The sequence below is a fragment of the Dipodomys merriami genome, unplaced genomic scaffold, assembly GCF_024711535.1.
Source record: "Dipodomys merriami isolate MVZ:Mamm:240054 unplaced genomic scaffold, mDipMer1.0.p SCAF_16, whole genome shotgun sequence".
NCBI lineage: Eukaryota > Metazoa > Chordata > Mammalia > Rodentia > Heteromyidae > Dipodomys > Dipodomys merriami.
In genome coordinates, this window is record NW_027202937.1 from 14304209 (window position 1) to 14448387 (window position 144179).

The 144179-nt window shown below is 37.3% G+C and overlaps 9 protein-coding genes and 2 pseudogenes across 9 annotated transcripts; all 11 read right to left on the reverse strand.

Annotated features, from left to right (window-relative positions):
- Nucleotides 1-1403: 1403 nt before the first annotated feature.
- On the reverse strand, nucleotides 1404-2339 carry LOC138827661 (vomeronasal type-1 receptor 4-like). Its single transcript, XM_070023284.1, has one exon. It carries the CDS (start codon nucleotides 2337-2339, stop codon nucleotides 1404-1406), a length of 936 nt encoding a protein of 311 aa, XP_069879385.1.
- Nucleotides 2340-12037: 9698 nt separating this feature from the next.
- LOC138827834 (vomeronasal type-1 receptor 4-like) lies at nucleotides 12038-12922 on the reverse strand. The gene has a single exon (XM_070023449.1). The coding sequence runs from the start codon at nucleotides 12920-12922 to the stop codon at nucleotides 12038-12040; it is 885 nt and encodes a 294-aa protein (XP_069879550.1).
- Nucleotides 12923-32310: 19388 nt separating this feature from the next.
- LOC138827662 (vomeronasal type-1 receptor 4-like) lies at nucleotides 32311-33246 on the reverse strand. The gene has a single exon (XM_070023285.1). It carries the CDS (start codon nucleotides 33244-33246, stop codon nucleotides 32311-32313), a length of 936 nt encoding a protein of 311 aa, XP_069879386.1.
- Nucleotides 33247-43526: 10280 nt separating this feature from the next.
- On the reverse strand, nucleotides 43527-44411 carry LOC138827835 (vomeronasal type-1 receptor 4-like). The gene has a single exon (XM_070023450.1). It carries the CDS (start codon nucleotides 44409-44411, stop codon nucleotides 43527-43529), a length of 885 nt encoding a protein of 294 aa, XP_069879551.1.
- Nucleotides 44412-52886: 8475 nt separating this feature from the next.
- LOC138827836 (vomeronasal type-1 receptor 2-like) lies at nucleotides 52887-53776 on the reverse strand (annotated as a pseudogene).
- A 1822-nt stretch (nucleotides 53777-55598) lies between these two features.
- Nucleotides 55599-58333, reverse strand: LOC138827663 (developmental pluripotency-associated protein 2 pseudogene; annotated as a pseudogene).
- A 6447-nt stretch (nucleotides 58334-64780) lies between these two features.
- LOC138827664 (vomeronasal type-1 receptor 4-like) lies at nucleotides 64781-65716 on the reverse strand. Its single transcript, XM_070023286.1, has one exon. It carries the CDS (start codon nucleotides 65714-65716, stop codon nucleotides 64781-64783), a length of 936 nt encoding a protein of 311 aa, XP_069879387.1.
- A 9763-nt stretch (nucleotides 65717-75479) lies between these two features.
- LOC138827665 (vomeronasal type-1 receptor 4-like) lies at nucleotides 75480-76364 on the reverse strand. Its single transcript, XM_070023287.1, has one exon. The coding sequence runs from the start codon at nucleotides 76362-76364 to the stop codon at nucleotides 75480-75482; it is 885 nt and encodes a 294-aa protein (XP_069879388.1).
- A 39268-nt stretch (nucleotides 76365-115632) lies between these two features.
- LOC138827837 (vomeronasal type-1 receptor 3-like) lies at nucleotides 115633-116523 on the reverse strand. The gene has a single exon (XM_070023451.1). The coding sequence runs from the start codon at nucleotides 116521-116523 to the stop codon at nucleotides 115633-115635; it is 891 nt and encodes a 296-aa protein (XP_069879552.1).
- An 8102-nt stretch (nucleotides 116524-124625) lies between these two features.
- On the reverse strand, nucleotides 124626-125543 carry LOC138827666 (vomeronasal type-1 receptor 3-like). The gene has a single exon (XM_070023288.1). The coding sequence runs from the start codon at nucleotides 125541-125543 to the stop codon at nucleotides 124626-124628; it is 918 nt and encodes a 305-aa protein (XP_069879389.1).
- Nucleotides 125544-132560: 7017 nt separating this feature from the next.
- Nucleotides 132561-133460, reverse strand: LOC138827667 (putative vomeronasal receptor-like protein 4). The gene has a single exon (XM_070023290.1). The coding sequence runs from the start codon at nucleotides 133458-133460 to the stop codon at nucleotides 132561-132563; it is 900 nt and encodes a 299-aa protein (XP_069879391.1).
- Nucleotides 133461-144179: the final 10719 nt, after the last annotated feature.

The following is a 144179-nucleotide window of genomic DNA, read 5'->3' on the forward strand; positions in this document are numbered from 1 at the left end:
TATGCAAAAGAAAAGTTCTGTACTTATAGTAATCTAAGTAATTTAAGAATTGTGTATGAATAGTACTACTAACTCTAAAAAGAACTGACATTTACTACTGTTACATAGGGCAATGTAATCCTGTATGTTCATATGGACAATAATGATAACTAATAGAACATTTTTTTTTGCAATATGGGACTTGAAATCTTGGATGCTGTTCCTAAACTTTACTTGAGCCATATCTCCACCTTTAGCACTTCGTTGGTTAATTAGAAAGAAAAATCTCATAGGATTTTCCTGTCTAGGTTGGCTTTGAAAACATGATCCTCAGATCTCAGCCTCCTGAAAAGTTCGGCTTACAAGTGTCACCAACACTTGGCTTGGTCGATGCATTCTAAAAGCATAAATTTGTAAGCCTGTCTCTACCCAATTGATCAAAGCTTTTGTGTTTTGTGCCTATAATAAATGGCATCAATATTTTAAATATCTCCATCAGCTATTTTACTAATGAAAGTATGTACGCTATGTGTATACCTGTATTGAATGGTTCTGTTTTAAGAAATTAACTGCAACCCCTGTTTAAATTAATGTAGAGTCATATTAATTTAGAGCTATTTGTAAATAAAGACAATGATAGCATGATGGAACATGCCAGGGCCCTAATGAATGGTGTCTAGGAAAAACTCAATGCTTTTTCCCCCCAATATGACTCCTTTATCCATTTAAAAAGAGAATAACTTATATTGATAACTACAATGAAAAACATAGAAAGGAGTAAACTGGAATTTTAGCTGCTGTGTCCAATTTCTCTCACAATGTACAATTTCTCTTATGTTTGTCCAGAGATTCTTCATTCATATCACATAAAACAAATATGTTTCCCTGAATTTTAGTCCCATTAATGATTTTGCTTTTATGAGAAGGTATCGAACTTATTATTTTATCATCTGCATACAATCAATCCTATTCTATGGATGAATATTTTTGTCTATTTTCAAGTAAACATTTACATCTGCTACCCTTTACATAGTGTCTTTGAAATAATGAATCACACAATATACAATTTTTAGATTGTAATTCTCAAATATTAAGTATACATGTATGATCAAGTGTTAGAAATGAAGTTCCTGGCATAAAGAATATACTAGTAATGTTGGAAAACTTACCAAGTTGATTTCCTGCTTCTTAATACAGGTACTGTGCTACTAAAAAGCTAGGCTCATCAAAACAAGTATTAGAGTCAGTCCTTTTGAGGCTATCAGAATAGGAAATGAGATTCTGTGTCACTCTTGTAGTCCAAAATTTCAGTGTTCAATATTGCAGGTCTCCATTATTGACATTGGGGAATCAAATTTTTGTTTAAGCTACTTTGAAATTACTTTGTTTTACAAACAACAAAACAAGTCTAAGGCTTATTTCTATCACTGACAAATCACTGCAACTGATATTTTCAATGTCTTTCTTTCTGAAAGAAAATTGCAACAGGTCAGACCTCCATCTCTCTGAATCAGCACAAAGGGACTGAGAAATGGATACCCAATGGTCAAAATGCCATGAATGTTTAACATTGAAGAATTAGTTTCTAAGACAGAATTTAAAAATAGATAGAAAACACAGTCTGTCCAATAGAAGAAAAGAAAACAGAACATCAGAAGGCGAACACTGTGAGCAGCTCTCATTTCAGGAAGAGTTTTGTGGAGGTGAGAGCTCTGAAGGTAGAGAACACGCTGGTGATGCTTGTGGAGAAGAAATAGCATGTAGCCACCGGCCCCACCCATGACACCCTGAAACATGGCACTGTGCATGGCCATTAGAATAAGAACTACCCACTTGGCTTTCTGGCTTTCTGGTTGAAAAGAACAATAATTGTTAGTTTTAGCAGCTTCTGATGTGTTTTCTCTGACGTTTGCGATGTGTCGAAATAAGTTGATGCTTTTTAAGGACGTGAGGATCCAAAAGAAGAGAAACAGGGGAAGAATTTTTCTTGGAGTCTTTGGCTTAAATCTCCAGCAGAGAGAGCTTCTGGGACTGATGGTGATGGCCTGGACCACAGTGAGGAGACTGCTGGTGCAGATGGAAAAATCCCGGGCCACCCGCTCTAGAAAAACAACTACCTTACAGCCTATATCATCCAGGAAGTGTCTCAAACCAAAAGCTGCTATTGCCATTGGTAATCCTTTGGAAAGAAGTATTATGGTATTTGCAAAAGCCAAATGGATGAGAATAAGGTGTGTAGACTTCTTTTGAACTCCTCTCCAAAATCTATGTATAAAATTCACAAAAACAATGATGTTCCCTAAAATGCCAATTGCAGATAGAAAGAGGAAGAGGGTTCCCTTGACAACATTCAAAATCATTTGTGTATGATGAGAAGATATTGGATGCAGCAAACACTTCTCTGGAGAGAATTCATCAGTAATGATGATATAAATGTGGGAAAGTATTTCATAACTTAGGACATTTTAGAGTTTAATTAGACAATCATGATATATGTAATTGTTCACACACTGTTGGTACCAAAATGATTTTTATGTATAAAATGATTGTTTTCCCTTTCAAACTCTTTGTGAGTTATTTTTATTATTTTCAAATCCCTTTTGGACTGCCAAAATCAAACATCCAAATTTAGAGTTTAGAATTCTTTTGAATACTGTCAGGATCAGAACTTGATCCTGAACACAGGCACAAATTGATTCAGTAGTTCTAAAGTCATATTTCTAGGAAGTGCCCTCCTTCATATTTCTGGCCTCAGAGACCTGCCCCAAAGATTAAGAAGAATGGAAATCCGAAGGCTCTCAGACCATCTCAACAACACCCTGTTTTAATCAAAGAAAAATTAGTGTTCCCAATGAAAATTTGCATAACATCATAATTCAAAGAATTATCAGGATTACTCACCTAGTAGCTGTGGTGCAGTGGAAGCCTTGGTCAGTTCTCTGCCAAGCTGAGGCCTCCCAGATCCTATTTGTATCACACTGATGTGTGAAGCTCTTGGCTTTCATAAACTCCCAGGCTTTAATTTTCTCAGTTGTGTCCATGTCAGAGAGAAGCAAACTCTGTAGAATTTCAATCCCTGTAGGACAACTTTTCTTCTCCCTGGACAATTAGTACTTATCATTGTCTCAGAAGTTATCTTTGGCTGAACTGAGACTTAATTATTTTAATAGGAGGCAGTAAAGTGGAAAACTGAACAGCAACTCAAGTGTCCAGAGCTTGTGTCAAGTGTCTTCAAACTTGCAAGCTTGGAGCAGAATGGGACTAGTTCCCAAGACAGAATAAGTCACTCTCTTTTCTATCTCAAGTCCTTCTTTCAACAGAATATAATAAAGCTGGTCACTATTGGGGACTCCATATTTGAGCAAGTCCTTACCAGTTCCTTGACAGGACAAAGGGTCTTGAGCCAGGCCTCCAATGCAACATTTTTCTGGAAAATTGGAGATAGGGTCCACAGTGTTTTCTGTTGGCATACAACTGAAGCCCTCCAGATTCAAGTCTCCTAATTAGGGCAGAGTTGTGAGGCACTGGTGCACACTTTCTAAAATTTTTATTTGTGCCAAGTAGGGGGGAAGTGTTTCTATTTTGATCTTTCCATTTGTGCATAAAATGTGTTCCAATCAAACTAACCTGTTCTGTTTTTCTTCACCTGTTCAATTGATAAAGAATTAATAGCTGGAAACTTGCCTTGAGCTGTACAGCTGAGGAACAGCACCTAGGCCCAGAGTTCAAGCCTCACAACCCCCGCAAAAAATAGTAACTGGGCGGTGGTCGCTCATACTTGTAATCCTAGCACTAAGGAGGCTGAGATCTGAGGATCACATTTCAAAGCCAGCCCAGGCAGCAAAGAGATTCTTTCCTCCAATAAACCAGAAAATTGGAGGTGGTGCTGTGGCTCAAGTGGTAGAGTGCTAGCCTTGAGGTGAAGAACTCAAGGACAGTGCCCACACCCTGAGTTCAAACCCCATGACCGAAGGAAAAAAAATCAAAATAAACAAAGAGCCAAAAATTAAAAAATTAAACAGAATGTATGCATTATCCTGCCCATGTAATTGTACCCCCTCTGTACAGTATGTTCTCAAATAAAATAAAATAAAATAAAATAAAAAATTAAACAGGAAAAAATATTAAAAGTTAAATAGCAAATAATTAATGCAACAATAATTAATGCAATTAAAAATAGGCAAATAACTTGAACAGACAACTCTAAGAAGTACATGTCATTAATAGATAAATGAAGAAATGTTCATCATCCATATCTATAAAGGAAATGAAAATAAAAACTACACTAAGATTCATTCCGTCTCACCAGACGTAATGATTATCATCAAAAACAAACAGCAATAAATACTATCAGATTGAAGGGAAAAAGAATCTATTGACACCATGGTAGAATGTAAACTAGGGCAACTATTATGGAAATATGTTTTCCTTTGCTCATAAAATAACAACAAATGGGACTCAAAGATTCAATGAGATCATCATTGTCTTTTCAAAAAACCAATTCTGAAAGTAAACTTCTGTTATTCATCTACACTGAAGAATAATGCTTCTATTATTTATTCTACTACCCTGAAGGAACACTGAGAATAAATATACACACAGGACTGGAATTGTATGTAAAGGCAGCTTTTTTCCCCAACAAAGTTGGAGCAACCCTGGCTGGGCTGGGAGGCAAATTCATGGTCATTGGTTCCCATTTTGTGTATCTTGAACACTAAAGAGACAAAAAATACTGTGCCTAAACCAATAGAACATCTCTTAATAGCATGTATATTTTCCATTATCTGATGTTGAGTAGGGAAATCCAGACACAGGTATTGAGCAAGTTTTACATGCTATTTATTAAAATATACAGAAATTGAAAAGTAGATATAATTAACTTTACCTGGGACAATGGGTAGCATTTCTTTATTTTTACAGTATTTTTAATGAAAATTATAAATTCTTTCCCCTCATGTTTATGTCTATGCTATGTATATGCACATTAGGTGTGTGCATGTGTGTGTATGTATAAAAGTTATTGAATTCTGTTGGTTTAACAAGACAGGGATGTTTTTCCCAAGGTCCTGAAACTCTCTTTAGAGCTGTTATCCTCATGGAAGACTTTGCCAAATTGTTCAGTATTTGCATAAAGGAAATAGCTTAACTTCACTGAGTACTTCATTTCTAGTTGTCAAATCAACCCTTGTCAAAAGATGTGAAGAGTGTATATTTTTTTTGTCGGTTGTGGGGCCTGAATTCTGACCCTGAGGTCTGTCCCTCAGCTCTTCATCTCAAGGGTAGTGCTCTACCACTTGAGCCACAGAGCCACCACTTGAGCCACAAAGCCACTTCTGGCTCTTTTGGCGTATGTGGTGCTGAGGAATCAAACACAGGGCCTCATGCATGCAATGCAAGCAGGCTACCACTGAGCTGCCTTCTGTGCCCCGATTTTAGTTTTTTGAGGAATCTCCATAATGATTTCTTTAGTTATTATACTAATTCACATTCCCACCAACAAACTATGCAGAATCTTTTTTCCTGCATGCTCATCAGCATTTATTGTTAGTTTTCATGGCAATAGTAATTCATACTATGGTGAAATAGAATCTCTGTATATTTATGACATGCATTTCTTTTACAACTCAAGATGTTGAACATTTTTCATGTGTATAGTTGCCATTTGTTGTTTTTAATGCTGTCCATTCATTTGCCTAAAAGTTAATTAGATTATTTGATTTTTAACATTTAGATTTTTGGACTCATATATACTAGATATCTAGCAGCCTGGAGATTAGCAAAAGAAGACATTAACCGATACTTGAAATTATCTATTACATCTGTTTGTTTGTTTTTTTTATTTGCTGTGATTCAATTAGGAAATTCTTGTGCTTATTTTTTGTGCCTGTAGAATCCCGTTCATGAAGTCATTGGTTTTCCTATATCTTCTAAGCTTTTGCTGTTGTATTTTCAAAGTTTTAAATGTCTCACAAAGGGCATTGATTTATTCATTCATTCATTCATTTATTTATTTATTTATTTATTTATTTATTTATTTATTTTTCGTCTGTTGTGAAGCTTGAACTCTGGGGATGGGCACTGTTCCTGCGCTCTTCAGCTCAATTAGAGCGCTCTACCGCTTAAGCCACAGTGTCCCTTCCAGTTTTCTAGTACTATATTAACCATAAGAGTCCCATGGACTTTCCTACCCAGTCTTGCTTTGATCCGTGATCCTCAGATCTCAGTGTCCTGAGTTGCTAGGACTAAAATGTAAGCTACCGGCGCCCGACTGGGCTTTTATTTTTATTTTCTTCTTTAATTGTTATTATTTTTTTATCGTGAAAATACCTTACAGCAAGGTTACAATTTCATGAGCAAGGTGATGAATACATTTCTTATCAAGCATTGTTGCCTCCTCCTCCTTTGTTTCCCCTTCCCATCCCTTCCCATCGTCCCCCCCCCCCCCCTCCAAAGCCCTCTCATCCCCACCGCGAGGGCTAAAGTTGTAAAGTTCGTTTTCGACATGAGGCCTTGTACATCTCATTGTTGCAATGGGTCCACCTGTATCCCTATTTAAACAATTTGTTTTTTCCCTTCCCCTTCACAAATTATACCAACATCAAATACAGTGAAAGAGGAGTTATACCGTGGGGGGAGGGACATACAAAGCAACAAAGAAATAATCTTATTAATATGTAAGAAGCAATCATAAGAAAGAAAAACCATTTGAATCCTTATCTTGGGGTTCATTTCGCTTAACAACTTATCTGACCGTTTCTGCTTGTATCAGACATATACTCGTTATTGCAAATAAGGGAAACCATGGGACCTGTTTCTTTGGGCCTGGCTTACTTCACTTAATATAATTTACCAGCACAGCTATGTTTATTGCAGCATTATTCACCATTTATTCTATGCCTCCATCAGAAAGAATGACATTGCCCCATTTGTTAGGAAATGGAAAGACTTGGGCTTTTATTTTTAAATAGCCTTTGTACAAGGTGAAAGACAGCGGTCTAATTTCAAACTCACACCTGTGGATAACCAGTTGTCCTGGAACAAATTGTTAAAAAGACTGTCTTCTCCAACGTAGGTTTTAGGGTCTTTTGTCAAAAACCAGGCAACTCTAGGTCTATGGGTACATTTCTCAACATTCTATGCTATTATTTTCTGTTTCTCTTTCACTCCGGTACTGTTGAATTCCATTTTGTTCCCATCTCATTGTTTGTCTGCATGTCTGTTTGTGCCATTACCAAGCTTTTCTTCTAATTCAGTCTGAGTAGTCCATTTCTAAGTCAGCATTTCTGTTGGTCCCCAGGTTTGTTCTATTTGAGTTCTGTTGTGAATGCCACATGAATTTTAAGACTGAGTTTTCTATTCTATGAAAATGACACTGATGTTTGGATGTGGATTGCAGTAAATGTAGATTAGTTTGAGTAATATAGCCATTCCCTCCACATGACTTCTGCCAATCCATGAGCATGGAAAGTCTACATCTTCTCTTGTCTTCTTCAAGTTCTTCCCACATGGTTGTGTAGTTAAAATTATATGAGACTTTCACCCCATCAATTTATTCCCAGGTATTTGATTGTGCCATTGTGAGTGATATTCTTTTCCTTCCCTTTCTTAGCATGATTATTGATGATATTGAATAACTACAGAGAGAATAGATATATTTGTCTCACTCTTGACAGTTTTCTACACTTAGTCAAATATTAGCTAAAGGTATATTATATGAAATCATTATGTCACTGTACATCCTTTCCATTTCTTTTTTTTCATAGATTTTATCATGTAAAGACAGTAAATTTCATTGGAGGCTCTTTTCCGTATTTATTGAGATGATTATGTGTTTTATCCATTATTCTGTTTATGTGGTACATTATGTTTATGATTCCATATATTTGAAAAATCTTTCCTTCACTAGAATGAAACCAGTTTTATCACACTGTATGGTTTACAAAATTCATATTTGAGCTACCGTTTATGTGTATTACAAGGAAGTTATGTGATATTTCCATTCTTGTGTAGAGTGCACTTGGAACAAAATCAACCACTTCACCTCTTCTATTTTCCTCTCTCTATGGTCTTTTTGACATGCTGTTTTTCAAGTATTTTATTGACAATTTTCACCTATGGGCATGAGTGAGATTTTCTATACATTTGTGATTTCATTTCTATTTGATTTAATCATTTTCTGCTTCCTTCAATGATTCACTGATCATTCAAAAATGTGTTATTTCTTTTGCATGCTTTTGTATATTTCTCTTGCTGCTGAATTCCAGGTATACTCTATTGCAGTCTGATGAAATCCAGCAGCTCATACCTGTGGTCCCAGGTACTTGAGAGAAAGGCTTTTGAAAAGGGGTGGTAGGATTTTCTAGGCAAACTTTAGTGAGAGTCTATCTCATTCAGCAAGCTGGGCTTTGTGCTGCAGGTGTGCACTCATAGTTAAGTGGGAGGCCATATGTAAAAGGATGGCTATCTGAGGCTAGCTCACAAGGCGGGGTGGGGAGGGGAGGGAAGATAACGAATGAAATATTTTATATAAAATAAAAATAAAAAAGGGCTGAGATATGTTTTTTTTTGTATCTGTGATGACTGGCTTTATCCCATAAATTTGGTTTATTTTGTTAACATTGTATAAGCTGCTTAGAAACATGTGTCTTGTTGGTGTGTATGATAAAATATTCCACACATGTCTTTTAGGTTAATTTGACTGACAGTACTGAAATCTACATCCCTACTCCTTGTTACCAGAGTTGTTGAAGTTTCCATTTCCATATTTTCAATTGATCATTTTTGCATTACTGTGAACTATCACTAAGAGGAGGCCTTCGTTTAATGGAGGTGGGGGTGTCTGTTAGCCAATGGAGTTTTGTCTCATATCCAAGATTTGTTTTAAATATTTTTTGTTTTGGCTATTTTGGGGTTTGAACTTGGGATCTCATGTTTGCTAGCAGAGGCTTTACTACTGATCCATGCCTGCTGCCCTTATGCAAAACAGTTTGTTTTCCTTATGAAAGTCCAGAACCAATCTCTGGGTTTTTCTGTCTCTCTCTTTTCTCTCTTCCTTCCCTCTCTCCCTTTCTTCCTCCCTCCCTCCTATTTTTGCTCCCTCCTTTTGTTTTCCCTCCCTCTTTCTCTTCCTCCCTCCCTCCCTCCCTTCTTTCTTTCCTTCCTTCCTTCCTTCCTTCCTTCCTTTCTTTCTTTCTTTCTTTCTTTCTTTCTTTCTTTCTTTCTTTCTTTCTTTCTTTCTTTCTTTCTTTCTTTCTTTCTTTCTTTCTTTCTTTCTTTCTGTCATTCTCCATTCTCCATAATTTTGGAGCAGTTTTCCCTTTAAAGCTAAAATATTATATTATGCCTACATCCAATAAAAACATTGAGGCACAAAACTGTTATTCAAAAGTATTCAGATGTAACTTAGGATCTCAACATTCAGAATAATAAAAAATTAATTCTGAGAAATAAAAAGATTAGAATAGCCAAGCTATTTCACTGCACTAACTTAGAAATATATGAAGTTTACAATTTTTGTTTTATTTTTGAATGGGCATATGTTCATAATACCAAGGGATTTCATTGTGGTGATTCCATACATGCACACCGCGTACCTCTAACGAGCTCACTCTGCCCATTTTGTTCCATTCCTACCTTGTTTCTGCTCCCATCATCAGGGTTTTGGGGAATTGTTTTCTGCCTCACTGTCTTTTATTTCTCCCTCTTTTTGAATACATATTTGCCTATGTATGTGTGACATCCTTCAGTCCCCTTCACTCCTCAGTATCCTTTCTTTTTCCTCTCTACCCTACTACCATTGTTCTACCCTAGATAGTCTTCTGTTTTTACTTGGGTACCATGGTTATGATTGTGATTAAGATCATCATTGTATGAGGAGCTGCTATATTTGATCTTTTTTATTTAACTGTTATTGTAAGGTGATGTGCACAGGGGTTAAAGTTACATAAGTCAGGTAATGAGACCGAAAGAAAAGAAACTGGCCCTTGCACCCTGATGCTTCCACTTATACCTTCAAGGTGGCTTGTGTTATGGCATGTGCCACATGTTTGAGATAGCATCTTGATAACTTTTTTCCTGTCTGACCTCAGACCAGAGACTTCTCAATCTAGGTCTCTTGAGTAGCTAGTATTACAAGTGTGAGCCACTAGAGCCTGGCTATGTGTAACAATTTAACTCAAGTTTCTCTCCGTCTTCTCTATGTCTTAGCATCAGAATTTATGATCGTAGAAGTGACTTACGTTTCCAAATATCAGCTCATTTTTTTGGTTGTGGGGCTTGCACTCTGGGCTTGGGTGCTGTCCCACGGCTCTTCAGCTCAAGGCTAGTGTTCTACCAGTTGAGCCATAGCACCACTTCCGGTTTTCTGAGTGGTTTCTCAGAGATAAGAGTTTCATGGTCTTTCATGCTTGGGCTGGCTTTGAACTATGATCCTCAGATCTCAGCCTCCTGAGTAGCTAGTATTAGAGGCGTGAGCCACCAGCCCCTGGCTTCCTAATCTCAACTCTAATATCTGGAAAGAAATGTAATAATGCTCAATTAAGGAAGCTCAGTGTCATTCTCTTTTTCAGTAATTTTTGTTACCATCACAAAATAGCACCTTATCCATTTAGAGACTTTCTTTAGTGCTAACCATCTCCTCTTCATGATTCAGTGTTTGCTGTCAATTCTAATTTCTCTTCAGGGATTCATATTCCTTCCTTTTGGAATGATAATGGGTACCTAGTTGGGGACCTCTTATTTGGCCTTATTTTCTGTAGCATAGCTGAAGAAAAGCCTAACATAGGAAAACTCTGACACTAAGATAAACACCATACTGCACATCTCCAATCACACCATAAACCCTCAAAGATCACAGAGTATGACATGATAATGTTACTAACACCAATTTTGTGTGGGTATAATGCAAGCCAAACACACAGATAGATACAGAGCCAGAAAAATACATGTAGATGAGGCATTCTTAACAATGGAGTGAAGAGTGTTGTGCATTTGAGTACTGGTGTGTGAGGAAGATACATGTCAGCAGCTGGCCTCAATCCCGACATTTTCCCAAACAAAAGACTACAAGAATAAAAATGTCGGAAAATTTAGCAAAATAAGTATTAAAGTAGTAATACAAAGTATTTTTACTATTTAATACTGGAGTCTAAGTCTCTGTCCATCAGTGCCAATATTTTCTATTATGGATATTTGAAATGAGTGAAACAAGTTATGTATTCTTAAACATGAGTGACTTTTGAGAGCTGAGCACCAGTGGCTCACACTTGTAAGTGGCTCACACTCAGTAGTCTGAGTTCTAAGGGTGGTAGTTTAAAGCCAACCTGGGCATGCATGTCCGTGAGACTCTTATCTCCAACTAAACATGAAAAAGCTGAAAGTGGAGCTAGGGCTCAACTGGTACAGCTCTAGACATGAGCACAAAAACATAGGACAGCACACAAGCACTTGAGCTCAAGCCCTAGGAATGGCACCCCTACCCCCCAAATGATTGACTTAATATATTAGGATGATAACTATGCATTCCATACAAGGTTTTTTTCATTCCAAAAAAGAACAACAACAGAAAAAGCTGTGCGAAGGTATGAGTGGGGCAAACTGGTAGAAAGTAAAGGAAGGGGTGACGTGTTCAAAAAAAAAGAAATGTACTCATTACCTCATTTATGAAATATGAACTTCTCTTTAAACACATTAATAGTAACAATAAAATTATTTTTGAAAACACAAAGTGTTTCACCACAATAATCATTCCCAGCTGTTTTGTCGATTACTAAAGACAGACTGTTCATTGAGCAGTGTAATAGCACTAATCAGTGATATCTATAGAGAAATTTCTATTTGTTGCATTTTCATTTATTTGTTTAACATGCATTGAATTCACAAAAAATCTGGAAACCTGTGATGAAATTCTCCTGATTATGACCCCACTAACCTAATTTCTTTCACAAGAGGGGAGATTCTATTTCCATCCCACAATCCAAACAGAAAAAAACAGAAAACATGAAATCTATGTAAGCAATAAAATCAATGATATGGAACTTTCATAAATGTGTATCCTGTGCTAACATTGAGCCAGATTTCCATCTCTGGAAATCAGTATAAAGGGACTGAGAATGGCATAACCAATTTTCAAAAATTCTTGAATGTTTTGCATCATGGAATTATTCTCTAAGAAGGAAATTAAAAGTACAGAAAAAGCACATTCTGTCCAATAAAAGAAAAGAAAACAAAGCATGAGAAGAAGAACACTGTGAGCAGCTTTTATCTCAGGAGAAGTTTTGTAGAGAAAGTTGGAATTCTGCAGGTAGAGAACACGCTGGTGGTGCTTGTGGAGAAGAAATACCATGTAGCCACTGGCCACACCCAAGATACCCTGAAACACAGCATCCCTCAAGACCATGAAGACAAAAAAAATCCATTTCATTATCAAGTTGTCTGGTACAAAATAGCAATAGGTGTCACTTATAATAGGTTGTGATATGTTCATACTGCTGATATTTTTTATGTGGAATAGTAAGTACATGCTTATCAAGGAATTGAGAATCCAAAAGAAGAACAATAGGAGAAGGATGTGCCATGTAGATTGAAGCTTTAGCTTTCTCCACACAGAGTCTCTGGGGCTGATGATGATGGCCTGGACCAGGGTGAGGAGACTGCTGGTGCAGATGGAAAGTCCTCGAGTCACTCTCTCTAGGTAAGCAGACATCACACAACCTATATCCTCTAAGAAGTTCTCCATGCCAAAGGCTGCTACTGTGGTTGGTATCACTTTTGAAAGAAGCATTATGATGTTAGTAAAAGCCAAGTGGATGAATACAATGTGTACAGATTTCTTCTTGGAACCTTTAAGCATGTGCATATAATTCAAAAGAATAAAATTGTTCCCTACAATGCCAAGTCCAGATATAGAAAGGAAGATGGTTCCCTTGAAAAAACTCAAAGACATAGCGTACTTTATAGGCAGAGAATCTTGGATCCAGCTAACACCATATTTAAGAAACCGTTAGGAATGACAATAGGCATCTGCAAAAAAATCACATATTTTGCAGTGTAAAACACAGTCATGTTCTATGAAGTGGTTTATCTTTTGTCCAAAGGATTTTATTTTGTTCTACATGACACTGTGTAGAAATGTTTCACTATAGTCTGACATGCCTTCTTGAAAAATATGTTTACAAATCTAAATTTTTCTACCAATGATTGAGTTTATAATAGCAAAAACCTATCTACTTCATTAAAGCCTGCACATTTAACATATCCAAATCAGAGTGACAGATGGAACTTCCAAGTCCTTTAACTAGACCTTAACTGTTTGTTTTTTTAAAAAACTTTCTACTTAGTGAATTCTCCTCAAACATTTCTAGACAGCTGGCTTCATGATACTGCTCCAAAGTTCTGAAATTCTATTGTTTCAACATATCAATGCCTTTCAATAACTTCCACTGTAGCTGTTGTTTTGTTAAATATGCCTGGCCTACTTACATTTTGCTTCAAAGTTTAACTTTGATGCTTATACCTTAACAGTTTTTGTGTTTCCTCAAATGATTTTATGGTTTTTACTGCTGACAAATATTCAGTGGATTTTGGGTCCTCAATATTAGGTTAAACTGTGTTGTTACCTTTTCAGCTATGATACAGCACTTAAAGCTGAATCAGCCAATCGAGTTCTAGTCATCAAAGTCAGAGTGTTAGAACCCCTCTGAACCAGGTAGGAGTGGTGCCCTAGAAGAACTCTGGATTAGTGCCTGAGGGTCATTAGGAGAGTTTTAAATTCTCATTTTGTGCCCATCAGAACCGCTGAGAGAAGCCTGAATCATTTCTGCATTTGTTGATATTTATCAAGGTAGTTCAGGGGAAGAGGATTACCTAGGTATTGTGTACAGTTTTAAGCGAAAAGCTGTGCTTGTTTTTTTTTTTTTTTTTAGAAACACCTAAGGTTAACTGTGTGTAGTTAAGTCCATTGGGGGCATTATTTGTTTGAAATGGTCATAGTCAAAAAGAGTGGCATTCAAATGGTGGCATTTTACAGTTGCTGTGTGACCTGGAAAGAAAGAATGATCTCAACTGATTTTGCAAGCTGCTTTATCTGTGTCACTTTGCTATAAAGTTGCAAGTTCCCCATCAGACCAAGTTCACTTTTCTTCCTCAAGCCTGGATAAGATTTAATCTTTTACATCTAAGAGCTCTAATTTCATTTGCTACCTAGAGATGATGTAAAACAACTAATAGTTTTTACAAAATAAAATAAATGAAGTTATTTGCATTAATCCATGGAATGTTTGCATGTTTTGGAATGTGTTTCTGTCAGCCTTTCCTTTTCCTTTCCTTCGAAATACTACAGGGTTGCTTTAACTTAATTTGTCCTGAAGGTCTGTCACAGCATGGTCTTCATAAAGGTTTATATTCAGCTAGCTTTGTGATTGTAGTTATTGCCTTTCAATCCTTTCCGTAACATTTGGAGCAATTTTACCTATAAAAGTGACTCATGGGAATAACCCATCCTAAATATGAAGCATATAATGAAACATGCCACAAGATTTAAAGGCAAAGAGCAACGATCAGTACCAAATCTTAAAATTTAAGAATTTAAAAATTATAATAACTAATATTTGAGTGATTTTGGGGAGAGGGCCTCGAAATGAGGGACACCTGGATAAGGAATAGTGACCACTTGCCTACATTGTCTTCGTAAATCCAATTAAAAAAAAGAGAGCCTTTACAATAAGCTAAGTGGATTAAGCCCTGACTAGAATGAGCATCCAGTAGTTGGGGCAAAGTAATACCCACACCTGGACATTTTCTTAAGTGAAAATAAGTTGCTAACTACTACTAGAATAAAATTCATGTGAGTTACCTCAGGCCTGGTAATTAACTTCCTGATTCAAGCTAAGAGGTTAATATTCAAGTTTCTGAGGGATATTTTTGTAACACGTACTTTGTAATAAAATAAGGAGTTGTTAAATCTACTCACCATGTTAGCTGTGGTGAAGACAAACTCCAGCTTAGTCCTTCTGGCCAAGGGAGGCTTCCCAAGTCATATTTGTACCCTCAGTGTCCCTAGAGCTCTCAGAAACTAGCACTGACACTTCAGTTTTCACACTTGTCTCCCTGACAGGGAGGAGGACACTCTGTAGAGTTTCAGTCCCTGAAGTACAACTTTTGTTCTCCCTCCATAATTACTACATTGATTACCTCAGAAATTGTAGCAGCTTAATTGTAATTTATTTATTCTAGATACAAAAGTGAGAAAGTATAACTTGAGAACAGGTACAGGAGGGAAAAGTGATGGAAGGGGTGACATTGTCCAAGAAAGAAATGTACTCATTACCTGACTTATGAAATGGTAACCCTTCTGTACACCACCTTAATAGCAACTATAAAATTGTATTTTATAAAAAGGGGAAATTGAACTACAGACTAGGTTTCTGTAATTAGAGTTTCTCACTTCTCCAGATTTGTCTTATTCTCTTTAAGTTCTAACCTCTTGGAACTAGTTATTGAGACAGAAATTAGGCCACTTTCATTTCTTTCTCAAGTTCTCTGTGAGTATATGAAATTAATACAGAATGGTTAGTACTTGGGACTCTGTTTTCTGAGTGAGTGCCAATCATTTTTCTCGGTAGGATAAGAATCACCTACTTCTATGTTTACATGCACATATACACTTCAAGGTCTTAGCCATATGTGGATTTTGATTCTTTATTTGTTCAACAGTAAATGGGACTCAGCAAATTAAGTGTGTTCACTTCTGCCCCCTTTCCTAAAAATCAACTCCAACACAGAATGTTAAATCACACTTCCATAATTTATCAATGTCAACAATTGGTCCTATCTATTATTTACTCTCTTGCCAAGAAGGACCTTTTTAGTTTCTGGTACAAAGTATTGTAAAAAAATGTGGACATAAAGGTTGGATTCCAGGTGAGAATATATCATTATTTGTTCCAGTAGTGATAGACAAGCTCATGGTTACTGACTCTGGTCACTGAGATGATACACTATTATTTATGCATCTGTAATAGTTTCAGTTTTGTGATGTATTTGGTACTTTTCTCTTTGAGGAAATATACATATATGTAAATATATATATATATATATATATATATATATATATATGCGGTTTTCCTTTTCCTTTTTTGTTTTTTCTTTTGGCTGTTGTGGGGCTTAAACTCATGGCCTGGGCACTGTCCCTGAGTTCTTTTGCTCTCAATTGCTTTGAGCCATGAATCTACTTCCATTTTTTTCAGTGTTTAAATATAAATAAGAGTCTCAGAAATTTTTTTCTGTCTCAACTCTCTTGGAACCAGGGATCTTCATTTCTCAGCCTCCTGAGTATTTAGGATTATAGGCCTGTGGCCCCAGTTCCCAGATTGTGATTTCTTTTTCTTCCCTTTTAAAAGAAACAATGTTTAAATCAGATAGTGAAACGAATTTAAATTAAAGCTTGATATCTACAGCATCCCTCAGCATTCTTTAGGTTTTCCTAATTTGGTTCAGCCCATTTCCTCAGCCAGAATTACCTATATCTTCACCACTTCTAGCAACCTTGTTCTATGTGATTCAAATTAGTCTGTTCACAGGCATTTATGATTAAACTCATCAGAATTATGCACCACTCATGCACATTTTATTCATTGTTATGATACAGCAAAAGAGAGCTAAAAAAATCTATGTCCCTTCTTTCCTGAGTCCTGAGTCTTCAAGTTTTAAGTGCTGGATCCTTTGGAAATCCATATGAAAACAAGTTAACCTTACCCTTAGAAAGCCATCTTATGATACAGATAGATATGTGTGGAAGCATCCTTGGATCTTAAGTGGGGAACAAAGTACCCCAGGAACAAGGAATAGATTCTGTGATGTTTCATCCTGCAGTGTAGAAGAATCAGTATCACTGCATAGAAATTTGGTACTGCCAGTACTACTGAACAGACAGATTTGTGAACAGACATATGGTCTCCCTTTCTATACAATTACATTAGTTGTGAATTAGGGGTCCAGACAAGATATTCTGAGTTTGACTGCACTGGCCGCAACGTGAGAGCCTCTGTCACCTAAATGCGGGTTCCAGAGTGTATCCTTGCACTACAGTGAGCACACAAGAACATTGACCAGGCTCATTGCTATTAGAAGCTATTAGTCCAGGTAGTTCCTTCTCAGCATGACCATACCTTTAACCCAGAAAGTTGCTTCCCTCAGGGGGCACCAGGAAGCAGGGAAAAAAAGAATGACCATACAAACAATGATTTTTTTCCCAATAGTCTCAACTATTTTATTAGTCATTAAAGCTAAAATCATTCTGCCCCATACTACTCCTAAAGAATGTTTTCTCCAGGTTTTTGGTCAGTAACATACAAAGTGGGAATCCCCACATCTCTCACAACTTTCCAACCCAATTTGTGAGGATCCTCTTAGTTAAGACACTATTGAGATTCCAAGTCCATATCCTCTCTGAAATAAGAAACTCAGAACAGTAACATATTATGAGGAAACTTTCTTGTGTTCAAAATAATGGAGAAATCAAGATGCTTCAATATGTGGACATTGAACAAGAAATGTGCAGAAAGTAAACAAATGTATGATTTTAAGAAATGCACACAGGGCGCAGGTGGCTCACACCTGTAATCCTAGCTACTCAGGAGGCTGAGATCTGAGCATCGTGGTTCAAAGACAGCTGGGGCAAGAAAAGTCATGAAGGTCATGAGACTCTGATTTCCAGTTGACCACCAGGAAACTGGAAGAGGTGCTGTGGCTCAAGTGGTAGAGTGGTTACCTTGAGGTGAGGAAAGCCCCTGGGCCCAGAGTTCAAGCCCATGAAAGAAAGAAAGCAAGAAGGCAAGAAAGGAAGGAAGGAAGGAAGGAAGGATACAGAAACTTCAGTAGTATTTCAAAATATTGGGTGAAATGTTAGCTTTTAAATGCAATGATAGTGCACCCAGTTTTACCATATTAACTGCAAGATGCTTTCTTTGTCTTGACTATATTCATGAGACATTTATGTATCCTAGTAACAACAATGAAAATAAATAACTCCCTTTTCAAGTTGAATCATCACATTTTTCATTATTTTGCTAATACTTGGTAATGAAGTAGAGTAGTCATAACTAGTTCTATTTATCTATACATCCATGTGCCATGTTATACACTTAAATATTCTGGTTTTGGAGGACTTATTTGGTGCAGGTTTCAAAGTCTTTACTGGTCATTGTATATATTGGCAAATTAAAAAATCATGGTATACCAGATGCCTCACAATAGATGAGTAGATCCAAACATATGGTGCACATATACAATAGAATTTTACACAACCATCAGAAGAAGAAAATAAAGTAATCTTCAGAGAAATGGATGGAGCTAGAACCAATCATGTTAAATGTGGTAAGCCCAAATCAGACAGACAAATGACACGTTGGCCCTGGTTAGCAAAAGTGATCTAAAATCCACTGAGATATGACAAATTTCTCGCATAAAGTGAGACCAAAAGAGGATAGTCTTAGGAGAGAATCACAAAGGTGTCATACCCAAGTGCCTGTTCATATATAGATAAAATAATATACATAGTGAGAGGAACACCAAAGATCCAAAGGCATGGGAGCAAAGGACATTTTTCTTAATATGCTTTTTCTTGAGCTCATAATTCTGTATTCTTTACTTTATGTAAAGTATGTTCACTTGCATACATGTAGGATGGTGGGGGAAGGGCACAGAATCTGAGGAAAAAGGGTGAAAAAGTGCAGCAGTGAAATGCACTGGACATTCATGAAAGTGAAGATTGCAACTCCTTGTGGAGATGGGGGTGAAGGAATAGGAGAGAATGAGGGAACAGATGATACTGCATGAAAGGAAATGTATATATTACCTGATGTATGTAAATGTAATTCTTCTGTACATAAGCTGGATAATAACAAAAAATTTAAAACATTCCTACTTTTGGACAATAAATCACTGATTTTAATGAATAAATTTTATGAAAGTAGACTCTGAAAAATGTGGTACAGCTGACCAATACAAATTGTGCTTTTATGTATTATGTATGTATGTATGTATGTATGTATATATGTATGTATGTATGTATGTATGTCAATCATTCAGTGGTGGGGTGCTGTGCCTGGGCACAGTCCCTGAGCTCTCTCTATGCTCAATGATAGCTCTTTACCACTTTGAGCCAGGGCAGTACTTCCAGTTTTTGATTGGCTAATTAGAGAGAAGACTCTCATGGCAACTTTTCTGTTTTTGATTGGCTTCAAAGCACCAGCTTCAGATCTCAACCTTCTGAGTAGAAAGGATTAAAAGTGAGAGTGTCCAGCACTCAGCTGCATTTGTATATTTATATGCAGTGCATTATGTAGTTTTGCTGTTTCTTCCTCACACTCTCTTATTCCCTGTTTCTCTCTGCCCCCACCCTCCAGAAAGCATAGGAAATGTTTAAAAGAAATTGACAACTTTGTGACAAATTTATTTTCTTTTCCCATAATGTTGTATGAACAATCCCAAATTTCCAATGTCATAGTTTATTTTCCTATTTTAGAAATTTATTATTATATAATGCAGTATAAGTTTTATAAATGTGTGTCTATATACATGTGCATGCATGAAACCTTTTGAGATCTCTATTACATCAGAAAAATAATGGTATTATTTTATAGTACATTTATGTATGCAAACACCATTTAATTGGATATATCTAAAGTTAAGGTTAATTATATATGACCTTAATTTATTGGTTGATTGATTGCTTGTATCAGGCTTGAACTGAGGGTTGTAACTGGTTCCCAGTGATTTTTTTTTCTCAGAGCTGGCACTTTACCACTTGAGTCAGGCTTCCAGTCCAGCATTTTTGCTGGTTAGTTGGAAATAGTCTGACAGACATTTTCCCCTAAGGTTGATTTCAATCTTAAAATCTTCTCAGTGTAAGCAGAATTCTATCAGACCTTTAAACAAGAACTAATACCCATACTCCTCAAGCTCTTCAGAGAAACAGAGAAGGAGGGAGCTATCCCAAACTCATTCTACGAAGCCAATATCACACTCATCCCCAAACCAGGCAAAGACCCAACCAAAAAGGAGAATTACAGGCCAATCTCCTTGATGAACACAGATGCAAAGATCCTTAACAAGATTCTAGCTAACAGAATCCAGAAACACATAAAAAAATAATTCACTATGACCAGGTAGGCTTCATCCCAGAGACACAGGGATGGTTTATCATACGTAAGTCAATAAATGTAATCCAACATATCAACAGAGCCAAGGTCAAGAATCACATGATTATCGCCACAGATGCAGAAAAGGCCCTTGACAAAATTCAACATTCATTCATGCTAAAAGCTCTGGAGAAAATAGGAATAGAAGGAACATTTCTAAAAACAATAAAAGTCATTTATGACAGACCAATAGCCAATATTATACTTAATGGGGAAAAGCTACAACCAATTCTCCTAAAATCAGGAACAAGGCAAGGATGCCCACTGTCTCCACTCCTCTTCAATATAGTCCTAGAACCCTTAGCCAGGGCAATAAGGCAAGAAAAAGACATTAAAGGGATCCGCATAGGGAAAGAAGAAGTTAAACTATCCCTTTTTGCAGACGACATGATACTATACCTCCACGATCCCAAAAACTCCATCCCCAAACTCTTAGAAATCATAAATCACTTCGGCAAAATAGCAGGATACAAAATAAACCCACAAAAATCAGTTGCCTTCCTATACACTGATAATGTACAGGAAGAGAGGGAAATAAAGGGAGCAACCCCATTCACAATAACCTCCCGAAAAATAAAATATTTAGGAATTAACCTAACCAAAGATGTAAAAGAACTATTTAATGAGAACTATAAAAAGTTAAAGAAAGAAATTGCAGAAGACACTAGGAAATGGAAAGACCTCCCATGCTCCTAGATAGGCCGACTTAATATAGTAAAGATGGTAATACTTCCAAAACTAATATACAAATTCAACGCAATTCCTATTAAAATCCCAATGACTTACATCACTGAAATACAGAAAACAGTCCAAAAATTCATATGGAACAACAAAAGACCTAGAATAGCAAAAACAATTCTAGGGGATAAAGACAATATGGGAGGGCTATCCATGCCGAACTTCAATCTCTACTACAGAGCTATAATAACAAAGACAGCATGGTACTGGCACAAAAACAGACCCGAAGACCAATGGAACAGAATAGAAGATCCAGAAATAAATCCACAGGCCTACAGCCAGCTGATATTCGACAAAGGAGCCAAAGACATATAATGGAAGAAACACAGCTGGTGCTGAGAAAACTGGGCAGCCACATGCAGAAAACTAAAAGCGGACCCCAGCCTATCACCATGCACCAACATCAACTCAAAATGGATTAAAGACCTTAACATTAAACCTGAATCTCTGAAACTACTGCAGGACAGAGTAGGAGAGACACTTGAACTAATAGGCACAGGAAGGAACTTCCTGAACAGAGTCCCAGGGTCACAACAAGTTGGAGAGAGACTCGACAAATGGGACTACCTTAAAATAAAAAGCTTCTGCACAGATAAAGCTATCGCAACCAAGCTAGAAAGACAACCAACTAATTGGGAAAAAATATTTACCAGCAATATATCAGACAAGGGGTTAACATCCTGTATATACAGGGAACTCAAGAAACTAATCCCTCCCAGACCTAACAAACCAATTACTAAATGGGCAAGGGAACTAAAGAGGGACTTCTCAAAAGAAGAAATAAAAATGGCAAAGAAACACATGAGGAAATGTTCATCATCCCTGGTGGTGAAGGAAATGCAAATAAAGACAACCCTGATGTACCACCTTACCCCAGTCAGAATGTCCCACATCCACAAATCAGCCAACGACAAATGCTGGAGGGGATGTGGAGAACGAGGAATGCTATTACACTGCTGGTGGGAATGTACACTCATACAACCACTTTGGAAAGCAGTCTGGAGGGTCCTTAGAAAGCTAAAGATTGACCTCCCTTACGACCAAGTCATACCACTTCTAGGCATCTACCCTGAACAACAGGAACCAATATACAAGGACACGTGCACCTCCATGTTTATTGCAGCACTGTTCGCAATAGCTAGGATATGGAAACAACCTAGATGCCCCACCACAGATGAATGGATCCAAAAATTGTGGTATCTATACACAATGGAATATTATGCAGCCATTAGAAATGACAAAATAATGGCATTTGCAGGGAAATGGATGGAGCTAGAAGGAATCATGTTGAGCGAGGTAAGCCAAGAACAAAGAGACAAACAGTACATGGTCTCCCTGATAAGTGGATGATAAATCCAAAATGTTAGGTGATATGACAAAACTAACAGGACTTAAGAAACAAAGAACTCCCACTCATCTGGTTGAACCACTACCAAATATCCCCATGCTGCTGATCACATATATGGTATATAACATGTGAGCACCATTATATATTACAGACTGTGATAGACAATTTGCTCCAGGAAAGTTAGAATGAACTTGTGACTTTAAATGAGCATCATTATTCCACAATACTGTGAATTACGAGAAATTAAGTAATCACTTAATCACAAAAAAAAAAAAAAAGAACCTTGGGGAAGGGAGGGAGGGAGGGGATGGTAGGGGGAAAACAATGGAGGGGGTAATAATGTTCAAGGGGAAGTGTACTCATTGCCTCACTCATGTATCTGTAACCCTCTGTATAGTATCTTTACAATAAAAAATTAAAAAAAATCTCCTCAGTGTAAAGTGCTAGATATATAGGCATGAGACACCATTGACCAGATCTGCTTTTAATTTTTGTAATTGCAAGATTAACAAAAATCAAGGAACATAAACAGTGCTGGATAGAAAGGTCAGCTAATTATGCTTACTCTCTTATTTTCACACATATTGCCTACCCACAAAATTTTTAACAGAGACATTTAGATTTCCAGAGACCAGTGCTGGACCTATTGATATTGCTTCCTCTAGAATGTTTCCAAAGTCAGAGCTCAGGAGATGATTTATTGAACAAATAGAATTTTGGCTTCCATTCATCAACTGCTTTCTACACCACCTAGTCTCAGAAAACACAGAGTAAGACCTCTCCCTCTTTGCTTATAGAAACCCTTTTTCTGATTCAAAAATCTTACTTAAGTGAGATCTGGAGCCAGCAGAAGTCTTTAATAAAACAGCTGAAAAGGTTTTGTGCTTCTTCTAGATGACCCTGAGATGCAGTGGTCTTCCCAGAGCACGGATGAGCTGAGATTCTTTCTGTGGATGCCTGAGGCAGTGGGAGTTTCCTGAACTTCCACTTTCTCTCGTCTCCATGGAATATCAGAGAAATGTCCACGTTGGTTTCAGCAATCACAACACACTCCTGCCTTCGGGAGTGTTGGTCCTTTTGTGCCATGAATCCAACCGACATTTGCATCTATGAAAGGGTGAATACTCAGGATTGTGACTGGAGCAAAGACTTGGAGTTGTTCCTGTGCAGGCCATGTCATGTGTGACTTGAAGTGGACGCTGTGTTCTCCAAGGGTGCAGTCTCTTGACCTGTGAAATTTATAGTAGAGATATCAGTGGCAGCGATGCCCCAGCTATACATTGGAGCACCATCTGGAGCATTGTTTTCAAAGCCAGGATAGCATCCTAGCATCCTTTGTAAAAGAATTGTTTCTTCCTGTATGTATTCCTAGATATTTCCTGACCATTATGGTCTTGGATGTGTTTCTAATTGGCATACAGTATTTCTCATGATCAATTTCTTTAATGCTTTTGAAACCAAACATCTTCTTATTTTCTGTACAGATCTAAGTGACACCTCTTAATTCTTCATTTTTCTTTTGTTCCTTAGAAAGTTGCTGGTACATACTTACAAGGTACTAAATAACTTCCTTAAGATTGTGATCACTAAAGTTTATTTGTTCTAACATTAATACAAGGTGATTGGTTAATCAAAAGTAGACGTTTGAGGGAAAATACACTATGTATTTGAAGGAACAGAAGTATTTTCTTCCTAAGAAAGAAATTACAGGATGAGAATAGGAAGAAAATAAGGATCTGTCTGCCAAGATTCCAGAATCTCTGAATCAATCTTAGATTTTCAAGAACTAGACTTCTTAAAAATAAAAGAAATCTACAAAAATAAAGCCTTATTTTCATGATTTCATAGTATGGTAGCATAAAGAAATTTGGATTGTATTACACCTCTAGCTCATTGAGGAATCAATGTAAAGTAATTTTTGTACTTCTCACTGAACTTTCCAGTATTTAGCAACCTGTGCATTCCCCATGATCCAGATGTGCAGTCACGTGTCATGATAGAACCTATAAATTGTGGAAATGAAATCTGCCCAATTAAAAAAGAAAACATTTCAAGAGAATGAGAGTACTATGAGTGGCTCTGATTTCTGGGCTGGAATTGTGTGTGAACCTGGAGCTATGAAGGTAGAGGACTCCCTTGTGCTGTTTATACAGATGGAAAGCCATGTACGTACTGCTCCAGCCCATCAGACTCTGACCCATCACATCCTGACGAGCCATAGGGAGAGGAGAAGGAAACTAACCACAGTCTTAGATCGATGCATATGACAATACCAACACGTATTTCAATTCTGGAGCTGTTCATGCTATTGAGGAACAAATAGGAACTTATCAGAGAGTTCAAGACCCAAAACAAGAGGAGATAGGGAAGAACTTGCCATGTAGTCTGTGGTTAGAGTTTTCTCCACTGGGTGGTTCTGGGGCTGATGGTAATGACCTGGACCATGGTGAGGAGACAGGTGGTGCAGATGGAAAGGCTTCTAGCTAGTTTTTCCATATAAATCAGAGTTTTGCAACCAACATCACCTAGGAAGTTTATGAAACAAAGATCTGTGTTAATATACCTCTGGCCCCTATGCTACAAATAAAAAAACAGTTGAATGTGGATAAGGTACATGGGTTTCTTTTTTTCAGGACCCATAATGATAGTATATACATGTTTCACAAGCAAAGGGAAGTTTCCTAAAATTCCAGGACCAGTAAGCATATAGAAGAATATCCTTTGAATGAAGTTACTCCAAATCATCTGATTTCATGTACAGGACCAGGAAAAGCCTTTTGAGAAGCACAACGAAGTAAAGATGACATATTTCAGGTCTATTGATTTTCCCTGTTTATATAGTAAAGTAATGTTTTATGAAGTATGTAAATGTACAAGGTCATTTCCTTGAAGATGCCTAATTTTCTTTCTTTCCTCATTTCCTCCCTCCCTTATGTCCTCATTTCCTTCATTTGTTCTCTTTCTTGTTTACTTTTTATCTTCTTTCCCTCACATTTTTCCTCTTTTCCTTCCCTCCCTCCCTATTTCCCTTCCTTCCTTCCCTCCTTCCTTAATTACTTCCTTCCCTCCCTCCCTCCCTATTTCCCTTCCTTCCTTCCTTCCTGCCTTCCTTTCTTCCTTCCTTTCTTTCTTCCTTCCTTCCTTCCTCCTTCCTTCCTTCCCTCCCTCCCTCCCTCCCTATTTCCCTTCCTTCCTTTCTTCCTTCCTTCTTTCCTTTCTTCCTTCCTTCCTTCCTTCTTCCTTCCTTCCTTCCTTCTTTCCTTCCTTCCTTTCTTCTTGCCTTCCTTCCTCTCTATCTCTTTCACACTGTCTATCTGTCTGTCTGTCTCTCAGGTCCTGCTGTCTGATCTTTTTAGCTCAATCAAGGTTACCACTTTACCAGTTGAAACACAGCTACATTTCCACATTTTTTTATTTTTGGTGGTTTATTAGAGATAAATGTCCCATGGACTTTCGTGCCTTGGCTGTTCTGGAACTGTGATCCTCTGATCTAAATCTCCTAAGTAGCTAGAATTACAAGCATGAGGTATCAGTGTCTAGCACTTTCTTCCTTTCTTGATTCCTGGGACCTGGGAATTCATGATGACTACAATTTAGAGACAGCCTACATGCATCCACCTGTTTTTCCTTCTTTGTATTCCTCATGTCAAAATTTTCTATGATCATTTTCTTTTTCCACAAGAGGTAAGCAAAAGCAATAAATATACGCAGTCAATTTCCAGTGTGTGCACATTTCAGTTCTCATACCCAATACATACAATCATTATGGTGGACTTTTTCTTTTCTTTTTTATTTTAATCAGGTGTGTTGCTCCTAGGTGTGTTCCTGAGCCTGTTTGTGTTCAAACTAAGTATTCTACCAATTGAGTAACAACATTAATTCAGGTTTTAGAATGGTTAATTGGCGATAAGGGTAGGAGGGGGACTCTTTTGCCTCGGCTGGCTTTGTGTGTGCCTACCATGATTCTCAGATCTCAACCTCTACAGTAGCTAGGATTACAGGCATGAGCCACCAGCACCTGTCATTGGTAGTTTTGTTGTACTTTTCCTTCCCTATGATCATTTGTATGATCCTGTATACATTCATCCTTCAAGTAAGCAAATAATCCATACCCTGTAAACCAAACTACTCTAAAATCTCCTGTTGTGATTGTAAAACCATTTTAAGAAGTGGTATCTTTTTTTTTCTATGCATTCTGTATTATATTAAAAAATGAAGATCACAAATTTATGTTGCTTTTATTCTTACAAATTATAAAAGCTTCCCTTGTCAACCGGAATTTAGTCCCCAACAATTTTTTTGTTTATCAATTTTATTTGTGCAATACTTACAAGATCATTCCCCACCTCCTTTGACAGTTATCACATAGACACTTTGCAAAAGAATAATCATATGTCTCCATGGTGAACTTTTTCCCAACCAGTAACCTTCCTAGCACAATGCTGGCTATGGGTCAGCAATCAGCTTGGAATTTTGTCCCTTAATATTACCTGAACTCACCGGGCTGTGTTCCCCGGCTGGCTGCTTGTCTGCCCGCTGCTATAATCCTCCCCTGCATAGTGAGAACTCCTTGGAGGTGTGGCTTTTGAGTCCATTTATATATTTTTCCTACCATAATCTCCTGTTATTAAGTGCTTGAAAAACAGCTTACAAATAAATTATGAACTGAGACATATGATTCAAAACCTTGACAATAAACTCAGCTGAGCAACATATCAGCTAAACAGTTTGTGAAGGTATTTGGGTTCCTTTTTGTTTCATTATGGATGTTAAAAACTGAGTGGCCTGGAGAACTCAATGCACTTTGATTTCAGTTTCATTGTCTCCTCACAGGTAGAGATGAGGTGAACACACAGGTTTCTATAGATACAGGGAATGACGGAGACTATCCTTAAGACACTCATAAATCAGAGTTTATCTCTGGTATTGCTCTGGCTAAGATTTTACTTTAGAAAAATATACCTGTTATTTCTCTGACATGTCAATAACAGACTTTGGAATAAAGAAAGAGTATTTTGTTGTCCTGATGAATGTTACAAGTGGGCTGGAAAAGCCATTCACCTATATCTACTCTAAAAACTGTTTAGGAGAGACATTGATGTGTATATTTCATTAATATTTTAAAAGGTTCTTATCTCCTTCTAACTCAAGGGCTTTTATTTTTTTTCTTGTGGCCATTGTGAGGCTTGAACTCTGGGCTCGGGCGCTGTCCTTCAGCAATTCAGCTCAAGGCTAGCACTCTACCACTTGAGCCACAGCACCACTTCTGGTTTTCTGAGTGGTTTATTGGAGATGAGAGTCTCAAGGACTTTCCTGCTTGGGCTGGTTTTGAACTGCGATCCTCAGATGTCAGCCTCCTGAGCTAGGATTATAGGCACCCAGCTCAAGGATGTCTTGTAGAGAGAAAAACCGAGGTTACTGGAATTAATAGGTCTTCTGCTACCTGGGTTCTGTTTGATATTTTCCTATTCTACAAATGGTCAAATGTCTCAGACCCTTCTCTTTCACCACCTACCTCTGACCAGCTCTGCCTCCACAGATTCTCTTGTAACACCAAAGGCAGCCACAAACTACAGTGCTGGATCACTTACCTACATAGTCTCTGCAGCTGCGTCTTGGTGGATATTGTGATTAAGCAGTCAGAGTCAGGATGTATTTATTCTTCATGAGTCCCAGTGCTCATAAGCAACTCCATTGTTGTCAAGATGTGACTGTCTTGAGTTTTATCTTCACCACGGAAAAGTGCACCTTCTGCACCTCTCCATCCCTGAGGCACAATTCTGCTGTCTTTTTACTACTCTGTAATTTGCTGAGGCCATACACTTGGGGAGTGAATTATAGTGAATGTGCATTAATAAGGAATCATGGTGATGATGAAGAGTTCCCTAAATGGTCCAAGTTTCTTCAACTTGATTTTACTCTTAACCCATATCCTCCCTTCATCATCAAAGCCAGGAAGTAATGTTAAAGAAACTTCTGAGAATCCACAGAGATCACTTTCTGAATATTTTCTGAGTATACCTTCATTGATAGAAAAGATCATCCAATGGTACAATCTAGATCTCCTCTTGTACATATTGTCCAGGACATGGCAGTTGGGGACTTATGGAGAGCTGGGATGGTGTGTGTCCTGCCTTCACTTCTGGCTGTTTGCTTGGGTCCCTTCATGTGTCTTACTGAAGTATTCCCTTCTATTTTATGCTATTTCTTAGAGGCATTTTTCTTGAAAGGTTCGGTGCCAAACCAGGATTGTCTTTTTTTGTTGGTTGTTCTTGGAGCTTGAACTCAGGACTTGGATGCTGTCCCTAGCTTCTTTAGCTCAAGGCTAGCACTGTACCACTTTGAGGCACAGCTCTAAGTCAGGTTTTCTGGTGGTTATTTGGAGATAGAAGTGTTACACTTTCCTTCCAGGGTAGTCTTTGAACTGTGATCATCAGCTCTCAGCATCCTGAGTGGATAGGATTAAAGTGTAAGCCACCAGCCCCAGCATGATTGTTTTTTAGATGCTCAACTTCTGTGGTCATTGCCCATGAGAACTGAGAGTATGTGTGTAGGCTTCCCTATGAGATTCACACCTCAGTTCTGTATCCCTAATACCATTTTCAGAAATGGTCTCTTTCTCCTTGGACACCACAGAAGATCCAAGGAGAGGTAGGCAGGTAATTCTATATTCACCACAGGCAGATATGCAGATTTACCTTAAATAACACTTTCCTGAGTTCTTCCCATTGCCTAACACTTCCTGACATAAAGGAGTGCAGTGAAGTGAGTGGAATAAGAGACCTACCATTCAGTTGACACTTGCTTTTTTTACCTCATAAAACACTTGTATGTAGGGAGTGAAGAGGAGAGAAGAGAGGAGGTTTATACTCTTACCTGAGGAACTGATAGCAGAGTCTGTGGGTTGTCCAAACTACCTGCCTTTCTGTGACAACTACTTCATGAGGATAGAGTACTTAGGCATCCTAGAATATCTCTCTGATCCATACTACCTAGTGAATTGGAAGCTGAGAACACCATTGGATGATCTTTTGCTAAAGGAACAGGAACACTTGTAAGACTTGGTCACCAAAGAGATGGTGGGTGTGGCTATGGCAATGGATCATGATCAGAATACTTTCAATCACAGAGATCTTGGCAGTGATTAGTTGATTTTGTTCTGTGGTATCTGTATGTACACTGTAAGAGGAAAGAGCTCTCATTGATCTATACAATGAGAAAAACACACAGAGCAACTAAACAGAAATCTGGCTTGAGTCACTAAATGTATCATAATCAATTTTCAGATTTGAATCCATATCATAACTCCTTCCAAGGAGATGAAGCCAGAACTCCATCACAGTGATATCACTCCAAAGGTGTGCTGCCAATGTACCACCCAGGCCTGAACAAAAACAACCGCAGTCATTCACTAGTGTGCTGTGTAACAGGAGATCTACTTAGATTTCTTAGAAATGGATGAATATCAACTTCGAATAGAAACTGTGTTCTGGAGATCCAAAGTATTTCTACTAACCACAGGAATATGGCTTTAATAAAGAAATGTAATTACCAGAGTTTTATCTCAGGTTCATGTTTTCTTAAAATAAATATCTGTGGATCTTTGTTCTTTTGAGTTAAATCTCTTATTTCTCTGAGAATCCTTTCACATTTTTCAGTTGTTTAACTTTTAGAACCTTGTTTTAAGTGATGAGTATGTGTATGGATTAAAATGTTTTAATTGATATTAAAAAGGTGCTATACAGTGGGCTCACAGTTACACAAGTCAGGTAAATATTATATTTTTTAAAAAATACTTTATTGTCAGTGTTGATGTTTTGAGGTTTGCCTTCTTAGGGTTTTCTGAATCTCTTGAACTTGTAAGTTCATTTTGCCATTTGAAGTTTTCAGTCAATTTTTTCCCCAATTTTCCATAAGATTTTACAGGCAAAAATCAATGCAGAGTTCATGTCTGCAAAAATCAATGCAGAGTTCATGTCTATTATAGTGGAAAACAGTATTTGTGGATGTATGAGAAGGGAAAAACAAAGTGATGTGACTTCTATCCAAGTGGGCAAGCTATGAAATTGTATGAGTCTGTGTTTTATTGCTACCTTCAACCATTTTGAATTATAAAAAATTTAGTAGTATTTTAATTTTTTATTAATTTCCTGCTGATGATTTAGATGCATTTTAACTATTGTCAACTCTGTTCTGAAATAAAAGTGGAGCTTAAATAGCATGGTTTTAGGAAAGTCAGATTCGAGGCTAGCAAATTATAATATCAGGCAGGAATTATATCTTCTTTGTGTATTCCACCCCCACCTTTTTTTCCTTGAGATGAAGTCTCTCTATTCAGGCTAAGCTGAGCTTGACATTTTAACCCCTAACCCCAGATCCCCACATCTGTGTTGATAGCTGTAAACTACCACACTCAGCCTTCTTGTTCTTAATATTCAGTAATATATTCTTCATGAAACAAACTTCATATGATAGCAGTTAATTTCCAGATTGTGACATACTTTGTTTGAATTTAATACTAATAATTGATTCAGAAAGTTCTGCTTTGTTTGTTCTTTATGCCGAATGCAAAGGAAACACTTTTACAAAAAGCTGTGAAATAAAGTTAAATTACTGTTTGCCTTCAAGCAAGTTGCAGCTATATGCAAAAGAAAAGTTCTGTACTTATAGTAATCTAAGTAATTTAAGAATTGTGTATGAATAGTACTACTAACTCTAAAAAGAACTGACATTTACTACTGTTACATAGGGCAATGTAATCCTGTATGTTCATATGGACAATAATGATAACTAATAGAACATTTTTTTTTGCAATATGGGACTTGAAATCTTGGATGCTGTTCCTAAACTTTACTTGAGCCATATCTCCACCTTTAGCACTTCGTTGGTTAATTAGAAAGAAAAATCTCATAGGATTTTCCTGTCTAGGTTGGCTTTGAAAACATGATCCTCAGATCTCAGCCTCCTGAAAAGTTCGGCTTACAAGTGTCACCAACACTTGGCTTGGTCGATGTATTCTAAAAGCATAAATTTGTAAGCCTGTCTCTACCCAATTGATCAAAGCTTTTGTGTTTTGTGCCTATAATAAATGGCATCAATATTTTAAATATCTCCATCAGCTATTTTACTAATGAAAGTATGTACGCTATGTGTATACCTGTATTGAATGGTTCTGTTTTAAGAAATTAACTGCAACCCCTGTTTAAATTAATGTAGAGTCATATTAATTTAGAGCTATTTGTAAATAAAGACAATGATAGCATGATGGAACATGCCAGGGCCCTAATGAATGGTGTCTAGGAAAAACTCAATGCTTTTTCCCCCCAATATGACTCCTTTATCCATTTAAAAAGAGAATAACTTATATTGATAACTACAATGAAAAACATAGAAAGGAGTAAACTGGAATTTCAGCTGCTGTGTCGAATTTCTCTCACAATGTACAATTTCTCTTATGTTTGTCCAGAGATTCGTCATTCATATCACATAAAACAAATATGTTTCCCTGAATTTTAGTCCCATTAATGATTTTGCTTTTATGAGAAGGTATCGAACTTATTCTTTTATCATCTGCATACAATCAATCCTATTCTATGGATGAATATTTTTGTCTATTTTCAAGTAAACATTTACATCTGCTACCCTTTACATAGTGTCTTTGAAATAATGAATCACACAATATACAATTTTTAGATTGTAATTCTCAAATATTAAGTATACATGTATGATCAAGTGTTAGAAATGAAGTTCCTGGCATAAAGAATATACTAGTAATGTTGGAAAACTTACCAAGTTGATTTCCTGCTTCTTAATACAGGTACTGTGCTACTAAAAAGCTAGGCTCATCAAAACAAGTATTAGAGTCAGTCCTTTTGAGGCTATCAGAATAGGGAATGAGATTCTGTGTCACTCTTGTAGTCCAAAATTTCAGTGTTCAATATTGCAGGTCTCCATTATTGACATTGGAGAATCAAATTTTACATGTTTAAGCTACTTTGAAATTACTTTGTTTTACAAACAACAAAACAAGTCTAAGGCTTATTTCTATCACTGACAAATCACTGCAACTGATATTTTCAATGTCTTTCTTTCTGAAAGAAAATTGCAACAGGTCAGACCTCCATCTCTCTGAATCAGCACAAAGGGACTGAGAAATGGATACCCAATGGTCAAAATGCCATGAATGTTTAACATTGAAGAATTAGTTTCTAAGACAGAATTTAAAAATAGATAGAAAACACAGTCTGTCCAATAGAAGAAAAGAAAACAGAACATCAGAAGGCGAACACTGTGAGCAGCTCTCATTTCAGGAAGAGTTTCGTGGAGGTGAGAGCTCTGAAGGTAGAGAACACGCTGGTGATGCTTGTGGAGAAGAAATAGCATGTAGCCACCGGCCCCACCCATGACACCCTGAAACATGGCACTGTGCATGGCCATTAGAATAAGAACTACCCACTTGGCTTTCTGGCTTTCTGGTTGAAAAGAACAATAATTGTTAGTTTTAGCAGCTTCTGATGTGTTTTCTCTGATGTTTGCGATGTGTCGAAATAAGTTGATGCTTTTTAAGGAAGTGAGGATCCAAAAGAAGAGAAACAGGGGAAGAATTTTTCTTGGAGTCTTTGGCTTAAATCTCCAGCAGAGAGAGCTTCTGGGACTGATGGTGATGGCCTGGACCACAGTGAGGAGACTGCTGGTGCAGATGGAAAAATCCCGGGCCACCCGCTCTAGAAAAACAACTACCTTACAGCCTATATCATCCAGGAAGTGTCTCAAACCAAAAGCTGCTATTGCCATTGGTAATCCTTTGGAAAGAAGTATTATGGTATTTGCAAAAGCCAAATGGATGAGAATAAGGTGTGTAGACTTCTTTTGAACTCCTCTCCAAAATCTATGTATAAAATTCACAAAAACAATGATGTTCCCTACAATGCCAAATGCAGTTAGAAAGAGGAAGAGGGTTCCCTTGACAACATTCAAAATCATTTGTGTATGATGAGAAGATATTGGATGCAGCAAACACTTCTCTGAAGAGAATTCATCAGTAATGATGATATAAATGTGGGAAAGTATTTCATAACTTAGGACATTTTAGAGTTTAAGAGACAATCATGATATATGTAATTGTTCACACACTGTTGGTACCAAAATGATTTTTATGTATAAAATGATTGTTTTCCCTTTCAAACTCTTTGTGAGTTATTTTTATTATTTTCAAATCCCTTTTGGACTGCCAAAATCAAACATCCAAATTTAGAGTTTAGAATTTTTTTGAGCTCTGTCATGATCAGAACTTGATCCTGAACACAGGCACAAATTGATTCAGTAGTTCTAAAGTCATATTTCTAGGAAGTGCCCTCCTTCATATTTCTGGCCTCAGAGACCTGCCCCAAAGATAAAGAAGAATGGAAATCCGAAGGCTCTCAGACCATCTCAACAACACCCTGTTTTAATCAAAGAAAAATTAGTGTTCCCAATGAAAATTTGCATAACATCATAATTCAAAGAATTATCAGGATTACTCACCTAGTAGCTGTGGTGCAGTGGAAGCCTTGGTCAGTTCTCTGCCAAGCTGAGGCCTCCCAGATCCTATTTGTATCACACTGATGTGTGAAGCTCTTGGCTTTCATAAACTCCCAGGCTTTAATTTTCTCAGTTGTGTCCATGTCAGAGAGAAGCAAACTCTGTAGAATTTCAATCCCTGTAGTACAACTTTTCTTCTCCCTGGACAATTAGTACTTATCATTGTCTCAGAAGTTATCTTTGGCTGAACTGAGACTTAATTATTTTAATAGGAGGCAGTAAAGTGGAAAATTGAACAGCAACTCAAGTGTCCAGAGCTTGTGTCAAGTGTCTTCAAACTTGCAAGCTTGGAGCAGAATGGGACTAGTTCCCAAGACAGAATAAGTCACTCTCTTTTCTATCTCAAGTCCTTCTTTCAACAGAATATAATAAAGCTGGTCACTATTGGGGACTCCATATTTGAGCAAGTCCTTACCAGTTCCTTGACAGGACAAAGGGTCTTGAGCCATGCCTCCAATGCAACATTTTTCTGGAAAATTGGAGATAGGGTCCACAGTGTTTTCTGTTGGCATACAACTGAGGCCCTCCAGATTCAAGTCTCCTAATTAGGGCAGAGTTGTGAGGCACTGGTGCACACTTTCTAAAATTTTTATTTGTGCCAAGTAGGGGGGAAGTGTTTCTATTTTGATCTTTCCATTTGTGCATAAAATGTGTTCCAATCAAACTAACCTGTTCTGTTTTTCTTCACCTGTTCAATTGATAAAGAATTAATAGCTGGAAACTTGCCTTGAGCTGTACAGCTGAGGAACAGCACCTAGGCCCAGAGTTCAAGCCTCACAACCCCCGCAAAAAATAGTAACTGGGCGGTGGTCGCTCATACTTGTAATCCTAGCACTAAGGAGGCTGAGATCTGAGGATCACATTTCAAAGCCAGCCCAGGCAGCAAAGAGATTCTTTCCTCCAATAAACCAGAAAATTGGAGGTGGTGCTGTGGCTCAAGTGGTAGAGTGCTAGCCTTGAGCTGAAGAACTCAAGGACAGTGCCCACACCCTGAGTTCAAGCCCCATGACCGAAGAAAAAAAATCAAAATAAACAAAGAGCCAAAAATTAAAAAATTAAACAGAATGTATGCATTATCCTGCCCATGTAATTGTACCCCCTCTGTACAGTATGTTCTCAAATAAAATAAAATAAAATAAAATAAAAAATTAAACAGGAAAAAATATTAAAAGTTAAATAGCAAATAATTAATGCAACAATAATTAATGCAATTAAAAATAGGCAAATAACTTGAACAGACAACTCTAAGAAGTACATGTCATTAATAGATAAATGAAGAAATGTTCAACATCCATATCTATAAAGGAAATGAAAATAAAAACTACACTAAGATTCATTCCATCTCACCAGACATAATGATTATCATCAAAAACAAACAGCAATAAATACTATCAGATTGAAGGGAAAAAGAATCTATTGACACCATGGTAGAATGTAAACTAGGGCATCTATTATAGAAATATGTTTTCCTTTGCTCATAAAATAACAACAAATGGGACTCAAAGATTCAATGAGATCATCATTGTCTTTTCAAAAAACCAATTCTGAAAGTAAACTTCTGTTATTCATCTACACTGAAGAATAATGCTTCTATTATTTATTCTTCTGCCCTGAAGGAACACTGAGAATAAATATACACACAGGACTGGAATTGTATGTAAAGGCAGCTTTTTTCCCCAACAAAGTTGGAGCAACCCTGGCTGGGCTGGGAGGCAAATTCATGGTCATTGGTTCCCATTTTGTGTATCTTGAACACTAAAGAGACAAAAAATACTGTGCCTAAACCAATAGAACATCTCTTAATAGCATGTATATTTTCCATTATCTGATGTTGAGTAGGGAAATCCAGACACAGGTATTGAGCAAGTTTTACATGCTATTTATTAAAATATACAGAAATTGAAAAGTAGATATAATTAACTTTACCTGGGACAATGGGTAGCATTTCTTTATTTTTACAGTATTTTTAATGAAAATTATAAATTCTTTCCCCTCATGTTTATGTCTATGCTATGTATATGCACATTAGGTGTGTGCATGTGTGTGTATGTATAAAAGTTATTGAATTCTGTTGGTTTAACAAGACAGGGATGTTTTTCCCAAGGTCCTGAAACTCTCTTTAGAGCTGTTATCCTCATGGAAGACTTTGCCAAATTGTTCAGTATTTGCATAAAGGAAATAGCTTAACTTCACTGAGTACTTCATTTCTAGTTGTCAAATCAACCCTTGTCAAAAGATGTGAAGAGTGTATATTTTTTTTGTCGGTTGTGGGGCCTGAATTCTGACCCTGAGGTCTGTCCCTCAGCTCTTCATCTCAAGGGTAGTGCTCTACCACTTGAGCCACAGAGCCACCACTTGAGCCACAAAGCCACTTCTGGCTCTTTTGGCGTATGTGGTGCTGAGGAATCAAACACAGGGCCTCATGCATGCAATGCAAGCAGGCTACCACTGAGCTGCCTTCTGTGCCCCGATTTTAGTTTTTTGAGGAATCTCCATAATGATTTCTTTAGTTATTATACTAATTCACATTCCCACCAACAAACTATGCAGAATCTTTTTTCCTGCATGCTCATCAGCATTTATTGTTAGTTTTCATGGCAATAGTAATTCATACTATGGTGAAATAGAATCTCTGTATATTTATGACATGCATTTCTTTTACAACTCAAGATGTTGAACATTTTTCATGTGTATAGTTGCCATTTGTTGTTTTTAATGCTGTCCATTCATTTGCCTAAAAGTTAATTAGATTATTTGATTTTTAACATTTAGATTTTTGGACTCATATATACTAGATATCTAGCAGCCTGGAGATTAGCAAAAGAAGACATTAACCGATACTTGAAATTATCTATTACATCTGTTTGTTTGTTTTTTTTATTTGCTGTGATTCAATTAGGAAATTCTTGTGCTTATTTTTTGTGCCTGTAGAATCCCGTTCATGAAGTCATTGGTTTTCCTATATCTTCTAAGCTTTTGCTGTTGTATTTTCAAAGTTTTAAATGTCTCACAAAGGGCATTGATTTATTCATTCATTCATTCATTTATTTATTTATTTATTTATTTATTTATTTATTTATTTTTCGTCTGTTGTGAAGCTTGAACTCTGGGGATGGGCACTGTTCCTGCGCTCTTCAGCTCAATTAGAGCGCTCTACCGCTTAAGCCACAGTGTCCCTTCCAGTTTTCTAGTACTATATTAACCATAAGAGTCCCATGGACTTTCCTGCCCAGTCTTGCTTTGATCCGTGATCCTCAGATCTCAGTGTCCTGAGTTGCTAGGACTAAAATGTAAGCTACCGGCGCCCGACTGGGCTTTTATTTTTATTTTCTTCTTTAATTGTTATTATTTTTTTATCGTGAAAATACCTTACAGCAAGGTTACAATTTCATGAGCAAGGTGATGAATACATTTCTTATCAAGCATTGTTGCCTCCTCCTCCTTTGTTTCCCCTTCCCATCCCTTCCCATCGTCCCCCCCCCCCCTCCAAAGCCCTCTCATCCCCACCGCGAGGGCTAAAGTTGTAAAGTTCGTTTTCGACATGAGGCCTTGTACATCTCATTGTTGCAATGGGTCCACCTGTATCCCTATTTAAACAATTTGTTTTTTCCCTTCCCCTTCACAAATTATACCAACATCAAATACAGTGAAAGAGGAGTTATACCGTGGGGGGAGGGACATACAAAGCAACAAAGAAATAATCTTATTAATATGTAAGAAGCAATCATAAGAAAGAAAAACCATTTGAATCCTTATCTTGGGGTTCATTTCGCTTAACAACTTATCTGACCGTTTCTGCTTGTATCAGACATATACTCGTTATTGCAAATAAGGGAAACCATGGGACCTGTTTCTTTGGGCCTGGCTTACTTCACTTAATATAATTTACCAGCACAGCTATGTTTATTGCAGCATTATTCACCATTTATTCTATGCCTCCATCAGAAAGAATGACATTGCCCCATTTGTTAGGAAATGGAAAGACTTGGGCTTTTATTTTTAAATAGCCTTTGTACAAGGTGAAAGACAGCGGTCTAATTTCAAACTCACACCTGTGGATAACCAGTTATCCTGGAACAAATTGTTAAAAAGACTGTCTTCTCCAATGTAGGTTTTAGGGTCTTTTGTCAAAAACCAGGCAACTCTAGGTCTATGGGTACATTTCTCAACATTCTATGCTATTATTTTCTGTTTCTCTTTCACTCCGGTACTGTTGAATTCCATTTTGTTCCCATCTCATTGTTTGTCTGCATGTCTGTTTGTGCCATTACCAAGCTTTTCTTCTAATTCAGTCTGAGTAGTCCATTTCTAAGTCAGCATTTCTGTTGGTCCCCAGGTTTGTTCTATTTGAGTTCTGTTGTGAATGCCACATGAATTTTAAGACTGAGTTTTCTATTCTATGAAAAATGACACTGATGTTTGGATGTGGATTGCAGTAAATGTAGATTAGTTTCAGTAATATAGCCATTCCCTCCACATGACTACTGCCAATCCATGAGCATGGAAAGTCTACATCTTCTCTTGTCTTCTTCAAGTTCTTCCCACATGGTTGTGTAGTTAAAATTATATGAGACTTTCACCCCATCAATTTATTCCCAGGTATTTGGGTGTGCTATTGTGAGTGATATTCTTTTCCTTCCCTTTCTTAGCATGATTATTGATGATATTGAATAACTACAGAGAGAATAAACATATTTGTCTCACTCTTGACAGTTTTCTACACTTAGTCAAATATTAGCTAAAGGTATATTATATGCAATCATTATTATGTCACTGTACATCCTTTCCATTTCCTAGGCAAACTTTAGTGAGAGTCTATCTCATTCAGCAAGCTGGGCTTTGTGCTGCAAGTGTGCACTCACAGTTAAGTGGGAGGCCATATGTAAAAGCATGGCTATCTGAGGCTAGCTCACAAAGTGCGGTGGGGAGGGGAGGGAAGATAACGAATGAAATATTTTATATAAAATAAAAATAAAAAAGGGCTGAGATATGTTTTTTTTGTATCTGTGATGACTGGCTTTATCACATAAATTTGGTTTATTTTGTTAACATTGTATAAGCTGCTTAGAAACATGTGTCTTGTTGGTGTGTATGATAAAATATTCCACACATGTCTTTTAGGTTAATTTGACTGACAGTACTGAAATCTACATCCCTACTCCTTGTTACCAGAGTTGTTGAAGTTTCCATTTCCAGATTTTCAATTGATCATTTTTGCATTACTGTGAACTATCACTAAGAGGAGGCCTTCGTTTAATGGAGGTGGGGGTGTCTGTTAGCCAATGGAGTTTTGTCTCATATCCAAGATTTGTTTTAAATATTTTTTGTTTTGGCTATTTTGGGGTTTGAACTTGGGATCTCATGTTTGCTAGCAGAGGCTTTACTACTGATCCATGCCTGCTGCCCTTATGCAAAACAGTTTGTTTTCCTTATGAAAGTCCAGAACCAATCTCTGGGTTTTTCTGTCTCTCTCTTTTCTCTCTTCCTTCCCTCTCTCCCTTTCTTCCTCCCTCCCTCCTATTTTTGCTCCCTCCTTTTGTTTACCCTCCCTCTTTCTCTTCCTCCCTCCCTCCCTCCCTTCTTTCTTTCCTTCCTTCCTTCCTTCCTTCCTTCCTTCCTTCCTTCCTTCCTTTCTTTTTTTCTTCCTTCCTTTCTTTTTTTCTTCCTTCCTTCCTTTCTTCTTTCCTTCCTTCCTTCCTTCCTTCCTTCCTTCCTTCCTTCCTTCCTTCCTTCCTTCCTTTCTTTCTTTCTTTCTTTCTTTCTCTCTTTCTTTCTTTCTTTCTTTCTTTCTTTCTTTCTTTCTTTCTTTCTTTCTTTCTTTCCTTCTTTCATTCTCATTCTCCATAATTTTGGAGCAGTTTGTCCTTTAAAGCTAAAATAGTATATTATGCCTACATCCAATAAAAACACTGAGGCACAAAACTGTTATTCAAAAGTATTCAAATGTAACTTAGGATCTCAACATTGAGACTAATAAAAAATTAATTCTGAGAAATAAAAAGATTATTTCCAAGTTTTTCCATTTCCTAACAAATGGGGCAATGTCATTCTTTCTGATGGAGGCATAGAATTCCATTGTGTATATATACCACATTTTCTTGATCCATTCTTCTACTGAGGGGCATCTGGGTTGGTTCCATATCTTAGCTATGGTAAATAATGCTGCAATATACATAGTTGTGCTGGTAGCTTTAGTGTGGTCTTGTTTGTAAACATTTGGGTAAATGCCCCAAAGTGGGATTGCTGGGTCATAGGGAGTTCTATGTGAAGTCTTTTGAGGAACCTCCATACTGCTTTCCAAAGTGGTTGAACAAGTTTACATTCCCACCAACAATGAAGTAAGGTTCCTTTCTGTCCACATCCCCTCCAGCATCTGTTGTTGTTAGAGTTCTTGACTTTTGCCGTTCTAACTGGAGTGAGGTGATATCTCAATGTTGTTTTGATTTGCATTTCTTTTATGGCTAGGGATGTTGAACATTTCTTCATGTAGGAAATGGAAAAACTTGGAAAAAATTATATTAAGTGAAGTAAGCCAGGCCCAAAGAAACATAGGTCCCATGGTTTCATTTATTTGTAATATCTAGTAGATGTATGAGTCAAGTGGAAAAGGTCAGATAATGTGATGTCAGGAAAATGAACCCTTAATGTTTTTTTTCTTTTATGCATGTGTTTCTAACGCATTTATAAGATTATCTCTTTGTTGCTTTGTAAGTCCCTCCCCCACAGTATAACCCCTGCTTTCAATATATTTGATGTCAGTATAACTTGTGGAGGAGATGCGGAAAAACCAGTTGTTTAAGGATACAGGTGGACCTGTTGCAACAAAGAGAAGTACAAGTTGTCATGCCCAAAACGAGCTTTACAACATAGGTGGGGGGGGGGAGGGAGGGGAAGGGGAGGGAGGAGAAGGATTGGGATTGGTATTGGGGGGGAGGCTAGGAAGGGATGTGAAGGGTAAACAAAGGAGGAGGCTGCAATGCTTGGTAAGAAATGTACGCATTATCCTGCCCATGTAATTGTAACTCCTCTGTACAGTATGCTCACAAATAAAATAAAATTAAATTTAAAAACAAAACAAAACAAAAAAAGATTAGAATAGCCAAGCTATTTCACTGCACTAACTTAGAAATATATGAAGTTTAAAATTTTTGTTTTATTTTTGAATTAACATATGTTCATAATATCAAGGGATTTCATTGTGGTGATTCCATACATGCACACCGTGTAACTCTAACCAGCTCACTCTGCCCATTTTGTTCCATTCCTACCTTGTTTTTGCTCCCATCATCAGGGTTTTGGGGAATTGTTTTCTGCCTCACTGGCTTTTATTTCTCCCTCTTTTTGAATACATATTTGCCTATGTATGTGTGACATCCTTCACTCCCCTTCACTCCTCAGTATCCTTTCTTTTTCCTCTCTACCCTACTACCATTGTTCTACCCTAGATAGTCTTCTGTTTTTATTTGGGTACCATGGTTATGATTGTGATTACCATCATCATTGTATGAGAAGCTGCTATATTTGATTTTTTTATTTAACTGTTATTGTAAGGTGATGTACGCAGGGGTTAAAGTTACATAAATCGGGTAATGAGACCAAAAGAAAAGAAACTGGCCCTTGCACCCTGATGCTTCCACTTATACCTTCAAGGTGGCTTGTGTTATGGCATGTGCCACATGGTTGAGATAGGATCTTGATAACTTTTTTCCTGTCTGACCTCGGACCAGAGACTTCTCAATCTAGGTCTCTTGAGTAGCTAGTATTACAAGTGTGAGCCACTAGAGCCTGGCTATGTGTAACAATTTAACTCACGTTTCTCTCTGTCTTCTCTATGTCTTAGCATCAGAATTTATGATCGTAGAAGTGACTTACGTTTCCAAATATCAGCTCATTTTTTTTGGTTGTGGGGCTTGAACTCTGGGCTTGGGTGCTGTCCCTCGGCTCTTCAGCTCAAGGCTAGTGCTCTACCAGTTGAGCCATAGCACCACTTCCGGTTTTCTGAGTGGTTTCTCAGAGATAAGAGTCTCATGGTCTTTCGTGCTTGGGCTGGCTTTGAACTGGGATCCTCAGATCTCAGCCTCCTCAGTAGCTAGGTTTAAAGGCATGAGTCACCAGCCCCTGGCTTCCTAATCTCAACTCTAAATGTAATAATGCTAAATTAAGGGAGCTCAGTGTCATACTCTTTTTCAGTAATTTTTGTTACCATCACAAAATAGCACCTTATCCATTTAGAGACTTTCTTTAGTGCTAACCATGTCCTCTTCATGATTCAGTGTTTGCTGTCAATTCTAATTTCTCTTCAGGGATTCATATTCCTTCCTTTTGGAATGATAATGGGTACCTAGTTGGGGACCTCTTATTTGGCCTTATTTCCTGTAGCATAGATGAAGAAAAGCTTATCACAGTTAAACTCTGACACTACGATAAACACCATACTGCACATCTCCAATCACAGCATAAACCCTCAAACATCACAGAATATGACATGGTAAAGTTACTAACACCAATTGTGTGTGGGAATAATGCAAGCCAAACACACAGATAGATACAGAGCCAGAAAAAAACATGTAGATGAGGCATTCTTAACAATGGAGTGAAGAGTGTTTGGCATTTGAGTCCTGGTGTGTGAGGAAGATACATGCCAGCAGCTGGACTCAATTCCGACATTTTCCCAAACAAAAGACTACAAGAATAAAAATGTCGGAAAATTTAGCAAAATAAGTATTAAAGTAGTAATACAAAGTATTTTTACTATTTAATACTGGAGTCTAAGTCTCTGTCCATCAGTGCCAATATTTTCTATTATGGATATGTGAAATGAGTGAAACAAGTTATGTATTCTTAAACATGAGTGACTTTTGAGAGCTGAGCACCAGTGGCTCACACCTGTAAGTGGCTCACACTTAGTAGTCTGAGTTCTAAGGGTGGTAGTTTAAAGCCAACCTGGGCATGCATGTCCCTGAGACTCTTATCTCCAACTAAACATGAAAAAGCTGAAAGTGGAGCTAGGGCTCAACTGGTACAGCTCTAGACATGAGCACAAAAACATAGGACAGCACACAAGCACTTGAGCTCAAGCCCTAGGAATGGCACCCCTACCCCCCAAATGATTGACTTAATATATTATGATGATAACTGTGCATTCCATACAAGGTTTTTTTCATTCCAAAAAAGAACAACAACAAAAAATGCTGTGCGAAGGTATGAGAGGGGCAAACTGGTAGAAAGTAAAGGAAGGGGTGACGTGTTAAAAAAAAAAAGAAATGTACTCATTACCTCATTTATGAAATATGAACTCCTCTTTAAACACATTAATAGTAACAATAAAATTATTTTTGAAAACACAAAGTGTTTCACCACAATAATCATTCCCAGCTGTTTTGTCGATTACTAAAGACAGACTGTTCATTGAGCAGTGTAATAGCACTAATCAGTGATATCTATAGAGAAATTTCTATTTGTTGCATTTTCATTTATTTGTTTAACATGCATTGAATTCACAAAAAAATCTGGAAACCTGTGATGAAATTCTCCTGATTATGACCCCACTAACCTAATTTCTTTCAAAAGAGGGGAGATTCTATTTCCGTCCCACAATCCAAACAGAAAAAAAACAGAAAACATGAAATCTATGTAAGCAATAAAATCAATGATATGGAACTTTCATAAATGGGTATCCTATGCTAACATTGAGCCAGATTTCCATCTCTGGAAATCAGTATAAAGGGACTGAGAATGGCATAACCAACTTTCAGAAATTCTTGAATGTTTTGCATCATAGAATTATTCTCTAAGAAGGAAATTAAAAGTACAGAAAAAACACATTCTGTCCAATAAAAGAAAAGAAAACAAAGCATGAGAAGGAGAACACTGTAAGCAGCTTTCATCTCAGGAGAATTTTTGTAGAGAAAGTTGGAATTCTGCAGGTAGAGAACACGCTGGTGGTGCTTGTGGAGAAGAAATACCATGTAACCACTGGCCACACTCATGATACCCTGAAACACAGCATCCCTCAAGACCAAGAAGGTAAGAAAAATCCATTTCATTATCGAGTTGTCTGGTACAAAATAGCAATAGGTGTCACTTACACTAGGTTGTGATATGTTCATACTGCTGATATTTTTTATGTGGAATAGTAAGTCCAAGCATATCAAGGAATTGAGAATCCAAAAGAAGAGCAATAGGAGAAGGATGTGCCATGTAGATTGAAGCTTCAACTGCCTCCATACAGAGTCTCTGGGGCTGATGGTGATGGCCTGGACCAGGGTGAGGAGACTGCTGGTGCAGATGGAAAGTCCTCGAGTCACTCTCTCTAGGTAAGCAGACATCACACAACCTATATCCTCTAAGAAGTTCTCCATGCCAAAGGCTGCTACTGTCGTTGGTATCACTTTCGAAAGAAGCATTATGATGTTAGTAAAAGCCAAGTGGATGAATACAATGTGTACAGATTTCTTCTTGGAACCTTTAAACATGTGCATATAATTCAAAAGAATAAAGTTGTTCCCTACAATGCCAAGTCCAGATATAGAAAGGAAGATGGTTCCCTTGAAAAAACTCAAAGACATAGCGTACTTTATAGGCAGAGAATCTTGGAGTCAGCTAACACCATATTAAAAAACCGTTAGGAATGACAATAGGCATCTGCAAAAAAATCACATATTTTGCAGTGTAAAACACAGTCATGTTATATGAAGTGGTTTATCTTTTGTCCAAAGGATTCTATTTTGTTCTACATGACACTGTGTAGAAATGTTTCACTATACTCTGACATGCCTTCTTGAAAAATATGTTTACAAATCTAAACTATTCTACCAATGATTGAGTTTCTAATAGCAAAAACCTATCTACTTCATTAAAGCCTGCACATTTAACATATCCAAATCAGAGTGACAGATGGAACTTCCAAGTCCTTTAACTAGACCTTAACTGTTTGTTTTTTAAAAAAAACTTTCTACTTAGTGAATTCTCCTCAAACATTTCTAGACAGCTGGCTTCATGATACTGCTCCAAAGTTCTGAAATTCTATTGTTTCAACATATCAATGCCTTTCAATAACTTCCACTGTAGCTGTTGTTTTGTTAAATATGCCTGGCCTACTTACATTTTGCTTCAAAGTTTAACTTTGATGCTTATACCTTAACAGTTTTTGTGTTTCCTCAAATGATTTTATGGTTTTTACTGCTGACAAATATTCAGTGGATTTTGGGTCCTCAATATTAGGTTAAACTGTGTTGTTACCTTTTCAGCTATGATACAGCACTTAAAGCTGAATCAGCCAATCGAGTTCTAGTCATCAAATGTCAGAATGTTAGAACCCCTCTGTACCAGGTAGGAGGGGTGCCCTAGAAGAACTCTGGATTAGTGCCTGAGGGTCATTAGGAGAGTTTTAAATTCTCATTTTGTGCCCATCAGAACCGCTGAGAGAAGCCTAAATCATTTCTGCATTTGTTGATATTTATCAAGGTAGTTCAGGGGAAGGGAATTACCTAGGTATTGTGTACTGTTTTATGCCGAGAGTTGTGTTTTTTTTTTTTTTTTTTTTTTTTTTTTTTTTTTTTTTTTTTTAGCAATACCTAACGTTGACTGTGTGTAGTTAAGTCCATTGGGAGCATTATTGGTTTGAAATGGTTATACTCAAATAGGGTGGCATTCAAATGGTGGCATTTTACAGTTGCTGTGTGACCTGGGAAGAAAGAATGATCTCAACTGACTTTGCAAGCTGCTTTATCGGTGTCACTTTACTATAAAGTTGCAAGTTCCCCATCAGAGCAAGTTCACTTTTCCTCTTCAAGCCTGGATAAGATTTAATCTTTTACATCTAAGAGCTCTAATTTCATTTGCTACATAGAGATGATGTAAAACAACTAATAGTTTTTTACAAAATAAAATAAATGAAGTTATTTGCATTAATCCATGGAATGTTTGCATGTTTTGGAATGTGTTTCTGTCAGCCTTTCCTTTTCCTTTCCTTCTAAATACTACAGGATTGCTTTAACTTAATTTGTCCAGAAGGTCTGTCACAGCATGGTCTTCATAAAGGTTTATATTCAGCTAGCTTTGTGATTGTAGTTATTGCCTTTCAATCCTTTCTTTAACATTTGGAGCAATTTTGCCTATAAAAGTGACTCATGGGAATAACCCATCCTAAATATGAAGCATATAATGAAACATGCCACAAGAACCAAAGGCAAAGAGTAACAATTACCACCAAATCTTAAAATTTAAGACTTTAAAAATTATAATAACTAATTTTTGAGTGATTTTTGGGGAGAGGGCCTCAAAGTGAGGAATACCTGAATAAGGAATAGTGAGCACTTGCCTACATTGTCTTGGTAAATCCAATTAAAAAAAAAAGAGAGCCTTTACAATAAGCTAAGTGGATTAAGCCCTGTCTAGAATGAGCATCCAGTAGTTGGGGCAAATCAATGTCCACACCTGGACATTTTCTTAAGTAAAAAAAAGATGCTAACTACTACAAGAATAAAATTCAGGTGAGTTACCTCAGGCCTGGTAATTAACTTCCTGATTCAAGCTAAGAGGTTAATATTCAAGTTTCTGAGGGATATTTTTGTAACACCTACTTTGTAATAAAATAAAGAGTTGTTAAATCTACTCACCATGTTAGCTGTGGTGAAGACAAACTCCAGCTTAGTAATTCTGGCCAAGGGAGGCTTCCCAACTCATATTTGTACCCTCAGTGTCTCTAGAGCTCTCAGAGACTAGCACTGACACTTCAGTTTTCACACTTGTCTCACTGACAGGGAGGAGGACACTCTGTAGAGTTTCAGTCCCTGAAGTACAACTTTTGTTCTCCCTCCACAATTACTACATTGATTGCCTCAGAAGTTGTAGCAGCTTAATTGTAATTTATTTATTCTAGATACAAAAGTGAGAAAGTATAACTTGAGAACAGGTACAGGAGGGAAAAGTGATGGAAGGGGTGACATTGTCCAAGAAAGAAATGTACTCATTACTTGACTTATGAAATGGTAACCCTTCTGTACATCACCTTAATAGCAACTATAAAATTGTATTTTATAAAAAGGGGAAATTGAACTACAGACTAGGTTTCTGTAATTAGAGTTTCTCACTTCTCCAGATTTGTCTTATTACTCTTTAAGTTCTAACCTCTTGGAACTAGTTATTGAGACAGAGATTAGGCCACTTTCATTTCTTTCTGAAGTTCTCTGTGAGTATATTAAATTAATACAGAATGGTTATTACTTGGGACTTTGTTTTCTGAGTGAGTGCCAATCATTTTTCTCGGTAGGATAAGAATCACCTACTTCTATGTTTACATGCACATATACACTTCAAGGTCTTAGCCATATGTGGATTTTGATTCTTTATTTGTTCAACAGTAAATGGGACTCAGCAAATTAAGTGTGTTCATTTCTGTCCCCTTTCCAAAAAATCAACTCCAACACAGAATGTTAAATCACACTTCCATAATTTATCAATATCAACAATTGGTCCTATCTATTATTTAGTCTCTTGCCAAGAAGGACCTTTTTACTTTCTGGTACAAAGTATTGTAAATAAATGTGGATATAAAGGTTGGATTCCAGGTGAGAATATATCATTATTTGTTCCAGTAGTGAGAGACAAGCTCATGGTTACTGATTCTGGTCACAGAGATGATACACTATTATTTGTGCATCTGTAATAGTCTCAGTTTTGTGATGTATTTGGTACTTTTCTCTTTGAAGAAATATACATATATATATATATATATATATATATATATATATATATATATATATGCAGTTTTCCTTTTCCTTTTTTGTTTTTTCTTTTGGCTGTTGTGGGGCTTAAACTCATGTCCTGGGCACTGTCCTGAGTTCTTTTGCTCTCAATTGCTTTGAGCCATGGATCTACTTCCATTTTTTGAGTGTTTAAATGTAAATAAGAGTCTCAGAAATTTTTTTCTGTCTCAGCTCTCTTGGAACCAGGGATCTTCAGATCTCAGCCTCCTGAGTAGTTAGAATTATAGGCCCGTAGCCCCAGTTCCCAGATTGTGATTTCTTTTTCTTCTCTTTTAAAAGAAACAATGTTTAAATCAGATAGTGAAACGAATTCAAATTCAAGCTTGAAATATCCAACATCCCTCAGCATTCTTTAGGTTTTCCCAATTTGCTTCAGCCCATTTCCTCAGCCAGAATTACCTATATCTTCACCACTTCTAGCAACCTTGTTCTATGTGATTCAAATTAGTCTGTTCACGGGCATTTATGATTAAACTCATCAGAATTATGCACCACTCATGCACATTTTATTCATTGTTATGATACAGCAAAAGAGAGCTAAAAAAATCTATGTCCCTTCTTTCCTGAGTCCTGAGTCTTCAAGTTTTAAGTGCGGGATCCTTTGGAAATCCATATGAAAACAAGTTAACCTTACCCTTAGAAAGCCATCTTATGATACAGATAGATATGTGTGGAAGCATCCTTGGATCTTAAGTGGGGAACAAAATACCCCTAGAACAAGGAATAAATTCTGTGATGTTTCATCCTGCAATGTAGAAGAATCAGTATCACTGTATAGAAATTTGGTACTGCCAGTACTACTGAACAGACAGATTTGTGAACAGACATATGGTCTCCCTTTCTATACAATTACATTAGTTGTGAATTAGGGGTCCAGACAAGATATTCTGAGTTTGACTGCACTGGCCGCAACGTGAGAGCCTCTGTCACCTAAATGCGGGTTCCAGAGTGTATCCTTGCACTACAGTGAGCACACAAGAACATTGACCAGGCTCATTGCTATTAGAAGCTATTAGTCCAGGTAGTTCCTTCTCAGCATGACCATACCTTTAACCCAGAAAGTTGCTTCCCTCAGGGGGCACCAGGAAGCAGGGAAAAAAAGAATGACCATACAAACAATGATTTTTTTCCCAATAGTCTCAACTATTTTATTAGTCATTAAAGCTAAAATCATTCTGCCCCATACTACTCCTAAAGAATGTTTTCTCCAGGTTTTTGGTCAGTAACATACAAAGTGGGAATCCCCACATCTCTCACAACTTTCCAACCCAATTTGTGAGGATCCTCTTAGTTAAGACACTATTGGGATTCCAAGTCCATATCCTCTCTGAAATAAGAAACTCAGAACAGTAACATATTATGAGGAAACTTTCTTGTGTTTAAAATAATGGAGAAATCAAGATGCTTCAATATGTGGACATTGAACAAGAAATGTGCAGAAAGTAAACAAATGTATGATTTTAAGAAATGCACACAGGGCGCAGGTGGCTCACAACTGTAATCCTAGCTACTCAGGAGGCTGAGATCTGAGCATCGTGGTTCAAAGACAGCTGGGGCAAGAAAAGTCATGAAGGTCATGAGACTCTGATTTCCAATTGACCACCAGGAAACTGGAAGAGGTGCTGTGGCTCAAGTGGTAGAGTGGTTACCTTGAGGTGAGGAAAGCCCCTGGGCCCAGAGTTCAAGCCCATGAAAGAAAGAAAGCAAGAAGGCAAGAAAGGAAGGAAGGAAGGAAGGATACAGAAACTTCAGTAGTATTTCAAAATATTGGGTGAAATGTTAGCTTTTAAATGCAATGATAGTGCACCCAGTTTTACCGTATTAACTGCAAGATGCTTTCTTTGTCTTGACTATATTCATGAGACATTTATGTGTCCTAGTAACAACAATGAAAATAAATAACTCCTTTTTCAAGTTGAATCATCACATTTTTCATTATTTTGCTAATACTTGGTAATGAAGTAGAGTAGTCATAACTAGTTCTATTTATCTATACATCCATGTGCCATGTTATACACTTAAATATTCTAGTTTTGGAGGAATTATTTGGTGCAGGTTTCAAAGTCTTTACTGGTCATTGTATATATTGACAAATTAAAAAATTATGGTATACCAGATGCCCCACAATAGATGAGTAGATCCAAACACTTGGTGCCTATATACAATAGAATTTTACACAACCATCAGAAGAAGAAAATAAAGTAATCTTCAGAGAAATGGATGGAGCTCAAACCAATCATGTTAAGTGTGGTAAGCCCAGATCAGAGAGACAAATGACACATGTTTGCCCTGGTTAGCAAAAGTGATCTAAAATCCACTGAGATATGACAAATTTCTTGTATAAAGTGAGACCAAAAGAGGATAGTCTTAGGAGAGAATCACAAAGGTGTCATACCCAAGTGCCTGTTCATATATAGATAAAATAATATACATAGTGAAAGGAACACCAAAGATCCAAAGGCATGGGAGCAAAGGACATTTTTTCTTAATATGTTTTTTCTTGAGCTCATAATTCTGTATTCTTTACTTTATGTAAAGTATATTCACGTGCATATATGTAGGATGGTGGGGGAAGGGCACAGAATCTGAGGAAAAAGGGTGAAAAAGTGCAGCAGTGAAATGCACTGGACATTCATGAAAGTGAAGATTGCAACTCCTTGTGGAGATGGGGGTGAAGGAATAGGAGAGAATGAGGAAACAGATGATACTGCATGAAAGGAAATGTATTTATTACCTGATGTATGTAAATGTAACACTTCTGTATATAAGCTGGAAAATAACAAAAAATTTAAAACATTCCTACTTTTGGACAATACATCACTGATTTTCATAAATTAATTTTATGAAAGTAGACTCTGAAAATGTGGTAGAGTTGACCAATACAAATTGTGCTTTTATGTATGTATGTATGTATGTATGTATGTATGTATGTATGTATGTATGTATGTATGTATGTATGTATGTCAGTGGTGTGGTGCCGGGCCTGGGCACTGTCTCTGAGCTCTCTATGCTTAATTTAGCTCTTTACCACTTTGAGCCAGGGCAGTACTTCTAGTTTTTGATTGGCTAATTAGAGAGAAGACTCTCATGGCAACTTTTCTATTTTTGATTGGCTTCAAAGCACCAGCTTCAGATCTCAGCCTTCTGAGTAGCAAGGATTACAAGTGTGAGCGACCAGCACCCAGCTGTATTTGTATATTTATATACAGTGTATTATGTAGTTTTTCTGTTTCTTCCTTGCTGTCTCTTATTCCCAGTTTCTCTCCCACCCCCCACTCCCCGCAAGACAGCATATGAAATGTTTAAAAGTAACTGACAACTTTGTTACAAATTTGTTTATTTTTCCCACAGTGTAATAGGAACAATCCCTAATTTCCACTGTCATAGTTTATTTTCCTATTTTGGAAATTTATTATTATATAATGCTGTATAAGTTTTATAAATGTGTGTATATATACATGTGCATGAATGAAACCTTTTGAGATCTCTATTATATCAGAAAAATGAAGGTATTATTTTATAGTACATTTATGTATTCAAACAACATTTAATTGGATATACCTAAAGTTAAGGTTAATTATAAAGACGTTAATTTATTGGTTGATTGATTGCTTGTATCAGGCTTGAACTGAGAGTTGTAACTCTTTCTAGTGAGTTTTTTTTCTGAGAGCTGGCACTTTACCACTTGAGTCAGGCTTCCAGTCCAGCATTTTTGTTGGTTAGTTAGAAATAGTCTGACAAATTTTTCCCTAGGGTTGAGTTCAATCTTAAAATCTTCGCAATGTAATCTGTTAGATATATAGGCATGAGACACCATTGCCCAGATCTGCTTTTAATTTTTGTAATTGCAAGATGAACAAAAATCAAGGAACATAAACAGTGATGGATAGAGAGGTTAGCTAATTTTGCTTACTCTCTTATTTTCACACATATTGCCTACCCACAAAATTTCTAACAGAGACATTTAGATTTCCAGAGACCAGTGCTGGGTCTATTGCTCTTGCTTCCTCTAGAAAGTTTCCAAAGTCAGAGCTCAGGAGATGACTTATGGAACAAATAGAGTTCTGGCTTCCATTCCATCAACTGCTTTCTATACCACCAGGTCTCAGAAAATATAGAGTAGGACCACTTCCTCTTTGCTTATAGAAACCCTTTTTTTCTGCTTCAATAATCTTGGTTAAGTGAGATCTGAAGCCAGCAGAAGGCTTTAATAAAACAGCTGAAAAGTTTTGTGCACCTTCTAAAATAACCTGAGATGCAGTGGTCTTCCCAGAGAACGGATGAACTGAGATTCTTTCTGTGGATGCCTGAAGCAGTGGGAGTTTCCTGAACTTCCACTTTCTCTCGTCTCCATGGAAAATCAGAGAAATGTCCACCTTTATTTCAGCAATCACAACACACTCCTGCCTTCGAGAGTGTTGGTCCTTATGTTCCCTGAATCCAGCCAACATTTGCATCTATGAGAGGGTGAATACTCAGGATTGTGACTGGAGCAAAGACTTGGAGTTGTTCCTGTGCAGGCCATATCATGAGTGACTTGAAGTGGAAGCTGTGTTCTCCAAAGGTGCAGTCTCTTGACCTGTGAAATTTACAGTAGAGATATCAGTGCCAGCGATGCCCCAGCTATACATTGGAGCACCATCTGGAGCATTGTTTTCAAAGCCAGGATAGAATCCTTTATAAAAGAACAGTTTCTCCCTATGTGAATTTGTAGGTATTTCTGACAATTATGGTCTTGGATATGTTTCTAATTGGTATACAGTGTTTTTTATGATCAATTTTTTTAATGGTTTTGAAACCAAACATCTGATTTTCTGTACAGACCTAAGTGACTCATCTTGATTCTTCATTTTTCTTTTGTTCCTTAGAGAGCTGCTGGTACATACTTACAAGGTACCAAACAACTACCTTAATATTATGAACACTAAAGTTTATTTGGTCTAACATTAATACAAGGAATTGAGAAAATACACTACGTATTTGAAGGAGCAGAAGTATTTTCTTCCCAAGCAAGAAACTATAGGATGAGAATAAGAAGAAAATAAGGATCTGTCTGGCCAAGATTCTAGAATCTCTGAATCAACCTTAGATTTTTCAAGAACTAGACTTCTTAAACTGAAAAGAAATTCATGAAAATAAAGCCTCATTTTCATGATTTCATAGAATGGTAGCATAAAGAAATTTGTAATGTGTCACACCTCTGGCTCATTGAGAAATCAATATAGAAAGTAATTTTTGTATTTGTCAGTGAACATTCCAGTATTTAGCAGCCTGTCAATCCCTGATGATCAAAATGAAGGAGTTGAGATCAGCATACCTAAGGACTAGAAATACCTTGATATTTAGTGCTGTGCAGTCATGTGTCATGATAGAACCTATCTAAATTGTGGAAATGAAATCTGCCCAATTTAAAAAAAAAAGAAAACAGGTGAAGAGAATGAGAGTACTATGAGTGGCTCTGATTTCTGGGCTGGAATTGTGTGTGAACCTGGAGTTATGAAGGTAGAGGACTCGCTTGTGCTGTTTATACAGATGGAAAGCCATGTACCCACTGCTCCAGCCCATTAGACTCTGAAAGATCACATCCCAAAGAGCCATAAGGGAGAGGAGAAGCCACCTAACCATGTGTTTAGATTGATGCATATGACAATACCCAACATGTATTTTAATACTGGAGCTGTTCCTGCTATTGAGTGATGTCATGTAGAGGAACCTTATCAGAAATAGGAGCTTATCAGAGAGTTCAAGACCCAAAGAAGAGGAGATAGGGAAGAACTTGCCATGCAGTCTGTGGTTTGAGCTTTCTCCACTGGGTAGTTCTGGGACTGATGGTGATGACCTGGACCATGGTGAGGAGACAGGTGGTGGAGATGGAAAGGCCTCGAGCTAGTTTTTCCATATAAATCACAGTTTTGCAACCAACATCACCTAGGAAGTTTATGAAACAAAGATCTGTAGTTAATATACTTCTGGCCCTTATGCTACAAATAATAATTATATTTGAAAAACACCAGGTGAATGTGGATAAGATATATGGGTTTCTTTTTTTCAGGACCCAAAACGACAGTATATCCATGTTTCACTAGTACAAGGAAGTTTCCTAAAATTCCAGGACCAGTGAGTGTATAGAAGATTATCCTTTGAATGAGATTACTCCAAATCATCTGATTTCATGCACAGGACCAGGAAAAGCCTTTTGAGAAGCACAACGAAGTAAAGATGACATATTTCAGGTCTATTGATTTTCCCTGTTTATATAGTAAAGTAATGGTTTATGAAGTATGTAAATGTACAAAGTCATTTCTTGGCAACTTTATTTTTGATTGCCAAAGTTTTGCCAGATATAGTACTTTGTACCTGTAATCTCAGCACCAGAGATGGCTGAGGCAGGAAAATTACAAGTTGGAAAACAGCGTGTAGTTTTGTAAACCAAAGCCAGAACAAAGCAAAATAAATGCTGCCAAACTTGGAAGCCCCCAAGGATCTTTTAGTACTTGAATCTTAAACTGTGCACATCAGATAAGGTAATACTCAGAACCAAAAGAAATCCATGAAAACACATGGACATTAAGTACACATGGCTAAATAAACATACATGCTGTATGGTCCCAGAAGTTGGGACTAGAAAAGAGGTAACGGTAGAGAAGGTATACAGGGGATGAGATTGATGGGAATATATTGTAAACAGATGTAGAAATATAGCAATGAAATCCTCTTCTCTGCTGGGTGCCAGTGACTCATGCCTGTAATCCTAGCTTGTCTTATCAGGAGGCTGAGATCTGAAGATTACAGTTTAAAGCCAGCCTGGGCAAAAAAACACCCCAAGACTCTTATCTCCAATTAACCACTCAAAATCTAGAAGTAGAGCTGTGGCACAAGTGGTAAAGTACTAACATTGAGCACAAAAAGGCTCAGAGACAGCTCCCAGGAGCTGAATTTTAGCTCCACAACCAAAAAAGCAAAGCAAACCAAACCAAAACCTAAATCCTCCTCTCTCTATAATAATAATAATATAATAATAAAAAAATACTTTTCCTTACCTCTAAAAAATACAAGCTTGAAAAAATCCAACAAAAATTAGACAATAAGCTATAAACTATAGACATATTTTTCTTTATTTCTGAGACAAGGTTCTTACTATGTAGGCCTTGGCAGCCTTGAACTCATGAAATCCTCCTGCTTCTCATCCTGCATGCAGGGCTTGTAGCTGAGCACCAAGCCCTCACTGATCTAAAAGCTTTAGATTCAAACATGTCTACGTTGACTCTTCAACTATACCGAACGTTCTGTTCCATCAGATTTTAAAAACAGGAGAATCTAGGAGTATATGGAAATCCTGTACTTGTACTTTTCTTGTAAACATGAAACTGCTAAAAAAAAAAATCTATTAATTAAGCAGGTGTGTGGCTCCTGGCTATAATACTAGTTACACAAAGCTGAGATCTTAGAAACCCAGTTCGGATCCAGCCTGAGCAGGAAAAGTCCCTGAGACTCTCATCTCCAATTAGCCACCCAAAAAAAGCCAGAAGTGAAGCTGTGGCTCTCAAGTGGTAGAAAATAGCCCTGAGCAAAAATGCCAAGCCAAGAGCCTGAGGCCCTGAATTCAAACTTTAGTTCTGGCCAAAAAAAAAAAAAGAAAAGAAAAAGAGAGAAAGAAAACAAAAACAAAACAGCTGTTTCCTATAATAGCTAAAACTCACTATAGGAGTTAGGAGACACTGAGCTTAGCTAGGACCCAGAACAGGAGATTATCTGCAGACTCAAAGCCAGTTGTCCTGGTAGAGATGGAGGAGGAAATTCTGCAAACATATATCCTGTTTTGTGAAAAAACAGAAAACCTTTGTTTCTTCTTATTTGCCTTCACACCAAAATAAATTAACATCTTGAAGGTAGTTAGTATATTTGAGATGGATGGTAAAAAAGCAGAAAGCCTTTTTTTCTTCTTATTTGCCTTCACACCAAAATAAATTAACATCTTGAAGGTAGTATATTTGAGATGGATGGTAGTCTCCCAAAGTATGCCTTTTTCTTTTATCTCCTATTGCAATTAATTGTTTTCAGCATCTTCTTATTCCTTTTGACACATTCAGGACATAACATATTATCTTCTAGTCCTGGGGTCGGGAATAAACAGGCTGGTAACAGGAAGAGAGAAATCATTGTCTTGCGAGAGTTGGGGACCCAGGTCTGACCTGCACAAAACTGCAGGCGCACCCATCCCTTCCCATCTGCTGGGAGAAGTCTGCCATGGACTACGCACCACCTGACACCAGGGGCTGGCAGCAAAAATGTCTCTATGGTTGACTCAGTAGGACAAAACTTCACTGTCTTGGCTTCAGGAGTTTCTGCAGCAATTCGTGTCCAAGATGCCAACATAGATGCTTGGGCAGAAGTTACTACTTCCACTATATTACCTTTCAATTCTAGGCCAGACTCATTTCCAACAGTGTCCCTGCGTGTACTGGCCTTTTCACTTATACTACTTCTTTTCTGCCGACTTCTTTCCCTCTTATAGTTCTTGGAATATGGCATCATTCTGGCCTCCTTTGATGTTTTGGGGATATAATTTTGTTGTTCGGGATATCTATGCTTCAGGAGCCTCAAATACGCTTCTATTTTCTGGCCGTCTGTACTCAGGTTAAATTGTTGGCACCAGTTACGCAAGGCATCCCGAGACACCTCAGTAATAGGAGGCAAGACAGCAAGCAAAGGACCCACGGGCTTTTTCCAACGAGTTCTCGAGGGATTTTTCATGTCATTTGTTTGTGGAATATCTTTGTCATTCTTCGGTGTCTCTAGGTTGAGATTGTCTGCTGTTGGAACATTGGATTGTATAACTTCTTCAAAAGGCTCCTCTGTAACTGGGACAAGTGTTAAAACCACACTTTCTTCATCTAAGTCATCCGGAAACAAATTCTTGTGAAACTCCAGAAGTGGGGCTTAAAGCTTCTCAGAGCGGTATACCTGAACGCTGGGCAATTCAACTAGTCTCATTAAATGTCTGCTTCTGACCAGCGACACTGGGCTCTGCTTCTAACTACTGCGCTTTACTTCCTTTAACCCGAGCCTTTCCTGGCTTCTCCTTTTATAGGCAAATGTCTCCTGCTTCCTGTTACCTAGAGGGGCTTCCCCTCCTCCGCGCCGCGCCCGCCCAATCTCGTCAGATCTGCAAGTAAACCAAGTTACAACACACTGGCTACAGTGTGCTCACAGAGGACTTTCTCTCTCCCTGAGAAATTAACTTCCTCCAGTAGTTTTGTGCTCCAATGGACCTGAGGTCAATTTAATTTAAGAATACAAAATATAGCCGGGCGCTGGTGGCTCACGCCTGTAATCCTAGCTACTCAGGAGGCTGAGATCTGAGGATCGCAGTTCAAAGCCAGCCCGGGCAGGAGAGACTGTGAGACTCCTATCTCCAATAAACCACCCAAGGTCATTTCTTGGAAGATGCCTAATTTTCTTTCTTTACTCATTTCCTCCCTCCCTTATTTCCTCATTTCCTTCATTTGTTCTCTTTCTTGTTTACTTTTTATCTTCTTTCCCTCACATCTTTCCTCTTTTCCTTCCTTCCCTCCCTCCCTCTCTCTCTCACTCCCTTCCTTCCTTTCTTCCTTTCCTTCTTCCTTCCTTCCTTCCTTTTTTCTTCCTTCCTTCCTTCCTTCTTCCTTCCTTCCTTCCTTCCTTCCTTCCTTCCTTCCTTCCTTCCTTCCTTCCTTCCTTCCTTCCTTCTCTCCTTCCTTCCTTCCTTCTTCCCTTCCTTCTTTCTTACCTCTTTCCTTCCTTCTTCCCTTCCTTCTTTCTTACCTTCTTTCCTCTTTTTCACTCTGTCTGTCTGTATGTCTCTCAGGTCCTGGGTGCTGTCTTTGAACTTTTATCTCAATCAAGGCTACCACTCTACCAATTGAAACACAGCCACACTTCCACCTTTTTTATTTTTGGTGGTTTATCGGAGATAAGTTTCCCATGGACTTTCGTGCCTTGGCTGTTCTGGAACTGTGATCCTCTGATCTAAATTTCCTAAGTAGCTAGAATTACAGGCATAGCAGTGTCTAGCACTTTCTTCCTTTCTTGATTCCTGGGACCTGGGGATTCATGATGACTACAATTTAGACACAGATTACATGCATCCACCTGTTTTTCCTTCTTTGTATTCGTCATGTCCAAATTTTCTATGACCATTTTCTTTTTCCACAAGAGGTAAGCAAAAGCAATAAATACATGCTGTTAATTTCCAATATGTACACATTTCACTTCTCATACCCAATACATACAATCATTATGGTGGATTTTTTTCCTTTCTTTTCTTTTTAATCACGTGTGTTCCTCCTGGGTGTGTTCCTGAGCCTGTTTGTGTTCAAACTCAGTACTCTACCAATTGAGTAACAACACTAATTCAGGTTTTAGAGTAGTTCAAACTCAGTACTCTACCAATTGAGTAACAACACTAATTCAGCTTTTAGAGTAGTTAATTGGCGATAAGAGTGTCAGGGAGACTTTTTTTTTTTGCCTGGGCTGTTTTGTATGTGCCAAAAAAATATGAATATGTCACCATGGTTAACTTTTTCCCAACCAGTAACCTTCTTAGCACAATGCTGGCTATGGGTCAGAAATCAGCTTGAAATTGTTTCCCTTAGTATTACCTGATCCCACTGGGCTGTGTTTCCTGTCTGGATGGTTGTCTGCCAGCTGCCATCTTCCACAACTGCATAGTAAGAACACATTGGAGATGTCCTTTTGAGTCTACTTATGCTCCCTAACATAATCTCTTGCTATTAAGTGCTTGAAAAACAGCTTACAAATAAATTATGAACAGAGGCATATGATTCAAAACCTTGACAATAAACTCAGCTCAGCAATGTATCAGCCAGTTTGTGAAGGTATTTGGGTTCCTTTATGTTTCATTATGGATGATAAAAACTGAGTGGCCTGGAGAAGTCAATGCACTTTGATTTCAGTTTCAGTGTCTCCTCACAGGTAGTGATGAGTTGAACACACAGGTTTCTACAGATACAGAAAAGACAGGGACTATCCTTAAGACACTCATAAACCAGAGTTAATTTTTACTTGCAATATCTCTGGTATTGCTATGGCTAAGATTTTACTTTAGAAAAATATACGTGTTGGTTCTCTGACATATCAATAAAAGTCTTTGGAATAAAGAAAGAGTATTTTGTTGTCTTGAATGTAACAAGTGGGCTGGAAAAGCCATACACCTATATCTATTCTAAAAACTGTTTAGGAGAGACATTGATGTGTATATTTCATTAATATTTTAAAAGGTTCTTATCTCCTTCCAACTCAAGGGCTTCTTTTTTTTCTTTAATCCGATGTGGGGCTTGAACTCTGGGCCTGGGCCCTGTCCCTCAGCTCTTCACCTCAAGGCTAGAGCTCTACCACTTGAGCCACAGCACCACTTCTGGTTTTCTGAGTGGTTTATTGGAGATGAGAGTCTCAATGTCTTTCCTGCTTGGGCTGGCTTTGAACTGCAATCCTCAGATCTCAGCCTCCTGAATAGCTAGGATTACAGGCCTGAGTCACTGGACCCGGCTCAAGGACTTCTTGTAGAGAGAAAAACAGAGGTTATTGGAATTAATGGGTCTTCTGCTACCTGGGTTCTGTTTGATATTTTCCTGTTCTACAAATGGTCAAATGTCTCAGACCTTTCTCTCTCACCACCTGCATCTGACCAGCTCTGCTTCCACAACTTCCCTTGTAACACCAAAGGCAGCCACTAACTACAGTGCTGGATCACTTATCTACATAGTCTCTGCAGCTGCATCATGGTGGATATTGTGATTAAGCAGTAAGAGTCAGGCTGTATTTATTCTTCATGAGTCCCAGTGCTCATAAACAACTCCATTGTTGTCAAGATGTCACTGTGTTGAGTTTTATCTTCACCAGGGAAAAAGTGCTCCTTCTGCACCTCTCCATCCCTGAGGCACAATTCTGCTGTCTTCTTACTACTCTGTAATTTGTTGAGGCGAGAAACTTGCTGAGTGAATTATAGTGAATGTGTATTAATAAGGAGTCATGGTAATGATGAAGAGTTCCCTAAATGGTCCAAGTTTCTTCAACTTGATTTTATTTTTATTTTATTTTATTTTATTTGAGAACATACTGTACAGAGGGTTACAATTACATGGGCAGGATAATGCATACATTTCTTACCAAGCATTGCAGCCTCCTCCTTTGTTTACCCTTCACCTCCCTTCCCAGCCTCCCCCCTCTCCCCCACGCAATCATACCCCCCTCCCCCCCCACACCGACATTGTAAAGCTGGTTTTGACATGACATTTTGTACTTCTCATTGTTCAACTTGATTTTACTCTTATCCCATATCCTCCATTCATCATCAAAGCCAGGAAGTAATGTTAAAGAAACTTCTGAGAATCCACAGAGCTCATTTTCTGAATATTTTCTGAGTATACCTTCATTGATAGAAAAGATCATCCAATGGTACAATCTAGATCTCATCTTGGACATATTGTCCAGCACATGGCAGTTGGGGACTTATGAAGGGCTGGGATGGTGTCCTGCTTTCACTTCTGGCTGTTTGCTTGGGTCCCTTCATGTGTCTTACTGAAGTATTCACTTCTGTTTTATGCTACTTCTTAGAGGTATTTTTCCTTGAAATGTTCACTGCCAAACCAGGATTTTCTTTTTTTTTGTTGGTTGTTCTTGGGGCTTGAACTCAGGACTTGGACGCTGTCCCTGGCTTCTTTTGCTCAAGGCTAGCACTGTACCACTTTGAGGCACAGCTAAGTCTGGTTTTCTGGTGGTTATTTGGAGAAAGAAGTGTTACACTTTCCTTCCAGGGTAGTCTTTGAACTGTGATCATCAGCTCTCAACATCCTGAGTGGATAGGATTAAAGTGTAAGCCACTAGCCCCAGCATGATTATTGTTTTAGATGCTCAACTTCTGTGGTCATTGCCCAGGAGAACTGAGAGTATGTGTGTAGGCTTCCCTATGAGATTCACACCTCAGTTCTGTATCCCTAATACCATTTTCAGAAATGGTCTCTTTCTCATTGGACACCACAGAAGATCCAAGGAGAGGGAGGCAGGTAATTCTATATTCACCACAGGCAGATATGCAGATTTACCTTAAATAACACTTTCCTGAGCTCCTCCCATTGCCTAACACTTCCTGAAGTAAAGGAGTGCAGTGAAGTGAAGGGAATAAGAGACCTAACATTCAGTTGACACTTGCTTTTTTTTAACTCATAAAACAGTTGTATATAGGGAGTGAAGAGGAGAGAAGAGTGGAGGTTTATACTCTTACCTGAGGAACTGATAGCAGAGTCTGTGGGTTGTCCAAACTACCTGCCTTTCTGTGACAACTACTTCATGAAGATAGAGTACTTAGGCATCCTAGAATATCTCTCTGATCCATACTATCTAGTGAGTTGGAATCTGTATACACCATGGGTTGATCTTGTTTTCAAGGAACAGGAACACTTATAGGACTTGGTCACCAAAGAGATGGTGGGTGTGGCTATGGCAATGGATCATGATCAGAATACTTTCAATCACAGAGATCTTGGTGGTGATTAGTTGATTTTGTTCTGTGCTATCTGTATGTACACTATAGGACGAAAGAGGTCTCATTGATCTATACAATGAGAAAAACACACAGAGCAACTAAACAGAAATCTGGCTTCTCGAGTCACTAAATAATCAATTTTCAGATTTGAATCCATATCATAACTCCATCACTCCAAAGGTGTGCTGCCAATGTACCACCTAGGCCTGAACAAAAACAACCACAGTCATTCACTAGTGTGCTGTGTAACAGGAGATCTACTTAGATTTCTTAGAAATGGATGAATATCACTTTGAATAGAAACTATATTTTGGAGATTCAAAGTATTTCTATGAACCATAGGATTATGGCTTTAATAAAGAAATTTACTTACCAGAGTTTTGTCTCAGATCCATGTTTTCTTAAAATAAGTATCTGTGGAACTTTGTTCTTTTGAGTTAAATCTTTTATTTATCTAAGAACCGTTTCACATTTTTCAGTTGTTTAACTTTTAGAACCTTGTTTTAAGTGATGAGTGTGTGTATGGATTAAAATGTTTTAATTGATATTATAAAGGTGCTATACAGAGGGCTTACAGTTACATAAGTCAGGTAAATAATATATTTCTTAAAAATACTTTATATTCAGGGTTGATGTTTTGAGGTTTGCCTTCTTAGGGTTTTCTGAACCTCTTGAACTTGAAAATTCATTTTGCCATTTGAAGTTTTCAGGCAATTTTTCCCTCCAATCTTCCATAAGATTTCACAGGCAAAAATCAATACAGAGTTCATGTCTAGTATAGTGGAAAACAGTGCTTGTGGATGTATGAGAAGGGAAACATAAGTGATGTGACTTCTGTCCATGCGGGTAAGGTATGAAATTGTATGAGTCTGTTTTTTTTTAAAAATTTAATTTAATTTAATTTTTTGTGAACATACTGTACAGAGGGATTACAATTACATGGGCAGGATAATGCGTACATTTCTTATCAAACATTGCAGACTCCTCCTTTGTTTACACTTCACATCCCTTCCCAGCCTCCCCCCCATGCTACCACGAACCCTCCCCTAGTCCCCCCACGCCCCGCACCAATGTTGTAAAGCTCGTTTTCGACATGACAACTTGTACTTCTCATTGTTGCAACGGGTCCACCTGTATCCTTAAACGACTTGTTTTTCCCCATCTCCTCCACAAGTTATACTGACATCAAATATAGTGAAAGCAGGGGTTATACTGTGAGGGAGGGACATACAAAGCAACAAAGAGATAATGTTATAAATGTGTTAGAAACAAATGCATGAAAGAAAAAAACATTAAAATACATATCTTAGGGTTCATTTTCCTAACATCACATTATCTGAACTTTTCCGCTTGACTCATACATATACTAGATATTGCAAATAAGGGAAACCATGGGACCTATGTTTCTTTGGGCATGGCTTACTTCACATAATATAATTTTTTCCAATTTTTTCCATTTCCTAACAAATGGTGCAATGTCATTCTTTCTGATGGAGGCATAGAATTCCATTGTGTATATACATCACATTTTCTTGTTTATTGCAGCATTATTTACCATAGCTAAGATATGGAACCAACCCAGATGCTCCTCAGTAGATGAATGGATCAAGAAAATGAGTCTGTGTTTTATTGCTACCTTCAACCATTTAGATGTATAAAAAATTTAGGAGTATTTTAATTTTTTATTAATTTTCTGCTGATGATTTAGATGCATTTTAACTATTGTCAACTCAGTTCTGAATTATAAAAATGGAGCTGAAAATAGCACGGTTTTAGGAAAGTAAGATTAGAGACTAGCAATTTATAACATCAGGCTGGAATTATATCTCCTTTGTGTATACCACACCCACCTTCTTCATCTTCTTTTCCTGGAGATGGAGTCTCTTTATTCAGGCTAAGCTGAGCTTGACATTTCAACCCCTAACCCGAGATCCCCACAGCTGTTTTGACAACTGTAAAGCACCCGACTCAGCCTTCTTGTTCTTAATATTCAGTAATATATTCTTCATGAAACAAACTTCATATGCTAGCAGTTCATTTCCAGATTGCGACATACTTTGTTTGAATTTAATACTAATAATTGATTCAGAATGTTTTTGCTTTGTCCTTTATGCTGAATGCAAAGGAAACACTTTTCCAAAAAGCAGTGAAAGAAAGATAAATTATAGTTTGCCTTCAAGCAAGTCGCAGCTATATGCAAAATAAAGATCCTCTACTTTGAGTAATTTAGGCAATTTAACAATTGTGTATGAATAGTACTACTAACTCAAAAAGGAACAGACATTTACAACTGTTACTTAGGGCAATATAATCCTGTATGTTCATATAGACAATAATGATAACTAAGAGAACATTTTTTTTGCCAATGTGGGACTTAAACTCTTGGATGCTGTTCCTAAACTTTTTCTGTTCAAGGGTAGCATTCTACACTTGAGCCATATCTCCACCTTTAGCACTTCATTGGTTAATTAGAAAGAGAAATCGCATAGGATTTCCTTGTCTAGGTTGGTTATGAAAACATGATCCTCAGATCTCAGCCTCCTGAAAAGCTAGGCTTACAAGTGTCACCAACACCTGGCTTGGTCGATGCATTCTAAAAGCATAAATTTGTAAGCCTGTCTCTACCCAATTGATCAAAGCTGTTGGGTTCTGTGCTTATAATAAATTGCATCAATATTTTAAATATCTTTATCAGCTATTTTACTGATGAAAGTATGTATGCTATGCTTATACCTGTATTGAATGGTTCTGTTTTAAGAAATTAATTGCAACCCTTGTTTAAATTAATGTAGAGTCATATTAATTTATAGCTATTTGTCGATAAAGACAATGATAGCCTGATGGAACATGCCACGGCCTTAATGAATGGTGTCTCGGAAAAACTCAATGCTTTTCCCCCCAATATGACTCATTTATCCATTTAAAAAAAAGATTACATTATATTGTTAACTACAATGAAAAACATAGAAAGGAGTCAACTGGAATTTCAGCTGCTGTGTCCAATTTCTCTCATAATGTACAGTTTCTCTTATGTTTGTCCAGAGATTCTTCATTCATATCACATAAAACAAATATGTTTCCCTGAATTTTAGTCTCATTAATGACTTTGCTTTTGTGAGAAAGTATCGAACTTATTCTTTTATCATCTGCATACAATCAATCCTATTCTATGGATGAATATTTTTGTCTATTTTCAAGTAAAAATTTACATCTGCTACCCTTTACATAGTGTCATTGAAATAATGAATCACACAATATACAATTTTTAGATTGTAATTCTCAAATATTAAGTATACATGTCTGATCAAGTGTTAGAAATGAAGTTCCTGGCATAAAGATTATACTAGTAATGTTGAAAAACTTACCAAGTTGATTTCCTGCTTCTTAATACAGGTACTGTGCTACTAAAAAGCTAGGCTCATCAAAACAAGTACTAGACTCAGTCCTTGAGGCTATCAGAATAGGGAATGAGATTCTGTGTCAGTCTTGTAGTCCAAAATTTCAGTGCTAGTTCAATATTGCAGGTCTCCATTATTGACATAGGGGAATCAAATTTTACATGTTTAAGCTACTTTGAAATTACTTTGTTTTACAAACAACAAAAGAAGATTAAGGCTTATTTCTATCACTGACAAATCACTGCAACTGATATTTTCAATGTCTTTCTTTCTGAAAGAAAATTGCAACAGGTCAGATCTCCATCTCTCTGAATCAGCACAAAGGGACTGAGACATGCATACCCAATGGTCAAAATGCCATGAATGTTTAACATTGAAGAATTAGTTTCTAAGACTGAATTTAAAAATAGATAGAGAACACAATCTGTCCAATAGAAGAAAAGAAAACATAACATCAGAAGGAGAACACTGTGAGCAGCTCTCATTTCAGGAAGAGTTTTGCGGAGGTGAGAGCTCTGAAGGTAGAGAACACGCTGGTGATGCTTATGGAGAAGAAATAGCATGTAGCCACTGGCCCCACCCATGACACCCTGAAACATGGCACTGTGCATGGCCATTAGAATAAGAATTACCCATTTGGCTTTCTGACTTTCTGGTTGAAAAGAACAATAATTGTTAGTTTTAGCATTTTCTGATGTGTTTTCTCTGACATTTGCCGTATGTTGAAATAAGTTGATGATTTTCAAGGAAGTGAGGATCCAAAAGAAGAGAAACAGGGGAAGAATTTTCTTTGGAGTCTTTGGCTTGAATCTCCAGCAGAGAGAGCTTCTGGGACTGATGGTGATAGCGTGGACCACAGTGAGGAGACTGCTGGTGCAGATGGAAAAATCCCGGGCCACCCTCTCTAGAGAAATTACTACCTTACAGCCTATATCATCCAGGAAGTGTCTCAAACCAAAAGCTGCTATTGCCATTGGTAATCCTTTGGAAAGAAGTATTATGGTATTTGCAAAAGCCAAATGGATGAGAATAAGGTGTGTAGACTTCTTCTGAGCTCCTCTCCAAAATCTATATATAAAATTCACAAAAACAATGATGTTCCCTACAATGCCAATTGCAGTTAGAAAGAGGAAGAGGGTTCCCTTGACAACATTCAAAATCATTTGTGTATGATGAGAAGATGTTGGATCCAGCAAACACTTCTCTGAAGGGAATTAATCAGTAATGATGATATAAATGTGGGAATGTATTTCATAACTTAGAACATTTTCGAGTTTAAGAGATGATCATGATATATGTAATTGCTCACACATTGTTGTTAGCAAACTGATCATTTTCCCTTTCAAACTCTTTGTGAGTTATTTTTATTATTTTCAAATCCCTTTTGGACTGCCAAAATCAAACATCCAAATTTAGAGTTTAGAATTTTTTTGAGCTCTGTCATGATCAGAACTTGATCCTGAACACAGGCACAAAATTGATTCAGTAATTCTAAAGTCGTATTTCTAGGAAGTGGCCTCCTTCATATTTCTGGCCTCAGAAACCTCCCCCAAAGAAGAAGAATGGAAATCCGTAGGCTCTCAGACCATCTCAACAACACCCTGTTTTAATCAAAGAAAAATTAGTGTTCCCAATGAAAATTTGCATGACATCATAATTCAAAGAATTATCAGGATTACTCACCTAGTAGCTGTGGTGCAGTGGAAGCCTTGGTCAGTTCTCTGCCAAGCTGAGGCCTCCCAGATCCTATTTGTATCACACTGATATGTGAAGCTCTTGGCTTTCATAAACTCCCAGGCTTTAATTTTCTCAGTTGTGTCCATGTCAGAGAGAAGCAAACTCTGTAGAATTTCAATCCCTGTAGTACAACTTTTCTTCTCCCTCTACAATTAGTACTTATCATTGTCTCAGAAGTTATCTTTGGCTGAATTGAGACTTAATTATTTTAATAGGAGGCAGTGAAGTGGAAAACTGAACAGCAACTCAAGTGTCCAGAGCTTCTGTCAAGTGTCTTCAAACTTGTTTTCACCTGCTCCAAGTTGCAAGCTTGGAGCAGAATGGGACTAGTTCCCAAGACAGAATAAGTCACTCTCTTTTCTATCTCAAGTCCTTCTTTCAACAGAATATAATAAAGCTGGTCACTATTGGGGACTCCATATTTGAGCAAGTCCTTACCAGTTCCTTGACAGGACAAAGGGTCTTGAGCCATGCCTCCAATGCAACATTTTTCTGGAAAATTGGAGATAGGGTCCACAGAATTTTCTGTTGGCATACAACTGAAGCCCTCCAGATTCAAGTCTCCTAATTAGGGCAGAGTTGTGAGGCACTGGTGCACACTTTCTAAAATTTTTATTTGTGCCAAGTAGGGGGGAAGTGTTTCTATTTTGATCTTTCCATTTGTGCATAAAATGTGTTCCAATCAAACTAACCTGTTCTGTTTTTCTTCACCTGTTCAATTGATAAAGAATTAATAGCTGGAAACTTGCCTTGAGCTGTACAGCTGAGGAACAGCACCTAGGCCCAGAGTTCAAGCCCCACAACCCCCCCCCAAAATAGTAACTGGGCACTGGTCGCTCATTCGTGTAATCCTAGCACTAAGGAGGCTGAGATCTGAAGATCACATTTCAAAGCCAGCCCAGGCAGCAAAGAGATTCTTTCCTCCAATAAACCACCAGAAAATTGGAGGTGGTGCTGTGGCTCAAGTGGTAGAGTACTAGCCTTGAGCTGAAGAACTCAAGGACAGTGCCCACACCCTGAGTTCAAGCCCCATGACCGGGAAAAGAAAATCAAAATAAACAAAGAGTCAAAAATTAAATAATTAAACAGGAAAAAGTATTAAAAGTTAAATAGCAAAAAATTAATGCAACAACAATTAATGCAATTAAAACTAGGCAAATAACTTGAACAGACATCTCTAAGAAGTACATGTCATTAATAGATAAATGAAGAAATGTTCAACATCCATATCTATAAAGGAAATGAAAATAAAAACTACACTAAGATTCATTCCATCTCACCAGACATAATGATTATCATCAAAAACAAACAGCAATAAATACTATCAGATTAAAGGGAAAAAGAATCTATTGACACCTTGGTAGAATGTAAACTAGTGCAACTATTATGGAAATATGTTTTCCTTTGCTCATAAAATAACAACAAATGGGACTCAAAGATTCAATGAGATCATCATTGTCTTTTCAAAAAACCAATTCTGAAAGTAAACTTCTGTTATTCATCTACACTGAAGAATAATGCTTCTATTATTTATTCTACTACCCTGAAGGAACACTGAGAATGAATATACACACACAGTACTGGAATTTTATCTAAAGGCAGCCCTTTTCCCCCACAAAGTTGGAGCAACACTGGGCTGGGTTGGGAGGCAAATTCATGGTCATTGGTTCCCATTTTGTGTATCTTGAACACTAAAGAGACAAAAAAAATACTGTGTGTAAATGAATAGAACATCTCTTAATAGCACATAAATTTTCCATTATCTGATGTTGAATAGGGAAATCCAGACACAGAGGGATTGAGCAAATTTTACATGCTATTTATGAAAGTAAACAGAAATTGAAAAGTAGAAATAATTAACTTTACCTGGGGCAATACGTAGCATTTCTTTATTTCTAACAGTATTTGTTTATGAAAATTATAAGTTCTTGCCCCTCATGTTTATATCTATGCTATGTATATGTACATTATGTTTGTGTGCATGTGTGTGTTGTGTAAAAGTTATTAAATTGTGTTGGTTTAAGAAGACAGGGATGAGCTGGGCGCTGGTGGCTCACGCCTGTAATCCTAGCTACTCAGGAGGCTGAGATCTGAGGATCGCGGTTCAAAGCCAGCCCGGGCAGGAGAGACCGTGAGACTCCTATCTCCAATAAACCACCAGAAAACCGGAAGTGGCGCTGTAGCTCAAGTGGTAGAGCGCTCGCCTTGAGCTGAAGAGCTGAGGGACAGCGCCCAGGCCCAGAGTTCAAGCCCCACGACCGACAAAAAAAAAAAAAAAAAAAAAAAGAAGACAGGGATGTTTTCCCCAAGATCCTGAAACTCTCTTTAGAGCTGTTATCTTCATGGAAGACTTTGCCAAATTGTTCAGTATTTGCATAACGAAAATAGCTTAACTTCACTAAGTACTTCAATTTAAGTTGTCAAATCAATGCTTGTCAAAAGATGTGAAGACTGTAATTTTTTTGTCAGTTGTGGGGCCTGAATTCTGAGCCTGGGGGCTGTCCCTCAGCTCTTCAGCTCAAGGCTAGTGCTCTACCACTTACTTGAACCACAGTGCCACTTGCAGCTTTTTTTGCTTATGTGGTGTTGAGGAATCAAACACAGGGCCTCATGCATGCCAGGCAAGCAGGCTACCACTGAGCCACCTTCTGAGCCCTGATTTTAGTTTTTTGAGGAATCTCTATAATGATTTCTTTAGTGATTATAATAATTCACATTCCCACCAACAAACTATGCAGAATCTTTTTTTCCTGCATGCTAATCAGCCTTTATTGTTTGTTTTCTTGATAATAGTGATTCATACTATGTTTAAATACAATCTCTATATTTATGACATGCATTTCTTTTACAACTCAAGATGTTGAACATTTTTCATGTGTATAGTTGCCATTTGTTGTTTTTAATGCTGTCCATTCATTTGCCTAAAAGTTAATTAAATTATTTGATTTTTAACATTTACATTTTTGGGTTCATATATACTAGATATCTAGTGATCTGGAGATTAGCAAAAAAGGACATTAACCGTTACTTGAAATTATCTATTACATCTGTTTGTTTTTTTTAATTTGCTATGATTCAATTAGGAAATTCTTGTGCTTATTTTCTGTGCTTCTAGAATCCTGTTCATGAAGTCATTGACCTTCTAAGCTTTTGCTGTTGTATTTTCAAAGTTTTAAATGCCTCACTAAGGGCATTTATTTATTTATTTATTTATTTTTCGTCTGTTGTGGGGCTTGAACTCTGGGATTGGGTGCTGTCCCTGCGCTCTTCAGCTCAAGTATAGCGCTCTACTGCTTAAGCCACAGTGTCCCTTCCAGTTTTCTAGTGGTTTATTAGAGATAAGAGTCTCATGGACTTTCCTGCCCATTCTGGCTTTTAACCGTGATCCTCAGATCTCAGTGTCCTGAGTAGCTCGGACTAAAATTGTGAGCCACTGGCGCCCAACTGGGCTTTTATTTTTATTTTTTCTTTAATTGTTATTATTTTTTTATTGTGAAAATACCATACAGCAAGGTTTCAATTACATGAGCAAGGTGATGAATACATTTCTTATCAATCATTGTTGCCTCCTCCTCCTTGGTTTCCCCTTCCTATCCCTTCCCATCGTCCCCCCTTCCAAAGCCCCCTCCTCCCGGCCACGAGGGCTAAAGTTGTAAAGTTCGTTTTCGACATGAGGCCTTGTACATCTCATTGTTGCAATGGATCCACCTGTATCCCTATTTAAACAATTTGTTTTTTTCCCTTCCCCTTCACAAATTATATCAACATCAAATACAATGAAAGAGGAGTTATACCGTGGGGGGAATGGACGTACAAAGAAACAAACAAATCATCTTATCGATATGTTAGAAACAATCACAAGAAAGAAAAACCATTTGAATCCTTATCTTGATATTCATTTCCCTTAACTACTTATCTGACCATTTCTGCTTGTCTCAGACATATACTAGTTATTGCAAATAAGGGAAACCATGGGACCTGTTTCTTTGGGCCTGGCTTACTTCACTTAATATAATTTACCAGCACAGCTATGTTTATTGCAGCATTATTCACCATCTATTCTATGCCTCCATCAGAAAGAATGACATTGCACCATTTGTCAGGAAATGGAAAGACTTGGGCTTTTATTTTTAAATAGCCTTTGTACAAGGTGAAGGACAGAGGTTTAATTTCAAACTCACACCTGTGGATCACCAGTTGTCTTGGAACAAATTGTTAAAAAGACTGTCTTCTCCAACGTAGGTTTTAGGGTCTTTTGTCAAAAACCAGGCAACTCTAGGTCTATGGGTACATTTCTCAACATTCTATGCTATTACTTTCTGTTTCCCTTTCACTCTAGTTCTGTGAATTCCATTTTGTTCCCATCTCATTGTTTATCTGCATGTCTGTTTGTGTCATTACTAAGGTTTTTTTCTTATTCAGTCTGAGTAGTCGAATTCTAAGTCAGCATTTCTGTTGGTCCTTAGCTTTGTTCTATTTGAGTTCTGTTGTGAATTCCACATGAATTTTAAGACTGAGTTTTCTATTTCTATGAAAAATGACACTGATGTTTTGATGTGGATTGCAGTAAATGTAGATTAGTTTGAGTAATATAGCCATTCCCTCCACATGACTACTGCCAATCCATGAGCATGGAAAGTCTTCATCTTCTATTGTCTTCTTCAAGTTCTTCCCACATGGTTGTATAGTTAACATTATATGAGACTTTCACCCCATCAATTTATTCCCAGGAATTTGGGTGTGCTATTGTGAGTGATATTGTTTTCCTTCCCTTTCTTAGCACGACTATTGATGATATTGAATAACTACAGAGAGAATAGACATATTTGTCTCACTCTTGAGAGTTTTCTACACTTAGTCAAATATTAGCTATAGGTATATAATATGCAATCATTATTATGTCACAGTACATCCTTTCCATTCCTGTTTTTTTTACAGATTTTATCATGTAAAGACAGTAAATTTCATTGGAGGCTTTTTTCTGTATTTATTGAGATGATTATGTGTTCTTATTCATTATTCTGTTTATGTGGTACATTATGTTTATGATTCCATATGTTTGAAAAATCTTTCCTTCACTAGAATGAAACCAGTTTGATCACACTGTATGGTTTACAAAATTCATATTTGAGCTACCGTTTATGTGTATTACAAGGAAGTTATGTGATATTTCCATTCTTGTGCAGAGTGCACTTGGAACAAAATCAGCAACTTCACCACTTCTATTTTCCTGTCTCTATGGTCTTTTTGACATGCTGTTTTTCAAGTATTTTATTGACAATTTTCACCTATGAGCATGAGTGAGATTTTCTATACATTTGTGATTTCATTTCTATTTGATTTAATCATTTCTGCTTCCTTCAATGATTCACTGATCATTCAAAAATGTGTTATTTCTTGTGCATGCTTTTGTATATTTCTCTTGCTGCTGAATTCCAGGTATACTCTATTGCAGTCTGATGAAATCCAGCAGCTCATACCTGTGGTCCCAGATACTTGAGAGGAAGGCTTTTGAAAAAGGGTGGTAGGATTTCCTAGGCAAACTTTAGTGAGAGTCAATCCCATTCAGCAAGCTGGGCTTTGTGCTGCAGGTGTGCATTCACAGTTAAGTGGGAGGCCATATGTAAAAGCATGGCTATCTGAGGCTAGCTCACAAAGTGCGGTGGGGAGGGGAGGGAAGATAACGAATGAAATATTTTATATAAAATAAAAATAAAAAGGGCTGAGATATTTTTTTTGTACCTGTGATGACTGGCTTTATCCCATAAATTTGGTTTATTTTGTTAACATTGTATAAACTGCTTAGAAACATGGGTCTTGTTGGTGTGTATGATAAAATATTCCACACATGTCTTTTAGGTTAATTTGACTGACAGTACTGAAATCTACATCCCTACTTCTTGTTACCAGAGTTGTTGAAGTTTCCATTTCCAGATTTTCAATTGATCATTTTTGCATTACTGTGAACTATCACTAAGAGGAGGCCTTCGTTTAATGGAGGTGGGGGTGTCTGTTAGCCAATGGAGTTTTGTCTCATATCCAAGATTTGTTTTAAATATTTTTTGTTTTGGCTATTTTGGGGTTTGAACTTGGGATCTCATGTTTGCTAGCAGAGGCTTTACTACTGATCCATGCCTGCTGCCCTTATGCAAAACAGTTTGTTTTCCTTATGAAAGTCCAGAACCAATCTCTGGGTTTTTCTGTCTCTCTCTTTTCTCTCTTCCTTCCCTCTCTTCCTTTCTTCCTCCCTCCCTCCTATTTTTGCTCCCTCCTTTTGATTTCCCTCCCTCTTTTCCTTCCTCCCTCCCTCCCTTCTTTTTTTCTTTCCTTCCTTCCTTCCTTCTCTCTTTCTTTCTTTCTTTCCTTCTCTCTTTCTTTCTTTCTTTCTTTCTTTCTTTCTTTCTTTCTTTCTTTCTTTGTTTCCTTCTTTCATTCTCCATTCTCCATCATTTTGGAGCAGTTTGCCCTTTAAAGCTAAAATACTATATTACACCTACATCCAATAAAAAAACTGAGGCACAAAACTGTTATTCAAAAGTATTCAAATGTAACTTAGGATCTCAACATTGAGACTAATAAAAAATTAATTCTGAGAAATAAAAAGATTAGAATCGCCAAGCTATTTCACTGCACTAACTTAGAAATATATGAAGTTTAAAATTTTTGTTTTATTTTTGAATGAGCATATGTTCATAATACCAAGGGATTTCATGGTGGTGATTACATACATGCACACCACGTACCTCTAACCAGCTCACTCTACCCATTTTGTCCCATTCTTACCTTGTTTCTGCTCCCATCATCAGGGTTTTGGGGAATTGTTTTCTGCCTCACTGGCTTTTATTTCTCCTTCTTTTTGAATACATATTTGCCTATGTATGTGTGACATCCTTCAGTCCCCTTCACTCCTCAGTATCCTTTCTTTTTCCTCTCTACCTTATTACCATTGTTCTACCCTAGATAGTCTTTTGTTTTTACTTGGGTATCATGGTTATGATTGTGATTACCATCATCATTGTAGGAGAAGCTGCTATATTTGATTTTTTATTTAACTGTTATTGTAAAGGTGATGTACACAGGGGTTACAGTTACATAAATCAGGTAATGAGAACAAAAGAAAAGAAACTGGCCCTTGCACCCTGATGATTCCACTTTTACCTTCAAGGTGGCTTGTGTTATGACATGTGCCACATGGTTGAGATAGGATCTTGATAACTTTTTTCCTGTCTGACCTCAGACCAGAGACTTCTCAATCTAGGTCTCTTGAGTAGCTAGTATTACAAGTATGAGCCACTAGATCCTGGCTATGTATAACAATTTAACTCACGTTTCTCTCTGTCTTCTCTATGTCTTAGCATCAGAATTTATGATCGTAGAAATGACTTACGTTTCCAAATATGAGCTCATTTTTTTTTGGTTGTGGGGCTTGAACTCTGGGCTTGGGTGCTGTCCCTCGGCTCTTCAGCTCAAGGCTAGTGCTCTACCAGTTGAGCCATAGCACCACTTCTGGTTTTCTGAATGGTTTCTCAGAGATAAGAGTCTCCTGGGCTTTCGTGCTTGGGCTGACTTTGAACTGTGATCCTCAGATCTCAGCCTCCTGAGTAGCTAGCATTACAGGCATGAGCCTCCAGCCCCTGGCTTCCTAATCTCAACTCTAATATCTGGAAGGAAATGTAATAATGCTCAATTAAGGAAGCTAAGTGTCATATTCTTTTTCAGTAATTTTTGTTACCATCACAAAATAGCACCTTATCCATTTAGAGTCTTTCTTTAGTGCTAACCATGTCCTCTTCATGATTCAGTGTTTGCTGTCAATTCTAATTTCTCTTCAGGGATTCATATTCCTTCCTTTTGGAATGATAATGGGGACCTAGTTGGGGACCTCTTATTTGGCCTTATTTCCTGTAGCACAGATGAAGAAAATCTGTCACAGGAAAACTCTGATACTAAGATAAACACCATACTGCACATCTCCAATCACACCATAAACCCTCAAACATCACAGAGTATGAAATGGTAACATTACTAACACCAATTTTGTGTGGGTATATTGCAAGTCAAACACACAAATATATACAGAGCCTAAAAAAAACATGTAGATGAGGCATTCTTAACAATGGAGTGAAGAGTGTTTGGCATTTGAGTGCTGGTGTGTGAGGAAGATACATGTCAGCAGCTGGCCTCAATCTGACATTTTCCCAAACAAAAGACTTCAAGTATAAAAATGGCAGAAAATTTAGCAAAATAAGTATTAAAGAAGTAATACAAAGTATTTTTACTATTTAATACTGGAGTCTAAGTCTCTGTCCATCAGTGCCAATATTTTCTATTATGGATATGTGAAATGCGTGAAACAAGTTATGTATTGTTAAACATGAGTGACTTTTGAGAGCTGAGCACCAGTGGCTCACACTTGTAAGTGGCTCACACTCAGTAGTCTGAGTTCTAAGGGTGGTAGTTTAAAGCCAACCTGGGCATGCATGTCCGTGAGACTCTTATCTCCAACTAAGCATGAAAAAGCTGAAAGTGGAGCTAGGGCTCAACTGGTACAGCTCTAGACATGAGCACAAAAACATAGGACAGCACACAAGCACTTGAGCTCAAGCCCTAGGAATGGCACCCCTACCCCCCAAATGATTGACTTAATATATTATGATGATAACTATGCATTCCATACAAGGTTTTTTCATTCCAAAAAAGAACAACAACAAAAAAAGCTGTGCGAAGGTATGAGAGGGGCAAACTGGTAGAAAGTAAAGGAAGGGGTGACGTGTTAAAAAAAAAAAGAAATGCACTCATTACCTCACTTATGAAATGCTAACTCTTCTTTAAACACATTAATAGTAACACTAAAATTATTTTTGAAAACACAGAGTGTTTCACCACAATAATCAATCCAAGCTGTTTTGTCGATTACTAAAGACAGACTGTTCATTGAGCAGTGTATGAGCACTAATCAGTGATATCTTTAGACAAATTTCTATATGTTTCATTTTCATTTATTTGTTTAACATGCATTGAATTCACAAAAAACTGGAAACCTGTGGTGAAATTCTCCTGATTATGACCCCACTAACCTAATTTCTTTCAAAAGAGTGTCAGAAACCAAACAGAAAAAAACAGAAAGCATGAAATTTATGTAAGCAATAAAAACAATGATATGGAACTTTCATAAATGGGTATTCTATGCTAACAATGAGCCAGATTTCCATCTCTGGAAATCAGTATAAAAGGACTGAGAATGGCATAACCAACTTTCAGAAATTCTTGAATGTTTTGCATCATGGAATTATTCTCTAAGAAGGAAGTTAAAAGTAGAGAAAAAGCACATTCTGTCCAATAAAAGAAAAGAAAACAAAGCATGAGAAGGAGAACACTGTAAGCAGCTTTCATCTCAGGAGATGTTTTGTAGAGAAAGTTAGAGTTCTGCAGGTAGAGAACACGCTGGTGGTGCTTGTGGAGAAGAAATACCATGTAACCACTGGCCACATTCATGATACCCTGAAACACAGCATCCCTCAAGACCATGAAGGTAAGAAAAATCCATTTCATTATCAAGTTGTCTGGTACAAAATAACAATAGGTGTCACTTACACTAGGTTGTGATATGTTCATACTGCTGATATTTTTTATGTGGAATACTAAGTACAAGCATATCAAGGAATTGAGAATCCAAAAGAAGAGCAATAGAAGAAGGATGTGCCATGTAGATTGAAGCTTTAGCTTTCTCCACACAGAGTCTCTGGGGCTGATGGTGATGGCCTGAACCAGGGTAAGGAGACTGCTGGTGCAGATGGAAAGTCCTCGAGTCACTCTCTCTAGGTAAGTAGAAATCACACAACCTATATCCTCTAAGAAGTTCTCCATGCCAAAAGCTGCTACTGTGGTTGGTATCACTTTTGAAAGAAGCATTATGATGTCTGTAAAAGCCAAGTGGATGAATACAATGTGTACAGATTTCTTCTTGGAACCTTTAAACATGTGCATATAATTCAAAAGAATAAAGGTGTTACCTACAATGCCAAGCCCAGATGTAGAAAGGAAGATGGTTGCTTTGAAAAAACTCAAAGACATAGCGTACTTTATAGGCAGAGAATCTTGGATCCAGCCAACACCATATTTAAGAAACTGTTAGCAATGACAATAGGCATCTGCAAAAAAATCACATATTTTGCAGTGTAAAACACAGTCAAGTCCTATGATTGGTTTATCTTTTGTCCAAAGGATTCTACTTTGTTCTACATGCCAGTGTGTAGAAATGTTTCACTATAGTCTGACAGGCCTTCTTGAAAAACATGTTTACCAATCTAAACTTTTCTATGTATGATTGAGTTTATAATAGCAAAAACCTATCTACTGCATTAAAGCCTGCACATTTAACATATCCAAATCAGAGTGACAGATTGAACTTCCAAGTCCTTTAACTAGACCTTAACTGTGTGTTTTTTAAAAAACTTTCTATCTAGCTTATTCCCCTCAAACATTTCTAGACACCTTGATTCATGATACTCCCCCAAAGTTCTGAAATTCTTTTGTTTCAACATTTCAATGCCTTTCAATAACTTCCAAAGTAGCTCTTGTTTTGTTAAATATGCCTGGCCCACTTACATTTTGCTTCAAAGTTTAAGTTTGATGCCTATACCTTAATAGTTTCTGTGTTTCCTCAAATGATTTTATGGTTTTTACTGCTGACAAATATTCAGTGGATTTTGGTTCCACAATATTAGGTAAAACTGTGTTACCTTTCAGCTATGATATAGCAATTAAAACTGAATCAGCCAGTAGAGTCTCTGGTCATCAAATGGCAGTGTCAGAACCCCTCTGTACCAGGTAGGAGGAGTGCCCTAGAAGAACTCTGGATTAGTGCCTAAGGGTCATTAGGAGAGGTTTAAATTCTCATTTTGTGCCCATCAGAACCGCTGAGAGAAGCCTGAATCATTTCTGCATTTGTTGATATTTATCAAGGTAGTTCAGGGAAATGGGATTACCTAGGTATTGTGTACTGTTTTAAGCTGAGAGTTGGTTTTTTTTTTTTAGCAATACCTAACATTGACTGTGTGTAGTTGAGTCCATTGGGGGCATTATTTGTTTGAAATGGTCATACTCAAATAGGGTGGCATTCTAATGCTGGCATTTTACAGTTGCTGTGTGACTGGGAAGAAAGAATGATCTCAACTGACCTTGCAAGCTGCTTTATCTGTTTCACTTTGCTATAAAGTTACAAGTTCCCCATCAGACCAAGTTCACTTTTCCTCTTCAAGCCTGTATCAGATTTAATGTTTTACATCTAATTTCATTTGTTACCTAGAGATTATGTAAAACAACTAATAGATTTTACAAAATAAAATAAATGAAGTTATTTGCGTTAATCCATGGAACGTTTGCATTTTTTGAAATGTGTTTCTGTCAGCCTTTCCTTTTCCTTTCCTTCTAAACACTACAGGATTGCCTTAACTTAATTTGTCCTGAAGGTCTCTCACTGCATGGTCTTCATAAAGTTTTATATTCAGCTTTGGTACCAGCTAGCTTTATGATTGTAGTTATTGCCTTTCAATCCTTTCTGTAACATTTGGAGCAATTTTGCCTATAAAGTGACTCATGGGAATAAATCATCCTAAATATGAAGCATATAATGAAACATGCCACAAGCTTCAAAGGCAAAGAACAACAATTACCACCAAATCTTAAAATGTAAGAATGTAAAAATTATAATCACTGATTTTTGAGTGATTTTTGGGAAGAGGGGCTGGAAGTGAGGAATACCTGAATAAAGAATAGTGACCACTTGCCTACATTGTCTTGGCAAACCCAATTTAAAAAGGACAGACTTGACAATAAGCTAAGTGGATTAAGCCCTGTCTAGAATGAGCATCCAGTAGTTGAGGCAAATTAATGCCCATACCTGGTCATTTTCTCAAGTAAAGATGGTTGCCTATTGCTAACTACTACTAGAATAAAATTCCTGTGAGCTCCCTCCAGCTTTGTCATTAACTTCCTGATTCAAGCAAAGAGGTTAATATTCAAGTTTCTGAGCACATATTTTGCAGTAAAATGAGGAACAGTTATCTACTCACCTTGTTAGCTGTGGTGAAGACAAACTCCAGCTTAGTCCTTCTGGCCAAGGGAGGCTTCCCAAGTCATATTTGTACCCTCAGTGTCTCTAGAGCTCTCAGAAACTAGCACTGACACTTCAGTTTTCACACTTGTCTCCCTGACAGGGAGGAGGAAACTCTGTAGAGTTTCAGTCCCTGAAGTACAACTTTTGTTCTCCCTCCACAATTACTACATTGATTGCCTCAGAAGTTGTAGCAGCTTAATTGTCATTTATTTATTCTAGATACAAAAGTGATAAAGTATAACTTGAAAGCAGGTGCAGGAGGGAAAAGTGAAGGAAGGGGTGACATTGTCCAAGAAAGAAATGTACTCATTTCCTGACTTATGAAATGGTAACCCTTCTGTACAACACCTTAATAGCAACTATAAAATTATATTTTTTAAAAATGGGAAATTGAACTACAGACTAGGTTTCTGTAATTAGAGTTTCTCACTTCTCCAGATTTGTCTTATTCCTCCTTAAGTTCCAACCTGTGAGAACTAGTTATTGAGATAGAGATTAGGCCACTTTCATTTCTTTCTCAAGTTCTCTGTGAATATATGAAAATAATACAGAATGGTTAGTACTTGGGACTCCATTTTCTGAGCAAGTGCCAATCATTTTTCTCTGTAGGATAAGAATCACCTAGTTCTATGTTTGCACATAGGCACTTCAAGGTCTTAGCCATATGTGGATTTTGATTGCTTATTTATTCAACAGTAAATGGGACTCAGCAAATTAAGTGTGTTCATTTCTGCCCCCTTTCCAAAAAATCAACTCCAACACAGAATGTTAAATCACACTTCCATAATTTATCAGTATCAACAATTGGACCCACTAGTCCCTTGTCCAGAAGGACCTTTTTAGTTTCTGGTACAAAATATTGTAAATAAATGTGGACATAAAGGTGAAAATATAGCATTATTTGTTCCAGTAGTGAGAGACAAGCTCATGGTTACTTATTCTGGTCACTGAGATGATACACTATTATTTATGCACCTATAATGTTCTCAGTTTTGTAATGTACTTGGTATTTTTCTCTATTTGAAGATATGTATATGTATACACATATATACATCTATATGTGTGTGTGTGTGTGTGTGTGTGTGTGTGTGTGTGTGTGTGTGTGTATGGTTTTCTTTTTCTTTTTCTGCTTTTCTTTTGGCTGTTGTAGGGCTTAAACTCGTGGCCTGGGCGCTTTCCCTGAGATCTTTTGCTCTCAATTGCTTTGAGCCATGGATCTACTTCCATTTTTTGAGGGATTAAATGTAAATAAGAGTCTCAGAGATTTTTTTCTGTCTCAGCTGGTTTGGAACCAGGGATCTTCAGATCTCAACCTCCTGAGTAGCTAGGATTACAGGCCTGAGGCCCCAGTGCCCAGATTGTGATTTCTTTTTCTTCTCTTTTAAAATCAGATAGTGAAACAAATTTAAATTAAAGCTTGAAATCTCCAGCATCCCTCAGCATTCTTTAGGCTTTCCCAATTTGTTTCAGCCCATTTCCGCAGCCAGAATTACCTATATCTTCACCACTTCTAGCAACCTTGTTCTCTGTGATTCAAATTAGTCTGTTCAAAGGTATTTATGATTAAAATCATCAAAATCATGCACCACTCATGCACATTTTATTCATTCTTATGATACAGCAAATAGAGCTGAAAAATTTATGTCCCTTCTTTCCTGAGTTGTTTTTTCCCCTAAAAAAGAAAACTTTCTTCAAGTTTTAAGTGCTGGATCCTTTGGAAATCCATATGAAAACAAGTCAAATTTTCCCTTAGAAAGCCATCTTATGATACAGATAGATATATGTGGAAGCATCCTTGGATCTTAAGTGGGGAACAAAATACCCCAGGAACAAGGAATATACTCTGTGATGTTTCATCCTGCAGTGTAGAAGAATCAGTAATACTGGCTAGAAATTTGTTACTGCCAGTACTACTGAACAGACATATGGTCTCCTTTTCTAGACACTTACATTAATTGTGAATTAGAGGTCCAGACCAGATATTCTGAGTTTGACTGCACTGGCCCCAATGTGAGAGCCTCTGTCACCTAAATGCGGGTTCCAGAGTGCATCCTTGGACTCCAGTGAGTACACAAGAACATTGACCAGGCTCATTGCTATTAGAGGCAATAATTCCTTCTCAGCATGACCATACCTTTAACCCAGACAGTTGCTTCCCTTAGGAGGCACCAGGAAGCAGGGAAAAAAAAGAATAACCATGCAAACAATGATTTTTTTCAATAGTCTCATCTATTTTATTAGTCATTAAAGCTAAAATCATTCTGCCCCATACTACTCCTAAAGAATATCTTCTCCAGGTTTTTGGTCACTAACATACAAAGTGGGAATCCCCACATCTCTCACAACTTTCCAACCCAATTTGTGAGGATCCTCTTAGTTAAGACACTATTGGGATTCCAAATCCATATCCTCTCTGAAATAAGAAACTCAGAAGAGTAACATATTATGAGGAAACTTTCTTGTGTTTAAAATAAAGGAGAGATCAAGATGTTTCAATATGTGAACATTGAACAAGAAATATGCAGAAAGTAAACAAATGTATGATTTTAAGAAATGCACACAGGGTGCAGGTGGCTCACACCTGTAATCCTAGCTACTCAGGAGACTGAGATCTGAGGATCACAGTTCAAAGCCAGCTGGGGCAGGAAAGGTCATGAAGGTCATGAGACTCTTATCTCCAATTGACCACCAAGAAACTGGAAGAGGTGCTGTGGCTCAAGTGGTAGAGTGGTTACCTTGAGCTGAGGAAAGTGCCTGGGCCTAGAGTTCAAGCCCATGAAAGCAAGGAAGCAAGAAAGCAAGGAAAGAAAGAAGGAAGGAGGGACGGATGCAAGGAAGGAAGGAAGGAAGGAAGGATACAGCAACTTCAGTAGTATTTCAAAATGTTGGGTGAAATGTTAGCTTTTAAATGCCGTGATAGTGTACCCAGTTTTACTGTATTAAATCAAGATGCTTTCTTTGTCTTGACTATATTCATGAGACATTTATGTGTCCTAGTAACAACAATGAAAATAAATAACTCCTTTTTCAATTTGAATCATCACATTTTTCATTATTGTGCTAATACTTGGTAATGAAGTGGAGTAGTCATAACAAGTTCTATTTATCTATACATCCATGTGTCATGCTATGCACTTAAATATTCTGGTTTTGGAGGAATTATTTGGTGCAGGTTTCAAAGTCTTTATTGGTCATTGTATATATTGACAAATTAAAAAATTATGGTATACCAGATGCCTCACAATAGATGAGTAGATCCAAACATGTGGTGCACATATACAATAGAATTTTACACAACCATCAGAAGAAGAAAATAATGTAATCTTCAGGAAAATGGATGGAGCTAGAACCAATCATGTTAAGTGTGGTAAGCCCAGATCAGAGAGACAAATGACACGTTTTCCCTGGTAAGCAGAAGTGATCTAAATTCTATTGAGATATGATAAATTTCTTGCATAAAGTGAGACCAAAAGAGGATAGTCTTAGGAGAGAATCACAAAGGTGTCATACCCAAGTGCCTGTTCATATATAGATAAAATAATATACATAGTGAAAGGAACACCAAAGATCCAAAGGCATTGGAGCAAAGGACATTTTTCTTAATATGTTTTTTCTTGTGCTGATAATTCTGTATTCTTTACTTTATGTAAAGTATATTCACGTGCATATATGTAGGTAGATGGGGGAAGGGCACAGAATCTGAGGAAAAAGGGTGAAAAAGTGCAGCAGTGAAGTGCACTGGACCTTCATGAAAGTGAAGATTGCAACTCTTTGTGGAGATGGGGGTGAAGGAATAGGAGAGAATGAGGGAACGGATGATACTGCATGAAAGGAAATGTATTTATTACCTGATGTATGTAAATGTAACACTTCTGTACATAAGCTGGATAATAACAAAAAATTTAAAACATTCCTACTTTTGGACAATAAATCACTGATTTTAATAAATAAATTTCATGAAAGTAGACTCTGAAAAATGTGTTACAGTTGACCAATACAAATTATGCATTTTTGTATGTATGTATGTATGTATGTATGTATGTATGTATGTATGTATGTATGTATGTATGTCAATCATTCAGTGATGGGGTGCTGGGCCTGGGCACAGTCCCTGAGCTCTCTCTATGCTCAATGTTAGCTCTTTACCACTTTGAGCCAGGGCAGTACTTTCAGTTTTTGATTGGCTAATTAGAGAGAAAACTCTCATGGCAACACTTCTTTTTTTGATTGGCTTCAAAGCACCATCTTCAGAACTCAGCCTTCTGATTAGGGAGGATTACAAGTGTGAGTGTCCAGCACCCAGCTGCATTTGTATATTTATATGCAGTGCATTATGTAGTTTTCTCTGTTTCTCCCTCTCTGTCTCTTATTCTCCGTTTCTCTCTACCTGCCCTGCCCCCCCCCCAGAAAGCATAGGAAATGTTTAAAAGTAACTGAAAACTTTGTTACAAATTTGTTTACTTTTCCCATAGTGTTGTATGAACAATCCCAAATTTCCAATGTCATAGTTTATTTTCCTATTTTAGAAATATATTATTATATAATGCAGTATAAGTTTTATATATGTGGGTCTATATACATGTACATGTATGAAACATTTTGAGATTTCTATTACATCAAAAAATAATGGGATTATTTTATTGTACATTTCTGTATGCAAACACCATTTAATTGGATATACCTAAAGTTAAGGTTAATGATATTTAAGGTTAATTTATTGGATGATTGTTTGCTTGTATCAGGCTTGAACTGAGGGTTGTAAACTCTTTTTTAGTGACTTTTTTTCTCAGAGCTGGCACTTTACCATTTGAGTCAAGCCACCAGTCCAGCATTTTTGCTGGTTAGTTGGAAGTAGTCTGACAGACATTTTTCCCTAAGGTTGATTTCAATCTTAAAATCTTCGCATTGTAAGGTGCTAGATATATAGGCATGAGATACCATTGCCCAGATCTCCTTTAATTTTTTTAATTGCAAGATGAACAAAAACTAAGGAACATAAACAGTGCTGGATAGATAGCTAATTATGCTTACTCTCTTATTTTCACACATATTGCCTACCCTCACAATTTATAACAGAGACATTTAGATTTCCAGAGAGCAGTGCTGGGCCTATTGTTGTTTCTTCCTCTAGAAAGTTTCCAAAGTCAGAAGCTCAGGAGATGATTTATGGAACAAATATAGTTCTGGCTTCCATTCCATTAACTGCTTTCTACACCACCTAGTCTCAGAAAATACAAAGTAAGACCACTTCCTCTTTGCTCACAGAAACCCTTTTTCTGCTTCAAAAATCTTGGTTAGGTGAGATCTGGAGCCAGCAGAAGGCTTTAATAAAACAGCTGGAAAGGTTTTGGGCACCTTCTAGATGAAACTGAGCTGCAGTGGACTGTGGTCTGCCCAGAGCATGGATAAGCTGAGATTCCTTCTGTGAATGCCTGAGGCAGTGGAAGTTTCCTGAACTTCCACTTTCTCTGGTCTCCATGGAAAATCAGAGAAATGTCCACCTTGGTTCCAGCAATCACAACACACTCCTGCCTTCGGAAGTGGTGGTCCTTATGTGCCATGAATCCAGCCCACATTTGTATCCATGAAAGGGTGAATACTCAGGATTGTGACTGGAGCAAAAACTTGGAGTTGTTCCTGTGCAGGCCATGTCATGAGTGACTTGAAGTGGAAGCTGTGTTCTCCAAAGGTGCAGTCTCATGGCCTGTGAAATTTACAGTAGAGATAACAGTGCCAGAGATGCCCCAGCTATACATTGGATCATTGTTTTCAAAGCCAGGATAGCATCCTTTGTAAAAGAATAGTTTCTCCCTGTGTGAATTCCTAGGTATTTCCTGACCATTATGGTCTTGGATGTGTTTCTAATTGGTATACTGTGTTGTTTTTTTTTTTGGTCATGGGACTTGAACTCTGGGCCTGGGCGCTGTCCTCAGCTCTTCAGCTCAAGGTGAGCGCTCTACCACTTGAGCTACAGCGCCACTTCCGGTTTTCTGGTGGTTTATTGGAGATAGGAGTCTCACGGTCTCTCCTGCCTGGGCTGGCTTTGAACCACGATCCTCAGATCTCAGCCTCCTGAGTAGCTAGGATTACAGGCATGAGCCACCAACGCCCGGCTTATACAGTGTTTTTTATGATCAATTTCTTTAATGGTTTTGAAACCAATCATCTGATTTTCTGTACAGATCTAAGTGAGACATCTTGATTCTTCTTTTTCTTTTGTTCCTTAGAAAGCTGCTGGTACATACTTATAAGGTACCAAATAGTTTCCTTAATAATGTGAACACTAAAGTTTACTTTGGTCTAACATTAATTCAAGGTGATTGGTTAATCAAAAGTTGGGGTTTGAGGGAAAATACACTAAATATTTGAAGGAGCAAAAGTATTTTCTTCCCAAGCAAGAAACTACAGGATGGGAATAGGAAGAAAATAAGAATCTGTCTGGCTAAGATTCTAGAATCTTTGAATCAACCTTAGATTTTCAAGAACTACACTCCTTAAAAATAAATCTATGAAAATAAAGCCTCATTTTCATGATTTCATAGAATGTTAACATAAAGAAATTTGTAATTTATTACACCTCTGGCTCATTGAGAAATCAATGTAGAACGTAATTTTTGTATTTCTCAGTGAACATTCCCGTATTTAATAACCTGTGCATCCCTGATGATCAAGATGAAGGGGCTGAGACCAGCATACCCATGGACTAGAAATACCTTGATATTTAGTACTGTGCAGTCATGTGTCATGATAGAACCTATCTAAATTGTGGAAATGAAATCTGCCCAATAAAAAAAGAAAACAGGTGAAGAGAATGAGAGTACTATGAGTGGCTCTGATATCTGGACTGGAATTGTGTGTGAACCTGGATTCAGGAAGTTAGAGGACTCTCTTGTGATAGTTATACAGATGGAAAGCCATGTACGTACTGTTCCAGCCCATCAGACTCTGAAACATCACATCCCAAAGAGCCATAGGGAGAGGAGAAACAAACTAACCACATGCTTAGATTGATGCATATGACAATACCCAACATGTATTTCAATACTGGAGCTGTTCCTGTTATTGAGTGATGTCATGTAGAGGAACCTTATCAGAAATAGGACCTTATCAGAGAGTTCAAGACCCAAAGAAGAGGAGATAGGGAAGAACTTGCCATGCAGTCTGTGGTTTGAGCTTTCTCCACTGGGTGGTTCTGGGACTGATGGTGATGACCTGGACCATGGTGAGGAGACAGGTGGTGCAGATGGAAAGGCCTCGAGCTAGTTTTTCCATATAAATCACAGTTTTGCAACCAACATCACCTAGAAAGTTTATGAAACAAAGATCTGTGGCCAATATTGCTCTGTCCCCTATGCTACAAATAATGATTATATTTGAAAAAACCAGGTGAATGTGGATAATGCATATGGGTTTCTTCTTTTCAGGACCCATAATGACAGTATATACATGTTTCACAAGTACAAGGATGTTTCCTAAAATTCCAGGTCCAGTAAGCATATAGAAGATTATCCTTTGAATGAGGTTACTCCAAATCATCTGATTTCATGTACAGGACCAGGAAAAGCCTTTTGAGAAGCACAACCAAGTAAAGATGACATATTTCAGATCTATTGATTATCCCTGTTTACAAAGTAAAGGAATGGTTTATGAAGTATTTAAATGTACAAAGTAATTTTTGGGAGATGCCTTATTTCCTTTCTTTCCTCATTTCCTCCCTCCCTTATTTCCTCATTTCCTTCCTTTGTTCTCTTTCTTCCTTACTTCTTATCTTCTTTCCCTCCCAACTTTCCTCCTTTTCTTCCCTCCCTTCATCCCTTTCTTCCTTCCTTCCTTCCTTCCTCTCTCTCTTTCTCTTTCACTCTGTCAGTCAGTCAGTCTTTCTCTCTGCCAGTCTTGAGTGTTGAACTCTGTTTTTGAACTCTTTAGCTTATGGCTACCACGCTACCACTTGAAATACAGCTCCACTTCTACCTTTTTTATTTTTGGTGGTTTATTTGAGATAAGTGTGCCATGGACTTTCCTGCCTTCATTGGTCTGAACTGTGATCCTCAGATCTTAATCTTCTGAGTAGCTACAATTACAGGCATGAGGTGCCAGTGTGTAGCACTTTCTTCCTTTCTTGATTCCTGGGACCTGGGGATCTTAATGACTAAAATTTGGACACAGATTACATGCATCCACCTGTTTTTCCTTCTTTCTATTCCTCATGTCCAAATTTTCTATGATCATTTTCTTTTTCTACAAGAGGTAAGCAAAAGCAATAAATTATATGCAGTCAGTTTCCAATCTGTATACATTTCATTTCTCATATCCAATACATACAATCATTATGGTGGACTTTTTTTCTTTTCTTTTTTGTCAGGTGTGTTGCATGTACACAGGTCCTGGGTGTGTCTTGAGGCTGTTTGTGTTCAAACTTGGCGCTCTATCAATTGAGTAAGAACACTTAATTCAGGTTTTAGAGTGGTTAATTGGTGATAAGGGTGGCAGGGGGACTCTTTTGCCTGGGCTGGCTTTGTGTGTGCCTACTATGATCCTCAGATCTCAACCTTTACAGTAGCTAGGATTACAGGCATGAGCCACCAGCACCTGTCATTGGTAGTTTTAATTGTACTTTTCCTTCCCTAGGATCATCTGTGTGATCCTGTATACATTCATTCTTCAAGAAAGAAAAGAACCCATACCCTGTAAACCAAACTACTCTAAAATTTCCTGCTGTGATTGTAAAACCCCTTTATGGAGTGGTATCTTTTTCTTTTCTGCGCATACTGTATTATATTCAAAATGAAGATCAGAACATAAAGTTATGCTGCTTTTATTCTTACAAATCATTAAAAGCTTCCCATGTCAACCTGAATTCAGTCCCCCACAATTTTCTTATTTATTAAATTTATTTGTGCAATACTTACAAGATCATTCCCCCACCTACCCTGACAGTTATCATATAGACACTTTGCCAAAAGAATAAGCATATGTCTCCATGGTGAGCTTTTTCCCAACCAGTAACCTTCCTAGCACAGTGCTAGAAAATCAGCTTGGAATTTTATCCCTTAGTATTATTACCTGAACTCACCGGGCTGTGTTCCCTGGCTGGCTGGTTGTCCGTCTGCTGCCATCATCCTCCCCTGCATAGTGAGAACTCCTTGGAGGTGTTGCTTTTGAGTCTATTTATATATTTTTCCTAACATAATCTCCTGCTATTAAGTGCTTGAAAAACAGCTTACAAATAAATTATGAACTGAGGCATATGATTCAAAACTTGACAATAAACTCAGCTCAGCAACGTATCAGCTAAACAGTTTGTGAAGGTATTTGGGTTCCTTTATGTTTCATTAAGGATGTTAAAAACTGAGTGGTCTGGAGAAGTCAATGCACTTTGATTTCAGTTTCAGTGTCTCCTCACAGGTAGAGATGAGGTGAACATACAGGTTTCTACAGATACAGGGAATGACGGAGACTATCCTTAAAGACACTCATAAATCAGAGTTAATTTTTACTTGCCATGCCTCTGGTATTGCTATGGCTAAGAATTTACTTTAGAAAAATATACTTGTTGGTTCTCTGACATGTCAATAATAGTCTTTGGAATAAAGAAAGAGTATTTTGTTGTTTTGATGAATGTCACAAATAGGCTGGAAAAGCCATACACTTATATCTACTCTAAAAACTGTTTGGGAGAGACATTGATATGTATTTTCTATTAATAGTTTATAAGCTTCTTATCGCCTTCTAACTCAAGGACTTCTTGTAGAGAGAAAAACAGAGGTTACTGGATAGTAGAGAGGAATTAATAGGTCTTCTGCTGCCTGGGTTCTGTCTGATATTTTCCTATTCTACAAATGGTCAAATGTCTCAGACCCTTCTCTCTCACCACCTGTCTCTGACCAACTCTGTCTCCACAACTTCCCTTCTAAAACCAAAGGCAGCCGCAAACTACAGTGCTGGATCACTTACCTACACAACCTCTGCAGCTGCGTCACTGTGGATATTGTGATTAAGCAGTGAGAGTCAGGGTGTATTTATCCTTCCTGAGTCCTAGTGCTCATAAACAACTTCATTGCTGTCAAGATGTCACTGTCATGAAGGGGAAAAGTGCTCCTTCTATACTTCTCCATTCCTGAGGCACAGTTCTGCTGTCTTCTTACTACTCTGTAATTTGCTGAGGCTAGAAACTTGGGGAGTGAATTATAGTGAATATGCAATAATGAGAAGTTATGATGATGATGAAGAGTTCCCAAAAGTGTCCAAGTTTCTTAAACTTGGTTTCCCCCTTATCACATATCCTTCATTTGTCACCAAAGCCAAGAAGTAATGTTAAAGAAACTTCTGAGAATCCACAGAGATCACTTTCTGAATATTTTCTGAGTATACCTTCATTGATAGAAAAGATCATCAAGTGGTACAATCTAGATCTATTCTTGCACATATTGTCCAGCACATGGCAGTTGGGGACTTATGGAGAGCTGAGATGGTGTATGTCCTGATTTCACTTCTGGCTGTTTGCTTGGGTTCCTTCATGTGTCTTACTGAAGTATTCCCTTCTATTTTATGTTACTTCTTAGAGGTATTTTTCCTTGAAATTGTCACTGTCAAACCAGGATTGTCTTTTTTTTTGTTGGTTGGTCTTGGGGCTTGAACTTAGGACTTGGAAGCTGTCCCTGGGCTCTTTTGCTCAAGGCTAGCACTCTACCATTTTGAGGCATAGCTCTAAGTCAAGTTTTCTGGTGGTTATTTCTTGATAGAAGTGTTACACTTTCCTTCCAGGGTAGTCTTTGAACTGTGATCCTCAGCTCTCAGCATCCTGAGTAGCTAGGATTACATGTGTAAGCCACCAGCCCCAGCATGATTGTTTTTTTAGAAGCTCAACTTCTGTGGTCATTGCCCATGAGAACTGAGAGGATGTGTGTAGGCTTCTGTATGAGATTCACACCTCAGTTCTGTATCCCTAATACCATTTTCAGAAATGGTCTCTTTCTCATTGGACACCACAGAAGATCCAAGGAGAGGGAAGCAGGTAATTCTATATTCACCACAGGCAGATATGCAGATTTACCTTAAATAACACTTTTCTGAGCTCCTCCCATTGCCTAATATTTCCTGAAGTAAAGGAGTGCAGTGAAGTGAGGGGAATAAGAGACCTAACATTGAGGTGACACTTTCTTTTTTTTTAATTATTCATTTTTATATTATTTTATTTTTTGCTGGTTGTGGGGGCCTGAACTCTGGGCCTGGATGCTGTTCTTCAGCTCTTCAGGTCAAGGCTAATGCCCTACCACTTGAGCCAAAGCACCACTTCCAGCTTTTTCTGCTTGTGTGGTGTTGAGGAATTGAACCTAGGTCCTCATGCATCCAAGGCAAGCACTCTACCACTGAGCCACCTTCCCAGCCAGACACTTTGTTTTTAACCCAAAAAATAGTGTATTTAGGGAGAGTAGAAAAGAGAGGAGAGTTCCTATCCTTGCTGAGGAACTGATAGCAGAACCTATGAGTTGTACAAACTACCTGCTTTTCTGTGACAACTACTCCATGAGGATAGATTGCCTAGGAGTCCTAGAATAGCTCTGTGATCCATACTACATGGTGAGTTGGAATCTGTGAACACCATGGGTTGATCTTCTTTTAAAGTAACAGGAACACTTGTAGGACATAATCACCATAGAGATGGTAGGTGTGGCTATGGCAATGGATCACAATCAGAATACTTTGTATTACAGAGATCTTGGCAATGATAAGTTGATTTTGTTCTGTGGTATATGTATGTACAGTGTAGGAGGAAAGAGTTTAATTGACCTACACAATGAGAAAAACACAGAGCAACTAAACAGAAATCTGGCTTGAGTCACTAACTGTATCATAAACAATTCTCGGATTATATCATAACTCCTTCAAAGGAGATGAAGCCAGAGCCCCATCACAGTGATATCACTCCAAAGGTGTGCTGCCAATCCACCACCTAGGCCTGAACAAAAACAATTGCAGTCATTAATTAGTGTGCTGTGTTACAGGAGATCTACTTAGATTTCTTAGAAATGTTTGAATACCAACTCTGAATAGAAACTATTTTTTAGAGAACCAAAGTTTTCCTATGAACCATAGGATTATGGCTTTAATAAAGAAATGTAATTACCAGAGTTTTGTCTCAGGTTCATGTTTTCTTATAATAAATATCTGAGGATCTTTGTTCTCTTGAGGTAAATTTCTCTGAGAAACCTTTCACATTTTTCAGTTGTTTCAACTTTTAGAACCTTTTTTTTAAGTGATGAGTATGTGTATGGATTAAAATGTTTTAATTGATATAAAGGTGCTATAGAGAGGACTTACAGGTACACAAGTCAGGTAAATAGTATATTTCTTTAAAAATAGTTTATTGTCAGTGTTGATGTTTTGAGGTTTGCCTTCTTAAGGTTTTTTGAACCTCTTGAACTTGAAATTTCATTTTGCCATTTGAAGTTTTCAGTCAGTTTTTCCCCCAATCTTCCATAAGATTTCACAGGCAAAAATCAATGCAGAGTTCATGTCTAGTATAGTGGAAAACAGTACTTGTGGATGTATGAGAAAGGAAACACCAATGATGTGACTTCTGTCCATCTGGGCAAGCTATGAAATTGTATGATTCTGTGTTTTATTGCTACCTTCATCAATTTTGATGTATAAAAAATATAATTCTATGTTAATTTTTAGTAATTTAGTAATGATTTAGATGCATTTTAACTATTGTCAACTCAGTTCTGAAATATAAAAGTGGAGCTGAAAGTAGCACGGTTTTAGGAAAGTCATATACGAGGCCTAGCAATCTATAACATCAGGCAAGAATTATATCTTCCTTGTGCATACCACCCCCACCTTGTTTTCCTTGACATGGAGTCTCTCTATTCAGGTTAAGCTGAGCTTGACATTTGAATCCCTGACCCCTGACCCCCACAGCTGTGTTGACAGCTGTAAACCACCATACTCAGTCTTCCTGTCTATTCTTAATATTCAGTAATACATTCTTCATAAAACAAACTTCAAATGCTAGCAGTTCAGTTCCAGATTGTGACAGACTTTATTTGAATTTAATACCAATAATTGATTCAGAATGTGTTTGCTTTGTTTTGTTTTTTATGTTGAATGCAAGGGAAACACTTTTACAAAAAGCTGTTAAAAAATAAATTACTATTTGCCTTCAAGCAAGTCACAGCGGTATGCAAAAGAAAGGGTCTCTACTTATAGTATTATAAGAATTGTGTACAACTAACTCGAAAAGGAACAGCCATTTACTACTGTTAAGTAGGGCAATGTAAAACCTGTATGTTTATATGGACAATAATGATAAGTAATAGAAACATTTTTTTATCCCAATTTGGTACTTAAACTCAGGTCTTGGATGCTGCTCCTAAACTTTTTCTGTTCAAGGGTAGCATTCTACACTTGAGCTATAGCTCCACCTTTAGCTCTCTGTTGGTTAATTAGAGAGAAAAATCTCATAGATTTTTCTGCCTGGGCTGGCTTTGAAAACATAATCCTCAGATCTCAGCCTCCTGAAAAGCTAGGCTTACAAGTGTCACCAACACCTGGCTTGGTCAATGCATTCTAAAAGCATAAATTTGTAAGCCTGTCTCTACCAAAGTGATCAAAGATTTTGTGTTCTGTACCTATAATAAATAGCATCAATATTTTAAGCATCTTTATCAGCTATTTTACTGATGAAACTATGTATGCTTTAAGAAATTAACTGCAACCCTTGTTTAAATTAATCTAGAATCATATTAATTTATAGCTTTTTGAAGATAAAAACATTGATAGCATGATGGAGCATGCCAGGGCCCTAATGAATGGTGTCTAGAAAAACTCAATGCGTTTTTCTCCCCCAATATGACTCATTGATCCATTTTAAAAAGAGGTTACTTTATATTGTTAACTACAATGGAAAACGTAGAAAGGAGTCAACTGGAATTTCAGCTGCTGTGTCCAATTTCTCTCTCAATATATAGTTTCTCTCATGTTTGTCCAGAGATTCTTCATTCATATCACATAAAGCAAATATGTTTCCCTGAATTTTAATCCCATTACTGACTTTGCTTTTTATTGAGTAAAATTATATGTCAAAAGTCATTTGATATGAGAAGGCATTGAACTTATTCTTTCATCATCTGCATACAATCAATCCTCTTCTATGGATGAATATTTATGGCGATTTTCTTTTTTCTTGTTTATTTTTTTTATTTATGGCTATTTTCAAGTAAAAATTTACACCTTCTATCCTTTACATTGTGTCTTTGAAATAATGAATTACACAACATACAATTTTTAGATTGTAATTCTCAAATATTAAGTGTATGACCAAGTGTTAAAAATGAAGTTTCTGGCAGAAAGAATAAACTAGTAATGTTGAAAAACTTACCAAGTTGATTTCCTACTTCTTAATACAGGTACTGTGCTACCAAAAGTCTAGGCTCATGAAAACTTGGATTAGAGTCAGTTCTTGAGGCTGTCAGAATAGGAAATGAGATTCTGTGCTACTCTGGTAATCCAAAATCTTGGTGTTAGTTCAATATTGCTGGTCTCCATTATTGACATTTGGGAATCAAATTTTGCATGTTTAAGCTTTTTTGAAATTACCCTGTTTTACAAACAACAAAACAAGACTAACATTTATTTCTATCACTAACAAATCATTGCCACATATATTTTCAGTGTCTTTCTGTCCCAAAGAAAATGGCAACAGGTCAGACCTCCATCTCTCTGAATCAGCACAAAGGGACTGAGAAATGCATAACCAATGATTGAAATGCCTTGAATGTTTGACATTGCAGAATTAGTTTCTAAGACAGAATATGAAAGTAGAGAGAGAACACAATCTGTCCAATAGAAGAAAAGAAAACAGAACAACAGAATGAGAACACTGTGGGCAGCTCTCATTTCAGGAAGAGTTTTGCGGAGGTGAGAGGTCTGAAGGTAGAGAACACGCTTGTGATGCTTGTGGAGAAGAAATAGCATGTAGCCACTGGCCCCACCCATGACACCCTGAAACATGGTACTGTGCATGGCCATTACAACAAGAACTTCCCATTTGGTTTTCTGACTTTTTGGTTGAAAATAACAATAATTGTCAGTTTTAGCAGCTTTTGATGTGTTTTCTCTGACATTTGTGATGTAATGAAGGAAGCTGATGCTTTTCAAGGAAATGAGGATCCAAAAGAAGAGAAACAGGGGTAGAATTTTCCATGGAGTCTTTGGCTTGAATCTCCAGCAGAGAGAGCTTCTGGGACTGATGGTGATGGCCTGGACCACAGTGAGGAGAGTGGTGGTACAGATGGAAAGGTCCCGGGCCTCCCTCTCTAGAAAAACAACTACCTTACAGCCTATATCATCCAGGAAGTGTCTCAAACCAAAAGCTAGTATTGCCATTGGTAATCCTTTGGAAAGAAGCATTGTGGTATTTGCAAGAGCCAAATGGATGAAAATGAGGTGTGTAGACTTCTTCTGAGCTCCTCTCCAAAATCTATATATAAAATTCACAAAAACAATGATGTTCCCTACAATGCCAAATACAGTTAGAAAGAGGAAGATGGTGCCATTGACAAGTTTTAAAATCATTTTGGTGTCATGAGCAGAAGATGTTGGATTTAGAAAACACTTCTCTGAAGGGAATCATCAGTAATGGTCATATAAATGTGGGAAAGTATTTCATAACTTAGTACTTTTCCAGAATTTAAGGGGTGATCCTGGTGTATATAATTGTTCATACATTGTTGGTACCAAAATGACTTTTTTCTGTACAAAAATGATTGTTTTCCCTTTCAAACTCTTTGTAAGTTATTTTATTATTCTCAAATCCCATTCAGACTGCCAAAATCAAACATCCAAATTTGCAGTTTAGATTTTTTCGAGCACTGTCATGATCATTATTTGGTCCTGAACACAAGCACAAAATTGATTCAGTATTTCTAGAGTCTTATTTCTAGGAAGTGGCCTCCTTCAAATTTCTGGCCTCAGAGGCCTGACCCAAAGAAGAAGAATGGAAGTCCTAAGACTCTCAGACCATCTCAGCAACACCCTGTTTCAGTCAAAGAGAAATTAGCATTCGTGTTCCCAATGAAAATTTGCATGGCATGTTATAAATCAAAGACATATCATATCAGGACTACTCACCAAGGTAGCTGTGGTGCACTGAAAGCTGGAGTTAGTTCTCTGGCAAGCTGAGGCCTCCCAGGTCCTATTTGTACCACCCTGATGTGTGACACTTTTTCGCTTTCATAAACTACCACGCTTTAATTTTCCCAGTTGTGCCCGTGTCAGAGAGAATCAAACTCTGTAGAATCTCAGTCCCTGTAGTACAATTTTTCCTCCCCCTCCACAATTAGTACATATCATTGTCAGAAGTCATTTTTGGCTGAATTGAGACTTAATTATTTTAATAGAAGGAAGTGAAATGGAAAACTAAACAGCAACTCAAGTGTCCAGAGCTTGTGTCAAGTGTCTTCAAACTTGTTTTCACCTTCCCCAAGTTGTAAGCTTGGAGCAGAATGGGACTAGTTCCCAAGATAGAATGAGTCACTTTCTTTTCTATCTCAAGTCATTCTTTAAACAGAATATAATAAGACTGGTCACTATTGGGGACTCCATATTTGAGCAAGTCCTTACCAGTTCCTTGACAGGACAAGAGGTCTCTTGGGCCATGCCTCCAGTCCAACATTTTTCTGGAAAATTGGAGACAGAGTCTCACAGAGTTTTCTGTTGGCAAACAACTGAGACCTTCTAGGTTCAAGTCTCCTAACTAGGACAGAGACATGAGGCACTGATGCACACCTTTTAAAGATTTTTGTTGTAAAAAGTAGGAGGAAGTGTTTCTATTTTGACCTTTCAATTTGTGCATAAAATGTATTCCAATCAAACTAAGCTCTTCTGTTTTTCTTCACCTGTTCTATTGATAAAGAATTAATAAAGTATACAAACAGCTAAATATTAAACAGTATAAGAAAAATTAATGCAACAATTAATATAACTAATAATCAAGTAAATTGAACCTCTCAGAAGAAGTATAAATTGCTAATAGATACATGAAGAAATGTTCAACATCCATATCCATAAAGGAAATGAAAATAGAAACTGCACTAATATTCCATCTCACCAGTCATAATGGTTATCATCGAAAGCAAACAAACAGCAATAAATACTGCCATACTGAAAGGGAAAATAACCCATTTACACCTTGATAGAATGTAAATTAGTGTATCTATTATGGAAATGTGTTCCTTTATTCATTATAATAACAACGAGTGTTTAAGGATGGCACAAATGTCAAGGTTAGCATTCCACCACTTGAGCTATAGCTGCTCCTTGGGCTTTCTACTGGTTAATCGGAGATAAGAGTCTCATGAATTTTCCTGCCCAGACTGGTTTCAAAGGGGCAGCCCTCAGATCTTAGCCTCCTGGGTAGCTAGATTACAGACCTGAGCCACCAGTGCCCAGTGATTAAAACAATTAAGCACATATTTAAAAAGTAATTTTTCTCTGTATTTTAATTGTTTCTTTTTTTCTTTTCCAAGTTCGGTGGAAATCTTTCTTTCTTTCTTTCTTTTCTTTCTTTCTCTCTCTCCTTCCTTCCTTCCTTCCTCCCTTCCTTCCTTCCTTCCTTCCTTCTTTCTTTTTCTTTCTTTCCTTCTTTCTTTCTTTTCTTTCTTTCTTTCTGTCTTTCTATCTTTCTTTCTTTCTTTCTTTCTTTCTTTCTTTCTTTCTTTCTTTCTTTCTTTCTTTCTTTCTTTCTTTCTTTCTTTCTTTCTTCCTCTTTAGTCAGTTTTGGGGCTTGAACTCAGGGCCTTGGCACTGTCCCTGAGCTCTCTTGCTCAAGGCACTCTACCAATTTAAGCCCCAACACTACTTCCAGTTTTTGAGTGATTTATTGGAGATGAGAGTCTCATGGGGTCTTTTCTGCCTGGCATGACTTTGAACCATGATCCTTAGATCTTAGCCACCTGAGTAGCTAGGATTACAGGAGTGAGCCACCACGGACCAGTAGGTGAAGAATTTTTTCAATGGTCATTTGAGTTATCTTTCCTCAACACATACAATGATAAGGAGCAAGAGCAAGACTTGCACCCAGACATTCTGACAGAAGAGAATAAGCTCCTAAACACCAAAATTGCTTCTTCACCCTGGTGTTGATTCATATATATTGCTTTGGGCAATTCTCTCCATTTTATTTCACTGTCTTGCAGTTGTCAGTCTCTCAGTGTCTTTATGAACCACATCTCTCATAGAACTGAGAACTGACCTTAAAGAGGGCTGCACCATGAATAATGATAATGAAGTTACTCAACTCCCATCACAACCACCAATGACTCCCCCTCACTACTTATCTTTTGTATTCACATCCCTGTCTTTGCTTCAGTTTGATTGTTGGTGGCTAGACTTTCATATCAGAGAAAGCATGTGTTCTTTGTCTTTCTGATAATCTCTAGCTCCAAACATTTTGTTATATAAATATGTATATTCCTCTTTATGACTGAATAATTCTTATATACTACATACTGGATTTTCTTTATCCATTCATTGATTGAAGGACACGTACTCTATGGATTGGATGTTGACTTACATTCCTCCAGGCATATGTCCAAATATAGTATAGTAGGATCATATGGTATCTCTGTGTTTTTTAAATTAATTAATTGCTTAGCATTTTTATCATCTTTAAGTAATTGTACAAAGGATTTGCCATTTATGAAAGCAGTTTATGAATACAATGCATCGTGACTGATGGCACCCCTTTCTTCATTTCCTGTTGTTATGATTTTAGTTTTTTGAGGAATCTTGGTAATGATTTTTATAGTGACTAAACTAATTTGCATTCCCACCAACAGTATATGGGAGATGCATGCTCATCAACATTTATTTGTTTTCTTGATAATAGTGGTTCATTGATTCAATTAGGAAAGTTTTGTGCCTATTTTCTGTGCTTTTAGAATCCTGTTCATGATGTCATTAACTTTCCTATATTTTCTAAGATCTTTCTGTTGTACTTTCAGAGTTTTAAATGTCTCACTAAGGGCTTTTATTTATTTTTAAATAGCCTTGTGCAAGGTGAAAGACAGAGGTTTAATTTCAGACTCACACCTGGAAATAACTAGTTGTGCTGGAACAGTTTGTTAAAAAAAAAAAAAAAAAAAAAGTGTCTTCTACAACATAGGATTTTAGGGTCTTTTGTCAAAAACCAGGCAACTCTAGCTCTGTGGGTACATTTCTGAACATTCTATTCTTTTCTTTTCTGTTTCCCTTTCAGTATGGTTCTGATGAATTCTATTCTGTTCCATTCCATTCCATCTCATTCTTTGTCTGCATGTCCGTGCCACTACCAAGCTCTTTTTGTTACTCTGGCTTGGTAGTCCAATTCTAAGTTAGTATTTCTGTTGTTCCTCGTTTGCTCTGGCTATTTGAGTTCTGTTGTGAATTCCATGTGAATTTTAAGACTAGAGATTTCTGTTTCTGTGAAAAATGACACTGATGTTTTGATGCAGAATGCAGTGAATGTAGATTAATTTCAGTAACATAGTCATTTCCTCCACATCACTAATACTAATTCATGAGCATGGAAAATGTTCATCTTCTAGTGTCTTCTTCAAGTTCTTTCGATAATGGTTATGTAGTTAAAATTGTATAACCTTTGACCTCTTTAAATTTATTCCTAGGTATTTTAGGGTGCTATTATGAGTGGTATTATTTTTATTTTCTTTCTCAGCATGATCATTAATAATATTGAGTAACTACAGAGAGAATAGACGTATGTGTCTCATTCCTGACAGTTTTCCACACTTAGTCCAATGTTAGCTATAGGTTTATTATATGTAATCATTATTATGTTGCAGTATATCACATCCTTTCCATTCCTAGTTTTTTCAGGGATTTTATCATATAAGAACATTAAATTTCATTGGAGGCTCTTTCTGTGTTTATTGAGATGATTATGTGTTTTTAATCCTTTATTTTTATGTGGTACATTATGTTTATGATTCCTATGTTTGAAAAATCTTTCCTTCACCAGAATGAAACCAGTTTGATCACAGTACATAATTTACAAAATTCATATTTGAACTAACATAAATGCACAATATGATGAAGTTATGTGATATTTCCATACTTGCACAGAGTGTGCTTTGAACAAATTCAGCCTCTTCACCCTTCTATTTTCCCCTCTCTATGGTCTTTTTGACATGCTGTTTTTCAAGTGTGTTATTGACAGTTTTCACCTATGGGCATCAAGGAGCTTTTCTATAAATTTGTGATTTCACTTCTATTTGATTTTAGTCATTTTCTGATTCCTTCAATGATTCACTGATCATTCAAAAATGTGTTATTTCTTCTACATGCTTTTACATATTTCTCTTGCTGCTGAATTCCAGGTACATTCTATTGCAGTCTGATGAAGCTCAGCAGCTCATACTTGTGGTCCCAGATACTTGAGAGGTAGGTTTTTGGAAAACTGTGGTAGGATTTTCTAGGCAAATGTTAGTGAGAGCCAATCTGATTCAATAAGCTGGGCTTGTAGCTGCAGGTGTACAGGCACAGCTAAGAAGGAGGCCATATGTAGAAGTATGGCTATCTGAGACTAGCCCACAAGGCGGGGTGGGGAGGGGAGAATTAAAACTCTTGTGTCTGTGATGACTGGCTTTATCCCATAAATTTGGTCTATTCTGATAACATTCTATAAGCTGCTTAAAAGCATGTGTATTGTGGGTCTGTTTGACAAAATATTCCAAACATGTCAATTAAGTTAATTTGATGGACAGTATTGGAATCTACACTCTTACTCCTTGTTACCAGAGTTGTTGAGGTTTCCATTTCCAGAATTTCAATTTATTTCTTTTGCATTACTGTGAACTATCACTAAGAGGAGGGCTTAGTGCTGTGTGTATGGCAGGGGTGTCTGTTAGCCAATGGAGTTTTGACTCATATCCAGGATATGTTTTTAAATATTTTTTGTTTTGGTTATTTTAGGGTTTGAACTTGGGGTCTCATGGTTGCTAGGCAGATGCTTTACTACTAATCCATGCCTATAGCCCTTGTGCAAAACAGTGGGCTTTCATTTTGAAATTACGGAACCAATCTCTGGGTTTTTTCTGTCTCTCTCTCTTTTCTCTCTTCCTTCTTTTCTTTTCTTTTTTCTTTTCTCTTCTTCTCTCTTCCTTCCTTCCTTCCTTCCTTCCTTCCTTCCTTCCTTCCTTCCTTCCTTCCTTCCGTCCTTCCTTCCTTCCTTCCTTCCTTCCTTCCTTTCTTTGTTTCTTTGTTTCTTTCTTCCTTCTATACGCCTGTAGCTGTTTGTCTGTCTGTATATCTATCATCTATCTGTCTATCTGTCTATCTGTCTATCTATCTATCTATCTATCTATCTATCTATCTATCTATCTATCTATCTATCTATCTATCTATCTATCTATCTATCTATCTGTCGACCTACCTACCTACCTGCCTATCTAATGTTTTTTGTATTACTGCAGTTTGAACTCAAAGCCTCAAATTTGCTAGGGAAGCACCCTATCTTTTGAGCCATGCCTCCAACTCTTTTTGTTTATGTTTTTGGATAGAAGACCTGCATTCTTATTTAAAATTGGCCCACTTGTCATGATCCCTCTACTTATACCTTCCAGGTGATTTTCTATCTTTAATGCGTTACCATCTACTCTTTATGATTCAACTTTTGACATCAGTTCTAATTTGTCTTCAAGGATTTATGTTCCTTCCTTTTGGAATGGTATTAGGGACCTAGTTGGAAACCTCTTATTTTACCTTATTTCCTGTGGCATAGATGAAGAATAGCCTGTCACAGGAAATCTTTGAAACTACTATATGGCACACCTTCAAGCAAGCCATAAACTCTTAAACATCATAGAATATGACACGATAACATTAGTAATATCACTTTTGTGTGGGTATAATGTAATCAAACAAGGAAGAAGACGTATTTACCATTGCTTACTAGAGAAACAAAACACACAAACGATACAGAGCCAGAAAAAACATATAGATGAGGCATTCTTAACAACGGAGTGAAGAGATGTTGGGCATTTGAATGCTGGAGTGTGAGGAAGGTACACATGAGGACTTAGCCTCAATTCCAACATTTTCAAGTTTAAAAATGGAGGAAAATCTAGTAAAATAAGTAATAAAAATCATTTTTACTATTTAATACTGGAGTGTAAGTGTCTGTCTATTAGCGCCAATATTTTCTATTATGGATATGTGAAATGAGTAAAGCCAGTCATATATTCGTAAACATGGTTAACTTTTGAGAGGTGGGTACCAGTGACTAGCACCTGTAATCCTAGCAACTTGGGAGACTGAGATCTAAGGATGGCATTTTGAAGCCAACCTGGGCATGGATATCTGTGAGACTCTCATTTCTATGAGTGAAAGCTATGTGAAAGAGAAGCTATGACTCAAGTGGTAGAGCACTAGACTTGAGTATAAAAGCTCAAGGACAGAACCCAGGCACTTGAGTTCAAGCTCAAGAAATGGCACCCCTTATCCCCCCCAAAAGGGTGACTTGATATATTATAATGAGAACTATACATTCTATACAAGTATTTGTTTCATTCCGAAGAAGAAAAACATAAAAGAAACTTGTGGGCAGGGACAGGAGGGAGGAACTGGAGGAAACGAAGGAAGGGGTGACATTGTTCAAAAAGAGAAATGTACTTGTCACCTTACTTATGAAATGGTAGTCTCTCTGTACAACACATTAATAGTAACAAAAATTATTTTGAAAAAAACAAAACAAAAGTGCTTCATCTAAAACAATCAATCCCAAATGCTTTGTGGATCACTAAAGACAGCCTGAGCATTGAGCAGTGTAAAAGCAGTAATCAACAGTATCTTTAGACACATTTCTATTTGTTTAATGTTCATTTTCATTTATTTAACATGCTTTGACTGCATGAAAAATCAGGAAATTTGACTGAAATTAACATCTCTTGATTATGGTGCATTACCCTAATTTCTTCCAAAAGAGACACCCACTATTTTGCTATTTATATATTCTTGATGAGTTTCATAATGTAATAAACAGGAAATTAGATATCTTGTTCTATCTTTATAAGTATTATTTATAAGTACTATCTTTTAATTGTAAAGGAATCTTGTATACTATTATGTATCAACACAGTTTGAATGAATTTTCTTTCATATACCCTTCTACAGCTTCACATTTTTTAAAAGCACTAGCAAAGTGGCTGTTTTAGTGGATATGTAGGTTATGTTTTCAAAACCACACTGGTGCTGGGCCTGCTGGCACACCACACTAAATCCTAGTTATATAGGATACAGAGGCAGGAGGATGACCAGGTGAGGCCAGACTGGACAAATGTAGCTGTAAGACTCTGCTTCAACCAATGGAATAGAATTGAAGACCCAGACATAATCTTGGATAAAGGAGCCAAAATGATCAGATGGAAGGAAGACAGCCTCTTCAACAAATGATGAACAACACATGTAGAAAACTGAAGTTAGTCTGGCGCTGGTGGCTCACGCCTGTAATCCTAGCTACTGAGGAAGCTGAGATCTGGGGATCAAGGTTCAAAGCCAGCCTGGGAAGAAAAGTCTGTGAGACTCTTATCTCCAATTAACCACCAGAAAACTGGAAGTGGTGCTGTGGCTCAAGTGGTAGAGAACTCACCTTTTGTTGAAGAGCTCAGGGATAGTGCCCAAGCCTAGAGTTCAAGACCCATGATCAAGAAAGAAAGAAAGAAAGAAAGAAAGAAAGAAAGAAAGAAAGAAAGAAAGAAAGAAAGAAAGAAAGAAAGAAAGAAAGAAAGAAAGAAAGAAAGAAAGAAAGAAAGAAAGAAAGAAAGAAAAGAAAACTGAAGTTAGATCTTTATGTATCACACTGAGCCAGAATCAACTCCAAATGGATCAAATACCTTAAGGTTGTTAGGAAATGGAAAGGTTTGGAAAAAATTATATTAAGTGAAGTAAGCCAGGCCCAAAGAAGCATAGGTCCCATGGTTTCCCTTATTTGCAATATCTAGTATAGGTATGAGTCAAGCGGAAAAGGTCAGATAATGTGATGTTAGGAAAATGAACCCTTAAATATGTATTTTAATGTTTTCGTTTCTTTCATGCATGTGTTTCTAACGCATTTATAAGATTATTTCTTTGTTGCTTTGTATGTCCCTCCCCCACAGTGTAACCCCCGCTTTCACTATATTTGATGTCAGTATAACATGTGGAGGAGATGGGGACAAACAAGTCGTTTAAGGATTCAGGTGGACCTGTTGCAACAATGAGAGGCTGTCAGAATAGGAAATGAGATTCTGTGCTACTCTGGTAATCCAAAATCTTGGTGTTAGTTCAATATTGCTGGTCTCCATTATTGACATTTGGGAATCAAATTTTGCATGTTTAAGCTTTTTTGAAATTACCCTGTTTTACAAACAACAAAACAAGACTAACATTTATTTCTATCACTAACAAATCATTGCCACATATATTTTCAGTGTCTTTCTGTCCCAAAGAAAATGGCAACAGGTCAGACCTCCATCTCTCTGAATCAGCACAAAGGGACTGAGAAATGCATAACCAATGATTGAAATGCCTTGAATGTTTGACATTGCAGAATTAGTTTCTAAGACAGAATATGAAAGTAGAGAGAGAACACAATCTGTCCAATAGAAGAAAAGAAAACAGAACATCAGAATGAGAACACTGTGGGCAGCTCTCATTTCAGGAAGAGTTTTGCGGAGGTGAGAGGTCTGAAGGTAGAGAACACGCTTGTGATGCTTGTGGAGAAGAAATAGCATGTAGCCACTGGCCCCACCCATGACACCCTGAAACATGGTACTGTGCATGGCCATTACAACAAGAACTACCCATTTGGTTTTCTGACTTTTTGGTTGAAAATAACAATAATTGTCAGTTTTAGCAGCTTTTGATGTGTTTTCTCTGACATTTGTGATGTAATGAAGGAAGCTGATGCTTTTCAAGGAAATGAGGATCCAAAAGAAGAGAAACAGGGGTAGAATTTTCCATGGAGTCTTTGGCTTGAATCTCCAGCAGAGAGAGCTTCTGGGACTGATGGTGATGGCCTGGACCACAGTGAGGAGAGTGGTGGTACAGATGGAAAGGTCCCGGGCCTCCCTCTCTAGAAAAACAACTACCTTACAGCCTATATCATCCAGGAAGTGTCTCAAACCCAAAGCTGCTATTGCCATTGGTAATCCTTTGGAAAGAAGCATTGTGGTATTTGCAAGAGCCAAATGGATGAAAATGAGGTGTGTAGACTTCTTCTGAGCTCCTCTCCAAAATCTATATATAAAATTCACAAAAACAATGATGTTCCCTACAATGCCAAATACAGTTAGAAAGAGGAAGATGGTGCCCTTGACAAGTTTTAAAATCATTTCGGTGTCATGAGCAGAAGATGTTGGATTTAGAAAACACTTCTCTGAAGGGAATCATCAGTAATGGTCATATAAATGTGGGAAAGTATTTCATAACTTAGTACTTTTCCAGAATTTAAGGGGTGATCCTGGTGTATATAATTGTTCATACATTGTTGGTACCAAAATGACTTTTTTTCTGTACAAAAATGATTGTTTTCCCTTTCAAACTCTTTGTAAGTTATTTTATTATTCTCAAATCCCATTCAGACTGCCAAAATCAAACATCCAAATTTGCAGTTTAGATTTTTTCGAGCACTGTCATGATCATTATTTGGTCCTGAACACAAGCACAAAATTGATTCAGTATTTCTAGAGTCTTATTTCTAGGAAGTGGCCTCCTTCAAATTTCTGGCCTCAGAGGCCTGACCCAAAGAAGAAGAATGGAAGTCCTAAGACTCTCAGACCATCTCAGCAACACCCTGTTTCAGTCAAAGAGAAATTAGCATTCGTGTTCCCAATGAAAATTTGCATGGCATGTTATAAATCAAAGACATATCATATCAGGACTACTCACCAAGGTAGCTGTGGTGCACTGAAAGCTGGAGTTAGTTCTCTGGCAAGCTGAGGCCTCCCAGGTCCTATTTGTACCACCCTGATGTGTGACACTTTTTCGCTTTCATAAACTACCACGCTTTAATTTTCCCAGTTGTGCCCGTGTCAGAGAGAATCAAACTCTGTAGAATCTCAGTCCCTGTAGTACAATTTTTCCTCCCCCTCCACAATTAGTACATATCATTGTCAGAAGTCATTTTTGGCTGAATTGAGACTTAATTATTTTAATAGAAGGAAGTGAAATGGAAAACTAAACAGCAACTCAAGTGTCCAGAGCTTGTGTCAAGTGTCTTCAAACTTGTTTTCACCTTCCCCAAGTTGTAAGCTTGGAGCAGAATGGGACTAGTTCCCAAGATAGAATGAGTCACTTTCTTTTCTATCTCAAGTCATTCTTTAAACAGAACTGGTCACTATTGGGGACTCCATATTTGAGCAAGTCCTTACCAGTTCCTTGACAGGACAAGAGGTCTCTTGGGCCATGCCTCCAGTCCAACATTTTTCTGGAAAATTGGAGACAGAGTCTCACAGAGTTTTCTGTTGGCAAACAACTGAGACCTTCTAGGTTCAAGTCTCCTAACTAGGACAGAGACATGAGGCACTGATGCACACCTTTTAAAGATTTTTGTTGTAAAAAGTAGGAGGAAGTGTTTCTATTTTGACCTTTCAATTTGTGCATAAAATGTATTCCAATCAAACTAAGCTCTTCTGTTTTTCTTCACCTGTTCTATTGATAAAGAATTAATAAAGTATACAAACAGCTAAATATTAAACAGTATAAGAAAAATTAATGCAACAATTAATATAACTAATAATCAAGTAAATTGAACAGACAACTCTCAGAAGAAGTATAAATTGCTAATAGATACATGAAGAAATGTTCAACATCCATATCCATAAAGGAAATGAAAATAAAAACTGCACTAATATTCCATCTCACCAGTCATAATGGTTATCATCGAAAGCAAACAAACAGCAATAAATACTGCCATACTGAAGGGGAAAATAACCCATTTACACCTTGATAGAATGTAAATTAGTGTATCTATTATGGAAATGTGTTCCTTTATTCATTATAATAACAACGAGTGTTTAAGGATGGCACAAAGCCCAGGCCCCGCATGTGCCATCCTTAAACTTTTTATGTCAAGGTTAGCATTCCACCACTTGAGCTATAGCTGCTCCTTGGGCTTTCTACTGGTTAATCGGAGATAAGAGTCTCATGAATTTTCCTGCCCAGACTGGTTTCAAAGGGGCAGCCCTCAGATCTTAGCCTCCTGGGTAGCTAGATTACAGACCTGAGCCACCAGTGCCCAGTGATTAAAACAATTAAGCACATATTTAAAAAGTAATTTTTCTCTGTATTTTAATTGTTTCTTTTTTTTTCTTTTCCAAGTTCGGGGGAATTCTTTCTTTCTTTCTTTCTTTTCTTTCTTTCTCTCTCTCCTTCCTTCCTTCCTTCCTCCCTTCCTTCCTTCCTTCCTTCTTTCTTTTTCTTTCTTTCCTTCCTTCTTTCTTTCTTTCTTTCCTTCTTTCTTTCCTTTCTTTCTTTCTTTCTTTCTTTCTTTCTTTCTTTCTTTCTTTCTTTCTTTCTTTCTTTCTTTCTTTCTTTCTTTCTTTCTTTCTTTCTTTCTTTCTTTCTTTCTTTCTTTCTTCCTCTTTAGTCAGTTTTGGGGCTTGAACTCAGGGCCTTGGCACTGTCCCTGAGCTCTCTTGCTCAAGGCACTCTACCAATTTAAGCCCCAACACTACTTCCAGTTTTTGAGTGATTTATTGGAGATGAGAGTCTCATGGGGTCTTTTCTGCCTGGCATGACTTTGAACCATGATCCTTAGATCTTAGCCACCTGAGTAGCTAGGATTACAGGAGTGAGCCACCACGGACCAGTAGGTGAAGAATTTTTTCAATGGTCATTTGAGTTATCTTTCCTCAACACATACAATGATAAGGAGCAAGAGCAAGACTTGCACCCAGACATTCTGACAGAAGAGAATAAGCTCCTAAACACCAAAATTGCTTCTTCACCCTGGTGTTGATTCATATATATTGCTTTGGGCAATTCTCTCCATTTTATTTCACTGTCTTGCAGTTGTCAGTCTCTCAGTGTCTTTATGAACCACATCTCTCATAGAACTGAGAACTGACCTTAAAGAGGGCTGCACCATGAATAATGATAATGAAGTTACTCAACTCCCATCACAACCACCAATGACTCCCCCTCACTACTTATCTTTTGTATTCACATCCCTGTCTTTGCTTCAGTTTGATTGTTGGTGGCTAGACTTTCATATCAGAGAAAGCATGTGTTCTTTGTCTTTCTGATAATCTCTAGCTCCAAACATTTTGTTATATAAATATGTATATTCCTCTTTATGACTGAATAATTCTTATATACTACATACTGGATTTTCTTTATCCATTCATTGATTGAAGGACATGTACTCTATGGATTGGATGTTGACTTACATTCCTCCAGGCATATGTCCAAATATAGTATAGTAGGATCATATGGTATCTCTGTGTTTTTTAAATTAATTAATTGCTTAGCATTTTTATCATCTTTAAGTAATTGTACAAAGGATTTGCCATTTATGAAAGCAGTTTATGAATACAATGCATCGTGACTGATGGCACCCCTTTCTTCATTTCCTGTTGTTATGATTTTAGTTTTTTGAGGAATCTTGGTAATGATTTTTATAGTGACTAAACTAATTTGCATTCCCACCAACAGTATATGGGAGATGCATGCTCATCAACATTTATTTGTTTTCTTGATAATAGTGGTTCATTGATTCAATTAGGAAAGTTTTGTGCCTATTTTCTGTGCTTTTAGAATCCTGTTCATGATGTCATTAACTTTCCTATATTTTCTAAGATCTTTCTGTTGTACTTTCAGAGTTTTAAATGTCTCACTAAGGGCTTTTATTTATTTTTAAATAGCCTTGTGCAAGGTGAAAGACAGAGGTTTAATTTCAGACTCACACCTGGAAATAACTAGTTGTGCTGGAACAGTTTGTTAAAAAAAAAAAAAAAAAAAAAGTGTCTTCTACAACATAGGATTTTAGGGTCTTTTGTCAAAAACCAGGCAACTCTAGCTCTGTGGGTACATTTCTGAACATTCTATTCTTTTCTTTTCTGTTTCCCTTTCAGTATGGTTCTGATGAATTCTATTCTGTTCCATTCCATTCCATCTCATTCTTTGTCTGCATGTCCGTGCCACTACCAAGCTCTTTTTGTTACTCTGGCTTGGTAGTCCAATTCTAAGTTAGTATTTCTGTTGTTCCTCGTTTGCTCTGGCTATTTGAGTTCTGTTGTGAATTCCATGTGAATTTTAAGACTAGAGATTTCTGTTTCTGTGAAAAATGACACTGATGTTTTGATGCAGAATGCAGTGAATGTAGATTAATTTCAGTAACATAGTCATTTCCTCCACATCACTAATACTAATTCATGAGCATGGAAAATGTTCATCTTCTAGTGTCTTCTTCAAGTTCTTTCGATAATGGTTATGTAGTTAAAATTGTATAACCTTTGACCTCTTTAAATTTATTCCTAGGTATTTTAGGGTGCTATTATGAGTGGTATTATTTTTATTTTCTTTCTCAGCATGATCATTAATAATATTGAGTAACTACAGAGAGAATAGATGTATGTGTCTCATTCCTGACAGTTTTCCACACTTAGTCCAATGTTAGCTATAGGTTTATTATATGTAATCATTATTATGTTGCAGTATATCACATCCTTTCCATTCCTAGTTTTTTCAGGGATTTTATCATATAAGAACATTAAATTTCATTGGAGGCTCTTTCTGTGTTTATTGAGATGATTATGTGTTTTTAATCCTTTATTTTTATGTGGTACATTATGTTTATGATTCCTATGTTTGAAAAATCTTTCCTTCACCAGAATGAAACCAGTTTGATCACAGTACATAATTTACAAAATTCATATTTGAACTAACATAAATGCACAATATGATGAAGTTATGTGATATTTCCATACTTGCACAGAGTGTGCTTTGAACAAATTCAGCCTCTTCACCCTTCTATTTTCCCCTCTCTATGGTCTTTTTGACATGCTGTTTTTCAAGTGTGTTATTGACAGTTTTCACCTATGGGCATCAAGGAGCTTTTCTATAAATTTGTGATTTCACTTCTATTTGATTTTAGTCATTTTCTGATTCCTTCAATGATTCACTGATCATTCAAAAATGTGTTATTTCTTCTACATGCTTTTACATATTTCTCTTGCTGCTGAATTCCAGGTACATTCTATTGCAGTCTGATGAAGCTCAGCAGCTCATACTTGTGGTCCCAGATACTTGAGAGGTAGGTTTTTGGAAAACTGTGGTAGGATTTTCTAGGCAAATGTTAGTGAGAGCCAATCTGATTCAATAAGCTGGGCTTGTAGCTGCAGGTGTACAGGCACAGCTAAGAAGGAGGCCATATGTAGAAGTATGGCTATCTGAGACTAGCCCACAAGGCGGGGTGGGGAGGGGAGAATTAAAACTCTTGTGTCTGTGATGACTGGCTTTATCCCATAAATTTGGTCTATTCTGATAACATTCTATAAGCTGCTTAAAAGCATGTGTATTGTGGGTCTGTTTGACAAAATATTCCAAACATGTCAATTAAGTTAATTTGATGGACAGTATTGGAATCTACACTCTTACTCCTTGTTACCAGAGTTGTTGAGGTTTCCATTTCCAGAATTTCAATTTATTTCTTTTGCATTACTGTGAACTATCACTAAGAGGAGGGCTTAGTGCTGTGTGTATGGCAGGGGTGTCTGTTAGCCAATGGAGTTTTGACTCATATCCAGGATATGTTTTTAAATATTTTTTGTTTTGGTTATTTTAGGGTTTGAACTTGGGGTCTCATGGTTGCTAGGCAGATGCTTTACTACTAATCCATGCCTATAGCCCTTGTGCAAAACAGTGGGCTTTCATTTTGAAATTACGGAACCAATCTCTGGGTTTTTTCTGTCTCTCTCTCTTTTCTCTCTTCCTTCTTTTCTTTTCTTTTTTCTTTTCTCTTCTTCTCTCTTCCTTCCTTCCTTCCTTCCTTCCTTCCTTCCTTCCTTCCTTCCTTCCTTCCTTCCTTCCTTCCTTTCTTTGTTTCTTTGTTTCTTTCTTCCTTCTATACGCCTGTAGCTGTTTGTCTGTCTGTATATCTATCATCTATCTGTCTATCTGTCTATCTGTCTATCTATCTATCTATCTATCTATCTATCTATCTATCTATCTATCTATCTATCTATCATCTATCTATCTATCTATCTATCTATCTATCTATCTATCTATCTATCTATCTATCTATCTATCTATCTATCTATCTATCTATCTATCTATCTATCTATCTATCTAACTATCTGTCGACCTACCTACCTACCTGCCTATCTAATGTTTTTGTATTACTGCAGTTTGAACTCAAAGCCTCAAATTTGCTAGGGAAGCACCCTATCTTTTGAGCCATGCCTCCAACTCTTTTTGTTTATGTTTTTGGATAGAAGACCTGCATTCTTATTTAAAATTGGCCCACTTGTCATGATCCCTCTACTTATACCTTCCAGGTGATTTTCTATCTTTAATGCGTTACCATCTACTCTTTATGATTCAACTTTTGACATCAATTCTAATTTGTCTTCAAGGATTTATGTTCCTTCCTTTTGGAATGGTATTAGGGACCTAGTTGGAAACCTCTTATTTTACCTTATTTCCTGTGGCATAGATGAAGAATAGCCTGTCACAGGAAATCTTTGAAACTACTATATGGCACACCTTCAAGCAAGCCATAAACTCTTAAACATCATAGAATATGACACGATAACATTAGTAATATCACTTTTGTGTGGGTATAATGTAATCAAACAAGGAAGAAGACGTATTTACCATTGCTTACTAGAGAAACAAAACACACAAACGATACAGAGCCAGAAAAAACATATAGATGAGGCATTCTTAACAACGGAGTGAAGAGATGTTGGGCATTTGAATGCTGGAGTGTGAGGAAGGTACACATGAGGACTTAGCCTCAATTCCAACATTTTCAAGTTTAAAAATGGAGGAAAATCTAGTAAAATAAGTAATAAAAATCATTTTTACTATTTAATACTGGAGTGTAAGTGTCTGTCTATCAGCGCCAATATTTTCTATTATGGATATGTGAAATGAGTAAAGCCAGTCATATATTCGTAAACATGGTTAACTTTTGAGAGGTGGGTACCAGTGACTAGCACCTGTAATCCTAGCAACTTGGGAGACTGAGATCTAAGGATGGCATTTTGAAGCCAACCTGGGCATGGATATCTGTGAGACTCTCATTTCTATGAGTGAAAGCTATGTGAAAGAGAAGCTATGACTCAAGTGGTAGAGCACTAGACTTGAGTATAAAAGCTCAAGGACAGAACCCAGGCACTTGAGTTCAAGCTCAAGAAATGGCACCCCTTATCCCCCCCAAAAGGGTGACTTGATATATTATAATGAGAACTATACATTCTATACAAGTATTTGTTTCATTCCGAAGAAGAAAAACATAAAAGAAACTTGTGGGCAGGGACAGGAGGGAGGAACTGGAGGAAACGAAAGGAAGGGGTGACATTGTTCAAAAAGAGAAATGTACTTGTCACCTTACTTATGAAATGGTAGTCTCTCTGTACAACACATTAATAGTAACAAAAATTATTTTGAAAAAAAAAAAACAAAAGTGCTTCATCTAAAATAATCAATCCCAAATGCTTTGTGGATCACTAAAGACAGCCTGAGCATTGAGCAGTGTAAAAGCAGTAATCAACAGTATCTTTAGACACATTTCTATTAGTTTAACGTTCATTTTCATTTATTTAACATGCTTTGACTGCATGAAAAATCAGGAAATTTGACTGAAATTAACATCTCTTGATTATGGTGCATTACCCTAATTTCTTCCAAAAGAGACACCCACTATTTTGCTATTTATATATTCTTGATGAGTTTCATAATGTAATAAACAGGAAATTAGATATCTTGTTCTATCTTTATAAGCATTATTTATTTAAAGTATTTATTTAAAGTATTATTTATTTATTTATTATAAGTATTATAAGTAGTATCTTTTAATTGTAAAGGAATCTTATATACTATTATGTATCAACACAGCTTGAATTTTCTTTCATATACCCTTCTACAGCTACACATTTTTTAAAAGCACTAGCAAAGTGGCTGTTTTAGTGGATATGTAGGTTATGTTTTCAAAACCACACTGGTGCTGGGCCTGCTGGCACACCACCCTAAATCCTAGTTATATAGGATACAGAGGCAGGAGGATGACCAGGTGAGGCCAGACTGGACAAATGTAGCTGTAAGACTCTGCTTCAACCAATGGAATAGAATTGAAGACCCAGACATAATCTTGGATAAAGGAGCCAAAATGATCAGATGGAAGGAAGACAGCCTTTTCAACAAATGATGAACAACACATGTAGAAAACTGAAGTTAGTCTGGCGCTGGTGGCTCACGCCTGTAATCCTAGCTACTGAGGAAGCTGAGATCTGGGGATCAAGGTTCAAAGCCAGCCTGGGAAGAAAAGTCTGTGAGACTCTTATCTCCAATTAACCACCAGAAAACTGGAAGTGGTGCTGTGGCTCAAGTGGTAGAGAACTCACCTTTTGTTGAAGAGCTCAGGGATAGTGCCCAAGCCTAGAGTTCAAGACCCATGATCAAGAAAGAAAGAAAGAAAGAAAGAAAGAAAGAAAGAAAGAAAGAAAGAAAGAAAGAAAGAAAGAAAGAAAGAAAGAAAGAAAGAAAGAAAGAAAGAAAGAAAGAAAGAAAGAAAGAAAGAAAAGAAAACTGAAGTTAGATCTTTATGTATCACACTGAGCCAGAATCAACTCCAAATGGATCAAATACCTTAAGGTTGTTAGGAAATGGAAAGGTTTGGAAAAAAATTATATTAAGTGAAGTAAGCCAGGCCCAAAGAAGCATAGGTCCCATGGTTTCCCTTATTTGCAATATCTAGTATAGGTATGAGTCAAGCGGAAAAGGTCAGATAATGTGATGTTAGGAAAATGAACTCTTAAATATGTATTTTAATGTTTTCGTTTCTTTCATGCATGTGTTTCTAATGCATTTATAAGATTATTTCTTTGTTGCTTTGTATGTCCCTCCCTCACAGTGTAACCCCCGCTTTCACTATATTTGATGTCAGTATAACATGTGGAGGAGATGGGGACAAACAAGTCGTTTAAGGATTCAGGTGGACCTGTTGCAACAATGAGAAGTACAAAATGTCATGTCAAAACCAACTTTACAATGTCGGTGTGGGGGGGGAGGGGGGTATAATTGGGTGGGGGGAGGGGGGGAGCTGGGAAGGGAGGTGAAGGGTAAACAAAGGAGGAGGCTGCAATGCTTGGTAAGAAATGTATGCATTATCCTGCCCATGTAATTGTAGCCCCTCCGTACAGTATGTTCTCAAATAAAATAAAATTAAAAAATAAAAAAATAAAAAAATAAAATAAAATCACATCTGAAAATTAAAAAAAAAAAAAAAAGAGCAGATACCCTGAAAATATTACAGGAAGGGGTAGAGGATACACTAGAGCTCCTTGGCATGGGTTGAAACTTCCTAAATAAAAATACAGAAACACATCAAATCAAAGAAAGGCTGGATAAATCAGATCACATTCAACTGCAGAGCTTCTTTATGGCAAAGGACATAGTGAGCAGGATAAAGAGAAAGCCCACATATTGGAAGAAGATCTTCATCAACTATACAACAGAAAAGGGCCTTATATCAAATATATCTTATATATTTAACATTATCTAATAAGAGCTCAAAAATTAAATCCCTCCAATAAAAAAATCCTCAAAGAAACAACCACCCCATTAAGAAGTGGGCTAAATAATTAAACAGAAACACTTTGGAAAGGAAATAAGAATAGCCTGTAGGACTAGGAAGGTGGCTCAGTGGTAGAGTGCTTGCCTTGTATATATGAGGTCCTGGGTTCGATTCCTCAGCACAACATAAGCAAAAAGAAAAAAGCCGGAAGTGGTGCTGTGGCTCAAGTGGTAGAGTGTTAGCCTTGAGCTGAAGAGCTGAAGGACAACGCCCAGACCCAGAGTTCAGGCCCATGACTGGAGCCCCCCGCCCCCCAAAAAAAGAATGGCCTATAGATATTTGAAGAAATGTTCATCATCTGTGGCCATAAAGAAATGCAAATCAAAACCACATCCCACATTCCACCTCATCATAGTTTGAAAGGCCATTATTAAGAAAACAATAGTAGATCCTGGCTTGGATTTGGCCTAAAGGGAATGCTGGTATACTGTTGGTGAGAGTGTAAACTGGTTCAACCACTCTGGGAAGCAGTATGGAGATTCCTCCAAAAACTAAATGTAGGGCTCCCCTATAATCCAGCAATCCCACTCCTGGGCATTTACCCAAATGATCACAAACAAGGCCACAGTAAAGCTACCAGCACAACTATGTTCATTGCAGCATTATTTACCATAGCTAAGATATGGAACCAACCCAGATGCATGGCAGTAGATGCATGGACCAAGAAAATGTGGTATATATATACAACGGAATTCTAAAGAATGATATCACCTCATTTGTAAGGAAATGGAAAGACGAGAAAAAATCATATTAAATGAAGTAAGCCAGACTGAAAGGAACACAGGTTCCATGGTTCCCCTAATTTGTAATAATTAGAATATGTTTAGGATGGTCCTAGCTGGGGACCACAACAGCTCAATAGCTATGTACATATGACCATATAAAATTATGTTAATAAAAATGACTCTCCAAGATGTGGAAACAAGAGGTTTTTTGTTATTGTTGATATTGTTGTTTTTAATGTAATGTATGAAGTTCTTTCTTTTTTTCCCCCTGTAGTCACTGTATATATGTTTATCTGATTTGGGAAAGTGAAGGGAATAACAAAATGGTGAAGCAAGGACAAAGGGTGAACCAATGCAACAGTGATGCTCACGAAACACCTTATAACGTGGTGCAGAGGTGGGGGGAGTCAGGGTCAAGGGATAGAGGGAGAAAATGAGGGAAGTGGTAACAATGTTCAAGAAATGTACTCATCACCTTACTTATGTAACTGTAACCTCTTACTACATCACCTTTATAACAAAATAAAATTAAATTTATTAAAAAAGATATTACTAATTCCCATTTTTACTGAATGGCTAACTATGTTATGAGTTCAAAATGTTTTCGGTGTAGTTGAACAAGTGAATTTTTCAAACGGTATCATCCTTAAACTAAAAACTGAAGGCAACTGTAAGGAAATCAGGCCAATCTTCTATCTGCAGGATTATGTGTGAATAAATTGTGTTTGGCTGTAAGACAAGATTGCAGAACTGACACAATATTGTGCTTTACCTATAATTAAGCTACTTCAGAAGGCCACCAGGACAAGTTCACTTAGTTGTTTTAGATTATTAAAGTCACAAGAACCTAACATGCATGTCCTTGAATCAAAGCAGGACCTCCCAAAGACATTGTGTGGAAGGACACCAGTCACCATTTCTTGCCTACATCCTTCTTGTTGTATTATTGATCCTGAGACATCCGACTTTGTAGGTGACAGCAATGAGTGTTTTGAGAGGACTGGCATAACATTTTCTATTCAACAAGTGATCAGATCCCAGGAGCCACTGTTCTACCACTTCACACAACAGAACTATTCATTTGCAGTCTGAACTCATTCACTTGATGCAGAAATGTATGACACCTTGTCACTCCTAATTATGTCTGATCATAAGGCAAGGAATCCTGAGAGTTTTGTATTTTAAGGAGAAAAAATAATGTTGCATGGGTTGTTACAAATTCAGAGGTAAAATGATGATATTTTTCAACAGTGTGATAGAATTTCATAGTATAATGATGGACTTTTGTGCTGACACTCAGCACCCAAGTGGTCATGCAATCATCCACACTGAGATGCACCTGTGATAGTCTGAGAGTCAAGGAGACACTCAAGTTCAAACAGAGTGAACTATGATAGGTGACGACACAGACTCTTGATAAGCAAACATGACAAGAAAATCTATTTCTTACAATAAAAAATCTAGAGAATAAATCCTCCCCAAACTAATTCTGCCTAAAAAAATAAGAAGAAAAAGTGGCTGGGCCATTGATCAGGTGTAAGAAGTCTAGCCTCAGATGGGCCAGGTCTTATTTTAGTTCCCCAAACCAAACAGAACAGAACAAAACACTATAATCTATGTAATCAATAAAATCAATGAAATGGAACTTTTATCAAAGTGTTTTCAATGCCAACATTCAGTCAGATTTCTATCCTTGGGAATCAGCAAGAAGGGACCAAGAATTGCATAACCAACCCTCAAATATTCTTGAATATTTTCCAGCATGTAATTATTCTCTAAGAAGGCATTTGAAAATAGAGAAAGAATACATTCTGTCCAATAAAAGAAAAGAAAACAAAGCATGAGAAGGAGAACACTGTAAGCAGCTTTCATCTCAGGAGAAGTTTTGTAGAGAAAGTTGGAATTCTGCAGGTAGAGAACACGCTGGTGGTGCTTGTGGAGAAGAAATACCATGTAGCCACTGGCCACACCCATGATACCCTGAAACACAGCATCCCTCAAGACCATGAGGGTAAGAAAAATCCATCTCATTATCAAGTTGTCTGGTACAAAATAGCAATAGGTGTCACTTACACTAGTTTGTGATACGTTCATACTGCTGATATTTTTTATGTGGAATAGTAAGTTCATGCTTATCAAGGAATTGAGAATCCAAAAGAACAGCAATGGGAGAAGGATGTGCCATGCAGATTGAAGCTTTAGCTTCCTCCACACAGAGTCTCTGGGGCTGATGATGATGGCCTGGACCACGGTCAGGAGACTGCTGGTGCAGATGCAAAGTCCTCGAGTCACTCTCTCTAGGTAAACAGAAATCATACAGCCTATATCCTCTAAGAAGTTCTCCATGCCAAAGGCTGCTACTGTGGTTGGTATCACTTTTGAAAGAAGCATTATGATGTTAGTAAAAGCCAAGTGGATGAATATAATGTGTACAGATTTCTTCTTGGAACCTTTAAACATGTGCATATAATGCAAAAGAATAAAGGTGTTCCCTGCAATGCCAAGTCCAGATATAGAAAAGGAGAATGTTCCCTTGAAAAATCTCAAAGACATATTGGACTTCATAGGCACAGAAATTTGAATCCAGCAAACACCATATTTGAGGAACTGTTGGTAAGGACAATACCTATTTGCAAAACAAATCATATATAATATACTTCTGCAGGACAAAGAACTGTCCTGTTCCCTGTACTGGTTTATCTCTATTTTGTTTTTTACATGACATTCCCTGAGAATCTTTCAGTATAGTCTAAAATGCCTTCTTGGCAAATGTGTTCACCAATCTAAACTTCCTACAGAGAGTTTTTTTTTTGAGCTCTTAATAGCAAAACCTATCTACTTCCTTAAACACTACACAGGATCATGTCCAAGTTAGAGTGACAGAATTGAACCTTAAAGTCCTTTAAACAGAATTTCTCCCCATTTAAAAAAGTCGCATCCTATCATAATCCCATCAAACATTTCCAGAGACCTGGACTCATGTTTCACTTACCTCCCCACCACCCCGCTAGACCATTCTGAAATCCTGTTGCTTCATCATTGTCAATGTTTTTCAATAACTTCACGGTGTCTTTTGTTAAGTATTTCTCCCTTGATTTTTGATGAGTATAACAATTCAGGGGTTAAATTTTGCTTCAAAGTTTTAACTTTGATGCCTATTTCTTAATATGTTTTTGTGTTTCAATACTTCAAATGATTTGATGGCTTTTACTGCTGACAAATATTTAGTGAACTTGGGGTCCTCAATATTAGGTGAAACTGTATAACCTTTTCAGCTATGGTACAGTACTTAAAACTGAATCATCCAATAGAGTCTGGTTAGCAAATGACAGAGAAAGCCCACTGGCTCCAGCCAGGAAGAATGTCCTAGAGGAACTGTGAGTTGCTGCCTGAGGGTTATTAGGAGAGGTTTAAATTCCCGTTTTGTACCCAACAGGACCTCTGAGGGAAGCCAGAATCATTTTATTGATATTTATCAAGATAAATCAGGGGGAGGGGATTACCTAGACATTGTGTACTGTTACAAGTTGAGAGCTGGTTTTGTGTTATCAATACCCAATGTTGACCGTGTGTAGTTAAGTCAATTGGCGACATTATTGGTTTTAAATGGTAGTATTTAAATAGGGTGGCATTCAAATGGTGACATTTTACAGTTACTGCATGACCTGAGAAGAAAGAATGACCTAAACTGACTTTTCAGGCTACTTTATCTGTGTCACTTTTCCTACTAAGATTGCAAGTTCCTCATCAGAGCAAATTGACTTTTCCTCTTAAAGCCTGTATAGGATTTAATCTTTCACATCTAAGAGCTCTAATTTCATTTGCTACCCAGAAATTATGTAAAACAACTAATAGTTTTTACAAAATAAAATAAATGAAGTTATTTGCATTAACATGCATGGGATGTTTGAATGATTTGGAAGGTGTTTCTGTCACCCTTTCCTTTCTCCTTCCTTCTAAATACTACAGGATTGCTTTAACTTAATTTGTCTCTCACAGCATGATTTTAGTAAAGGTTTATACTCAGCTTTAGTACCAGCTAGCTTTATGATTATAGTTATTGCTTTCAATCCTTTCCCTAACAATTGAAGCAATTTCACCAATAAAAGAGAATCACAGGAAGAAATAATCCATCCTAAATATCAAGCATATAATAAAACATGCCACAAGATTTAGAGGCAAACAGCAACAGTCACTAACAAATCTTAAATTTTAAGAATTTGGAGATTATAATCACTGATTTTTTAGTCAGAGATTTTAATCCATTAAAACCTCCTGCAATCAATATGTCTTACTATTTTAATGGACTTCTAAATCTTTTATTGTTTAATTAATGCTTGTTTGTTTGCCAGTGATTCCCATTTTTCCAGCTCTTTCTTTCTTCCTTTCCCCAAACTCCAAAGTTCTGAATCCTATTTGGAACAGGCTTCTTAGACACATATTAAAAGACTTGGTTGCTTTTTGTTTTGGTGGTGAGTTTTTTTTGCTGGAAATTAAGAATATTAGAAGGAATAATTTCTGCTTGCCTACATTGTCTTAGCAAACCCAATAGAAAATGTTTTAAAGACAGACTTTACAATAAACTAGGTGGATAAAGCCCTGTTGGACCGAGCATCCAATAGTTGAGGCAAGATCATGTCCAAACTTGGTCATTTCTTCAAATAAAAATAAAATGGTTGTCTATTGCTAAATAATAGTAGGATAAAATTCATGTGAGCTACCTCAGGTCTTGTCATTAACTCCCTGATTCAAGCAAAGAAGTTAACCTTCTAGTTTCTGAGGGATATTTTTGTAGCACCTATTTTGTAGTAAAATAAGGAACTGTTAAATCTACTCACCATGTTAGCTGTGGTGAAGACAAACTCCAGCTTAGTCCTTCTGGCCAAGGGGGGCTTCCCAAGTCATATTTGTACCCTCAGTGTCTCTAGAGCTCTCAGAAACTAGCACTGACACTTCAGTTTTCACACTTGTCTCCCTGACAGAGAGGAGGACACTCTGTAGAGTTTCAGTCCCTGAAGTACAACTTTTGTTCTCCCTCCACAATTACTACCTTGATTGCCTCAGAAGTTGTAGCAGCTTAATTGTCATTTATTTATTCTAGATAAAAAAAGTGAGAAAGTATAACTTGAGAGCAGGTATAGGAGTGAAAAGTGAAGTAAGGGATGACATTGTCCAAGAAAAGAATGTACTCATTACCTAACATGAAATGGTAACCCCCTCTATACACTAATAATAACAATACAATTATATTTTTATTTTTGGATCCAGTTGTGGGGCCTGAATTCTGGGCCTGGGTGCTGTCCCTCAGCTCTTCAGCTCAAGGCTAGCGCTCTACCACTTGAGCCACAGCGCCACTTCCAGCTTTTTTTTTTCTTTTTGCTTATGTGGTGCTGAGGAATCGAACCCAGGGCCTGAGGCATGCAAGGCAAGCGCTCTACCACTGAGCCATCTTCCCAGCCCTACAATTATATTTTTAAATGAGAAATTGAAGTACAGAAAAGGTTTATGTAATTAGAGTCTCTCATTTCTCCCAATCTGTCTTATTCTTCCTTAAGTTCCAACCTGTGGGAACCAGCTATTGAGACTGAGTGCCACTTCCATTTCTTTCTCAAGTCCTTCCGTAAATATGTGAAATTAATACAGAATGGTTAGTACTTGGCACTCCATTTTCTGAGCAAATCCCAACCATTTTTCTAGAGAAGATAAGAATCACCTAATTCTATGTATGTGCATGGACACTTCAAGGATTTTGCTATATGTGGATTGTGATTCCTTATTTATTCAACAGTAAATATGACTCAAAAAGTAGGTGTGCTCATTCCTTCCCCTTTCCATTGTTTTTTCCCACTTGCTTGAAACTTTCTCTTTTCTTTTCTTTCTTTCTTTATTGTAAAGGTGCTGTGCAGAGGGGTTACAGTTGCATAAGTAAGGAAATGAGTGCAATTCTTGTTGAACATTGTTACGCCCCTCCCTTGTTTTCTCCTGCTATCCCTCCCCAGATTCCCCCGCCCCCCGCAATTGTTAAGTTCATTTCCAACATATTGTCTTCTGAGGATCACTGTTGCATTGGTTCACCCTTTGTCCTTTGCCTGACCATTTTTGTAATTCCCCTTTCCATCCCCAAATAGGTGATTTGTTTATCTACACTTAAACACAATACAAAATAGAGCTGAAAGAAAATCTATGGCCCTCCTTGCTTGGGTCTTAGAAGAAGATCATCTTAAAGATTTAAGTGCTGGATCCATTGGAAATTCATATGAAAACAAGTCAGTCTTTGCTTTAAAAAACTATCTTAAGATACATATAGATACTTGGGGAAAAATTCTTGGATCTGACCTAACTACCTGGGACAAGAGCCTCAGGAACAAGGAGTAGTCCCTGTGAAGTTTCATCCTGCAGTGTAGAGAAGCAGCAGAAACACTGGGTAGAAACTCAGTACTACCAGTAGACAATGTGTGAACAGACACATGGTGTCCTTTCTCAGACTCTTTCATTAGCTGTGAATAAGGGGTCCAGATGAGTTTTTCCCAAGGTTGACTCCATTGAGACCAATGTGTGAGCCTCTGTCAACTATCTGTGGGTTCCAGAGGGCATCCTTGGGTTACAGTGAGCACACAGGTTCATGGCAGCTAGAGGCTCTTACTCCAGGTAGTTCCTTCTCAGCATGGCACTGGCCTCAGCCTACAAATGGGCTTCCTGCAGGGAGCTCTAGGCGGCAGGGAAAAAAGAGTGACCACACAAGCAATGATTTTCCAATAGTCTCAACTATTTTATAAGTCACTAAACCCATTCTTCCTCATTCTACTCCTGAAAGAGCGTCCACTCCAGGTTTTTATTCATTAATCTAGAAAGTTGTAATCTCCATATATCTCAGAGGTTTCCAACACATTTTGTAAGCATTCTCTTAGTTAAGACATTTTTGGGATTCCAAGTCTGTATCCTCTCTGAAATAAGGTACTCAAGGTAGCATATTGTGAGGAAGCTTTCCTGTGTTTAAAGTAATGGAGAGATCAAAGTGCTTCACTATGTGGATATTAAACAAATAATGTGCTAATAGTAAACAAATGTATCATTTTAAGAAATGTATACAGCAGTTTCAATAGTAATTCAAAATGATGGGTAAAATGTGCACTTTTCAAGCACAATGATAGCCCACTTAGTTTGTTTTCTTTTTCTTGACTATATTCATGCATCTTACATGTGCCCTTGTAACAACAATGAAAATAAATGACTTTTTCAAATTGAACCATCGCTTTTTTAAGACTTTGTAACGAAATGGAGTGGGCATAACAGGTTCTATTTATCCATCCATCCATGTGTCATGTTATATATTTATATATTCTGGTTTTGGGAGAATTATTTGGTGCAAGATTTCAAAGTTTTTACTGATCATTGAATATATTGTCAAATTAAATTGTGCAATATAAATCGTTCCTTTGTATTTTTATACACAGTGCATTATGTATTTTTCTTTTTTTCTCTTTGTCTTTCTCCGTCTCTCTCTCAGAAAGGAATAGAGAAATGTTTAAAAGTAACTGACAGTTTTGTTTACAAATTTCTGGTTTCTTTTCACATGCAACCACACAGTGATGTATGAGTGCAACCACACAGTGATGTATGAGCAATCTGAAATCTCCAGTGTCATAGTTTGCTTTCCTACTTGAGATTGATAGGTTTATAGAATGCAGTATAAGTTATATAAATGTATGTTTATGTACATACACATATATGAAACAATTTGAGATCCCTATGATATCAGAAAATGATGGGATTATTGGTGAAATTTCAAGTAGGGGACCTTGCATTTCTATGCAAGAAGATTTCAAGAAAGACATGAAACATAAAGTAAACATAGCAAACTGTATTAAAACCAGTAAAGTTTATTAAGAAAAGGGAGAATGTACACTAACAGAGACTAGTGGGCAGACTCAGAGAGGTCAATGATGCAGTTCTTTGTATTCTATCCTTATAGAGCTTAAAGAGGAGTTTTTTGAGAGTTTTATAAATTTATCCAGGCAGCATTGTTTTTTATTAAATATATCTCATTATAACTTCTACCATAATCACCTTGCTTACTAGTATTTGCTCAAGTACCTTTGATTATTTCCTTCTTATTAATTACATTTATTTAAAATAAAATCCAACACTCTGCTGTGTTCAAATATTTCTTTGATGTGATGCTATCTGTAAGATCCTCCTTCTTTCTTTAAAAATATTCTGACTTGGGCTGGGAAGGTGGCTTAGTGGTAGAGCGCTTGCCTTGCATGCCTGAGGCCCTGGGTTTGATTCCTCAGTACCACATAAGCAAAAAGAAAAAAGCCAGAAGTGACGCTGTGGCTCAAGTGGTAGAGTGCTAGCCTTGAGCTGAAGAGCTGAGGGACAGCGCCCAGGCCCAGAGTTCAGGCCCCACGACTGGACCCAAAAAAAATAAAAATAAAAATATATGGGATGGGGAGGTGGCTCAGTGGTAGAGTGCTTGCCTTGCATGCATGAGGCCCTGGGTTTGATTCCTCAGCACCACATAAACAAAAAGAAAAAAGCTGGAAGTGGTGCTGTGGCTCAAGTGGTAGAGCACTAGCCTTGAACTGAAGAGCTGAGGGATAGCGCCCAGGCCCAGAGTTCAGGCCCCATGACTGACAAAAAAAAAAAAAAAAAATCTGACTTTTCACTTTTGAAGAATTCAGAATAATTTTGCCATTGGCCTTTTATATCTAAATAAGATCCACTTCCATGTGGTCATCTAGTTCACTAAATTTGTAGGCTCGACAGCATTAAGCGTGATGACTTGATTTTAGCTAGGTCTGCATATTTTACTAGACCGCATCCAATAATGTTGACAGTTCAAGAGGTTCTGTGGATCCATCAGAATTCTGCAGTAGATTTCAGAGCAAGATATGATTAGAACAACATAGAATAGAATTGAGAAAAATGTTTCTAGATTGTTTATAATTCCATTGAGAGATATGTGTGAAAATTATGGTACATATGTATTCAAGTAATCCATATTTCTATTAGGAAGGAAAGCTCTTTACCAATTTGGAATATTATAAATAACCGAAGAGCTGTATATACAACCAATCCAAAGGAAGCATGCATTGTTAAGTAGAGCAGTGTAAACCTAATGTTTCTAGGAACAATGAAATGTAATATAGCATAGGGTACAAACAAGGGCATCTCTGTCAGCACAAAGGTTTTGTACTCTAAGCTTAATCAGTAAGTAAACTTATTTATTTTATCAGTACTAGTGTTTAAATTCAGGGCCTAATGTTTGTCCTACTGTCACTCTACCACTTGAGCCACACTCCCTATCCTGCTTTGTGCTAATTATTTTGGAGATTAAAGTCTAGCGAACTCTTCTGTCTAGGTGGGGTTCAAACTGTGATCTGATAGATCTCAGCTTCCTGAGTAGTCGTTAAGCATCTTTATACTTTAAAATTTTTTACTGTAAAGGTGATATACAGAGGGATTACAGTTACATGTCAGGTAATGAATAAATTTTAAAAACAGTGTCATTTCTTCCCTTGTTTTCTCCAAATTTTCCTTAGCTATCTGATGACAAAACTTTGTATTCCACCCATATTGAATGTTTCTAATTGAAAAATTAAGGACTGCATATCTCATGAACATTTATGTAGAACCAGATCAATCTAGAGGTCTTTGAGAATAAAGACATGCTCCATAAGTTGTTGTAAAATATGACTTATTTAGTACTTTTGAAAGAGATGAATTCACACTCTTGACAACGATGGAAAATATGGAAAGGTATAAACTGAAATTCCATCCTCGATGCAATCATTTTTAAATAATTTCCTTAAGTTATTTACTAATTATTAGTTTCTTACATTTATTCAGAGATTTTTCTTCATGTAAATGACATCATACAATATTTCTCTTCATGGTAAAGCCCATTACTCTGGCATTGCTTTTTGACTGATTAAACTTACACAAATCAGTTCCTTCCTTCCTTCTTTCTTTCTTTTTCTCAACTTTTCTTTTTATATTTCTATTTTATTTTTTGCGAGTCGTAGGGCCTGAACTCTGGGCCTTGGAGCTGTCCCTCAGCTCTTCAGCTCAAGACTAGCATTCTACTACTTGAGCCACAGCACGACTTCCAGCTTTTTCTGCTGCTTCATGAGTGCAAGGCAAGAATTCTACCACTGAGACACCATCCCAGCTCCCACAAGTCACTACTTAAGAGCAGACTTTTACCTCATCATTGTGTTTTACTGCATTCATTCTATGAATAAATGCTTATGGATATTTTAACATAACCAAAAACTCCTCTTCTGCTAGTATTTAAATTGTGTTTATGAAATAATGAGATTCTTGCTACAAAGGATAGATACACAGGAATATTTTAGAAAATTTGCAAAACTGTTTCCTGGCTGCCTACTACATAGTTAATGCTAATGAAAAACCCAGACTCAGAAATATTGGAATTAAAGCTAACAGGGCAGAGTAGAGAAAGAGATTTCTATGTCATTCTGTTTTTCTATGATCTCTCTGTCAACCCAGGGCTACAGATCACAAGAGTCGGTGTCTGGCAATAAAAATTTATATATTAACCTATTTGAAATGACTTTTATTTATAACCAGCAAAACGGAAATAAGAACTCTTTCAAACTTACTATAAAGTCATTGAAATAGACATTTTCTTAATGTCTTGGTCTCCTCCAAGGCTTGCAACTATCCAGATTTCCCTCTCTGTGAATCAGCACAAAGGGACTGAGAAATGGATAACCGATGGTCAAAAATTCTTGGACATTTAACACCATAGAATTATTCTGTAAGAAAGAATTTGAAAAGAAAGAAAAAAGGTAATATGTCCAATAGAAGAAAAGAAAACAGAACATCAGAAGGAGAACACTCTTAGCAGCTTTCATTTCAGGAAGACTTTTATGAAGGTGAGTGCTCTGAAGGTAGAGAACATGCTGGTGATGCTTGTGGAGAAGAAATAGCATGTAGCCACTGGCCCCACCCATGACACCCTGAAACATGGCACTGTGTATGGCCATTAGAATAAGAAGTATCCATTTTATTTCCTGACTTTCTGGTTGAAAAGAACAATAATTGTTAGTTTTAGCAGCTTCTGACATGTTTTTACTGCTACTTGTGATGTAATGAAGCAAGTTGATGCTAATAGAGGAACTGAGGATCCAAAAGAAGAGAAACAGGGGAAGAATTTTCCATGGAGTCTTTGGCTTGAATCTCCAGCACACAGAGCCTCTGGGACTGATGGTGATGGCCTGGACAACAGTGAGGAGACTGCTGGTACAGACAGAAAGGTCCCGGGCCACCCTCTCCAGATAAACAACTATCTTACAGCCTATATCATCCAGGAAGTTTCTTAAACCAAAAGCTGTTATTGCTCTTAGCAATCCTTTGGAAAGAAGTATTATGGTATTTGCAAAAGCCAAGTGGATGAGAATAAGATGTACAGATTTCTTCTGATCACCTCTCCAAAAACTACATGCAAAATTCACAAAAACAATGATGTTCCCTACAATGCCAAGCGCAGTTACACAGAGGAAGATGGTGCCCTTGACAAGATTCAAAATACTTTCTTGTGTCATGTCAGAAAAACTGGGATCCACCAAATGCCCTTGTGAAGAAAAAGCATCAGTAATGGTGATAATTATCTGCAAAAATAGCTCCTGTTTTCAGCAATTTTCTCGAGTATAGGGACATTCATTTCATTAGAATGACGCAGAGTTTTTGACCTTAAAGTCTTCCTTTGTGTGGCAATCCTTTTGAATTCTTTGATTATTGTGAAATGCCATTTGGAATAATAACACGTTGTTGTCACTGTATTTTATTTTGGTGCCATGGGTCTTGTATGTATGTTTATCTGATTTGGGAAAGGGAAGAGGAAAAACAAAATGATGAGACAAAAGACAAAGAGTGAACCAATGACATAGCTGTACTCACAAAACACTACTTTGGAAATGAACTTCTTGGTGGGGGGAGGGGAGTGGAGGGACAGGAAAGTGGGAGCACATGAGGGAGGAGGAAACAATGTTTGGCAAGAAATGTACTCATCACCTTACTTTTTAACTGTAACCCCTCAGTACATAACTATTGCAATAAAATAAAATTGAAACAACAACAACAACAACAAAAGAAATGAGCATTAAAAATATTTTTGAATACTCAGTCTTTCACTCTGGCCTGGCTTTTTCACTAAAGACTAACACTCTACCACATGAGCAGCACATCTATTTTTGGTTGGTGTTGGTGGTTGTAGGCTAGAACACAGGGCCTGAATGCTGTCCCTGAGCTGGGTGCTCAAGGTTATAGGCCTACTACTTTCACTTTGAGCCAGCCACAGCTCAACTTCCTTTTTTTTTTTTGGTGGTTAATTGGACATAAGAGTCTCATAGACTTCCTAAGTGGGCTGGCTTTCTACCATGATCCTGAAATCTTAGTCTCCTGTGTAGCTCAGGTTACAGGTGTGATCCACCAGGACCTGGCCACACTTCTGAGTTTTTACTGGTTAACTGGAGGTAAGAGTATTACTCCAGGCTGCCTTTGAACTGCAATTCTCAGCTCTCAGCCTCCTGAGTAGTTAGGATTATAGGCATTATCCACCAATGCACAGCACTCCACCTGTTTGGCTTTTTTCATAGTTTCATACTAGTAAAACCACCTGACTAGTGCCATTCCTTATCTGTCCCACCTACCTTCATCATCAACATGGCTGAATAAAATTCAAAATCCAACAAGTAGAGTTTTTGTGATTTTAAGTTTGTTTGCCAGTGAACAGTATCAGTGTGTTATAATAATATTTTTTGTGTGATAGTAATGTAGCCTACTCTATGCACTTTCAAGTTACGGTTCTTAGATGTACTATAGGGAAATTTAAATAAACTTAAAGTTCTCAATGCCAGACATTTCAATGATTCTACAAATATCAATTATTGCCATCCAATTATTATTTTCTCTTCTCACAAATGGGGAAATTAATGTCTGGCTTTAGGCATTAAGAAACACAATCCTAAATGTCTAGCATATAGAGAATTATGCTATGATCTTCAAAATTTTGCTTAGTCATTTTGTGTAACAAAACTGGATCACAAAATTAATAAATACACACTCAGACATGGAGTTTGTTTCAAATGATCGGAGTCAGTATTCCTCAATTGCCTGATGGACTCACCTAAGCTGTTTTTTTTTTCTTTTAACTGAAACATTGTTGGTATTTCCATTATTTTTCTAGCCCATCCTCAAGTTCCCAAATCTCTCTGGCTCTAAATAATATTTAGAATCAACTTCTGAGACACTTAGTAAGTCCCCTCTCATTCTGAGAGAATGAAATGAAGAATACCAAAAGAAAGAAGCAAGAAGTATATTGTAACAGATTGGTTTTGAAATAATGCAGGAAGTTATTTCAGCAAGGGGCATAATATCTCATCTAGACCTAATAAGCACAGCATAGGCCAATAAGTGCACCCATCATAGGCCCAATCTTTTCAGCTAAACTATGAGCTCAGTATCCCTAACATCATAACTAGGATAAATTTAAGCTGAGTTTTCTCAAGTTATACTTACAAGCAGCCTTCTGAAACATAATAAGAATTCTCTAAAGAATACCCATAATATGAAATTATATTTTAATGAATAGGGCCAACAATAAATAAGCACATAAGTTTAGTTGACAAGATTGTGTGATATAATGTTATGTCTAAGTGTTGAGAGATTTTTAAGAATGGATGCAGAAAGAATATCTTCAAAATTAAATGTAATATACTAATTACAGAATTATTTTGAAAGAACAAAGGATATCCCATTGGAAACATAGCAATACATTAAACATTAGGCAAAGAAATGTTGTGAAAGCTAATTATGAATAGTCAATTATCATGTCAATAAAAATAGAAGCTACAAATGAGGGTTTTTTCCTAGAAATCTTAGTCTTAAATGGTTCTCTTCTAATTGCTAGAAGAAACCAACATGAGACCTTGTACAAAGACCTATCATTAAGGTGCCTAATGAGAGAAGGTCCTGAGTAGTAGAACAAAAAATCTTATGCATTTGTCAAATGATATCTGCTCTAAATGATATCCAGTATTTCTTTCAACCCAGGTACATTCCTTTAGTTATCAGGAGAGTAAAGATCTAAAGGCTCAGGGATCCTCTTCCTCAACTCATTGCTTAATTAAAGAAAGATGAACATCCATGCCTCTGACAGAATTAACATGCATATGTGAGTGAATCAAAGAAGCAAGTCAAATCTCTTGTAGCTGTAGTGTAGAAAAGCTCTGGGTTAGTCCCCTCCTCAAATTATATTTTAATCCCTTAGGATTTGTGGAGTTCTTGGCTACTTTAAACTATCACCAGGATTTCAATTGCTGTTGCCTGGTCAGGGACAAGGAAACTGTCTGGAAAAAATATGTTTCCAACTCCACAAACTCATCATTACTTTGACTCAGAAGTGAAACTAGAGGCTTAAAAAAATTAGAACATTGAAAATTTTTTATATCTTTCTGATTTTTTGAAGTTGATATCCACACAACTTTATACAAAGCTCATCCTGGAGTAGAAGCTTGTTATTTAATCCTGAACCAAATAAAAGAGAATTAACTAAATATTTCTAGGGGGTTTTTCTTAGACATGGTCCTTCTTGTTGCTTGTGTCAGGGACATGCCGTTGTAAGGGTAAAATAATGAGTGAAGGTTCAAGACTCTGTTAGCTACTCCAGGGCTTCTCTAAAGACAGCTTAATATTAATGTGTCTGAGAAATACTACAGGGCCTATGTGATAACAAAATTTTCAAGTCTACTCACCTAAGTAGCTGTGATGCAGACAAGCTTTGGGGTAGTCCTGGCAAGCTGAATCTTTCCAGATCCTATTTATACCTCCATGGTTTGTGGAGATCTGGGCTGAGTGAGACTTCACTCAGGTCACAGAGGTCCTCCTGTTGGACAGAAGGATGCCTCTGAAGAATCTCAATCCCTGAAGTACAGCTTTTCTTCTCCCTCCATAATTACTACTTTTGATTGGCTCAGAAGTTATCTGAGGCTAATTGAAGACTTAATTATGTTTATATAAGGATGTGGAGGTGCATTGTTAGGCTATTTATTTGAGATTACTCTAATTTCCCATGTAGGCATTCATAGTTATAAACTTTTCCTTTTATTCATTCTTTTCCTGTATCCCAAAGGTACTGTTTTCATTTTCTTTTGATCTTTGCCATTTCTTGATTTTTCACCTCCTATTTCTTTGGTGACCCACTCATCATTCAAAAGTAAATTGTTCACTTCCTGTGTCCTTGTTTATTGTCTGTGATACACTTGCTCTACTAGAACATGGAACATTTTTTATGTTTTAAAATATATTTGATCCTTTCTTTCTGTAAACTTAAAAATCTTCCTACCCTTCCCCAAGGGGACAGGTAAGCATTTAAACAAGTACCCAGATAGTGAGGAAAGGATAAAAACATACATTTTTGGAGATTTAGAGGCTTGGCATATAAACTGACAATAATATTCGGATCCTAATTATTACTGTGAAGTATTTGGTGGGGTATGGTGACTCAGTATTGTCTGAAGTCCAGTCCAGATGATTGTTTCTTCTTCAACTCATCCTTCTTGTGCCAGTCCAAACTCAAGGTCGAGATACTGTCACTAACCTTTTTTCCCCTTCTTTTCTCAAGGCTAGCACTCTACTATTTCAACCACAACTCCACTTTTCAGGTTTTGGTTAATTGGAGATAAGAGTCTCACAGGCTAGGACTGGGCTGGCTTCAAACAATGGTCCTCAGATTGCAGCCTTCTAAGTAGTTAGGATCACAGATGGGAGCCACTGGTGTGTGGCTCCTAACTTAATTCCTTGATGTCATTCTTAATTACCTTTCTAGTACTACATTCTTTTTTGGGGGGGAGGGGTCCGGTTGTGGGGCCTGAACTCTGGGCCTGGGCGCTGTCCCTCAGCTCTTCAGCTCAAGGCTAGCACTCTACCGCTTGAGCCACAGCGCCACTTCTGGCTTTTTTTTCTGTTTATTAGTGCTGTGGACTCGAACCCAGGGCCTCAAGCATACATGGCAAGGGCTCTACCACTGAACCACCTTCCCAGTCCTAGTATTACATTCTTTTGGATTGATTACCACTGACTTGTTTAAGGACCTCTCTGCTTGGTTCTCTATGCAATATGGGGGGAAAAAAGCCAGTTACAGTAGATAAATGTAAAACTAATATAAATAACAGCAGTTATATAAGGAGATATAGTAACTGGCTTTTTCTGTTCTCCTATCTTTTGCTGTTCTCAGGGCCTGAGCTCTGTTCCTAAGCCTCTCTGTGCTCAAGGCTAGAGCTCTACCACTTGAGCCACAGCACCACTTCTGCTCTCTGGGATTTTCATGGCCATCTAAAATAGTCTAAAATGTCTTCTGGATAACGATGTTAAAATCTGAAGAATCTCACTCAAGTATTTATAAAATTTACAATAGTATAACTGATCTACTTGCTTAAATACTTACCCATTTAATTTACCTTGAATCTCAGCCTTGCTGAATTGGATCCCTAATTATTCCAACCAACATTTCTCCATATGTTTTTTCAAAGTCTAATTTGATAATATACCCATCAAATATTTTCAAAAACCTTGCCTTATGCTTCATCTGTCTCTGCATTCTTAACAATCCACAAACACATGTTACAAAATTTCTATAGGTTTAATATCTAACATATCACAAATTGAGTCATATTTTAATTTATACAATGTCTTATAAACGCGAATCATATGAGAATTCCTAGTGAGAATTTATCAGTTTATGAGTTACTGTAACCTGAGGATACTTAATTTCACTTAAGTATTATTTGTGTGTGCCTACACACCCACCCACCCACCCCCCCACACACACATCCTTTGGATCCATTTTAATTTTTATTAGTATATATTAATTGTACAAAGGAAAGAATTTACTTATATTTCCTTACTTGCATATAAAGTACTAGGATTATATTCACCTCCATCTTTTCTCTTTTCCAATTCCATCTCCATAGTCACCCCTTTTACTTTCATGAGCTTGATCTTCCATTAAGATTTGCTTCCATAGCTCCAATAAATGAGAGAAATATGTAACCTGTCTTGGATGGACTCATTTATTTCAGTAAATATGATTATCACCAGTTCCATCTAGTTTCCTTCTTTTTTGTAGGCAAGTAAAATTCCATTGTGTACACATATTACCCTTTCTTAATTCATTTATCTGCTAATGGACAACTACACAGGTTCCATTGTTCTGTTATTGTGAGTTGTGACATGGTATACATGGGTGTGAAAATACCTCCACAGTAAAATGGCTTGAATATTCACTGAAATGATGGGGCTAGTTCATATAGATTTTTGTCTTGAATTTATTGAGAAATTTTCATACTGATGTTGGGTTTTTTTCTATGTTGAGGACTAAATTTAGTCAAGAGAAGATGTAGTACAATCCCAGCGTGTACCAGGATCCCTCAACCATTGTAACTCAAGTAAAAACTCAGATGTACTTGGTAGTCCATGAAAAGACTGTGATCAGAAACAGAGATTGGTGCTCCAGAGTTACAACTGGTTAACTCATGGCATTAATATAGCAGTAGTTATTAAGTTAAGCCTAATTGGTAGCATCTTTCTGAAACCTGAGATTGCTTCTGCTAAAGGAAGACATATTTATTTGTGCTATCCTATATATTTGATGCTTATACTTCATGGTTTTTACTAGGTTTGTAACTGGTTCGCTATTTTTTTCTTGTCAGTTTCCTTAGCACTCCAGAACCACCGGTGAATCCCTTGTTGTGTAGAGAGTTAGAGTCTCTTACAGATCAGCATCAGTTTGTCCTAAAAGTAGAACTCAGAAAAGGAATATTACCTGAACAGCTTCTTCATAATTTGCTCTTAAGGTCATTGTTCTTTTGGAGCCATAGTATATATACTTAGTATGTATCCCAAGTCAAAAACTTGTGTGAGCTATAAGCAAGGAAATCCATTTGAGGGTTCACAAAGGTGGAAAATAGTTGGGGTTTCTGTTTGGTGCAGAGCTTAAGCTCAGGAAATATGCCAACAGCTGGGAGCTGGTGGCTCACACCTGTAATTCTAGCTACTCAGGAGGCTGAGGTCTGAGGATCATGGTTCAAAGCCAGCCTGGGCAGGAAGGTCTGGGAGACTCTTATCTCCAATTATCTACTCAGAAGCAGCCAGAAGTAGCAGTGTGGTTCCAGTGTAGGTAGAGCACTAGTCTTGGGCAAAACAGGCTCAGGCATTATACTCAGGACCTGAGTTCACCCTCCGGGACCAGCAAAAACAACAACAAGAAATTATGGTAACAGACTTAATTTCTAGTTTTTTCCCCATGAAAGCAAGAAACTGAGAGTTAAATCATAGGGATGACTGAAATGGGAGGCTGATAAGAATCTTTCCTGCTAAATTCTTGAAACAAATGAATCCATTTTAGATTGCTTAGGATGAGATCTATTAAAAATGTAAATAAACCTATGAAAATGTGTCTAAATGAATGTTAATGTTCTGAAATATTGGAACAGCAGGTCAAACCAATTCCTCATTTTTATACTTTTGGTTATGGAGGAATGGATATATAATTTCTGTATTTCTCAGTGAGAACACCAGTATTTGGCAACACGAATATCTCTGATGAGCAAAAGAAAGGGGCTGATACTAGCATAAGCAAGAACTAGAAATATTTTAATATTTATTATTATGGAGTCAAAGGTCATGAGGGAACCTGCATAGAAGGAAAAAATGAAATCTGCCCAATAAAAGACAAGGAAACAGGCCATAAGAACAAGGGTACTTAGAGTAGCTCTGATTTCTGGGCTGGAATTGTTTGCAGACCTGGAGTTATGAAGATAAAGGACTCTCTTGTGATGGTTATACAGATAGAAAGCCATGTACCCACTGCTGCAGCCCATGAGACTCTGAAAGATCACATCCCGGAGAGCCATTAGGGAGAGGAAAAGCCATCTAACTATTTGCATAGATGGTAGCATATGACAATACACAACATACATTCCAAGTCCAGATCCATTCGTGTTATTGACTGCTGTAATATAGTGGAGCAAGTTGGAGCTTATCAGCGAATTTAAAATCCAAAAGAGAAGGAGATAGGGGAGAACTTGCCATGCAGTCGTAGGTTTGAGCTTTCTCCACTGTGTGGTCCTGGAACTGATGGTGATGGCCTGGATCATGCTGAGGAAACAGGTGGTGCAGATGGAAAGCCCTCGAGCCACTCTTTCCAGATAAACTACAAGTTTACAACCCACATCACCTAGAAAATTTCTGACATAAAAAACAGTGGCTATCTCTCTTACCCCTGTGCTACAAATAATGATGACATTAGAAAAAGTCAAGTGGATGAGGATGAGGTCTATGGGCTTTTTGTCAGGACCTGTGAAAAAACTGTACACATGTCTCACACATACAAGGATGTTGCCCACAATTCCAGGTCCAGTAAGAGAAAGGAAGATTATCCTCTGAATGATGTTACTCCACATCCTCTCTGGACTTCATGCTCAGTGCTGGGAAACACATTTTGAAAAACACAAATGAGTGAAAGGATGTATTTCAGGTGTCTTGATTTTTCTGTGCTTAGTGAAAAGAAGAGTTTCTTAAATATATGAATGTAAACACTTCTTTCCTAACAGCCTATGATATCATTGTTTGCTTTTCTTCATATTTCCTTGCTGTGTCAACTTGGGCATAAGTGTCATATGATTGCTACTACTTGCCTTTCCCAAACACCTTTCTTTATAGCCTTCATATCTAAAATTTATATAATAAATGTCTTTACTGACAAAAGCTAAACAAAGGCAATATCATTCACTGAATTCCTAATCCATTTCCTGAGCATTCTTGTAAAATTAATGCCTAATAAATAAGTTATCTGGCTCTCGTGGGTTTTGTTGGTGCTCCACCCAGGTTAGTTTTACCATGCTATACATATTTATTCCTCAAAGAATTACTCACAAAGGATTGTAATTGCTCTAGAAAATTTTGTCTAATCAAATGAAGCAGCTTTCCTGGAGAAGTCATATGCCCTTTCCGTCAGCCCTATGGGAAGACTTAGTGGTACGGACGACCTCCTTAAAAATAAGACTAAGAATGTTGTTTAACGTGAATTCCCAAACCTCTACATGGGCTAGAGGTCATTGAAGCTGATTTTTCTCCTTATATACCTTGCTTTTATTCTTCATTCTCCCTAGAGTGCTCTTCTAATAAAACACCAGAAAAATATTCAGATACAGAAGCTCTTATCCTATGGCCTTCAACCAAAGATACAATTTAACTGATTCTGTGTTTTAAACATTGTCAAATCAAGTGATTTTTCTCAATCAGAAAGCCCCTCCTCTGTAGGTCAGTTTCTCTTCATCACTCACACTGTGATTTATATAACAACTTCTTCTCTTTTTATTAGCAAAATGACACTTTAGAACAAATAATCTAAATCCTCACATGCCAAAAGTCACCATATTTTTCTTCCACAGTTGGAAAATTCCTTCTTGTCATAGTTACTTCCAAATTAATTTAAACTCCCACAAAACAAATATGACATTGACACTTAGAATATCAAAATGTCCAAAAGTCAATCTTTAGCCCAATCATCACACTTCACAGCTAACTGCCCCATATTCATCACAAATGAGCCTAAAATTTGATCTCATACACTTTTCCCAAACTTAGCAAACTAGTTTCCTATGCATATGCTTCCAACCTAGCATCTAAGTTATCTAACATAGCATCTGCTATTAAATACTAAACACACTTACTACTAAAGTTTAACATTAAATCAGAGTTGAGCTGATAAACCTGTCTGGAAGACATGTGAGTTGGTCTGTGTGTTTTCATGAATATTCATCTAAATGCCTATAGAAAATAATCTTCTTTAGATGAAATATTTAGTCAGGATTTTAGTGTTCTCTCATAGGTAAAAAGGTGAGTTTCTATACTTTACCCATCCAGATAATCCATGAATGACATATGTTATCCTTAAAGAGATTTAGAAATCATGGTTACATTTCAGTAACCGTGTCTTCTACTGAGTTAGGACTGAACTTTTTTTTCAGATATACATTACTTTGTTAAGATATCAATGTATTTTGGAATAAAGATGTTGTTTTTCTTTTCCTGAATAGTGTTACACATGGCCTGGAAAAGCTATGCATCTACAACTCCTCTGAAGGCTGTTGGGAAAAGATACTTATGGTTAATAATTTAACAAGATTGCATCAGTTTTTTCCAAGCATGTAAGAATTAACCAAACACACATTTTGTGAATCTAGTTAAGTCATAGTTTTGTGCAACAAGTGGTGGTGAGGATGCACGTGTTCTAGATGATGGAGAACTATCATTAAACTTGAGAGGTATGATGTTTAGGGCTCACTAGAAGGTTTCCCGTTAGGAACTCTTGATTCCACACTCTTAATTTCCTTCCCATCTCATAAATGAATGACTTTTAAAAACAAAAGATATAGCTTCTCAGATCCAGTTCTCTCAGCTACACACTAGCTATGGTGCTTTGTACTACCCAGATATACTGTGCCCATTCAATGAACTAAAGTGTGTAGTGCTTGTAAAAGTGAGCAGAAAGTATTAAATGATAATTTTCTTAACGCCGATTGGTAGTGTTATTATGGATCCTCCTGCCTAATTCCCTGTAGCTAGAAATTATATTGTATATGGGATCCTGGAAAAGGAAAATAAATACTAAATATTTTAATAAAGATAGAATGTAATATCCTTAAGAGACTGAAGAACTCTATCAATAAGAAATATGCTTAAGTGAAAATGCCACCTGGTTGATGGGAAATAAAGCACAAATGTTATGCAGAGATTTCATGGGAGAAATGGGTCCTCACACCCATGCTCCTATACACCTCTGACTTATTTGAAAAGAATGTCTTCAGGGGCTGGGAAGGTGGCTCAGTGATAGAGTGCTTGCCTTGCATGCCTGAGGCCCTGGGTTCGATTCCTCAGCACCACATAAGCAAAAAAGAAAAGAAAAGAAAAGAACGTCTTCAGTGCAGCAAACATTTGTGCACAAGGCCTCCATCACAGACCAAATAACAGAGGTTTCTGAATGGTGATCTAACATCAAATTCACTTCCTTTTGAATGCCTTAACTATAGCGTGTATTACCTACTTATTAAAATCACAAGTTTATGTCATTCCACATGAATACATGCTGAACTTACTATTATTTTCTAAGTTCCTCAATCCCATTCTGAGCAGATATACCTAAAGGAAATACTAGGGTTATCAAATGCTATCAATTAGCCACAAAAGATCTTTTCATTAGTATTTATGATAGTTGTGTTACAAGAGAAGAAATACTACAATGTATAAATTTTACCTAACACAGATCTAAAAGCACAAATCTTTTTGTACAATTAGTCCTGATCTAATAATGTTGATTAGAATTTACCAAATTGTGAATCCCTATTATTAGAATAGAGGTAGTGAAAGACTAGTCTCAGGACTTGAAATTAGAGTATAGACATGTGTGAAGCAGTAACAATGATTCCCCTCCCCCACATAAATGATAAAAGCCAGTTTTAAAGGAATTTGGAATTACATCCAATTTTTTGAGAGTAGCAGAGTGAAAATGAGATTTCTAGATCATTCTACTTGTCTCTAGTTTTTGTGTCAGCCTTAGCTGGAGGCTACTAGGATTGTTGTTCAACTATGAATATGTCTATGTTTATGCTATTTGATGTGATTGTATTTTACACAGAGAATAACTGAACAAAGACTACTTTGAAGCTTACATATTAAAAGGTGAATGAAACAAAAGTTCTAATATTTTTCTCACCCACTAACATGCCAACTTTGAGCCAAAGTTCACCTCTTTGAATTGCCATAAATGGCCTGGCAAACAACGGTCACAGATTCTTAAACACTCCTTGCTAAGACATCTTTCTCTAAGGAGAATGTTAAATATGAACAGAGGATATAAGCTGTCTAGTTAAAAGGAAAGGAAAACAAAGCATAAGAAGGGTCAGCATTCATCTCCGGTTGAGGTTTGCAAAGAATTATGGAGCTCTGAAGGTAGAGAGCACAGAGTTCTAAAACGGTGCCATGTGGAGTAGAAATGCCCTGGCCTTAGCCATGACAACCTGAAACACGGCATCACATGGAATCATAAGAGTGAAAAAAATGCATTTCATGTTCTGACTTTCTGGTGGAAAATAGCAAAAGTTGTCACTTTTGCTAATTTTAGGTGTCTTTATGCTAGTTTTTTGTTGGAATGGATAAAGTCATGCTTATCAATGAATTGAGAATCCAAAAGAAGACTAGCATGGAAAAAATGTGCCATAGAGACCCCAGCTTGATTCTCTCCCACTATGAAGCTCTGGGACTGCTGGTGATGGTCTGGACCACCATTAGGAGAATGCTGATACTGAATGAAATGCCCTGGGCCATTCTGTCCATGGAAACAACATTCTGACAGCCTATGGCATCTAGTACATTTATCAAACCAAAAGCTACTCTTGTCTTTAGCATTCCTTTAGGAAGCAGCATTAGTGTCTTTGTAAAAACCCAGTGGATGAATTGAAATTGCTTAGATTTCCTCTCTGTGCTTCCCACCAAACTGAGCATATTAATTACAAAAGCAGAAAGGTTTATCCACAATACCAAGTCCAGTAATAAAGAAGTTTTTGCCTTAGCAATGTTCAAAGCCATTTTTGTCTTCATAGGTAGAAAAACTTAGATGCAGGAAATGCTGTTTTGAAGAAAAGCATCAGTAGTGATTGTATGTATCTGTAAAAAAAAAAAAAAAAAACTCACTTCATCCTATAGCTATTTCCTGGCATATAGGGGAAAACAAACTCTCTCTCTGTCTCTCTCTGTCTCTGTCTCTGTCTCTCTGTCTCTGTCTCTGTCTCTCTCCCTATATATATATATACATTATATATATATATATATTATCTGGTTTATATATTATCAAGTTTTTGTTCAGTAACTCTGATTTCTTTTTTTTTTCACACTTGGTGGGTCATTGGTTGTGGTCTCAAATGCCATCCTGAAAACTAATATTCAATGGTCTAAATTCTCTATCCAAATTTTCCTTTGAGGTCCATAGTAACCAAGGACTCAATTTGCTTAAATCCTAATATGTTGTATCTATTTTCAATTTCAGCCTGGTGAAGGTAAATGCCCCAATTTTGGCCAGGATATTTTCCTGTTGTTTTTTTTTTTAATTTTATTCTGTCATGTTTCCAATATCTACTTGCAAATGTCTGGGGTTCATGCTTAACCTGTCTGATTTCCTAACACCCTTCAACTTCTTTAATATTTCTTAATTTTAGGAACAGTTCAACTTCAATTCTCTCTCTTAGTTTTTTTTTTTTCAATTTTCCTTTCTCTACTTTTCATGAGTAAAATTTCTACATTTGGTTTTTGATTACACATTTTTTTTTTTTTTTGTCATTCATGGGACTTGAACTCTGGGCCTGAGCGCTTTCCCTCAGCTCTTCAGCTCAAGGCTAGCGCTCTACCAGTTGACCTTCAGCGCCACCTCCGGTTTTCTAGTAGTTTATTAGAGAGAAGAGATTCATGGACTTTCCTGCCCAGGCTGGCTTTGAACAGTGAACCTCTGATCTCAGCCTCCTGAGTAGCTAGGATTACAGGGGTGAGCCACTAGCGCCCGGCTTGCTTCCAAATTTTATAACTCTTTTTTTGACTAATCTCAGTATTACAGAGATAAATTTGAACCCCAAATTGATTCTGTGATTTAGTTACTTACAAATATTCTGTAGTACTTTGTAAGCCTCAATAGCAGGCCAAATGCCATAACCTTTTCATTTAGGATTCAATAGTTAAAAGTGAGTCAGCCAAAGACAAGTACCAAGTATCCATCTGAAAAAAAAAATCAGATAATTGATGGGCTGCAGCCAGGAATGATACCCTACAGATTGGAATGCTACCTAGGAGGTCTTTAGAGAAAGGTTTGATTTTGCATTGACTTATATCTGGGACCTGTGTCAGACTGCTGAATGGGTTTGAGACATGTTTATGTTTATCCAGGCTGTTAGAAGGGAGTGTGTGTTAATATGTTTTCATAAGATGTAGGAATCTGTGATAATAGCTTTAATAGTATAATTGTTCTGAAGGGAGATTGTTCAGATTGTGGGCCATGGTGGTATTTTATAGGTGCTGCATAACTCTATGAGAAACGATTTAAAAAAAAAACAGGTATAACTTTATCCTGATTACTTTGATTAAAAGTGACCTGATAGAAAATGAGGCCTCTTTGGTCTTGATCATCTCAAGCTGATTTTCAGACTTGAAGACTGGATAAAATCTTAGAGTTCCTAATTCCTATCTCACGTACAAACTTAAACCAAACTATGGAGAATTTAAAAGAATAGAAGAACTCAGTACATACAGTCCACTCATAGTATTTGCATTTTTTCTCTATACATGGAATGCAATTCGATAAGCAGTCCACTTTGACTCCCTATCACATATAAATGGGTTTATTATATTTCCTTCTCCTCTTTCTCTATCACATATAAATGCATTTATTATATTTCTCTCCTTTTTCTCCTTGGAAATACGGATTGTAAGAACATAGACTTGTACGTGGGTTTGTATCAGCTGACTTTAGGAGTAGCAACTATTGTCTATTAGATTCTTCCTCGTCCCCTAAATTTGAGTGACTAAAGAATTCTTGACAAGATGCTTTGTACTCATAAACAAGCATTTTGAATTGAAACCTCTTTGCATAGATACTTAAAGGAAATAAAAAATCTTAAACAGGATTCTTAGATGCATTAAAGAAAGCAGAACATAATCCCAAATGTCTACCATGTAGTGATGTATAAGAACATGTAGTGTTCTATAAGAACAAAGGAATTGCTTAGTATGGCTGGAATAGTAAGTGGTTAGTATTTAGTCTGATATCAGGAGCTCTTAAAAATTATTGCACTTTAAGTAGTATATGTCTGAGTCAAGCAGAAAAGGTCAGATAAGTTGATGTTAGAGAAATGAACCCCAAGATAATTATTGCAATGTTTTTTTCCCTTTCATGCAATAGTTTCTATCATATTTATAAGATGATTTCTATGTTGCTTTGTATGTTCCTCCCCCACAGTATAACCCATACTTTCACTGTTTTGATATTGGTATAATTTGTAGAGGGGAAGGGAAAAAACAAATTGTTTAACTAGGGATACAGGTGGACCCATTGCAACAATGGGATGTACAAGTCGTTATGTCGAAAAACGAACTTAACAACTTTGGTGGGGCATTAGGGGAGGATCTGGTGGGGAGAGGGAAGGAGTATGGGAAGGGATGGGAAGAGGAAACAATGAGGAGGCAACAATGCTTGATAAGAAATGTACTCATTATCTTGCCCATGTAATTGTAACTCCTCTGTATGTTATTCTCATAATAAAAAAATATTGCACTTGCTGGACATGGTGCTGTATGACTAGACTTCCAGCACACAGGAGGCTGAGACAGGAGGTTTGATAGTTGGAAGCCAGTCTGAGCTGCACAGTGAGTCCCTCTACCAACCAAACAAAAATATGAGTGTCCATAAAAGGTATGGAACTCATAACAGACTTAACATAAGTATTTTTAGTGATATCTTTCTATAGAGTCCCAATATTTTCCATCAATCGCTTCACTGTTTTACAATGTCAAAATCTTAGCAAAATAACAGGAATGAATCAAATATTAAATAAATTTTATGGATTCTGACCACGCTGACAGTAATAATATTGGCAGGCAAAATTGAATGCTAAGAAAAACAGTTTTCCTAATAACTTATAAATCTCTCCTATCTTCACACTGGGGAAAACACAAAGTGAGAATCTTTTTTTTTGGGGGGGGGGGTCCGGTTGTGGGGCCTCAACTCTGGGCCTGGGCGCTGTCCCTCAGCTCTTCAGCTCAAGGCCAACGCTCTACCACTTGAGCCACAGCGCCACTTCCAGCTGTTTCTTTTTGCTTATGTGGTGCTGAGGAATCGAACCCAGGGCCTCATGCATGCAAGGCAAGCGCTCTACCACTGAGCCACCTTCCCAGCCCAAAGTGAGAATCTTATGGGAAACCCACTGAAGAGTTTTTTTCCAGATCTTAAACCTCAGGTCAGAGATGTCCAAGCATTTCTAGAGGACTAGCTGTTGGAATAGTCCCTCCACTTTCTTGCTCACAATTGATACCTTAGATATTAGAAAAGGAAAGTAGTATCTAAGATTCATAGGCCCTCTTATCGATTTTCTAGATTAGTGAAAGACAGATTAACATTTCTACTCAAATGGCATCTGTGAATAGCCAACAACAAAAAAATCACATCTACCTACCTGAGCTGTGCTGTAGACAAGCTCTGGGTTAATCCTTTTGCTAAGATGAGGCTTTTCATGTTATGGTTATAGAAGTCTTTTTTTGGAGGGGGTCCAGTTGTGGGGCCTGAACTCTGGGCCTGGGCGCTGTCCCTCTGCTCTTCAGCTCAAGGCTAGCGCTCTTCCAGTTTAGCCACAGCGCCACTTCCGGCTTTTTTCTTTTTGCTTATGTGGTGCTGAGGAATCGAACCCAGGGCCTCAGGCATGCAAGGCAAGCACTCTACCACTGAACCACCTTCCCAGCCCCTGGTTATAGAAGTCTTGATGCCCAAAATATATCATGAATACTTCAGTTTCATTGCTATCATCCTGCCAGGAAGAAGAAAACTCTGCAGAATCTCAGTCCCTAAAGTACAACTCCCTCCCCGCAATTATTGTATTTGTTTGTCCCAGAAATTATCTCATAGTTAATTAAGGATTAATTAGTTTAATTGGAGTTTGTGATCTGAGTAAGTGAACCACAAAGCAAGTTTTTTCACTTCACCTGCCTAAAGTTGTAACCTGTAAACCAGCATACGGACATAGAATTAGACATGTTTTCATCAAAAGTTCTTTCAACCCCAAAAAAGCAATAATGATTGTCAGAGAGAAAGAGAGTTATAAATTGAAATAATTTATAGCACTAACACATCCAAGGAATTCTATTCAAAGATATATACAGATTAAACACAGAACCTCTCTAAATTCCAATGGTGCTTTCCACAGTAAACAACTTATCAAATCAATATGGAAGCACAAAAGACCAAACCAATTCTGAGAATTAAACTATTGAGTTATCACAGTACTTGACTATAAGACAAAATGTACAGAAATTTGTTTAAAGCAGTGACAATGGAGGAAAGAATAATACAAAATAACTTTGGAGAATGTAAAGGGGCCAGCACAGTCAAGTACTTGTAAAAGGCTACAATAATCAACATTTTATAAAGCCCAGATATACCCTCAAGCATATACAGTCAATTGATTTTACAGGATACCAAGAATTCACAACGAAGAAAAACCAAGTACGTCTCTTTAGTAAGTGATGTGACAAAATTGAGTGTTCACAGAAAGTGAAATTCGATCTTTATTGCAAACCACATAGGAAATCAACTAAAATTACTATAAATATTGAAGCATAAGACTTGGAACCGTAAAACTCCTAGAAAAACTGGGAAGCACTCCTTGAAATTGTCCTGGGCAATAAGAATTTTGAAAACACTGAAGCAATAACTCTATAAACATACAGGTTTATATGTAAACAAAAAGCTTCTATACAACAAAGAAGCCAATCTATAATTGAAACAACCTGGCAGAAAACATTTTTAAGTTATAGACCATGTAAGCACACACAAAGACAAACATATTCATACATGTGCAGACACACCACTCACACCACCATCACCACCACCACCAAAATAATACCCTAGTTTAATTTTAACCTAGAAACTTCCAGAGTTTCAGAGACACATTTCATACCCCTTTGCAGTTGTGTTCCCTAGAAATTTCAATTCAAGACAAAGAGTTTGTTAGCCCTCAGTGTATTCATTACTTGGTAGATAACTTAGTCATAGAAAATGCAGCACCACTCCCTTCAATACCTCCTCTTTATTTTTCTAGCATATGTATTGGGACAGGGGGAGAATGTGAGCAAGCTGGCAGCAGTGGCTTTAGTAAACACCTGAAGGGGCTTGGAGTTCCTCCCAAGATGACGTCCAATAGGCTTTCTACAACAAGAATCTTACTGAGGCACGGAAAAAAAATCACCAGGAAAAACTTACCTATAAGACAAAAGGTACAGAAATTCAAAAAAAAAAAAAAAACAGCGCCAAAGGAGAAAAGAATAAAGCAAAATAACTTTGGGGAAGGTAAGGTGGAGCACAGAAATGGTGGAACAAAGGGTGAACAAATGCGGCTTGATACACACTAGACACTGTTGAAAATGAACTATACAACTTGTGGGCAAAGGGAGTTGGGAGGGGAAAAATGGGAGAAAGGGAGAGACCAAGTGACCCTGTTCAAAAAGAAACATACTCATTACTTCACTTATGTAACTATAAACTTTCTGTACATCCCGTTCCCAATATAAACAAACCAACAAATAAAATCAACAGGAAGAGAGGAAAGGAAAATGCTTCTTATCTACTCAGACAAGAGATGTCTGTCCACCCACAAGGTCACCACTGGGAATCTTCTCCAAGGTGCCTGAGTCAGTGGAGTTCCATGGGAGCCCACAGGTTTTCTGGTCATTTTGGAAGGGAGTGTCTATCACAGTTTCAGCAAGCAGAGCATTGTCTTTACCTTCAGTACTAGTCGTTCCAGTGCAGCCCACAGCTGAACCCAGACCACATTTGACATATCAAAGAGACATGTAATATGGATTTGGAGAATGCACCGGGAAATTCCCAGGCCCCTTGGATTGAAGCAAAACCTTTTGTATGTTTTTGATAGGCCATGCAATGAACTTAACCAGAAATGGAGGTCAGAAAAGAAGTTGTTTGCAGTACTTACACAAAGTATATGTCATAGGGTGTGAGTTTGAGCCTGGAAAGGAGCATCCTTTTTGAATCCAAAAGTATTCTTGGAAGGCGAATCTTTCCCTCTGCTTTCCTATGAATTTGCTGACCATAATTCAGTCTTCAGTGTATTTTGAATTGACTCACAATGTTTATATATGTTACAAGTTCCTTAGATCTTTGGAAACAATAACACCAAGAAACTGTGAACCACATCCATTGTACTCCAGTGAACTAGTGTCTCTCACTGACCATCTCCATTTTTTCCAGTAGAGATACACGGTATTTACTGATACTCTACATCACTATTTTGTACTTTGATCATTGTTTCTTGGGTATCGCCTGGCACAAACTTCGTGAGTACTAGTAACTA

What these genes read in the sequence shown, in the direction of transcription:
- LOC138827661 (XM_070023284.1), bottom strand. Translation starts at nt 2,339, where the DNA reads ATGATTTTGAATGTTGTCAAGGGAACCCTCTTCCTCTTTCTATCTGCA.
- LOC138827834 (XM_070023449.1), bottom strand. Translation starts at nt 12,922, where the DNA reads ATGTCTTTGAGTTTTTTCAAGGGAACCATCTTCCTTTCTATATCTGGA.
- LOC138827662 (XM_070023285.1), bottom strand. Translation starts at nt 33,246, where the DNA reads ATGATTTTGAATGTTGTCAAGGGAACCCTCTTCCTCTTTCTAACTGCA.
- LOC138827835 (XM_070023450.1), bottom strand. Translation starts at nt 44,411, where the DNA reads ATGTCTTTGAGTTTTTTCAAGGGAACCATCTTCCTTTCTATATCTGGA.
- LOC138827664 (XM_070023286.1), bottom strand. Translation starts at nt 65,716, where the DNA reads ATGATTTTGAATGTTGTCAAGGGAACCCTCTTCCTCTTTCTAACTGCA.
- LOC138827665 (XM_070023287.1), bottom strand. Translation starts at nt 76,364, where the DNA reads ATGTCTTTGAGTTTTTTCAAAGCAACCATCTTCCTTTCTACATCTGGG.
- LOC138827837 (XM_070023451.1), bottom strand. Translation starts at nt 116,523, where the DNA reads ATGTCTTTGAGATTTTTCAAGGGAACATTCTCCTTTTCTATATCTGGA.
- LOC138827666 (XM_070023288.1), bottom strand. Translation starts at nt 125,543, where the DNA reads ATGACACAAGAAAGTATTTTGAATCTTGTCAAGGGCACCATCTTCCTC.
- LOC138827667 (XM_070023290.1), bottom strand. Translation starts at nt 133,460, where the DNA reads ATGTGGAGTAACATCATTCAGAGGATAATCTTCCTTTCTCTTACTGGA.